At 35.1% G+C, this 144,179-nt stretch overlaps 10 protein-coding genes and 5 non-coding genes across 17 annotated transcripts; 6 read left to right on the forward strand and 9 right to left on the reverse strand.

Moving 5' to 3' along the window:
- The first annotated feature begins 9,989 nt into the window (after positions 1-9,989).
- Positions 9,990-13,963, forward strand: LOC105209871 (protein late bloomer). Its single transcript, XM_011180520.3, has 5 exons — positions 9,990-10,954; positions 11,051-11,224; positions 12,747-12,902; positions 12,989-13,183; positions 13,362-13,963. The coding sequence occupies exons 1-5, from the start codon at positions 10,895-10,897 to the stop codon at positions 13,440-13,442; spliced, it is 666 nt and encodes a 221-aa protein (XP_011178822.1). The 5' UTR covers positions 9,990-10,894; the 3' UTR covers positions 13,443-13,963.
- Positions 13,964-16,653: 2,690 nt separating this feature from the next.
- On the forward strand, positions 16,654-25,429 carry LOC105209873 (protein late bloomer). Its single transcript, XM_011180521.3, has 5 exons — positions 16,654-16,943; positions 23,328-23,501; positions 23,571-23,726; positions 23,810-24,007; positions 24,081-25,429. Exons 1-5 carry the CDS (start codon positions 16,872-16,874, stop codon positions 24,150-24,152), a joined length of 672 nt encoding a protein of 223 aa, XP_011178823.1. The 5' UTR covers positions 16,654-16,871; the 3' UTR covers positions 24,153-25,429.
- A 1,489-nt stretch (positions 25,430-26,918) lies between these two features.
- On the forward strand, positions 26,919-33,606 carry LOC105209874 (protein late bloomer). The gene is made up of 5 exons (XM_011180522.3): positions 26,919-27,300; positions 27,466-27,633; positions 29,237-29,392; positions 29,477-29,668; positions 31,395-33,606. Exons 1-5 carry the CDS (start codon positions 27,241-27,243, stop codon positions 31,464-31,466), a joined length of 648 nt encoding a protein of 215 aa, XP_011178824.2. The 5' UTR covers positions 26,919-27,240; the 3' UTR covers positions 31,467-33,606.
- Positions 31,551-34,049, reverse strand: LOC105209875 (protein late bloomer). Of its 2 annotated transcripts, none has more exons than XM_011180523.3 (5): positions 33,846-34,049; positions 33,432-33,605; positions 33,205-33,360; positions 32,059-32,256; positions 31,551-31,998 (listed from the first exon to the last, which is right to left on the reverse strand). In XM_011180523.3, the coding sequence occupies exons 1-5, from the start codon at positions 33,903-33,905 to the stop codon at positions 31,840-31,842; spliced, it is 747 nt and encodes a 248-aa protein (XP_011178825.1). In that variant the 5' UTR covers positions 33,906-34,049; the 3' UTR covers positions 31,551-31,839. The 2 variants fall into 2 exon arrangements, with proteins under 2 accessions (XP_011178825.1, XP_054089192.1); XM_054233217.1 differs by lacking the exon at positions 33,846-34,049 and adding an exon at positions 33,795-33,821.
- Positions 34,050-34,196: 147 nt separating this feature from the next.
- On the forward strand, positions 34,197-47,839 carry LOC105209921 (23 kDa integral membrane protein-like). Of its 2 annotated transcripts, none has more exons than XM_054233219.1 (5): positions 34,197-34,470; positions 46,340-46,507; positions 46,596-46,754; positions 46,828-47,022; positions 47,704-47,839. In XM_054233219.1, exons 2-5 carry the CDS (start codon positions 46,379-46,381, stop codon positions 47,764-47,766), a joined length of 546 nt encoding a protein of 181 aa, XP_054089194.1. In that variant the 5' UTR covers positions 34,197-34,470; positions 46,340-46,378; the 3' UTR covers positions 47,767-47,839. The 2 variants fall into 2 exon arrangements, with proteins under 2 accessions (XP_054089194.1, XP_054089193.1); XM_054233218.1 differs by lacking the exon at positions 34,197-34,470 and adding an exon at positions 45,821-46,017.
- On the reverse strand, positions 35,414-39,291 carry LOC105209876 (polypeptide N-acetylgalactosaminyltransferase 3). The gene is made up of 7 exons (XM_011180525.3): positions 38,606-39,291; positions 38,171-38,271; positions 37,823-38,003; positions 37,372-37,541; positions 36,698-37,155; positions 35,845-36,633; positions 35,414-35,777 (listed from the first exon to the last, which is right to left on the reverse strand). Exons 1-7 carry the CDS (start codon positions 38,737-38,739, stop codon positions 35,616-35,618), a joined length of 1,995 nt encoding a protein of 664 aa, XP_011178827.2. The 5' UTR covers positions 38,740-39,291; the 3' UTR covers positions 35,414-35,615.
- Positions 39,850-41,640, reverse strand: LOC105209877 (protein late bloomer). The gene is made up of 5 exons (XM_011180526.3): positions 41,341-41,640; positions 40,908-41,081; positions 40,695-40,844; positions 40,102-40,299; positions 39,850-40,005 (listed from the first exon to the last, which is right to left on the reverse strand). Exons 1-5 carry the CDS (start codon positions 41,398-41,400, stop codon positions 39,934-39,936), a joined length of 654 nt encoding a protein of 217 aa, XP_011178828.1. The 5' UTR covers positions 41,401-41,640; the 3' UTR covers positions 39,850-39,933.
- A 5,694-nt stretch (positions 47,840-53,533) lies between the features above and the next one.
- LOC128922673 (uncharacterized) lies at positions 53,534-55,078 on the forward strand. The gene is made up of 3 exons (XM_054233920.1): positions 53,534-53,812; positions 53,926-54,255; positions 54,692-55,078. Exons 1-3 carry the CDS (start codon positions 53,784-53,786, stop codon positions 54,855-54,857), a joined length of 525 nt encoding a protein of 174 aa, XP_054089895.1. The 5' UTR covers positions 53,534-53,783; the 3' UTR covers positions 54,858-55,078.
- Positions 55,079-55,208: 130 nt separating this feature from the next.
- Positions 55,209-55,282, reverse strand: Trnat-agu (transfer RNA threonine (anticodon AGU)). The gene has a single exon. It is a non-coding gene; the product is annotated as a tRNA-Thr (tRNA).
- A 2,901-nt stretch (positions 55,283-58,183) lies between these two features.
- Positions 58,184-58,257, reverse strand: Trnat-agu (transfer RNA threonine (anticodon AGU)). The gene has a single exon. It is a non-coding gene; the product is annotated as a tRNA-Thr (tRNA).
- A 621-nt stretch (positions 58,258-58,878) lies between these two features.
- On the reverse strand, positions 58,879-58,952 carry Trnat-agu (transfer RNA threonine (anticodon AGU)). Its single transcript has one exon. It is a non-coding gene; the product is annotated as a tRNA-Thr (tRNA).
- A 1,604-nt stretch (positions 58,953-60,556) lies between these two features.
- On the reverse strand, positions 60,557-60,630 carry Trnat-agu (transfer RNA threonine (anticodon AGU)). Its single transcript has one exon. It is a non-coding gene; the product is annotated as a tRNA-Thr (tRNA).
- A 1,779-nt stretch (positions 60,631-62,409) lies between these two features.
- Positions 62,410-62,483, reverse strand: Trnat-agu (transfer RNA threonine (anticodon AGU)). Its single transcript has one exon. It is a non-coding gene; the product is annotated as a tRNA-Thr (tRNA).
- A 47,801-nt stretch (positions 62,484-110,284) lies between these two features.
- Positions 110,285-111,359, forward strand: LOC105209878 (uncharacterized). Its single transcript, XM_011180527.3, has one exon. The coding sequence runs from the start codon at positions 110,446-110,448 to the stop codon at positions 111,286-111,288; it is 843 nt and encodes a 280-aa protein (XP_011178829.2). The 5' UTR covers positions 110,285-110,445; the 3' UTR covers positions 111,289-111,359.
- A 27,034-nt stretch (positions 111,360-138,393) lies between these two features.
- On the reverse strand, positions 138,394-140,701 carry LOC105209880 (pyruvate kinase). The gene is made up of 2 exons (XM_011180529.3): positions 139,201-140,701; positions 138,394-138,732 (listed from the first exon to the last, which is right to left on the reverse strand). The coding sequence occupies exons 1-2, from the start codon at positions 140,570-140,572 to the stop codon at positions 138,491-138,493; spliced, it is 1,614 nt and encodes a 537-aa protein (XP_011178831.1). The 5' UTR covers positions 140,573-140,701; the 3' UTR covers positions 138,394-138,490.
- Positions 140,702-144,179: the final 3,478 nt, after the last annotated feature.

Below are 144,179 nucleotides of genomic sequence, written 5' to 3' on the forward strand. Positions count from 1 at the left end.
CGAAAAACTCCGAAACCATAGCTTTTGGTTGTGGATTATGCACTGATCATCAAGGCAAAAGTGATTAAAACCATTAAAATATGTAATTTCCAATATACTATGAATATAAACATAAAAGCTTAAAGCAAAAACACAAGCTTTGAGGATTGGAAGAAGCAGATCAGCAAGATATAGTTATTTGTAATAATTAGTTAAATCCAAGGAAATTAGTCATTTCTTAGCAAAAATTGAAGATAAAATTTCGCATTTTTTTGCCACTTTTGTCCATGGGATAATGCAAAGTCAATGTTAAATGACGGATAAGACGAAATAAATCAGACAGGAACTGTGTTTCAACCAGTGAATTGTTTTTATGTACTACAAATATTCTAGATTTTTGAATTTAATCTTGTTTTCCTATATGCATGTTTTTCTTATTGTTATACTACAAGGTTGTTCATTTTTAAGATGATTCCGAATGACTGTTATACTCTCAAAAGGCGCACTGGATGTTGTATAGACTTTTATGGTTTTATTTGCTCATCCTCAGAAATAATTCTTTTAAAAACTCCAATTAATTTAGTTACTTACAAATTCATTCGCACGATATATTCAATATATTGCGCTCTATATTTAAAAGGAAAATTATTATCCTAATTCACCTACATAGTACATGTAACGGGTGATTTTTTTGAGGTTAGGATTTTCATGCATTAGTATTTGACAGATCACGTGGGATTTCAGACATGGTGTCAAAGAGAAAGATGCTCAGTATGCTTTGACATTTCATCATGAATAGACTTACTAACGAGCAACGCTTGCAAATCATTGAATTTTATTACCAAAATCAGTGTTCGGTTCGAAATGTGTTTCGCGCTCGCGATGAGGCTCATTTCTGGTTGAATGGCTACGTAAATAAGCAAAATTGCCGCATTTGGGGTGAAGAGCAACCAGAAGCCGTTCAAGAACTGCCCATGCATCCCGAAAAATGCACTGTTTGGTGTGGTTTGTACGCTGGTGGAATCATTGGACCGTATTTTTTCAAAGATGCTGTTGGACGCAACGTTACGGTGAATGGCGATCGCTATCGTTCGATGCTAACAAACTTTTTGTTGCCAAAAATGGAAGAACTGAACTTGGTTGACATGTGGTTTCAACAAGATGGCGCTACATGCCACACAGCTCGCGATTCTATGGCCATTTTGAGGGAAAACTTCGGAGAACAATTCATCTCAAGAAATGGACCCGTAAGTTGGCCACCAAGATCATGCGATTTAACGCCTTTAGACTATTTTTTGTGGGGCTACGTCAAGTCTAAAGTCTACAGAAATAAGCCAGCAACTATTCCAGCTTTGGAAGACAACATTTCCGAAGAAATTCGGGCTATTCCGGCCGAAATGCTCGAAAAAGTTGCCCAAAATTGGACTTTCCGAATGGACCACCTAAGACGCAGCCGCGGTCAACATTTAAATGAAATTATCTTCAAAAAGTAAATGTCATGAACCAATCTAACGTTTCAAATAAAGAACCGATGAGATTTTGCAAATTTTATGCGTTTTTTTTTTTAAAAGTTATCAAGCTCTTAAAAAATCACCCTTTACATAAAAATGTTACGTATACGCCCACGCGTTCACTGTAGCAAATCTCTGACATTTTAATATGATTTTCGCAAATATTTGCACAACAAAGCGCCATATGCCGCTAAGGTTAATTTCATTGGTCTGCAAATATTTTCATACATAAATTCACGGCGTCCATTTGCAGGTATTTTAAAAGGTTTCAAAGCATTTACACACAGCCACGGTGTTTATAAATAAACAAACATATCAATCAGCGGTGTCACACAAAGCGAAACAAACATAAATTAGAAAACACCGAGAAAACATTTGCACGCCATAATGTGCGTTTATACAGCGGAAATTTTCTGCCATTAACTCAGATATTTTTGCGAATAGCCACAATAGGGTGGTTTGTGGTTGTGGTAAACAGATGGTCGCAGTTGAGTTTATGACCACCACTAGAAGAATTGTGGGTTGGAAATTCGCATAACGGCAAGGTAAGAGTCTTAACTAGAAGATTTTCTGGTAAAAACTTGGTAACTTGTTGTACTTATCCTAATTTTTTCTGATTATACGTGTGGTTGGATTTAAAGGACTCTTTGATAGAATTTAAATTTTAGAGTATTATAGAAATACTGAGTATAAGTACTTATTTCATATGTAGGTTTTCCACTGATACCACCGTCTGCTACCGAAAGTATTCAGAGCCCAAGAGTTTATATATACATATTGGGACTACGTTTTTAGTCGCCATGGTCGTTGTCTTTAATAGAAGAAGAAATTATTTATGTGAAGAAAAAAGTTTACGAAAAAACATTTCCCAGTTTAACAAAATTTAAAATATATAAATAAAAACTTGTTAGGTTAGCAAATATCTCCCTTCCGCCTTTTTGTCTTTTGAATTTCGCGGGTATGTATAAAGCGCTACAGAGCTCGTATCTGGCAATACTATAAATGAATTTTGAAATTGAAAGGTCTTGATATAACCAACAAAACGACGCTATGCATGATTAGTTGGGATATTGCGTTCAACAGTTATAGACGTGTAAATATGGAGTTCACTAAAGTCCAAATTCGCGCTATTTTAAAGTTTTCCTTCGTTAAAGGAATCATCCCAAACAGTGGCCAAGACGGGATTGACGGACAGAAAGGTTTGTTGTATGTTTGGTGGAATTGAAGGGAATCATCCATTAAGAGCTGCTCCCATATGGTCAAACGATTAATTCTACCATCTACTGCGAACAACTGAACCGCTTGAAGTAGGCGATCGACCAGAAGCGGCCAGAATTGGCCAACTGGCAGGGTGTAGTGCTCCACCAGGACAACGCCAGACCACACACTTCGTTGATGACTATTCAGAAGCTATTTGAGCTCGGATGGGAGGTTTTATCGCAACCACCATATAACCCGGACATAGCGCCAAGTGATTACCACCTGTTCCTGTCCATGGCGAACGCCCTTGGTGGGGTAAAGTTGAACTGATAAGAGGCTTGTGAAAAGTGGCTGTCCGAGGTTTTCGCAAATAAGGAGGGAGGTTTTATAAAGTTGCTGCCTAGATGAATCGAACGAAACGGCGTATATTTGAACTAAATCCGATCACTGTAACACTTTTTATAAAGCATTGAATAAAAAGCAAAAAACGGAAGAGAGATATTTGCCAGCCTATTATATAGTCTAGTAGCCTCAGACTGTACACCGTCGGGTCAAATTATGTACTACCTATCAATCCGGTTGTGTACCCAGTGGAAAAAATTATTCATTTTAGCTGAATTCTATTTAACAAAGTTTTATTCTAACCAAGCATCATATTGAATGATTCTGTATGATCGTATGTACATGTTTGTATATATTCCAGCAGGAATATTTCAGCTTGAAAGAGTTGGTCTGTATAATTATACCACTAGTAAAATCAGCTGATATAATTCTGCTTAAAATGTTAGTGTTAGTTGGACCACCTCCGTAATTTATTGTTTCTAACAGCCTACACTTTTCACTGCAGAGAAACAAAAGGATGTCATCGAAGTTATCTAACATAATTGAACCCAATTTTCCTCTGTTAAACCTTTAAATATTAAATATATTATCCTTCGATTCATGTTAGATCACATTACAATTACTCTCTCAGAGATTTTGATTCATTTGATCAGGTTCAAACCCCTTTTACGGTCTACAACCCGACTCAGTTGAATGAGAATCGAAACAACTCAACTATAAACCCTCTGAATTTTCAAGCACCAAGTAAGAATAGGTATTTTTATCATAATATTTTATAGGTTATGATTGTGTTATATATTTTGAAATAATTTATAACAGCTTTTTTCCGCTACATTTTAAGTTGGTAATTTGTCGAAAACAGTATCAAGAATCCTCTTTTACAACTACCATCTGTGGCTTGTCAATTTTTGATGTCTCGGTCACGCTAGCACTTGGTTGTAAACGGTAAAACCAAAAGAATATTGTAAGACCAAAATTGGGATAGGTTGAGTTGTTTTCTTAAATTTCAAATTGTAGAATTTCAACTGACTTATTACGTCAGTGATCGCTATAACAGCAAGCATTTAAGACTAACTTACCAAACCATTGCACAGTGGTTGCGCTCTTAGGCCAAAAATCAAAAAATCGATAACAAACGAATTGTCTCTAAAATAACTAAAATTTGATATAGTAAAACAGTTTTATCTGGGAATAACGGGACTTTCTAAAAATAAAATCGAAGATGTGAGTACATATTCATTTTCACAGCGCTTTTTTTTATAGTGATATCTCAACGGGAAGTATTTATGGCCGAGGCTTCATACAAGTGGAACCACTTCAAATATTAAGTGGTTTGAGGTTATATCAAGAGATCTAGACGGATAATATATCAAAAGCTTATCGAATGTCATCATCAATAACTGATCAACAATTTATGGCAAATTTATTATATAAAGGTCGTTCATGCTTTTCAGAGTCTCTGATATTTTTCAAGAGCAGAGATAATTATAATTCTGCGATAAAAATAAGTAAGGTAGTAAATCCAGATTTTCCAACTCCAGCTGTGCCACTTGTTGCTGGCATAATTGAACTGTAGTTGTCAAGAGGTCTGTAAATAAAATCACTGCGGAACAACAACTAAAGTCACTTGAGTGAGAGCTTAACCGAAAGAATGCCACGAGTAATAAGGATTTGATTATACAACAATACAGTGAGCTACAAACGCGAATCTGTGTGGGTGTGCGTGTGCGTATCTACAAGAGTTTATGTGCACTTATGCGAAACGAAATGCTTTTTTGCACAATACGTCGTTAACAAGCGAACTTCAAATCTATGCCATGTGTATGTATGTATGTATGTTGGTGTGGCGCCCGCATTAATGTTGTGATGACAATGTCGGAGCCACTTGTTGATTATACAATGGATGCTGTGTACTGCGATGACGCACGCTCACCTTGAACTTTCGCTTCTTTTGCTTGTTTATGTGAATACGGGTTTGTGTGCGTGAGTGTACTCATCTTTGTTAGTGACACGTATAAATTGCATGCGAAATATCGTCGTTGCTAATCAAGTGATGATTAGAAGCCAGGCAACTGTCTGGCGCATCGTGCCAATGTTATAAATTGAAATAAATCGAAAAAATTGTAGTTGCACATAATTGAGCATTCAGTGCATTTGCAGGCAGTTGTGTGCTGTTCTTTGTTGCCTCACGGCGTACGGAGTGTGAGTAGGTTTGCAAGAGGGGATGGGAGATGCACAATAAAAGAAATGTTTATGCAATCGAGCTTAATACATCAATTATAACAATTTTCCAACATTTCGGTTCCAATTTTGCACTACTTCGGTGATTTCTTTCCAGTGGAGAATAGCTTAAGAAGTTTTTATGGTCAATAAAACCCTCTTATCAACTGACTTATTAACTTATTTATCAATTTATTGTCTAGTGGCTCTTATTGGACGATATGACTATACCGTTAATCCTAATACTAAAGAACTTCATTCCACAAAAAATCCAAATTTATAAATCAAATATTTGAATTTTAGCTTATCAATTAGTTTCAGATTTTTAATTTTGAATTAATAAATCAATATTATTATTATACGCTTACATATTTGTTTTTGATGTTTTTTGATCGATTACCAAGTCATGCGTTATCCAATATGTAAGAAGAGTAGATACTAGTGTTACTAAGGTATTCAAATATTCCTAACTCGCTATCTGTCATAACAGTTACTTTTGAATGACCTTCAATTGATTCGTCCTAAAGGGCAGGAAATCATATAAAATAAAGAAAAAATCATTGGATGATAAGATAACTAAAAAGTCGTTAGATAAGGAACATATGTGAAAGTTCATTTCAAACTTTTGGTGGTATTGGACATCACATGAAATAACATTAGAGGTTTCACAACAACTCGTTATAAATCTACAAATATGCTTTGAATGTCAGACTGAACCATTTTTTTCTTTAAAGTTCCATATATTACTTTTAGATATTACATGTTAACATTAGATTTACCAAGGTTCAACCAATCAGAATTCTCCTGACTTATAATATAGCTTAAAGAAGTTGTTATGGTCAATAAAACCCTCTTATCAAGTGATGTCGGTAATATTATTAATTCTGGCTAGCAAGTATTCTTTGTAAATGAATCATTTTTATATTACAGTGTAAACACTCGGTTGGGATTTTGGACCAAACTATTTTTGCGGTAGATTCATTCATAAGTAAAAAGTGTATTCTCTGATTTTCGAAGCAATCGTCCCAGATCGAAAATTTACCTTCGAAGTTCGAAAAATTATTTTTTTTTATTATTATTAATTAAAAATTACTAAAAAATTCAAAATATGTATATTATCTAAAGTTTCCTCCTAATTTAATGGTGTATGAAACTTTTTGGTAAAGCTTATATGACATATGCTATAAGGGATCCAGTATTTTTCGATATATAAATTTTTATTTTTTCGAAGATCTAACTTCGACTCTTCATAGAAACATTGGTTGGTAGTCCAATACCCAGAATAAAGTCGGTTTTGCCGTATAGTGTTATATTTCAATTATAATGGACTTGTAAGTTTCATATGAACTCGAGTTCTACTATAATCGAAGGGTAATCTATATATACCTAAAGACGAAATCAAATATGGTAAGTATTCATGGAGTATTAAGAATTGCATAGTAAACGAAAGTTCGAGACATGGCAATACTGAATGCAAAATAGAGTCGCACATAAACACGCATACATTATAAGTTGAATCGCAACATAACCCTTTAATATATCTTCGATTTGCTAAGCGTTAGAGTTTTGCGAATCGAAATAATTATACCAGTGGTTACCAGACTAGTTGCGCTCTTCTCATTGATGCAGAAATACTTTTTCCTCCTCTCAATAACCCTTGGCTTCGAACAGTGTCCATATAATACATTTTCCATAAGCAATTATATTTCATTTAAAGCCTTAATTTTGTAAAAGCTTTAAATAAAATTTTATATTTTCATTTTTGACAATAGTTATCATTAAAATTTGTATAAAAACTAAACTTTTTCTGCAATGCTAGAATTTTTTTCGAATTCAACTAGTTAACTTTATGGTTATTTGTACATGTACATACATAGTTTTTAGAAAATAGTAGCAGCCTTATACAGCGAGCAGAGAAATGATAAATCGATGACGACTTTAATAACGGGTGATTTTTTTGAGGTTAGGATTTTCATGCATTAGTATTTGACAGATCACGTGGGATTTCAGACATGGTGTCAAAGAGAAAGATGCTCAGTATGCTTTGACATTTCATCATGAATAGACTTACTAACGAGCAACGCTTGCAAATCATTGAATTTTATTACCAAAATCAGTGTTCGGTTCGAAATGTGTTTCGCGCTTTACGTCCGATTTATGGTCTACATAATCGACCAAGTGAGCAAACAATTAATGCGATTGTGACCAAGTTTCGCACTCAGTTTACTTTATTGGACATTAAACCAACCACACGAATGCGTACAGTGCGTACAGAAGAGAATATTGCGTCTGTTTCTGAGAGTGTGGCTGAAGACCGTGAAATGTCGATTCGTCGCCGTTCGCAGCAATTGGGTTTGTGTTATTCGACCACATGGAAGATTTTACGCAAAGATCTTGGTGTAAAACCGTATAAAATACAGCTCGTGCAAGAACTGAAGCCGAACGATCTGCCACAACGTCGAATTTTCAGTGAATGGGCCCTAGAAAAGTTGGCAGAAAATCCGCTTTTTTATCGACAAATTTTGTTCAGCGATGAGGCTCATTTCTGGTTGAATGGCTACGTAAATAAGCAAAATTGCCGCATTTGGGGTGAAGAGCAACCAGAAGCCGTTCAAGAACTGCCCATGCATCCCGAAAAATGCACTGTTTGGTGTGGTTTGTACGCTGGTGGAATCATTGGACCGTATTTTTTCAAAGATGCTGTTGGACGCAACGTTACGGTGAATGGCGATCGCTATCGTTCGATGCTAACAAACTTTTTGTTGCCAAAAATGGAAGAACTGAACTTGGTTGACATGTGGTTTCAACAAGATGGCGCTACATGCCACACAGCTCGCGATTCTATGGCCATTTTGAGGGAAAACTTCGGAGAACAATTCATCTCAAGAAATGGACCCGTAAGTTGGCCACCAAGATCATGCGATTTAACGCCTTTAGACTATTTTTTGTGGGGCTACGTCAAGTCTAAAGTCTACAGAAATAAGCCAGCAACTATTCCAGCTTTGGAAGACAACATTTCCGAAGAAATTCGGGCTATTCCGGCCGAAATGCTCGAAAAAGTTGCCCAAAATTGGACTTTCCGAATGGACCACCTAAGACGCAGCCGCGGTCAACATTTAAATGAAATTATCTTCAAAAAGTAAATGTCATGAACCAATCTAACGTTTCAAATAAAGAACCGATGAGATTTTGCAAATTTTATGCGTTTTTTTTTTTTTAAAAAGTTATCAAGCTCTTAAAAAATCACCCTTTAGTTAATGTGTAAACCGATTTTTTAAGATTATTGAGAAAAATATTCGTAAATTATTTTATTGACTTCACATCACGGGCTTTTCATAACCACAAAATTTGCTAAGCACTAAGTACTCACTAAAATTTATAAAGATACTACGGCTATTGATTTGTATAGATGATATACATATAAAGTTCTCCGAAAGGATGAAAGATAAGGCGGAAGGTTGGCGTTGCAACCGTTTAGCCGGTTATAGCCGAATCGACGATAGTGCGCCACCTCTCTCTCTCCTTCGCAGTTCGGCGCCGGTTGGAGATCCCAAGTGTAACCAGGTCGCTCTCCACCTGGTCCTTCCAACGGAGTGGAGGCCTTCCCCTTCCTCGGCTTCCTCCGGCGGGTACTGCATCGAACACTTTCAGGGCTGGAGTGTTTTCGTCCATTCGGACAACATGACCTAGCCAGCGTAGCCGCTGTCTTTTTATTCGCTGAACTATGTCAATGTCGTCGTATAACTCGTACAGCTCATTGTTCCATCGTCTGCGGTATTCGCCGTTGCCAATGTTCTGAGGACCAAAAATCTTGCGCAAAATTTTCCTCTCGAAAACTCCTAGTGTCGTCTCATCTGATGTTGACTTCGTCCAAGCTTCTGCACCGTAAAGCAGGACGTTCGTCGAGAGAGGACTTTACTGTTCAATTGCCTACTCAGTCCAAAGTAGCACCTGTTGGCAAGAGTTATTCTGCACTAGATTTCGAGGCTGACATTGTTATTGCTGGTTCCCAGGTATATGAAATTATCTACGACTTCGAAGATATGACTGTCAACAGTGACGTGGGAGCCAAGACGCGAATGCGCCGACTGTTTGTTTGATGACAGGAGATATTTCGTCTTGTCCTCATTCACCTCCAGACCCATTCGCTTCGCCTCCTTATCCATGCGGGAAAAAGCAGAACAAACGGCGCGGTTGTTGCTTCCGATGATATCAATATCATCGGCGTACGCCAGGAGCTGTACACTCTTGTAGAAGATTGTACCTTCTCTATTTAGCTCTGTAACTCTTATAATTTTTTCCAGCATCAGGTTAAAAAAGTCGCACGATAGTGAGTCACCTTGTCTGAAACCTCGTTTGGTATCGAACGGCTCGGAGAGGTCCTTCCCAATCATGACGGAGCTTTTGGTGTTGCTCAACGTCAACTTACACAGTCGTATTAGTTTTGCGGGGATACCAAATTCAGACATCGCGGCGTAAAGGCAGCTCCTTTTCGTGCTGTCGAAATCTGTTTAAAATCGACAAAAAGGTGGTGTGTGTCGATCCTCTTTTCACGGAGGATTTTTATATACAAATCTTAAATAATAATTTTTCATTAGGATATAATAAGAAATATACTATTATATGCATTGTAGCTTGTGAAAGTTTAATTCTCATTTCACCAAATGTCTGCAGAACAGTCTAGTGATAAAATTATACGATATGCGCATGAAGTTCAGCAATGCATAAAAGCTCACAGGCGCCAACAACAATAAAAATATGACGTACGTCAATTGGCGCGAAGCTTAAACCATGACATCATTAGACGACTGAAACGTGAATGTATTTTCCACTCACACACTTATGTATGTATGTATGCGTTACATATACTCGCATGCTACTGACAGGATATTGAAAATAAGCGAAAGGAATTGTTGACCAAAAAGAAAACGAAAAGCTGATTACAATAACAACTATGGCAAATAAGGCAAGAATATTTTAGACGCAGTTTATTGAATTGAAAGCTGGTTCAGCATGGAAAATAAGGGCTAGTCAGCAATTACTCGAATTATTGTGTGGGTCAAAAAATATTAAAGTGTAAATATGGCAGAAAAGTGCCGCCTTAAGTAGTGGGTGGCCTCTGGGGGCTGCCTGCCGGAGTGTGAGCTCTACTAAATGGACAAATATGAAGCGGTTAAGCGTTAGTGTTGACGAATTGGCAGTTTAGTTGTAAGCGGACAGCGGTATGTGCAGGAAGCGTTTTTGTGTGTGCCGAGAAAGTTGTTGCGTAAAGTGAAAGCATTATTAATTAATTATTATATTAAAGTGCGTGAAATTGTGATGTGTTAATTAATTTGTGTGTGCGAAAACAGAATTCTAATTTTATTGGAGAAAATTCTCTAGAAGAATAATTAAACTCTTGAAAATGCATGTATATAAACAAACACAGCAGACATACACACGCACAATATATTGATTTTAGTTAGACAACAAAACAATTGAACGCACAAATAACGCTACAAATGCAAACGCACAACGAAATTTCCACCAATTAAATTTAAACGAAAGGCGCCACAGCTAAAGTACTTCAGTGCGCTGTCAGGAAAACCACACGACAAACACGCGCCTTCAATATCCGTTGATAATTTGTACTCTAATTAACAATGGCATTGAAAATTTCCATATTAAAGGCCGTTTTGGCTGTTGTCAACACAGTGCTGCCGGTGCGTATGAGTAACCTCTCTTTACAACTTCATTCGCTAGTTACGAGTACATTGTGTTTCACTTATGATTGATTAATTTATTTTTGTGTGCTGCAGCTGCTTGGCATTGGCTTAATTGCGCTTTCCGTTTACGAGTTGAACACCTCAACGCCTGGAACTATGCAACACATTTCGATTGTTATACAAATATTTATTGGTTCATTTGTCGTGTTAACGTCATTCTTGGGCTGCTTTGGGCTGTGCCGTCAGTCGTTGGGCCTCACGTGGAGTGTAAGTGGACTATTGTGGTGGTGGACTATTGTTAGATTGTTATGTCGTAAAATAACAGTTAAAGGTGAAATTATATTACATTTTTTTTATTTTTATGCGGAAGGTTGTGGTTTAAAGGGTAGTACTATAAATAGTTCACTAATACATATTTTATTAAAGAGCTGTCAATAAGTGTAGGATAATTTTATTTATACGCGTTTGTTATCAGCGATTTCTCATGCTGTAAGAATTAAATATTTCGAAAAATTCCTCAGACTGGACAACTACAAGTGCGCCTTGTATGGAACAATGGAATTGTTTTGAGTTGTTTAGAGCTTAGAAACAATACTAATCAGTAATTAGTTGAGTAAGTGCTTGTTACATGCCGCATAGTCAAGTTTGTACAAGTAAGTTCTCTATCTTGACAAGACAATTCGAATACTTGGTTTGCAACTGGTGTTGGCTTGGTTTCTACTATTCCATCACATGCGTAAAAAGTGTTAGTAAATGTGTTATTACTTATTTATATGAAAAAAAGTGAATCTGCATATGTTATTGTTATGTTTTAAACTCTCGCAACAAAAGTTGCTAAGAGAGTATTATAGTTTTATTCACATAACGGTTGTTTGTAAGTCATAAAACTAAACGAGTTAGATATGGGGGTATATATATCTAAATGATCAGGGTGACGAGACAAGTAAAAGTCCGAATATACATCCCAACATCCCAATGATATGTTGTGAAAATAGGCTAAATCGCTTCACAACCACGCCTACTTCCTATATACCAGAACTTTGAAGACGATCTGAATCGTTTACTTTACAATATATAAAATAAGCACTAGTGAAGATATCGGAACAGAACTTTGCACAAATACTACATTTATAGTGTGGCATCGGCCTTTTAAAAATCGTCGAAATCGGACCATAAATTTTCAAGGCCCCATATATCGAATTTGAGGATCTCAGGGCTTCTAATTTTTTTTTACCGGAAATATAGGTATATCAGATATTTTGAAGAAATTCATCGGGAATATCTTTCATTTAATAATATGTCTCCGTGCCTAAAATACGGGTCATAACTTCACCTCACTTCCACCATATAATATTAGGGTTTCCAACTTTCAATGGACTTTATACCACATATATGACGAATATGTGGGTCAAATTGTGTTTTACATTAATAAAATTAAATAAATAAATTGCGAGATTATAAAATGTTCGGTTACACCCGAACTTAGCCCTTTCTTACTTGTTTTTAAGTCCTTTTTCGAATTTCGAATCCAAGTATTTCGATTTAACTTCGAAAATCTGAGAATGCCATTTTTTACTTATGTCTCCATCCCCCGCTAAAAATTTTTTTGGTCCAATACCCAGCCCAGTGTTGCTCAGTATAATAATAAGGTTAATAAATTTTTTAAATACTTTAATTCTAGATCCAAAATGTTAATTATTAAATAATTTTATGTTGAAATTTAAAAATTAAATTTCCTTGCTTATTTCTAAATATAAGTAAATTTCTCTCTCTTTTTTTTCTCTTCCAGTATGTAATCTGCATGCTGATCTTAGTCACATTCCAAATTTATTTGATCACCGTCGCCGGTGTCACCGATTACGTTCAGAATACCACCGATCATTTAGATAAATTATGGAGTAATATCACCGTGAATGCTGCGGAAATTGCACAAGTTGAGCAACAGGTAAGTGGAGCATGCTGCCAATTCTTTTATATATATTCCTTTATTGAAATTTTAAATTAAATAATTTTATTTTTTTCCCCCTCCAGTACGAATGCTGTGGCAGATTGAGTAAAGCGGATTATATCAAATTGGATAAACGCATACCGAGAAATTGTTACCGAAACTTTTCTGGCAACGAAACTGATTTATATACAGATAGTTGCCTAAGAGTGCTACAAGATATGGCACGAAAGAGTGGCAGCACTGGTTTGGCAATTAAATTGACGTTATTCGGGTTTGAAGTGAGTATTTTAATGGTGAAAATAAATTAAATAAAAATTAAACAATAATGATTGAATGTTCAAATAGTTGAAGGATTGTCGACGATAATATTGATTGATATTATTTTAAAGAAATAACTGCTTCCAAAACAACTTAGATATATATTTTAACATTATATTTCATATTTATAATCTCTAGGTACTTGCTTTATTCTTCTCGGGCCTAATGGGTATTACCATACGCAATAAACGAAGAAGAGATCAATTTGTGGACAACTAAGGATATACACGAAAAGCTTTATACATATGTGTCTATTAACAAATATATAAAAATATGTGTATATAAATTACGAATCAATTCGATACCTGAAATTCTACACTATGTGGCCATTAATTATCATCAAAAAATAGTAATAACAACAAATACATAAAATATTAAATTATATGTGGACACACACTGGTTGGCAACTGAAAGCGCTGCAGTGAAATTCTCTATTTGGAAATTCTCTCATTGGAAAGGTTCTATGAAAATCCATTTATCCAACAATGGAAACATGCAACTGCAAGCGTCTCCATTTGTAGCGGAAACCATAATAGTTGATTAGTTGAATGTGTGAAGTTTTTATTGTTCTTATACACATATTACATAATAACATGTATTAAATAAGTATTTGGTGTGAAGCTTTTTATAATATTTCTTTTTTATACAAATATACACCCGATTTTAAGTAGTATGCCAATGTACAATGTTAGATTAAATAATTAAATATAACATAAATAGGTTAATAAATTTTAAATGTTGACACAAACTTGATTATAAGTTTTCAATGAGTTCGGATTATTGTAAAAAAACTGTTGCTGTGGTGTTTGTATTAAATGAGTGAAGTGGGAATGGGTTCGAACACTAATCGGCGCTCCTGAAAGCATATTTAGGAAATATAATAGTATAGGATTGTGAAGCTGCAATAATAGTGTTCTTAAATGTTCAAATTGCAAACAAAAATAATTTTAGTAGTTAGTTTTTTCTTGAAAACATAATAAAGAATTTCACAAAAAAATCATTTACAGAAAGAAAATAATTTAAATAGCTAGATAATATAAATCTGAACGAAGTCTGATCGAGCTACGATCTATTTAAAATTTTCGAGGTGAGAAAAAGTCTTGTTTCTTCTTCTTGACTGGCGTAGACACCGCTTTCGCGGTTCTAACCGAGTCCACAACAGGCATCTCTTCGGTATTCGATGCTGCCAATGTTTAAGGGAGCATAAATCTTGCGCAAAACCTTTCTCTCGAAAACTCCTAGTGCCGTCTCATCGGATGTTGACTTCGTCCACGCCATAGTAGCACCTGTTGGCAAGAGTGATTCTGCGTTGGATTTCAAGGCTGACATTATTATCGGTGTTGATGCGAAATTATCTACAACTTCAAAGTTATGAATGTCAACACTGATTCCAAGATTTGGCGCATGGTGAATATCTGGATAGATGTAGATTTTCCAAGTCTAAAGCCACACTGATAAGGTGCAATAAGTTTGTTAACGGTGGGCTATAGTCTTTCACACAGTACGCTCGATAGAATATTATAAGCGATGTTAAGGAGGCTTATCTGACGGTAAGTGGCGCAGATTGTGGGGTCTCCCTTTTGTGGATTGGGCATAGTACACTAACATTCCAATGATATGACTCTTTATGATCTATAAATTGATCTTGAATTAATTATATTAGATATTATTATATGAAACATATGTTATTGATGACTTCAAACCAATTTGACCGCTGAGAACAAAGGAAGAAAAACAAAATATCAGAAAAATTTTTAGACTTTTCAAGATTTAATCGCAACTATAAATTAAGTTAATAAATTCTCAAATCTAAGCAATATATTGCTTTGAACTGTCTTTGCGTCTTAGTTCTTGGCTCGTTTTCAAATTGTTTCGTATTAAAACTTAATAATATGCAATGTTATATAGGGTGTTTTTTAGACGTGCGGTTCTCGATGAGGGAATACTTTTTTCGGAGTTTATACTCAATTTGGCTTGCCATGTTATAAAGAATCATACTTACTACGGAGGAATATTTATTGTTGATATACGGCCCCAATTGTTGCAAAAAGTGGTCGATCATTGGGCTCAGCTTACTCGAGTCAGCCGCGGCGGTCAGTTGCCCGAAGTCATTTTTTAAATATAATGACAAGACCTTATATTTATAATAAAGAAAAATTCTTGGGTAAAATATTAAATTGTACGCGTTCTATTTCTTCTTATAGACTCCCCTTTAATTAGATATCTTAGTAGATGAATAGAAGATATGCTAGTTCATAAATTTTAAGTGGATATAAGCTAATAAGCGTTTGCTTTTTTCGATTATAAAGTACTAATTCTATAAACTGCACCTTTTTACCAAATGCTTACTATTAGATTTTTATATTCCAACATTGAAGACGAAATCTTAACTGTCATGGATTTATGGACTACTTCGAAGCCTTTAGATTTTTTAGTAAGGCGATAAATCTATGTCTATGTCTCATTCATTAATGTTACTTCCTGATATCCGTAATTAGAGCTGAATATCTTAACTATAATATAAACAATAGGAAGGAAGTCAGCGATAATTTAGTACTAGTTTACTCCTAAAAAACTTTTCGTAATAGATAATAAAAATTTGGTATTTGATATTTTTCAATTAAAATAAATATTTACTTAATAACAAAAAGTGTTTTAGGAATATAAATACAAATGCATGATTAAGCAAGTGAATTTTTCTCTAAATTCACGACATAATCCAATATTAATCAAAGTATTCATCAAGTTCATCAGCTCGTGCGAAATTTTTCGCTATAATGCTTCTGACAGTCGGCTTAACAAGTGTCTAGCTACATAAATAAAATTTGATTTGGAAAACCAACCGAACACAACCGAATGCATATCTTTAAAAGCTAATGAAATACATTTAAAAATAAACACTTTGTGACTGATATATTTAATATAGAATAAAAAATAAAACATAAAGTAAAAACAAAACAAAGACACAATGTATAGATATAAACAAAATACACGCTCCGGACCAGCTCTGCTCATAGCCGATTTTTTATGAGTCTATTAGCCATCTTTACTGTGGCCGCGAAATTTTCGCGCCTTTCTGCTTCACCAAAGCAAGTGAAAACAAACGCGCATAAATTCATCAGCGTCGCCCACTTGGGTGAGCTAATAAACACATGAGCGGTGAACGTGTGTCACGTCAGCGGGTCTCCGGCCATAATTTGGTCTCAGAATGCTGAGTGAAGTGAGGAGTGCGGGACGTGGCAAATATATGTATATGCCAAAATTTTATGAAACTGATTATGCTAGGAGATGAGAGTCAACAACAAAAACACACTCATTACACGCCCGTTTATGCACACACACACACACCTACACCCACAAAGTGGCGCGTTTCACTCATCAATGCGACTTTGTTGTTCGAAATGATTTTTGAAAATGCAAGTGTTTTGAAATTTTAAAATCGCTTTCATTGTGACAGTTTGTCGTACGGTTTTAAAGGTGCCGCAAGTGTTGTGCGTGCTGGAAGTGAATTGTGATTGTGAAAGTGGCTTTAAGGCCGCAGCAGCAACGCGTGGAATTGAATGTGATATAAAATTTAAATAAATACAAAAATTGTTGAAAAATTCCAAAAAATATTTGCATATAATTTCAAAATAATAGAGCGCAAAAATGGCATTAACAACGGCATTTAGCAGATCTTGTCTGCAATGGGCGGTTATCGTTTTCAGTACGCTGAGTTTGGTGGGTTAAATGTTTCTGAAATGAAAAAAAATGTAAATTTATGCTTTAAGCAAAATATATTTTAGAGAAGAGTTTATGTAAAATCAATCACGTTTATAACAAAAGAATGTGATCACGAATGAAAAAAGACGAACAAAAAAAAAATACATAAAGTGGTCAATATTATAACTTCCTAAAAAATAATAAAAACCAATTAGTTTTGGTTTATTAAAGGCTTATTGCAATAAGCAAGAATTTAAATTATTCATCAGATCTCTTTCATTACCAGACAACAAATGCTTGAAAATCGTATTTCATCTGCTATAGTAGTGCTCACAGTAGATCGATTTGGCATTTTCAGTAGCAAAAAGTTGGTAAAACTCCTCATAGAAATGAATCAAAAAGAACCGCACATTTCGACAATGAGTTATTCCTATATTTTTATAATCTCGCAACAAAGTTGCTACGAGAGTATTATAGTTTCGTTTACATAACGGTTGGTTGTAAGTTCTAAAACTAAACGAGTTAGATATAGGGTTATAAACTTTCTAGAGTCGTTTCTTTTAGGTACTACCTTATACAGTCCAAAAATGGATGAAATCGGATTGTAACCACGCCCACCCACAAAGGTTATGTTGAAAACTACAAAAAGTGGGTTAACTCACTAACAAAAAACTCCAGAAACACTAAATTTCACATAAGAAATTGCATATGGAAGCTGCACTCAGATTTTTCTACAAAATGGAAAATGGGCGTGACATCGCCCACTTATGGGTCAAAAACCATATCTCAGGAACTACTCGACCGATTTCAATGAAACTTGGTTTGTAATAGTTTCCTTACATCCCAATGTTATGTTGTGAAAATAGCCTAAATCGCTTTACAACCACGCCTATTTCCTGTATACCAGAACTTTGAAGACGATCTGAATCGTTTACTTTACAATATATAAAGTAAGTACTAGTGAAGATATCGATGCAGAACTTTGCACAAATACTACGTTTATAGTGTGGCAGCCCCATTCTAAAAATCGGCGAAATCGGACCATAGGTTGTCAAGGCCCCATATATCAAGTATGAGGACCTCGGTGCTTCTAACCTAATATTATGGACCAACTTTCAATGGACTTTATACAATATATATGACGAATATGTGGGTCAAATTGTGTATTATACAATATTAATAAAGTTAAATAAATAAATTGCGAGAGTATAAAATGTTCGGTTACACCCGAACTTAGCCCTTCCTTACTTGTTTAAGTATGTAAGTTCGCCGAAGGCTTTTGTCTGCCTATATGTTTTAACATGAGTCTGTCAACTGTTTTTCTCCACATTGCTTTGGCAACTTACGTCCGGCAAGATTTTTAGTCTCACTGCAGGTGTGACTATGTTATTGGACAGTTGAGTTAACAATTACGCTCCACTTCGTGCTAGAAAGATCAAGCAACCACACAAGTGCTGGTTGTTGTCTAGTAATCCAACGTGATTCGATGAAATTATATCTTCTCTTGCCATCTCATCGGCTATGAAGTTTTCAGTTATTTCGCCGTGCCTAGGAAAAACAAGTCATTGCCCACTTATGGGTGAAAAACAGTATCTCAGGAACTACTCGACCGATTTTAATGAAATTTGGTATATAGTATTTTTTGACCCTGATGACACGTGTGGAACATGGATGAAATTGGTTCTCAACCACGGCAACTTCCACAATATATTCGCTAGAAGCTGAATGGTGATTATATACTAAACATTGAGTCGATATTGCTATATCTATATATATATATATATGTATATATATATATCATCGCTTATGCGATTATAACAGAAGTTTTAAGAGCCCGCCATTCATTTTGATCTTTACATCGGGGTGGAGGTCTTCCTCTTCACACAAGCTGGAGCGTTTGCGTCCATTCGAACAACATGATCTAACCAGCGTAGCCGCTGTTTTCTCGTTGAAATCAATGCTCTTTTTATGTATAGATATGGAGAGTAATGACTTTTTGTCGGGCTTTAGAGTTCTGGAAATCAAAAAACATTATACATATGTTTTCTCAAAATTATTTAAGAATATAAGACATGAGAACTTCTTAACACCACTTTAAAATTTAATTTCTTAAGAGGCTAGAATCAATGAATTTATAACGATAATATGTATAATGAATAATGATAATTTTTAACGGACAGATACTCTTTTTATTCTTGTGATAAATCTTCGTCGTTGAAATAGCAACCTTGTGGTTTTTGGTCAATAATAAATCAGCGAATATTTCTCTTAAGCTAATATGTATAGATATATAAATTAATCTGCCACTAATTCATTATTTTTTATCCACAATGTGTTCTTACAAAGTATTTTCGCATATAAAATAGCATAAAATAGCATTATATTTTTATAGATCATGTCGCTTTTTAAGTTGATCCCCATGAATTTCGGTTTTTTTTCGTTCAAAATGTTCTTTCATGTTTTTGACACCTTTTATTGTGCGTGGAAAATGAAAAATATGTTTTTAACTAGACAATGTCAAGTTGCCACACCGCAGACAAATGTAATTACGTGCACACAAACATGCAAACGATTTCAGAACTGATATACAAATGTGAATATACATATGTAAATTTACATGAATATATATTTACACGGACATGTGTAGCATATATTTTAAGCTAATTTAAGAGTCTTACTCACATACATACTCACTTACATATACATATGCCACAATATTTATCGCACGAAATTAATTTTATTTTTTTTTGTCGTTTTTCGTTTTAATTTCTTATCATTTAGCTTGTTTCCATTTGTTATGACGCACGTAATTTTATTGACTGAAAAACGGTCTGTTGCCATTTTTTATATTTTATACATATTTTCATTTTATTTTATACATATTTATTTTTGAATTGGCTAGAAGTAGGACGAATACAAGGTTATTTAAGTAGTAAAATGTCTAGAATGACCCATTAATTATTTAATCTATTAAACTAAAGACTTGCATTCTAGATATTAAACAAATTATTATATATATTTTGAGCAGCTAATTTTTCATTTGGCAATAATAAGTGTGGCAGTAGCTTTATAGGCGAATAAATTAGAAATAATTATAGAATTACAACGCTCATTGCAAAAATGAGTTCATTTTTTTATTAATTTGAAATTTTTTTTTAATTTTAATTATTGGCATTAACCTCCACTATGGATTTGTGGTACAGGTCGTATGAGTAACATCAATTATTCCATTTCATTAATTAGTTGTCACTAAACATTTTATATTTATAGTTTCTATTTTTACTTTCCGGAATAAATAATCTCTGTCTTTTTTTCTCGTGAATAAATTGAATATTGTTGACTACCATGTCGTATGAGCAATGTCTGAAAGTAATTGTTGAATGTCTATAGGCTTAAAATATCGAATATACATATATAATATAAATATATATAGTAGCCCCAAAAAGCGTTTGTACTGGCTATTGAACTATTAATTGGTATGTTGGCTGCATTCCCATCCAGACCAAAAGCCAAAATTATGGAAACTATTTTTTGTTCATATCGATCCTTATTTAACAGGTAAAAATATTTCGTAAAAGGCAAGCCTTCATAGAACCTTTATCAGCCATTTGGATTCAGCTTCAGATCTAGATATTTGTATATTTGATTTTCTTCTTAAATTTCAAATTTAGCTTCAATTAGGTTGGGTTGCCTTTGGTTTCAAGGCGTTGAAGGCGTGTGGGTAGTCGTTTTTAAGCTCCGGCAATACAAGTCTATCGTAAAGAAGGAAATAAGGCATCAAAATAACACGCAAATTTACAATCTATTTGAAATACATATTTTGTTTAGAAACTAGGTCTACTAATTCCCCGCTATGTTGCTTTATTTAATTTCCTAAAAGTGGCAGAACAACATTATATCCCTGTTGTGAAAGAACATAAAGCAATTATCTCCAGGCGTCTTACATTACTTTCCATACTCTCGCAACATGTTGCTAAGAGAGTATAATAGTTTGTTCACATAACGGTTGTTTGTAACACCTAAAACAAAAAAGAAGTAAAGTAATCAGGGTGACAAGTAGAGTTGAAATCCGAATGTCTGTCCGTTTGTCACTAACTTCTATAAAAATTGAGATATGCGAAATCGGACCACCGGAGCGTCCTCAAAATTTATTTTTGATTTTATATTTTTATTAAGATAACACACAATTCGACCCATATATTCGGTATAAAGTCCAATAGAAAAACGAAAATCATCATATATGGTATATGAGGGCTGAGGTAATTCCTGAACCGATTAAATTCATTTTCATCACCGACATACATTATATCTAAGATTATATGCTCAATTAATTGTGGTATTATGATATTTCATATATTACCCGATTTATATACTATTTATTTTTGAAATAAATATAAGCTATCGTATTTTTTGAAAATCCTATAATAGCTAAGGGAAGATATGTACGAAAAACCTATTTGGGGCGGGGTCACGCCCACTTTTCCAAAAAAATTACATCTAGATGTGCCCCTTCCTAATGCGATCCTATGATCCAAACTTTATTTTCATAACTTTATTTGTGGCTTAGTTATGACACTTTGATATATATATCCTTATATGTAACTTGTTTAGTTTTGGGTGTTACAAACAACCGTTATGTGAACAATACTATAATACTCTCTTAGCAACTTTGTTGCAAGAGTATAAAAATGGACGATTGGCGTGGCGCCGCCTTCTTATGTGTCAACGAAATTCGGTTTTTTGGCGTTCAAATAACTTGAAAATGGACGAAATTGATTGACAACCACGTCTACTTTCCATCCATTTGATTCATTCACTTCACAATATATAAATTATGCATCAGTAAAAATTTCGGTAAAAACTTTTCATAAGCTGCATTTGTAGTGTGGCATCGCCAGTCCAAAAATCGGAACTTTTCAAGGCCCTAGATATCGAACATGCGAGACGCATCTGCAGACAAAAAAAGAAAGAGGCCGAAATGCGTGAGCTGGCAGACAGAGGTAATGCTCGAAAATTTTACGAAGAAATGAAGGGACTTAGCGAAGGTTTCTAGACCGGAGTATCCTCATGTAGAGACCAAGGTGGTAATCTGGTAACCGATGTCCACGGCATACTGGGATTATAGAGGGAACACTTCTCCGACCTGCTGAATGGCAGTGAGAGTACAACACCAGGAGTTGCCGAACCCGATTCCCCAATCGATGACGATCGGCGGCAGGGGCCGATAGATTACCGGACGAACCAAAATCAAACTCTACAAGTCGCTTATCATTCCCGTCCTGCTTTATGGTGCAGAAGCTTGGACGATGTCAACATCAGATGAGACACTAGAAGTTTTCGAGAGGAAAATTTTGCGCAAGATTTATGGTCCTCAGAACATTGGCAACGGCGAATACCGCAGACGATGGAACGATGAGCTGTACGAGTTATACGACGACATTGACATAGTTCAGCGAATAAAAAGACAGCGATTACGCTGGCTAGGTCATGTTGTCCGAATGTACGAAAACACTCCAGCTCTGAAAGTGTTCGATGCAGTACCCGCCGGAGGAAGCCGAGGAAGGGGAAGGCCTCCACTCCGTTGGAGGGACCAGGTGGAGAGCGACCTGGTTACACTTGGAATCTCCAACTGGCGCCGAACTGCGAAGGAAAGAGAAGAGTGGCGCGCTCTCATCGATTCGGCTATAACCGGCTAAACAGTTGAAACTTACTAAAAGTAAGTTAACTCAGTAACGAAAAACGCCAGAAACACTAAGTTTCACATAAGAAATGGCAGATAGAAGCTGCACTCAGACTTTTTTTACAAAATGGGAAATGGGCGTGGCATCGCCCACTTATGGGTCAAAAACCATATCTCAGGAACTACTCGACCGATTTCAAATGAAATTTGGTTTGTAATAGTTTTCTTACATCCCAATGATATGTTGTGAAAATAGGCCAAATCGCTTCACAACCACGCCAACTTCCTATATACCAGAACTTTGAAAACGATCTGAATCGTTTACTTTACAATATATATGTAGTAAGCACTAGTGAAGATATCGGTGCAAAACTTTGCACAAATATTGTATTTATAGTGTGACAGACCATTTCTAAAAATCACCGAAATCGGACCATAGGTTGTCAAGGCCCCATATATCGAACATGAGGACCTCGGTGCTTCTAACCTCATATTATGGTTTCCAACTTTCAATGGACTTTATACAATATATATTAAGAAAATGTGGGTCAAATTGTGTATTATATAATATAAATAAAGTTAAATAAATTAATTGCGAGAGTATAAAATGTTCGGTTACACCCGAACTTAGCCTTTCCTTAATTGTTATAATTTATAATATTACAACAATAAATATATCATCACGAATACAAATTCTGATTTTTTATATTTTTCGATTCCAGATAATTGGCGTACTCTCAGTGGTTGCCTGCATTTTCGAATTGGAAAAATTCACAGATAGCTCGGCAGAGTACAGAGAAAAGCTGGTGCAGCTGGCAGCTGTCAGTTTGTTGACGCTCTCCTCATTTGTGGGCTGCCTAGGCGCTGTGAATGGCTCTGTGCGGATACTCTGTTGTGTGAGTGAAAATTCTATTCAGAAAACAAAAAAAAAAAAATATTTTAAAACAATTTCAAAATTTTTTCAGTACATTACATTACTAATAACGCTAATAGCATCGCATATATGGAAGCTCCACCGTTACAACGAGGATAAACAGATGACAGCAACAGAGAAAATACTAACCAGCGCCTGGATGTCGGAGCTGGTGAAGAAAGGCGCCATGGATCCAATACATGAGGCGGTAAATTGTGATATTTGATTAATATGCTTCTACCATATATTATAAATAATATTTGTTTGTTGACAAAATTTCCACACCTTTAGTATGAATGCTGTGGCTTTACGAATAGTTTGGATTATGTGAATCACAATATGAAAATACCACTCAGCTGTTATCGCTCAGAAGGCGGTTTGCGCAGCATCTATCCCTTTGAGGAAGGCTGTTTGGTGGCGCTAAAGCGTTCTTATATGTCCATTTATCGCTATGAGCGTTTGGGTCATTCGCTACTTATTGGGTTTGAGGTGAGTTTTTCACTTGGAAAATTAATTTATTTTTACTAATATTTATTATTTGTTTATTGTTTATATTACACAGGTCATAGGCATATTGATATCACTCTTGCTGATCTGTAAACTGCTGACCAAGTCACGTAGATATAGTTACTAAATTATTGTTGTTTTTTTTTTTAATTAATTATACGTACTTATATATAAATAGTAGTTTAAGTAAATATAAAAATAAGTAATAACATGTAAAATAGTTATATTATAATATTTATATATCAAACAATTAGTTATACAATTTTAATTTAAAGCTTCTCCAGTTATGTAAATTTTTTTCGAGGTTTCATTTTCTATTGAAAACTAGGCTGACCACGCAATAGACGGAATTTAATTTGTTGACGCCAAAGTACTAACTAAATTTTAAGCTTTCTGTTATGGTATATGAACTTGGAGTAGTTATCATCGATGCACCACTTCTCTGCTCGCTACCTTTGCGTTCTGCTCTCTTGTCCAGTTGGTTTGAGTAGTTGGTTCGATTCGCCACTCTTCAACGCCTAACGAATCGAAGAATGCTGGTATAATAATACTCTTCATTTGCAAAGGACTTCTCGGGGATTTTATGAATGTCAAGATGTATTGCAACAAAGTTGGCGAGTATTTTAAGGTACAGAGTGGGGTTTTCAAAAAGGATGCTACGAATCCAACAACGAGTCGAAATTATTAAAATTTACTACCGGGATTCGGAGTCAGTGGCCTCAACTTTGAGAGCGTTCCGTCCAATTTATGGTCGTCATAATCGTCCTGTCAGATCAACAATTGTGTATCTAGTGGAAAAACAAGAAACGTCGTATGTTCGTGAATTAGGCTGAGCAATGAGGATCATTTCAGCGATGAGGATCATATCTGGCTGAATGGATTGGTCAATAATACTACATGAGTCACCTTGCATACCGAATAAATTTCGGTTTGGTGCAGTTTGGTGGAGTCATTGCGCCGCACTTCTTCCGTGATGATCAAGATCGGTACGTTACTGTGAATAGGAATTGATACCGCTCAATGATAACCGAATATTTTTGGCTCGAATCGGATGATAACTTGGACAATATGTTGTTCCAACAGAACGGTGCTGCAATCAACATAGCGTATGTCAAAATCGATTTATTGAAAACCAAGTTTGGCAAAGTATTATCTCACGAAATGATCCAATCAATTGGTCGAATAGGTCGTGCGATTTGACGCCGTTAAACTATTTCCTGTGGGGCTACATCAAGTCTATGGTCTATGCCAACAACCCAGCGACGATTGATGAACTTCGTAGGAATATCGAACGTGAAATTGCAGCAGTATCGTCCGATTTGTGCTTGAAAACCGTCGAAAACTACTTATTTGATTTTTCAGAAATATGCTTCACAATACTGGAATAAATAAACCAAATGTATTTTAAAAATGATTTCACATGCAATTTATTATTTAAATAAGAAAATAAAGACAAAGCGGTGGGTGCATAAAAATCGGTTTAAATCGACTTTACACTTCCTTACTTGTTTTTTTGTCTTATCTGTCTGTGCCGTTAATGTTTTATATAAATAGAATACAGCTGTCTTTACAAACTATATCCTCCCATTTTATTTTTTATACTCTTGTGATATCTCACAATTTGCAAACAATTTCAATTGCTTCAAATTACTAGGTAGTGTCGATATATTCCTGAACCTTGGGTTAAATGGGATTGGCATAAGTCCAAAGCGAAATGTGGTGTTTACTCTTTAATATACTATAATTGGAGGGATCGTTTTGTGAGATATTTTAAATATAGTTTTCTTGAAGGTTAAAAATGTTAGTAAAATGGTCATCTAGACTATTGTTTAGTGGGATTATTGTCGAAGTGAGGTTATTAAATTTTTGGAAAATAATCTTGTAATTTAATTAAATAAATTCACACATAATTTGAGTATTTTTTTTTGAAAAATCAAATCAAAGCAGCTCTTTTGTTGTGGAGTACTAATTCTGATTTATCCACTCGTTCTGAGTTCTCTTATCAAAATCCCCTTTTTGGTTGAATGCAAGTTGATTTTTCCTTCTCTCAAGGTCTGGTCACAAACCGATAAAAACTTGACATACATATATAAAATATGTGTAGGCACGTAAATATAACAGTGAAATATTTAAAATAAATATGTGTTGTCGTCTGATGTAATGACTCATTGTTCGAAGTGCATGTGCTCTCTGTTTATTGTATTCATGGAAATTTGTATGTTTTTTCGATCAATATGGACTTAAAAGTGCGGTATGGGTGTATATAATACAATATAAATAAATATATTTTAAAATTTAAATTAATAAATTATGTTAAAGTTTTTTTTTGTTTGAGAGTTTTCTAATATCGAGTTAAACCTTTGTTGATAACAAACGTTCTTCAAGGTCAATAGTTTATGTGAAAACTCTCCATTTTGAAAAATGTAACTTTTTTGTGGTTTTGTGTCTTCTCAATACATTCGATTGATATTGACAAGAGCTTTCGTTAAGGATTTCCTATCTTTCATCACTATTTTTTGAGAGAATATCTGGTTTAAGGATCCATATTTCTTAATAATTTTACTACGATTTCTAGACCAAGACTCATTTTATTTAGAGAAATAGCTAATTATATGGAAGTTCAAATCCTATTAGATGAAGGCGAAATAGAGAGTATAAGTAAGTTCTATTAGAAACTGAACTAGATAACACCATAAAATATTTGTTTTTCAGAAAATTTTCGAAATCAAAGTTAACTATGCCGCATGTAGAGTTCTGCTTAGTCTTTGACAAATACTACAAAGGCATTCTTAGTTGAGTTATCGGCAGACAGGCAGTGCCTTGTAAATCCCATTTGTTCATAAGTAAATATGTACATATGTACATAAATAGTCTACTTGTATAGACGATAAGTATTATGCGTATTCCCCGCAAATTTGTTTTAGTTGATTTGCGCGCTTCACAGTGAATGAGTTTCACGCCGTTTATCGGCATACGGACGGACTCAGTTCAGTGCAAATGAGCACGCGTGGAATCTATACTAAGTAGAAGAAGTGCATTCTAGAATAGATTTGAAATTAATAAAACGATTTTAGTGAATGAAATTTAAAACAGTGCAAAAGAGTGAATTCGAAAAGTGTGCAATTAGTGAAAATAAACAAAAAAAAAAAAACAGTAACAACGAATAGATTAATGAAATAAGTGTAAAACAATAACAATAAGTAAACAAATTCGAAATGTTTCCCGCAACACCTTTAATCAGGTACATGTACTTGAGCGCCAACACGCTTTGCCTAGTGAGTATTCCCGTATTTTTTCACTTACAAGCTTCTTTACTGTCTTCTTCTTATCTTTAAGTGCCCAGCAGTCTAAGTGCTCATTCACCTATATTTCATTTAATTACTTAAATTTAATTGCTTGTGCGAAATTATATATGAATGTCTGTCTATATGTGTTTACAGATCGTCGGTCTGATTATGGTATTATTGTGTGTGCTCTTCATGGATTCCGTGCAGAATTTGCATTTGATTTATTGCATACTTGGCTTATTGACGGGGCTCCTAACGATTGTGGCCTCTTTCGTTGGCTATCGGGCCATTAAGCCACCGAAGGCAGTGTTGATGTGGTTGGTAAGAATCTATGTATTACTAATTATTCAGTAGTAATGTAGAAAGTTTGAAGTAATTTGCAGTTATTTGGAATTACCGTTTTGTAAAGACAACAGGAAAATAGTGGTAGACTGACCTAATTTCTGAAATGCGAGTTCAGGAAGCAATTTAATTTATGAGGGAAAATTTAGGTTAGTTAATCCAGAACTAAGTGTTTATTGTAGTTGCTTTGGAAATATAAAACTTTTCTAAAAACGTTGGAGGAGAATATTACTGTAGTTTCTGGTGAAGAATATTTGTAGTTTCAGAACCTTTCGGTAGTGTAAAAGCGACTATATGGGAAACCACGAAGTGTTAACAGTTGTTGTTTGAAAAGTTTGGAATATGAAGACCAGCTTAAGTACATAAAGAGCCTTATGGGGTCTCAATACATGGGTTATATCTGACTAAAGTCAAAAGTGTCTCGAAGGTGTTTTAATGAGAATATAATTAATGTTTGACAGATTCTCTGTTAAACTCTCAGGTGTTATTAATAGCAAGCAGTGCCACTAACCGCCTACAATCATCGAAGGAAATCTTGAGATTTATCAAATTTTATTTATGTGCCAGATATTTAAGAGTTTTATCTGGCTGAAATGGAACATTTGTCGACTTTAAAGGGTATTTGATATAATTCTTTCTTTCGAAAAATTGTGACACAATTTTATTATCTGAATCCATCGATATTCCTGCCGTAATAACTATTAAAGGCATTACTGGGCAAAATTATATAAATTAACGAACTTATAGGAGATGGTGGTTATTTTATTGAGAGCAACAGTGATTTAAGAAATCAAAATCTGATGTCATTTATCTGTTATATGCGCAGTTGTAGTTAATTGTGAATGATATAGGCATAATGATAATGGAAATAGAAGACAAGTTTGCTATCGTTTTCATTGATTTCAAACATCGTACATTGTATTAAGTGTTATCTACTATAGAGGTTTCGAATATCACATACGAGGGAGGTCCGAAACATTTTATATTTATTATGATGTAACTTCTATGACCGCTTTGTTCTTCTTCTGTTAGTCAATGTAGTTGACAATTTGTGAATTCCAAAATCATGGCTTTCACTATACCGGCCGATATGACTGTTCGTTTTCTTCGCATGAAGTTCTCTGTTTTGTCTCCGATGAGCACTATTAGATGAATGTTTTGTCGCCGGTCACGAAATTTCTTCTGATTATGCTTAAACGGCGTTAACTCTTTTAAAGTGGTCCACGCGATCTTTTGTGATGCCGACTGTAGCAGCATGAATCAATTGTCTAACATATTTGAAATTTATATTTGTTTCTTTTGATGGTTAGAACTGACTACAAAACCTAACGGTTCATATCTAGTAGCTTCTTCTGAAAGAAAGAGTACTGGCTTTTCAGCTTGCTTAGTGGTACTTAGTAAATTAAACAAAGGGTTCCAGAACTTATCAGTATAGTGCTGTTCAAATTGTATAGGATTACTCATTCAAATTGAAAGACAACCGCATTGCATACATTCTTTAGCTTTAAAGTTATTTATATAAAGTAAATACCGCTGTGTGAATTACATTAATATCAGAGACTGGTATTTCGTTTCTTTCAAGCACTGTGCCTTGTTTACAATTATTTTCGTTACACAAATGTATATTGTAACGCATTTCGAGGCGTCGAGCATAATCACGACCTCAGCCGAAACTGTAGAGCTGCTGTGGGAGCGAGAATTGGTGAATGAGGGTCCAATGGCTGATATCGAAAGTCGGGTAGGTGAGAAAAAATGTATAAACTTTAAAATAAAGTACAAAATAAATGAAATCAAATTTTTTATATTTTTTTTAACCTTGTAGTTTCATTGCTGCGGTCTGCACAATTCTAGTGACTACACATCTATAAATTTACCACTTCCAGCCAGTTGCTACTATACCGAGAATGATGCCTGGGTCAACTATAATGACGGCTGTTTGGAGAAGGTGAAATTTGCCGCTGGAAGAGCGAGCGATGCGTTGTCTTACGTAGGTTATACGATGGCCACGGCGCAGGTAAGCCTATTAGATTATGCTGGTCTCCAGAAATGTATATAAAATTTTGAAAAGGATATATAAGCCTTGATTAGATATTTTTTTCCTAGATCTTGTATAAGATTGGAAGCGATTTGACACTTTTATTAATCCCTAACGAAAAATTGTTTGCAGTCTAAAAGCCTTTTATTTTCCAGATATATGTCCGTATTTTCCAGATATATACAATGTGCGGTATAAATCGGTCCAATGTGTCCCAAAAAAACCGGTTCTTCACAGAAAACCGACTACCCACTCGTCGAAGTTTTGCCCCAAAATGCACCTAAGCCCCACCCACCGACCGCCCACACTGCCACGAGTGTGTCCCAAAAAAACCGGTTCCAAAAAGTAACCGGTTACTGCAGTACTAGGCATATGCCGCAAAAAACCGAAAAAATTCTGCAGCAAGTGGGTAGGGGTATAGAATAGCGAACTCAAGAAACATACCACGCATGTTGTATCAGTCATATTTTAATTTTGCATGCGAAACAACAACAGTGTTGGTATGACAGTCATAAAAAATAGCGATTTTTTTGTTAGTTTTAATGTTTCACTTTTTTCAATAAAAATAAGAAAATTAATGAACTTGCACTATTCGAATAGTCGACAACGAACGGTTAACCGAATAGTTGAAAATGAGCGGTTAATCGAATAGTCGATGACTGACGACTATCCGAATAGTGCAAACCGAATATTATTATTCGAATAATGCCCAATTCGGTTAATTCGGTTAGTCGATTAGTCGAATACCAAGAGCTCTACTAAATACTGTATAAAGTCGGTATAAGATACATAGAAGCTAGCGGACGTTATGAACCGATTTCTCCCATTTTTGGCACAGCGACACATTGTTAGAGAGAGAGGATTCCCTCTGATTCTCTTTAAAATATCTGAGAGATTTACCGATGCTTTCGGTGAAAAATACCCTTATGCACTAAGTTGTTCTTTTTCGATATCTGGGGACTTGAAAAGTTATAGTCCAATTTCGACAATTCTTAAATGAGTGATGTCACACACCTCAAATGTAGTCTTTGTATGTATAAAGTGTTGTTCCGATATCTGCACTATTGCTTACTTTATACATATATTGTAAGCTGAAGGAATCAGATTGACTTCATAATTATGGTATATGGGAAGTAGGCGTGGTTTTGAACCAATTTCGTACTTTTCCATCGATAACATCAATATTGTTGGACCACACTAGAGCTCTGTTTCTTTCTGTAGACGAATATCGATCAGTGCAATACATTCGTCATACAATTCTTATAATCCTGCTCTTTTGCCTGTGGTATGTGATGTAGTATTTTAGAGATAAAGAATTTAGCAAAGATTTATGAGCATTTGCACATAATCATAGCAGATGGTGCGATGAACCACATAAGCTTTACGTAGACAACTCATAAAATATAACCACTAAAGTCCTCTCGAAAAAGGAATGAACTTTATTATCAAATTCTGAGAGGGAATACATAGAATTTTTGCAACAAATTTGCAGTTCAAAGAACTGAGTTTTTTTATGGTTAAAAAATGCTATCGGGGCGGTAACCGACTTTTTGAGAGCAAAGTTTAGCTTGAGCTTGCAGTATGAGTCATCTCATTATGTATTGCTATGAGTACTTATATACTTTAATACATATACATATAGGTATGAACTTTTTGTTTATAAGTTATTTATAGAATAATAAATACTTTTTATTGCTCATTCCAGCTGCTGGCTTTGACATTTTCTTTCGTACTGACTCTAATTTACCATCGAAATGGAGATTATGAAACTTTATAGTATTTACATAAATAAATATAAAATATTTAATATTCTCTAAGTAGTCAAAGATGATATTTTTTATTTTAATAAAAAATATAAATGTACAATTTTAATATATTTACAATATATTTTGACACCAAACTAAATGCTAATAAATGAAGATGTGTGAAATTACAAACATATTTTCATAAAAAAAATTGTTTATTCCTACTTATTTGATATACTGCATATGTTTATACAACATAACTACAATTAATTTATGTTAAACTATAATTTGTTCGTACTAAAATATATAGTATTTTCGAATTCGTATGTAATACCTATATTTGTATATAAAAAATTAGTTTTAACCAGACTTTTGCATTTCATATTTGTTTTTGCCGCAGCTTATTTAGTTAGACAACAGGTGGGTGCGTGAATTGCAATGATTGATGCGTGGCACCGGTTGCGGTGGCGCATAACCATCTTCTGGCAGGGGTGTGTGAACTGTTGCGTGAGAGCGCTTGAAAAGCAATATGCTCAGAATGCACGAGTAGAGGAAAACTGCGCACTGCAAAAAATATGATTTATTATTATTATTTTTTTGCTCATGTTTTGAGGGCCTACTTACTTCACAGATTAATAGTGACCAGTTAAAAATGTTTTCACGCTCCATGGTCTGGTGATATGATGTTTCCAGTGCTTCCACACAGCCGCGAGTGTATAAATTCGACTCAAGCGTGGCATTTTGGAAGCGATAACAACTCGCTGGCGTCTCCATATGTCTGTACTTGTAGTCATTGGCATTGTAGAGACCACAACAGTGATACTGTAATGAAGATAATGAAATGTTTATGCAATTGGAGTCTTAAAAATAATGTAAATTGTTATAATTAAAGAATACAATGTAATCATATGAATACAATATAATAAAAAATATTTTTTTATATATTAAAAATATACACTAAAATAGATAAATATAAATAAAATAAATATTCATTAACTACATATTTAAAATAATAATATAAATAATAAAAAATAAATGTATATATATGTATATCTGCATAAATAAATTATTATTTAATTATTTCATTAAAATCTCACATACATATATCAATATATACGGTATGATGTCAAACGGAAAGTCAAAAATCCTTATATAGTGTATATTGGTATTAAAGGAAGCTCTAGACTAATTTAATTTATTTTGGCTTTCAACTAAATTATGCTCCAGAAATTATTTTCACTGAATTTTACTAAAATAACTCACACATTGACCGATATATGCCGTATAAGGTCGATTAGAACAACGGAAGTCATTATAGTTGGTATACGCGAGGCTATCTCGATTATTTATAAACTACCGTTAATTGCACAACACTATTATACGCTTTGTGTAAATTGTTACAAATTGAAAAATACAAAAATACATATATAAGTGGTTAGTAGTCACGTTTGCGCCTTTTAACTGTTAGATATTAAGCTAATTCGACTAAGACAGATATTTAAATTTTTAGTGAAAATCGTGACCCATACCTTTCCGTAATTTCTATCTTCTGATTGGAAGCTTTTTTGTCAGATAAAACCCCGACTAAAAGTCAACATTCGAATTGAAATTATTTTAATTTGTCTACATTAAATTAAGCTGACTTGCATAGATGTAAATATAAAATCAAATCAAAGTATTTATATAAAACTAAATTTATAATTTAAAAAAATAATGCATAAAATTAAGCAAATTGATGAAGCTATAAAAAAAGTATTAAGTCGCACTCACATTTATCTCCACCGCCTGCATTTCATTCGGATCCATTTCCACATCATCCCAGGCATCCTCCAGTAGATCCAGCGCATTTACGAAGAATTTCTGATGTTTATATGTCTGCATTTGCAACAACTGTGTGGTCAACAACATCAGCATAAAGAACGAGTACTACAAGTTGCAATTGTTTGAAAAAACACAGCAATTAATAGATAACAATAAAAATTGAAAGCAAAACCTACAATCACATTGACACCCAACGATTCGCAGATGACGCCATAACAGCCAAATAATGTGGCCATGCATACGAATGAGCCCAAAATGACACCAACTATGCAGTATGTGTGCTCATCGGTATTCGGTATGGCAAACTCCAAACCGAAAATATTCAAACAGACAATACAAATGCCCAGTAACTGCCAAAATGAAAAACGGAGAAATTAGCACAATAAGTGTAGAAGTAAATAAACAATAAATAATAAATAGGTCACACAATTACTAATAAAGCAAGTGTGTGCAAAATACTTGTACAATGGCCAAACAGTGTTAAATGCCAACGGTGTGTAGGCGATAGCAGCAATTGTCCAAACAAACGCTTTTTTCACCTTTGCTGTCATATTCACGCACCGTTTTTTTTGCTTTTGCGCCTAACTTACCAAACTAAAGAAATTGAAAGCGAAGACAAAACACTTGACAGCCGCAAAGATCATACTCATTTTGTTTTTTTTGTTTGTTTAAGTTTTGCTATAATTTAACTGCACCGCCGTAATTTATATGAATTAATATTGTTAAAATGTAAAATATTTAAATATGCTAGCGATTTGTTTCCTTACGACGCGTAGCTGTAACTGAAATCGGTGTCAGAAAATTGTATGCAAAGAAATAAATATCGAACATGGGCTCTTGTCAATGACACCGGGCGATTTCAATTTTATTTTTTATTTTTATGCCCAACGAACATTTTTAATCAAGTTTGAAGTGCGCTTAAGACTGGTCTCGGTGTTGAATGGCAAGCATGGTTTGTGGAAATTAGTGAATCTTGTTCTTTCTGTTCAATAAAAACGAGGAAAAGTGTCATCTGTTTGCAAAAATATGTGTTGTCTGATTAAATGAGAATAATTAATTGCTGCTATACTAAATTAACAGCAGTGACTCCTATTTAATCCAGTATGTGTAACAAGAATGGACTGCATATCTATTGGACGTATCTCCATACACTCCACTTCGTCTCAATAAAGATTTTTGTTTTTCAATTTCCAAGCCACCGTTTTGGTTTATTGGGTATGTAGTTAAATGTACATAAATATTATTGTATTTTCCCCTATCAAGTAGCGCATGTTAATGAACTTCATTACTGATAATGAGTAATATTAATATTCAATACACTAACAGACAGACTAATTCATATAAAGATTTGGCAGCAAAACATTTGGCCATTAATACGGTAAGCGTAAGCGTTTACTGCTCGTTTACACTCAAGCGTACACTTTGCATGTTTTATGAGAGCGCATACATTAAATATAAATATGTAATTATAATCGAGTCAAATTAAAATGATTTAATACTAAAGTGTTGTTGTCTAGATAATCAGCTGTTTGTATGTACATCTGTAAGTAATAAAGACACTGTTGGTTTCAGGTTTTATAATTTTTTTTTTTTGGAAAAACAATTTATTTCATTTAACTAGCAGCAGTAGTAGTAATTAGAGGCGATAGCAAATCAAAGCTTAAAATTATTTTAATAGCAGAATAGTTAGTTAACTAACGAGTTAAGCAAGAGTATACATTTTTTTCTTACTAGATTTTAGTAAAAACTTACAGCTAGCAAATATAAATTAGTGTTTTTAATATGCAAAAGTGTATGTATATAATTTAAAAATGTTTTTTGTTTTTGTTTACAAAATGTTCATATAAAATAGTGTTAAAATAAATAGTATAGTATAATTTAGTAAATAACTACTAGATTAAGTCAAACAGGTATGTAATTCCATATAAATACGTAGATTTCGTGGGTAAAGTATTGATGATGTTGCTTGGTGGTTATTGTTTTTGTCGTTGTTGTTGTTGTTGTTGTATTTTTTATTTTTCACAATGTGTTCTTTTGTGGCTTATATTGTGTACTCGATTTGTTATACGAACATAAAAAAACGTGTATTTTTAACTCCGAAACTTTCAGTTAAAAAAATATCACAAACACACTTCGCAGGTATAATTCACTACAAGTTTTAACTACGTTTCATCGCACTTTTACACTCTTACGCTACTTAACTGTTTAATTCTAATTGTATACTAAAATCGTTTAATTTAATTGGCATTTTTAATTGCTGGTGCAAATCCGTGCTTTCCTATATGTAATTTTATTGTTGGTTTGCAAATTGCATTGTGTATGTGTGTGTGTGTATGCACAAATATTTCACGTTTTTTTCTTTAGACTTTCCATGGCAGTGGTATGAGACCCCACTTCTGTGTGATGTCTTTGTAATCACAATTAATGGCAACAACGATTTTCTCCACCTTTTGGGTGCGTGGCATTTTGGCCGCCTTCAGCGTAAGGCAAAGCTTCGATTCGCGATGCGAAATGTGCTGAGTCTGCAAAGTAAATATGTGAAACAATTAAATTTTACTACTCATTAAAACACAATCAACCGTTACTTACATCCATGTCGTAGTTCCACAATTGTCGTGGATCTTCCAGACAGTGTGTCAGCTGCACATTACTTGTCAAATTGCGACTCTTCAACTGCTGTATGACGCCCAATTTCGGTTCACTATACGTCAGACACACATTATCGTTGGTCATTATCTGTCCCTTCGGCGTAATGGCATACATATCCATAGATTTGCTATGCACATTACAATCACCAACTGTAACCGATTGCACTGATGTGCGCGGCACATCCTTCTCCAGCGGTCGCAAACACTTGTCGCGATCCAAATCGATTAGCGACATAAATTGCTCAGCATTATTGTCAATCTCATCGAATATGCGTGGCCATTCACGTGACAAGCGACGTCCCGGTATGTTCTTCATGTGTTTGGTGTACGCTTGCGCACATTCTGTCTCACCGTCAAGCCAGATAATTTTGCCAAAGAAGCGATCAGGTGCGGGAAAGAAATGCTCCGGCCAGATGTGTTCCAAATACCAGGAGAATGGCTTGCATTTGAGTTTTTCACGCAGTGACAAACGCTCAGAGACATCTATGCGTTCACGCGTCTCCAACGACAGGCCGGAGGTGTAAAGTAATATGAAATATTGCCAATCGTCCATCCAAGTCATAGCAGCACGCGCTAAATTATTGCCCAGCACTTCACTCATGCCACCCGGGAAGGTGTACGGTGTGGTGCTGCGGAATACATGGCCGACATGTGAGCAAGGACATATTTCAATGCGGCCACCGCACTGCCAAATGCGGAAAGACATTTCGACGTTTTCACCGCCCCAGATCTAAGAAGAATATATATAGCTACATATATATTTATTAAATAATGAAAAAATCCTCCGTACTTACACGCATCTCCTTATCGTACGCGCCTATTTCAAAGAAGTATCGCTTGTCCACCGCGAAAAGTCCGCCAGCCATTGCCGGCGAAGCGATCGCCTGCGTGGGATCCGCATTACTTGGCGCTATGCTGCGCTTATTGCCAAACCAACGAAAACTCAGCTGCCAATTGAAGGCACCCCAGTGATTCTCGAACGTTTTCGTATAGCTGAAATTATCATCGGAGATTATATCAATCACCGGCGCGACCACACTGCTACGCGACTCCTTCACACGCTGCAATAGCGGCTCCAGCCAGCCGCGCGTACACTCACAATGCGCATCCAAGAAGGTCAACACATCACCCTTGGCATGTTCGGCGCCGAGTAAACGCGCAGGCACCAAACCGCCGCGTTTCTGTATGCGCAACAAGCGTGTTGGCACCGAAAGCACTTTAATGTAAGCCTCCAGCTGCTTCTTCAAATAAGCTGCAAAGCAAATGCGAAAGGTTAAACAAGTTTAAGAAAGGTCAACTGTAAGATGTATGCATCACTGCGGTGTAGCAGACGTCAACTAATTAGCTGCAGATATGCAAAATACAACAATGCTTGTCGTTGGGTGTCTGCAATGCAGTTTTCGTTTACTTTAAGTGTATTTTGTTTATGAGTTTGTTTGTTTTGTTTTTGTCTGGCGTTCACACTTACAGCGTTCGCTAGCATCGTCGACCAATATGATTTCTTTAAGTAGTTTACGCGGCGATCGATTGATAACGCTTGTTATGGTGCGCAACAGCACCGACCAGGCCTCATTATGGAAAACTATAATCACCGATGTGGTGGGCAGTTCGTTGTTAATATAGCGCTTGTCGCGACACCTGTGTAAGAGACAAATGAAAAAAGTAAAGCTAATTAAGTGTATATGCGACAGCATAAATGATTTGGTGATTTCGTTTGTTAAAAGATTTTATGCCTTGTCAGCCGCTCAGGGCCATTGCACAATTTCGTATGCATATGTATAAGTGGAAAATTTGAGTTAATAGTCAAATGTTTTGCGTCGTCTCTGGCGCATTTAATAATGAATGTTTGTTTAAATTTTTGCTGATTTGTTGTATTGAATTGTGTTTATGGTCATTGGTCTGTTGTGTTGTGCACTTACTCTTTTATTCTGTAATCTTTTAACGTGCGATTCAAGGGTATACGGTCACTGGCCAAAATATTAAAGCTATTCAGCCTGAAGAAACGCTGCATGCGGAAGCTCTCGCGCGCTGGCACCACTACCGGTCTACCCTCAGCCCCTTCGCCAGCGATGGGATTGAAAAGATTTACGTTATAGTCATCTGAAAAATGTTGTTGATATTAAATGAATATTGATTAGTTGGAGGCCCACGTAAGATGTGTGCATAATAATGCATGCCAATGAAAATACTTAAAATATATATACTATAAACACTGCATTTTAAAGTGAAGTATAAGTTTCATATTAAGTGTTTATTTTTCAATTTACCTTCGGTCATGTTGCCAAAAATATCGCCTTTGCCAATATAATGCGCCACTATGTTCTTCGGATGCCAGAGCGAGCGGCGGCGCGGCTGCGGTTTTGGATGGCTAAGTATTACGTTTGTATAATGTTGATTGCGTACGCGCGAAGAAAAAAGAAACACAAAAAGAAAACAATTAAAATTTACATAGAAATGCTAAATAGTGGAACATAATGAAATGAAGGCGTTCAACTGTGATGGTCGATTGTGCCACACAGCACATTTAAGCACTAAGAAGCGTGGCTGACTTGCAATATTATTGCCAAAAATGCTGTTGTAACGGTTTTTAGCCAATTCGCCAGTCTTTGTTACCACTTTGATGCGCTATATATGGCACGTGCGCTACTTTTATAAAACAAAAAAACACCTGTTCATATGCATATCGTCAAATATATACTTACACCTTATCCTGATCGATTCCTTGTATACTGGCCACATACAGATTGATACTCAGCGCAAACATGAAGAACGCAAAGAACAGTAAAAACAGGTAGAGCAGCCATAGCTTCTTCAATTGTTGAAATCTCAAACCCATTGTTATTTATGATTTCCGTCTATCTTTGCTGACGCTACTAATGTAGATATGCTAATAATATATTACTTGTTATTATAGAATTGATGACCACTGTCGGTGCGATCACTAATGTAATGAACCGTCGTCGTAGCGGTTTCTACGCTGTGTGTTTCGAATTGTTGCGCCGACTACAGCAGTTGCTTGGCCAAAACGTGAATGAGCTCTAAACGTCGTCGTCGGCTTGTTTTTGTTTTGATTACAAATCTATTGAGTCTTCAGCGGCAGCGGCAGTGGAAGTTGTTGTGGCTGGTTTGTTGGTTGGTTGGATGGCTAGTTGTGTTTTTTTTTTTGTTGGTTACTCCAGCTGTTACTGCTCTCTCATTTGCAACCGCTGCAAGCAAAGATTGCAGTCAAAATTTAGCTTACTTCATGGTTTTCCGGTATGTTTTTGTGTATTAGCCGCAAATGAAGAAACAAATTAAATAAACTACAAAAATATTGACAAACTAATTTTGTTTGCAAAAAACCCGTCTTGTTGTGTAAACGTAAACAGTTGTTGATGAGACATCGCAGCGCAGGGTTGCTTTGTGCGATTGGGAAAATTCTTTAGAAAATTATAGAATTTTTTGAAAATGTTTATTAAAACGGAGAAAATTATTATTTAGATTTTAGTATAAACATTTTCAATTATGCTAATAGTCCTTAGAGGTCCTCATGCCATTATAGAACTTTATATATAAGTTGTTTGTTGCATAATTTAACACATAACTATTTATAGCCAAGCAACACTGTAGATGAGGTCATAGACCCTTCGCGCTGTGTTTAGTGCGCTGAGTGAATTTATTATGAGAGCCTTAAAAATGTTTAGCATACATTTAGGCGTTGTTAAAATAAAATATGTGTGTATTACACAAGAGTGTTAACTATATAATTTTTAATAAAATTAAAATAATCGTTAATATATTAATCCAATTTTATTTTTAAATATTTATATATATTTTTTAAAACTGGACTTTGAGACTTTAAAAATATAAATTTTTTTCTCTCTTCAAGCAGTTAAAAATATTATATTTATTTATCTGTTTGTAATAATTTATATTTTGTCTACAATAATTAAAAATTACAATAAAATAACTATTTAAACGTTAACATTTTTTAAATTAAATTTTCTTGTAGAAAATACTGTTAAATTTACAAATAATAAGTCACTTTTTATTAGTAATAGCGTCTTCTTTCCAAATTTTTGAAATTGATGCCCAGAATACATGCCACAATTATGGTGACACCCTGTAAAGGAATTAAATATTATAAATATATTATAATATTTAATATAGTATTTAATTTCTAGTATGAATTTGAATATATTTTTTTTTGAATACTCACCTCAACGCCCACCAATGTCCAATCGCTGATTACTTCTATACGCGAACCGTTAGAAAAGGCTTGTGTTAACCTCTCAATGCAACCGACTGTGTAGAGATCATTTGCAATGGCTGGCTTGCGATTGAGATAACAGCTTGTCGGTATGGATAGACCACTGTCGATGTAATCGTTGGGTCCATTTTTGCCACAGCACTCGTACTAAAAATAACATTTATCGTTTGTTTTTAATTAAAATTGGAAACAGTTATGTTGTATATGTAGTCGAGGAGTTAGAAGAATTTTAAAAATACCGTTACATGTATTTTTTAACTAATGATTTGAGACGACAATAGAGATGATTATTTCTAGGTATGGGCACTGATTTAGACTTACATTTAGTTTTTAATAAAACTGAAACTCAAAAATATAAAATAACTGTATTCGATACGCTCAAATCTCTAAGAGTGGCGAAAACGAACAACAACTGGTATAAATAATAACGACTGGTATAATTAAAAGAAATTAAAATATTAAACTCAACTTACTAACTTATTTGTTGCTTTCAGAGAAGATGTCCATTTTCGATTCTATCTATAATTCAAGTATTAACTTACTCTAATTTGATAATTATCCATCGCATCATCGCTCATCTGCCGATTCCAAGCATTCTGTATCGTCTCCGCGGCTAATTTGGAGAAGTTTATGGGCAGCACGAAGATAACAGCGATTTGTGCGAGTAGAAGCAGAAACAAAATGATGGCGTACTAAAAAAGGGCTTGAGTTAAGTGATTACAAATAAATATATAATGCTTACAATAAATACTTACAACCAAAATAGTGCGCGGCGACTCGCGTATGGCGCCACAGCAGCCCACTATTGTGGTGACAAAGAGCAAACCGCCCAAAACCACGCCCATAATGCAGGGGATCTTAATGGATTCGCTGGCATCGAATTGCACCAGGGAATATGCGCTAGCCGATAGCATGAAAGCGCCCGCTATCTGCATTTTGAGCCAGGTATTTATTTGTATACATGTGTGTGTGTGCATGTGAAAAAAAAAAATAAAAAAAATAAAAAAATTAATTTTAGTTGTTTTGTGACACCAATTTCATATAAATAAATATTATTAATCAAAGTAAATATATGGAAAATTGGGCACACAAACGACATATCGTAGCTTAATTGATAAACAATATGATTTATTACATATGTATATATACATATATACATACATATGTATGTACTTATGTATTACTCACACAGCAGAGCACATTCATTAGAAAGGCTAGAAATTTCACTGTGGACGTTGCACAAGTCATGTCTATGTACTGTTATTGTTGTTGGCGTAAATATCCGTTAAAGTCTGAGATGTGCAATTAATTAATTCTAATTAAAGATTCTTGGAGAAATTTATATATTTGCACAAAAACTAAAATTTTTCCGTTTCAAGTATTTATTACGCCAATTATGGCCTTCGCACACAATAACAACAAACCGATCTACTTCTATGCCGTTACGACCGCTTTACGCTGTAGTAACTGAACGACTAAATAGCATTGAAATCAAAAAAGATAATACTTCCACTATTACACTTATAAATTTCATACATATACATAAATACGTACATATTTATATTTTTATCATTTACTTGTCGGTTGCTGTTGTTGTTGTGCTAATACTTTCGGCGGGCTTAACTGAAATTCGCATATGAATTATCATTCGCCGCCGCACTGATAAGAAAGACGGCGAAAAATGTGCTAAGTGTTTGAGTAGCGAGTGCTCAGTGATATCTCCGTTCGTGTAAAAACATATGTGTTTGCACAGAGAGAAATGTCGCATTATGAGCGTGGTGGAGAGCGCAAGCAAGCAAACAAATAATTAATTTAGAAGTAAAAAATACGAAATTATTTGAGGTGCTTATTCCACACAGCAGCATAGCATTCACCCACCTCCCATACAAAGGATTGGTTGAAAATTACTAAAAGTGAGTTAGCTCACTAACGAAAACGTCAAAAACACTAAATTTTACATAAGAAATGGCAGATGGAAACTGTACTCAGATAAAAAAAAATGGAAAATGTGCGTCGCGTCGCCCACTTATGGGTCAAAAACCATATCTCAGGAACTACTCGGCCGATTTCAATAAAATCCGGTATATAATATTTTCTTGACACCCTGACAACACGGAATGGAAAATGGGCGAAATCGAAATCACGCCATCTTCCTATATAACGCAATTTTGAATTCCATCTGATTCGTTAATTTTATAATATATACATAAGGAACCGATGAAGGTAGCGGAATAAAACTTTTCACAAATACTGTATATCATTTGTGGCTCACTTATGGAAATTTTTTCGAAATCGGATTATAACTTTATAGCGTTAGAATAATGAGTTTTGTTTCCAATTTAATTGTTCGAGACCACAATTCCGAGCATAAGAAACATATAATGTTCCAACTTTCTGCAAAGTTTTCTTAAATAAAAAGTAAACATTTTGGAATAGTTCTGATAAGTTGTAGTTCATTCTCCACTTTTACAAGAATTATAAAAAAATATAAATAAATATATAGTAAATTCATACATATTCAGTCTTTCGAATATACCTGACAGCAATATTAAAGTAGTTTTTGGTATGTCATATACCCTTAAAACCAAAATTGATTTCATTCAACTTTGTTGTCACGATCACTACTAACAAATAATGACATTGAGTCACTCTGCTTATCATATCAGCAATAAATACAAAGTACAAGCACTTACTTGGGAGAATTTTTTAAGAAAAAAAAAAAACAATATCTCAATAATGAGAGCTTTACACTGTGAACAATGCCGCATAGTCTCGTAGGGAGTATTGTTTATTGAGTACTTAGGAGAAGATCTTACATGTATGTATGTGATAAATTGATTAAATTGAGTATAGTACTCTCATAATAACTATAATAAAACATGTAAACAAATGTTATAAATATTTTTGACTAATGCGATAAAGTTTAAATTATATCGCTCAATTAATATTATAAGAATTGAAAAAATATGATCGCCATAATATGATTAGGAAACAATATAGTTTATATGGAGTACCACCCAAATAATTTAGATGTAATTAAAAATACTTCATATCCAGTTCAAATCTGGCAGAAGTTTTATGAGAATGACAGAAACACGACTGTTCATTCCGTTAAATAATTAATTTTTATTTTTAATATATTTGTTAGTGATGCCAGAAACGAAAGAAACTTTGTTTACAATTGATATGAAAGTTTGACAGGTGATTCTTTAATAACGTTCCATGTTGCAAACGTGTTTCAATCATTCTTGGTATAATTTATAAAAATATATTATCAATATATCAATACTTACACAACACATTTCAGTCATTAGAAAGCCGAAGCATTTCAATTTATCTACTGATCTATTCATTATAAAGCATTTTAATACTATTTCAGGCAATATTTTGACAGTTATTTAATTAAAAAATAAATAAATTTCAAAAATAATGCATTGAAAGTTTGAGATTTTCTAGATGTTGCTCCATTTTTTAAATTTTTTTTCCAATATTTAAGAAACAATATTTTTGGAGTAATTTTGCAATTGATCCTTTTCACTTAAATCCACAATATTTCGACGAAAGTCTTAGAAGATATTTAGTGCAATATAAATACCAACAACATTATACTCAACATTTGGAAGTGAAGGCTTGCGATGTACTGAACATTCATTGTCATTTATAGCGAATATATGGATAAAAATATAAATTTACATACATAATACATAATTTTAGTATCTATGCAAATTTTTTGTATCTAAATGTACATATGTATATGAATGAAATAGTGGTTCAATATTTAGTTTTATATACTATGTACAAAAATATATTTATATACATATATGTCGAGTTACTCGGAAAATGCTGATAAGGCTAATCCGTATAGATATTTCTCTTTTTGATTACATTTTGTACATATATGTAAACAAATATGTATCCCTATACTCATATATTTAATATAACGTTAGATAGACGCATTGATAAATTGGTATCTAATAAAATAAATTCCATTGAGGTCCAATATAATACAATGTATATGAATATTTTCCGAAATGGCTGACAATATGTAGTTTGGTTATTAACAAATTTATATTTGTTTATCATAAACTCCTTTCAAATAAATAAATGTATTAATTTATAAGAGCACGAAGAGTGTTTCTGTGAAGATAGAGTCAGCAAACGTAATATTAATAATATTATACATAGTATCCCGTTACCCTTGGGAAATATTTTATAAGAAAAGTACTTAAAAAAAAATTTATAAGATGTCTTCATAATGGATATGGTTCCAATTTCTGTGACAAAGCAAACGGAAAGTAAAGTCAGAAATTTGTTCCCTATCAGATGGAACCGCAGTCAATTTATTATGAAAACTCATATCAAATCAATTATTTGGTACGATTTTGTTTATTCTATCGACCGTACTGTGTGAAAGACTAAAGCCCACCGTCAACAAATTGATTGGACCTTATCAGTGTGGCAAATCCACAACTGACCAGATATTCAGCATGCGCCAAATCTTGGAGAAGATCCGTGAAAAGAGGATCGACACACATCACCTTTTTGTCGATTTTAAAGCTGCTTTTGACAGGGCGAAAAGGAGTCTTTACGCCGCTAAGTCGGAATTTGGTATCCCCTCAAAACTAATACGGCTATGTAAGCTGACATTGAGCAACAAAAGAAGTTTCAGACTATCGTATGACTTCTTTAACATAATCCTGGAAAAAATAATACGAGCTGCAAAGCTAAGTAGACAGGGTACAGTCTTCTATAAAATATCATTGGAAGCAATAATCGCGCCGTTAGTTCTGAATTTTCCAGATTGGATAAGGAAGCGATGCGAATGGGTTTGGAGGTGAATGAGGACAAGACGAAATATTTCCTGTCATCAAACAAATAGTCAGCGCACTCGCATCATGGCTCCCACGTCACTGTTGACAGTCATCACTTTGAAGTCGTAGATAATTTCGTATACCTAGGCACCAGCATCAACACCGATAATAATGTCAGCCTTGAAATCCAACGCAGAATCACTCTTGCCGACTGGTGCTACTATGGACTGAGTAGGCAATTGAAAAGTAAAGTCCTCTCTCGACGAACCAAAATCAAACTCTACAAGTCTCTCATCATTCCCGTCCTGGTTTATGGTGCAGAATCTTGGACGATGTCAACATCAGATGAGGCGACACTAGGGATTATCGAGAGAAAGGTTTTGCGGAAGATTTTTGGTCCCTTAAACATTGGCAGCGGCGAATACCGCAGACGATGGAACGATGAGCTGTACGAGTTATACGTCGACATTCACATAGTTCAGCGAATAAAAAGACAGTGGCTACGATGGCTAGGTCATCTTGTCAGAATCGACGAAAACACCCCAGCTTTGAAAGTGTTCGATACAGTACCCGCTGGAGGAAGCAGTGGAACAGGGAGGCCTCCACTCCGGTGGAGAGCGACCTTGTTATTCTTGTGATTTCCAACTGGCGCCGAACTGCGAGGGAAATAGAGGAGTGGCGCGCTCTCATCGATTCGGTTATAATCGGCTAAACGGTTTTTACGCCAATGACATACAGAATATATATTTATTGCACCAAAGTATTATTTACTAAAATATAGTAGAAATATTTTCTTCAAGCAAATATTAAAAAAGTATTATTTAATTTACTTTGCACCGCCTCTGTAATAATATTACATCTCTGAAGCATTGCTCAATTGTATTCCATTGTAAAATATGCATAGAAAGCAACAAACAAAAAGCAACCAAAAATTCAAAAAATTTTTCTGTGATTATTGATAATTTTAAGCGAGTCGATTTCTTAATCAAACGAAATGCATTTTTTAATCGTAATAATAAAGTACATAGTGGTGTTCTTTAACTTTCTGTGCGGGGTGAGTTAATGCGTATTGAAAGCGATCTAATTGAAAGTGTGGATTTAAAGAAAGAGTGTTATTGTTTTGATTTCTTTTATTGAGAATGAAAGATGGAAATGGAAAAGTGTTTGTGTGACGTTTCTCTTTTCTTTGTGTTTTTTGTTTTCATTTTGGTTTATTTTTCAAAAATAGTCGAAAAATAGAAACAATAAATTGAAAAGATAATTTTCAAATCAAATTAAATGCTAGGGTTGTTCATAAAAAAATTACGAGACTCATTCGAAGTTACTCAAGGTTCTAAGTTAACCAAATATATATATATTTTTTTTAATTTTAACAGATTTTTGGAATTGCCATAGTTGTTTTGAGTGCATTGATAATGAAAGAACTAGGTTCGGAGAGCAAGCCAGTATGTATTAGTTTGATCGTTTTGGGCGTCATAATATTTGTCATCGCATTTTTTGGCTGTTGCGGTGCGCTAACCGAGAACTTGTGTTGCATATGGATGGTATGAATGACGAATTACTTTTATTTTTTATTTCTTTAAACATGTTTGTAATATTTCATATTTTTGTATTTAATTAATCGTTTTACAGTATGCCGTTATATTGATCATACTACTTGTGTGCAATGTTGTAATTAGCATTTATGTAAAAGGATTTAATAGCGCAAAATATGCACGCGATAACATGGATTCGGCGTGGCGACATATGGTAGATGGTACAGAAGTTACAATGCATTTATATCAGAGTTCGGTACGTAAAATTAAAAAAAAAATATTAAATAAAATAATTAAGTGCATAATGCTTTGTTATAACTACGCTGTAGATGGAATGCTGTGGCAAGAAAAATTCTAATGACTACACCAGCGCGGGTATGAGTATACCGATGAGCTGCTATAGAGACTACACCATGATCCCTTCACATTTATACATAAAGGGCTGTATCGATGTACTCACCAAGATGTACAAAAAATCTCATAAACGATTGTATATCTTTACCTGGATCGTTTTTGGTATTGAGGTGAGTGATTGAAAATTTAATTAAATTTTAACTAAAATAGTCACTTCGGTTCTCACAGAAGTATTTTAATTTTGAGTTAATAAAATATGATGAGTCCTCGTTCCCTCCGTGAATTTTTTTAGCCCGGAGTAGCGAGTAATGCTCAGAAGGTTGATCTACAAAAGCTTTTTTAGGCTTCTTTTCTTTCCATACATACATCCATACATTTTACCAATTTAAATATACATATGTATTTAAGTTCATTTCAATACTTTTGTTTTGAATATGATAATAAATGGTACAAGTCCGGTTCTTTTGAAACTAGTTAATTTTTAGTGTTTTCTGTAGTAGTTCGGTTTAGACCTAATCAATAAGGATTCTACAAGGTTTTCAAAATCCAACTGCTTTGTTCACACCACCTTAAACTATTAATGCAGCTAACGCTAAATTAGTAATTGGTAAGCGCTACGTGCAAATGAATCGAGGAGACTTCATTACCGAAATATATCAATAAATGGGGTTGCTAATTATTTATATAAGCCATAATAACACTTTTTAGACATATAAATCCATACTCTCTATTTTCAAGAATTTATTAAGTTAGTATAAATATTATTACTACTAATTTGAATGTTTCCAAATTTATATTTAATATTTTTTTATGTTAGAATAATATCCATAATTATTCTAATTTTATTTCAGGCTGTTTGTTTAGTGTTTGCCATAGCTTTGGCTGCAATGTATCATCTGGAATACACGTACTAAGGGAATTAGCAGTAAAAGCAAATTTGATAAATCAAGTATATATAAATTTAATAATAATTCTGTTTTGAACATTTAAAAAAAATATCTTTTATATATTTATTTTTTATTTTTTTTTATTTTTATTTTATATATATTTAATTTACTGTATTTTTTATAAAAATTAGAGTAATAACTATAATTCAAAATCTCCGAATTCCAATTAGTTCAGGAATACGAAGAATATGACCACTCTGCTAAATCAAAACTTGTGCAACAGCGGACTAGTAGTGATCTCAAATACAGTATAGTTGAACCATTTTAGTATGAGTGTTCTTCTCTGGTGGGTATATTAATTGCACACATGAGATGTAATAACCTTGTACGTATGTAAGTGGTTTCATATGTTTGCTTTGCCGTCGTTTAGTGTGAAATGCAGATAATTTGTTTATGCTGAAACTTTCTTGACAAGTTATTGTAAACGCATGTCAAAAAGTCTTGTCATATAATTGCTTTTATTTTGAATTCGGTTTTATATAGAAACAAATGTGATGGGTTGCATTTTAAGCGATATGAAATAGAAAGATTTAAAAAGAACAAGTATGGTAAGGCTATGTTCGGATGCAACCGAATATTTTATACTCTCGCAATTTATTGCTATATTTTTGTTAAGATAACACACAATTTGACCCATATATTCGGTATAAAGTCCAATAGAAAAACGAAAAACATCATATATGGTATATAGGCTGAGGTAATTCCTGAGCCGATTAAACTCATTTTCATCACCAACATACATTATATCTAAGATTTTATGCTTATTTAATTTAGCTTTATAAACTTCATATATTACCCGATTTATAAGCTATTAAGCATATCGTATTTTTGAAAGTACTATAATTAGCTATATGAGAGCTAGGGGAAGTAATGACCTGATTTTAACCATTTCTGATACATAGACACACCATTCGAAGAAAAATATTTCCTCTGAATTAAATTAAGATATCTGCGAGATTTTCCGATATTTTCGGTGAAAAATTACCATAAGGCACAGAGTTCTTCAAATTCTATATCCGGGGCCTTGAAAAGTTGTAGTTCATTGGTTCCTTATGTGTATCTTAAAAAGTGATGGAATCAGATGGAATTCAAAATTGAGTTATATGGGAAGTAGTTGTGAACCGATTTCATCCATTTTCACACGTATCATTAGGGTGTCAAGAAAATTTTATATACCGAATTTCATTGAAATCTGTCGAGTAGTTCCTGAGATATGGTTTTTGACCCATAAGTGGGCGATGCCACGCCCATTTTCCATTTTGTAAAAAAATCTGAGTGCAGATTCTTTCTGGTATTTATTCTGTAAAATTAAGTGTTTCTGACGTGTTTCGTTAGTGAATTAACGCTCTTTTAGTAATTTTCAACCTAAAATTTGTATAGGAGGTGGGCGTGGTTATTATCCAATTTCTTTCATTTTTGGACTATATTAAGAAGTGGCTAAAAAAACGACTTCAGAAAGTTTGGTTTGGGGGCGGGGCCACGCCCACTTCCCCAAAAAAATTACATCCAAATATGCCCCCTCATAGTGCGCTCTTTCATACCAAATTTTATTTCCATAGCTTTATTTATGGCTTAGTTATGGCACTTTTTGTGTTTTTGGTTTTCGCCATTTTGTGTGGCGGTGGTCCGATTTTGCCCATTTTCGAAAGCAACCTTCTTATGGTGCCAAGTTTCATCAAGATATCTTAATTTTTACTCAAGTTACAGCTTGCACTGACGGACGGACGGACAGGCAGACATTCGGACTTTGACTCGCCTCGTCGCCCTGATCACTTTGGTATATATAACCCTATATCTAACTCGTTTAGTTTTGGGTGTTACAAACAACCGCTATGTGAACAAAACTATAATACTCTCTTAGCAACTTTGTTGCGAGAGTATAAAAATGTATATGAAGTTTTTTTTTCGAGCTATCGGTTTTTATTTATAATAAATAAGGATTTTTATGGAATTTAGTGTTTCAACAGGGATAATGTGCAATGTTCCTGTTATTTATAAGTTCATAATCTGGTTCCAAAATAGTAAGTTTTTACTTCCCAATAATCTGCCGAATATTCCAAAGCTGGTTTATCAGGACAGAACATTGACGCGTTGTATCTCAAAAAAAAACTCATAGGCCAATTTCTTGAAATAATTCTCTTAAGATAAGCCCAATAAAGTGATATTCCAAGCACTGTACTCGTCTTATCTTCAACGACTTAGTACTTATGGAGCTTATTTGTTTTGATTTGAGACCCGAAAATATTCCGAAAGATTTGCCGATAGCGATCACCAATGACACTTACTTTAGCTCTATATAATTATAATAGGTTTGCATATCGGTTAAATGGTCTCTATAGAATTGCTAGTACTCAAAATAAGGTCTTGTAAATCAACAATGTGCTTCATATAAATGAAACACAGAAGTTTTCATTGACAGATTCAAAACCGCTGCATTAAATCATAAAATTTCATTAATTTATGAAATAATGTTGACACATTTCAAGAACATGTTATCTACTATTTATTTTTGCATTTATTAATGCATAAAAATTAAACATGAGTATGTTTCGCAGAACTAAATATTGCATTATGTATTGCGTAATTAGTATTTAATTAGACACAAATGAATTTCAAAGTGAAGTATGTTCATCTGGAGTAATAACTTAGTTAAGTTAAGTTAAGTCAAATGGTATGATATATATTTTAAACAGCTAAAAGAAATATTGTTTAAACATTAAGTACTACGAAACAATTAACGTGTTAATTGCCTCAATTAATTCATCTATTTGAATGTGGTACATTACAAAGGGATTCATGATTGATATAGGGATAGATTTAATCAAAAATTAGTTCATACGTAAGGCCTTCATTCTTCATACATAAGGCCTTACGGTGTTTAGTTTGACATGGTTTGCCTCAAGCAATACGAAAGAAAGTCTATCCAAAAGCTGCATTTTATTATTAAAAACAGATATATTTTAAATATAAAGAAATGTTGCAAGTAGTAAATATGAATGACCCTGTCAGCACCATTTAAATATAAAACTGAACTTTTGGCACCTAAGAATAGGCCAAATTACTAAGTTTCACACACACACACACACTCAAACAACGAAAGCAAGCGTTTCTTTTCAGAATCGCGAATGGAAAACACATTAGAAGCGTTGAAAATGGATAGGCTAATGGAAAACATTTGAGAATTGAGCACGCCTACAATAGAATTAGATTTCAATAGAAGGATAAACAAAGCGCTATATTTGTAAGTGTGAATAGCTGATATCGTAAAGTGGAACAATAGTAAGTGGCCAAAATGCGCTTTTTCAACAGCGCGGCAATTCAGTACAATTTACGACGGTGGGATCAACGAACGTGGGTGTAAGCAATAAAGCGCGGTGTTGGCAAATGGATCGAGTAAAGGCGTAAGTACTAGTGGTGGGGTGAAAAGAGGAGAAATAAGTGGAAAAATAGATACAAAATAAAATTAAAAAAAAAATAAATATTTGAGAGAAATTGGGCGTAAAGTTAACAAAAGGAAGCTATGAAGACGAGTTGTTGTTGTTAAACATTCTATATATTGATGAAAAAGGTATAGAGATGTAATTGAATTCTGAAAAGTATAAAACTGTTGCTAACTCCGGCCCTGACATGTCGGGTTCACCTTGTGGGTGGCTCTATCAAGTTGTTACCTGGCAAGCATATTAAAAGGAAAGTATGTGTATGTGTATGCGTCTTGTTTTCTGAAACTTTTGCGGTTAATGTGTGAAAAGTTGTGATAAACTCAGAAAAGTCGAAGTTTTGCTGTGTTTACTTAAGTTCGTTCATATTAGATACATACTTACATATGTACATATGTACCTCTATTGCGAATGGTGGAATGTGTATTTGTTCTGAAAGTTTCGCGCAACACTTTAATTGCAAATTAAAAGTTGTGGTATTATTGAAAATTGGCATGTAAACTGCAGTGTAATTTGCCTATCTGGCTTGTATTGAATTACATCGGTTCATGGTTACTCATACGCCATGGCATACCTTTGCCAGCAATAAGTTGCTTGGAAGGCAAACTTTATTTGTAAAGTAACTGTGTGCAGTCATGCTCGTGTGTATTATTCTAGGCTGATTTCTCACGTCAGTGAATCAATAAAATTGCTATGTCTGCATGTATTTGTTGCGGATTTGCAAGGGAAGCGATATTGGAATTTTCAAATGGTAAATGAGTATTGTTGTTGTAAACTATTATATATTTTTTCAATCTTCGCTTTTTACGTTCGAACATGTCACTGTAAGAGAACACTAATAGCGCCAATTCAACCAGTACGTTATTATAATGGATGTCTCTGCCCTGCAACATTTTTAAATAATGTAATTTTATTATGCCAGCATATTTAATCTAATGTTACCTAACGGCTAATGTAATTGTAATCATTTATTGTAATTACTATTATCGTGATTGTATTTTATAATTTTTAGTTACAATTTCTATAATTACAATTTGAAAATGTTAGGTAATTATTTAATTATTGTGATTACAATTACGGTATTCACAAACTATATTTACAATAACCTCCAAAACAATTGTGATTACTATTTTCGCAATGTAATTTATAATTTTTAATTGCTATTGAAATTTTAGCATCAATAAGTTTTTAATTATTAGAATTACAGTTAAAGTAATTATCACATATTTAATGATTACCATAGCAGTAATCATAATATTTTATTTTTCTAGAATACAAGTGTATCTCAAACTGTATTGTTTGAGATTATGATTACATTTTGATTACGGCTATGATTACAATTACATCATTTATTTTGATTACAATTATCGTGCTTTATAATTTTTAATTCCGATATCTCTAATTTATAGTTGCAATAATTTTAGGTAAATGTTTAATTATTATGATTACAATTACATATTCACAATTGTATATTTGTAATGATCTCCAAAAAATTATGATTACATACTATTTTCGTAATGTAATTTATAGTTTTTAATTACGATTACCTAATTAAAATGAACATTTCAGCAGCAAAAAATATTTAATTATTAGATATATAGTTAAAGTAATTATAATACATTTAATGATTACCATTATAGTAAAAAAATTTAAAAAATATTGATTTCTCGGTTTAGTTTATTATGTTTGTAATCGTACTATTTATCATTACAAATAAAGTAATCGCAATGGCATATTATTTAAAGATTACAGCGAAGGTAATTGATATGTAATCGTATTTTTAAGTACTCAGTTTTGGTATGTAACTATTTTGAAACAAAATCGTAACACCATTTATGAATTGTTAAAGACTTCAACGTAATCACAAGGAATATTTATAGCGGTAAATATCCCGGAACGTCCTCAATAATAATCAAATAAATAATATTTATAATATTTTGCCATTATGCACATATGCCAACACCATTAGAGTGAAGGTCTTTTCGAACAGCCCTCATCACTTGTCGACAGCCGATCGTTATTCGCAGCTCAGCGACTCATCAGTACGACAGCGTGTGGGTGCCGTCATAGTCACAGCTAATGGTGATGATTTATGACTTGCAACACGCCAATAGCAGCGAACAGTAGCAAATAGTAGCAAACCTCAAATGTCATAATCTCATAGAAATAAACGTAAGTTGCATGCACCCAAAGTGGGAAGATGGGCTATTGGCTGGCGTTGGTGAAAGCTTGGCATTGAAAGCCTGTCTGTCTACCATTATCTGCTATCAAAGCTGTTTGTGTGTGTTAAGAATGAGTTGCCAGCGTACAACTCAATTGTTGGCGGTGGCGAGCGTTTGGCGCGTTGCTGTGGCTTTGTCGCAGTGCGGCCTCACGACAGCGATTCAGTTGCATGCGCGTTGCATTTCTGTTGGCTTGTCAAGTGGCAGTTCCGGTATTTTACTAAAACTGATAACCTTCAAGCGACAAATATTTGTGAATTTATAAAAATATATATGTACACATATTGATTGATAGGTTGACAGATTGATTGATTGATTGTAGAAAATGTCCACCTGGAGTGGTGTGCGAACACGGTAAGAAGGAAGTTGTGCAGCCGCTCGCGTTCTCGCAAAATATTTTAAAAATCTGCGAAACGAAATTATAAAACAAAAAATTAAAAATATTACTCCTTTTTTTGTTTTTGTAGTATAACCGCCTCTGTGCGCACCACAAATCGCATGAACGCTCTGCTCATGGAATCGATGTTGGGCAAGAAACGCGCTCTACAGAAGCTGCATTCAACCGTCGGTGAGGCTGAAGATGTTGAGTGCGCTGAGGAGAAACCGAAACGTGAGTGGGAATATTTTCGTAATAATTTCAGCATGGAATCTGTTTATAAGTTGATTGAGACGGCTATTGAGGAGCGTCTGACGTGGGATCGCTTTGGTCGTTCCTATGATTCATGGCGTTCGCTGCAAATGGCTGAAACACTAGCGGCGGATATAAGAGATCGGGTGAAGCGCTTGCAGCACAAGAGGTGAGAATTCATAAAACTAGGATATCCCGTAGTCCATTAATGTCTTCTCTCCTCAACTAGGTAGAAAAGATATAGTATAATCTTACATAGATCACAGCCGTTGGCTTAAACCATCGACTGTTTGACTAGATGAAGTAAAATAGTTATATGGCCTGAGTTTGACCTTTTCTCTTTATTTTTTTTATTATGTATTTTTTATAATATTTATTATTATTTATATTTTTAGATATTTTTTATTTTAAGATTGAAGCTGTTTGAAGTCAGAAAAAATGGTGCTGAGATTTCTATCGAATAATAATATATAATATATTTATATTTCTTTTTATCCAGAACATTAAATTTTTGATTTTCTTCCACATTCCCAATACTCAATCTCTTTATCTTTCATCAATCAACAGTTTGATATAAAGTTAAATATTTCTCTTCTCCTCCACAGACATCGCATCGTTTGCTTGCTATCAATAGTGGAAAAACAAAATCAAGGTCTCAGCTTCCGCATGCGTCATTTATTGGATGAGAAAATGGATAATTTTACAAATTTGATTTATGAACGGCCGTCTTACTATATGGTGGTGACTTTATTTTTGGTGTATAAGGATTGAACAAAGCGACTTCCATAAAGCTTTTACGTCCTACAGAGCTTTCGGCGCTTTTAAGTGGATTGAAGAAAAAATATGCAAGGAGTATGAAAGCTTTTATAGTATTGGTGAAATTTGGTTTAGCATAATTCACAACCATTTGATTAAAAGCTAATAAAATCAATAAGTACGAGTATATTTAGATTTTAATCAAAAGCTTCAGTGTAATGTAAATAAATTAGGCATATTTTCTTGAATAAAGAAAACTATTCGAAATACAACTATTTATTAAATAAAAACACTCAACATTATTGTTTGAAATAAAATCATTTACATGAAAAAAATTTTTAGAACTGAATTCTAACATTTCACTGAAGGCCCCGGCGAGATTCGAACTCACGATCTCCTGTTTACTAGACAGGCGCTTTAACCAACTAAGCCACGGCGCCATGTTGGCAACCCTGGAATTATTTATAGTCTAGTATTTTTTCTATTTCATTTTGTAGTTTAAAAGATATATACAGTATACTCTCACCTTTAAGATTACATATGCACCACGAAAAAGTAAATTTTTTAAATTTTTTAATTTACTTTTCAGAGAGTGTGATAAAAAATTCGAAACGAAGCAAGCAGCGTTTTTTACGATGTTGCAAAAACACAAAAACACACACTCTCTTGTTTATCGCGTCTTTTCAGTAAATAAACTCTCCAACTTGATCCACTGGTTTAAAAATGAAAACGATGCAAATCAGGTGTCAGACTTTTTGAATTGTCGTACAAAAATGGTCAGAAAATATTTTGCAAAAGAAAAAAAACAAAAGAAGATTCAAGATTTTTTCTCTTCATAGTAAATACATATGTATGTATGTAAATCCATATGTTTTATTGAAGCATATAAATGAATGAATTTTTTAAGTTTAAAAATGCATTTAATATTATAAAAACAGATAATTTATGTATATATTTGGAAAAGTAAATTATTCGAAAAAGTAAATTACCCAAAATACCAATCGATTTACTTTTCGAGAGTATACTGTATAAATTAATTTAAATTTTTTTTCTTATAATTCAATAGAAAATATATTGTATTTATCAAAAAGCAAAAACCTTCACACTCAATAAAGTTAATTACTTAATTCTTTTCCGTATTCGAAAACTTTTTACTATTTTACAGATTTATCCCACTTAAATATCTAAAAATTTGTGATTGATTTCTCTCAATAGTATTGAGCAATGATTTTAAACTAATTTCAGGGGCGAACGCAAGGGGGGGGGGGGGTTTGGGGAGTTAAAACACTTGGGGGTTTTGCTTTGAAAACAACAAATTACAATTTTTCAAATGACTATGTAGTATTAAATTCTATTATTTAAAAATTCAATACTACATAGTCATTTGAAAAATTGTAATTTGTTGTTCTCAAAGCAATCTTTAAGCCGACGATGTATGAATATGTAAAATAAGTGAATACATTAGTCACTAACATTGTTGCCGTTTTGATACAAATGTATCCTCTAAATTTTGTGATTTGATACTTTTTTGTTTACAAACGGCCTATTTTGATACTTTTCTGCTGATAGAATTTAATTTTTTGAAACTATGAAAATGTTAAACTAAAAACAAACCTATTGTATCTGGATAGTATTAAAAAGTTGTGGGAATGTAGGCCAATTAAAAAACCCAGAAAAATATAAACTGGACAGAGGCATTTTTTAATTTGCTTCAAAGTAATGAGTTTGCCTTATAACTTTGTGGCTGCTGAACTGGATTTTTTTTATATTTATGGGGAATTGTGAGTCGAAAATGGACTTCTTTTGAAAATTAGTTCTGAACTGAAAAGTCACCAATAAGGTTTCTATTATTTTTTTTACAGTTTATTGTTAATCATAATACCGGAAAAATAAAAACTCATTTATTATGACTTTCAGTTTTCGTTCCATGAGCAAACTGTTGTGAAATAAATTTAAATTAAAAAAAATTATGCTATTTGCAAAAAAATACTTGAGTGTCTTAACTAAAATGTCTTCATTTTTAATAAAAACAACCAGAAAAAACTGGTCTGAATTAGATACACAACTTTACTTATTATTTGTTTTTGAAAATTGAACAATCGTTTAAAGTAATTTTTGAATCAGTTAAAACAATAGCCGCAGAATTAGATTTAGAAATCAAAATTCCGCGTTTTGGCGAAACGGCAAACTAATCGCGACAATTATGAAGGCGAGCCGGAAGAATATTACCGCAGATCAATTTATATACCGTTTTTAGATCATTTTTTGGTCCAAATCATTGAACGATTTTTAAAACATCGAGAGCTGCTTTCCAAAATTGAAAACATTTTGCCAAATAAATGCATAAATCTTGACGTTATTGAGAAGAAGGAGACTGTTCGTGTTTTAGAAAAGCAACGGTCCGCTGATGTAGAAGATCCCGATGATTTCGTTGCTGAATTTAGAATGTGGAAAATGTTAAAAATATTTTCTTCAGATTATAATTTTGAATATATTTTCAGGAACTGGTTAAATCAAACAAAGAGATCCAAAACTCTTTTAGACGCGTTGAATTCTTGCGATTGGAGCAACAATCCTTATATCTGTCGCTTCAAGTGAACGCTCGTTTTCCTCACTTCGCAGGCTTAAAACATATTTAAGAAATAAAACTGGAGAAGCACGCCTGAACGGAATGGCTCTCTTGAATATCTATAGAGATATAGACGTGACGGAGGAAGAGATTTTAAATGTTATGACCCAAAATAAAAGAAGATTAGACTTCAATTTGTGAAAAAAATAATGAAACATTGTCTTTTTACCTAAAACCCCCCCAAATTTTTTTCCTGCGTTCGCCACTGACTAATTTTGAAGTGAAAGTGCTATTTTTATATGAGAACTACAGTTTTTCCCAACTCCATTTATATTTCGAATTAGTTCTTTTTTATAAAAATTCTACCTTCAGTATTTTAAACGAATATTTATATTATATCTGGAACTTTAAATATATAATAAATGAAAAATTTACTCAAAATTATTACGAATCCCACATAGAACAACTTTTTTTTGTTTTAATTACTTTAAATTGTCTTGAATTATCACTTAAATGAATGGAATAATTCAGCCTTATATAATATATGTATTTCAACTATAATTTTCAGTTAATAATATAGTAATGTACGTTTCAGTAGTATTCACATGCAGTGGTGTAATATGGCAAATCGATACGTTTCATTTATATTTCCTATTCTATTACATAATTATTAATTTCGAATTTAGCATTTCTTTCTTAATTAAGTATTTTTCCAAAACTCTCGTATCATCAAAAAACTTATTTTCCAGTGATTTTCAATGTAACTCACTGTAGGCCCCGGCGAGATTCGAACTCACGATCTCCTGTTTACTAGACAGGCGCTTTAACCAACTAAGCCACGGCGCCACAATTCATACTTCTGCTGAATAAGAAACTTAAATAGGATTCAATGTCATTGAGGGTATAAATTAATATTTTTGAACATAACTCCATTTTACCAAACTTGAATTATGAAAACCCCTATTTTTATTAAGAATTAAGTATTTGTATTAAATTTATCCAATATTATTTTTAAATTGTCATAATAATGATTGAATATTTGTATTATATATAGAATTTATAATATATTTATCTGTATGTTTATATATTTAAATATATAATAAATGAAAAATAACTCAAAATTATGGCGAAACCCACAAAGTACAAATTTGTTTGAATTTTAAATACTTCTTATTGTTTTAAATTGTCACTTATTTGGAATATTTCAGCCTCATATAATGAATTTAAACTGTAACTTATATTTTTCTGTGCTATAATAAACTCAAATTTCTAGAATATGCTCTTCAAGAATAGAAACTCTAACTAAAAATTACTCTGATAAGTTTCTCTCTATAAATACTTTTATATTTTTTACTATATTAAACAGCTATTAATTTCAAATTTATTACTTTCTTTCTTATTTAACATTTTTTCAAAACTCTCATTTCAAAAAACTATTTTCCAGTGATTCCCAAACTTAATCACTGTAGGCCCCGGCGAGATTCGAACTCACGATCTCCTGTTTACTAGACAGGCGCTTTAACCAACTAAGCCACGGCGCCATGTTGAGAACCTTGCGCAAATAAGCCAAGAAGAGAAAGCAAGTGGAGAAGTCTTAAAAATAACTCAATATCACGCGTTTTGGAGATATGTTTATCAACCGAAATTTCTTTTAGCAATTAATTTTAGGTATAATTATAAATTATTGATAAGTTTTGTTGGCGCGTTTGGAGATAAAATTAATACAATAATGTTTCAAAAATAGTTTTAGTGTTAAATATTGGTTTAGTGGACTTAAAATATGGGTTTAAAATATTTTTGTAATTTCAAAATTTTTTATATATACATATACATATATATTTCTATATACATCCATATACTCATTCATATCAACACTAATCCACTTAGCACCCAGTTCCCAGCCGCAATTGTTGCTGCGTATACGTAACATCCGTTAATACTGCCGCACAGCCATGCTTAGCCAGCCCATTTTGAGTACATTGAGTACGTTGAGTCCGTTGAGTATCCGCCATTTTCGTGATTTTTACGATTATTGAAACAATTATTGAGGCAATTGCAACATGTTAAGTGCCACTGCTGGGTACGACCAGAGTGTTGGTGGTAGCGCAAGCGTCAGTTGGCTTCGAGTGTCGTTTGACGTTTCAAATAAACAGCAGCAAACATCAAATACAAGCAACAACAACAAAGGCAAATACGAACAACAAAATAAAAATAGTAACAAATACAAAATTACATACCAACAACAGCAAAGAGGCAGTCCACTGTGGGAGTGTACATGATAACATAGCCGAATTAGAGCTGAATGTGCTGCGTATGTATGCGCTCGTTTGGCATATTCGACCGGCTAGCAGCACATTTAGTGCGTCGTTCAGCGTTAAATGCTGTCGCGTGGTTTATTTTATGGCTGTAGCGAAGACTCTCCCTTGTTGTTGTTGTGGAGGCAGTGTGAAGTGCTTGAGGCTGAGATTAAAATTCAAGTACCAACTTTATTGTTATTTTTATGAGTGGTTATATGGGAGCTGCTGCTGCTAACTTCCGTCACTAACTGTTTTCTGTTCCATTTTTTGTTTTTGTTGCGCTGAGATTGCAGTTAGTTGTTCATAAAAATTTGCTGATTATTGTTAAGCCGATTTGCGCAGCTGTCATGTGTCATTAATTGTAGGTTAGTTGTTTTCAGCAGTTTTGGAGTTCTTTTTGGATAGCTAGATACGAAATATAATGACAGCGGAGTAGCGGATTAGAAAGAAAATTTATAAATCTACTTAAATTATATTTTATCAGACCCTAAGGTCATTGGAACCTCAGTTATTAGTAAAAATAATTTCAAAAAAAAAAAAAAAAATTGTAGTTTATCTTGAATTCAACGATGTTAATATTCGATGACAGACTGCTAGAAGGAATGACTTGATCCTCTTGTTTATAATAAGGAATAAATTGATATTTTCCGTCCATAATTTTTACAATAGATTTCGGATATTTTGTATATTGAATCTTTAGTTGTTGTTTGTAAATTTGGTTCAAAACCCTTTCTCTTTCCTTTACAGGCTTATATACTTCTGCATCACAGTATAACAACTTTCTTCGTCCTTTATACAAATGTCCAGTTTTAAAATATTTGCAAGTGTTAATCATATCTCAACACATTAGGCCCCGGCGAGATTCGAACTCACGATCTCCTGTTTACTAGACAGGCGCTTTAACCAACTAAGCCACGGCGCCGTTATGTCGATTTCCGTTATGCATTGTTTCAAATTTCACTTCCCGGAAGATGATGTATTTTCGAAGATGGTACTATATAATTATGTGATATCGAAAATAGTATGCTGTTCAAGAAGTACAAAATCAATAAAGTAAATTAATTGATAGACATGAAACAATCAATGAGATATTAACTTTTTGATAATTTTTTAATTTCACTAATTGTATTCTATTTTCATACACTAGGGACATATTTTAGATAGTATAATCTTTCTTTTAACGTAATGTTTGTTGCAAACACCTAATCGAGATTAAAATATACTTATGTTTACAAATATGATCAGGAAGGCGAGACGAGTTGAATTTCGGATGTATATATGCTTGTTTGTGCCATCGACAACTTGAGTAAATTGAGATATCTTAATGAAACTTGGTACACCTGTTCAGGGAACATTGCCTTGGTCCAAAGAAGCCGTTAGCCGAAAATTGCTATATAAAGGTCACAAAATTCAATGAAAATACTTAAATTAGATACTGAGGAGCATCTGTGATTTACAATATTTTGAAATAAAGCAGTGTCTCGCCTCTACTATATCCGATGTTCATACATATGTGCATATTTTACAAACCACTGAAGTTATAACGACGAGACTTGCAAGTATCTATATTCTTCATAAATTGATATTTTAGTGGGAAAATATATGAAATCGGATGTTAACCACGCTCGCTCACATACAGAGTTCTTAAATGTATATTAGCTTGCTAAAGAAGTTAACGCCAGAAGCATTAAATTTTAATATCTAAATTTACCGAAAGGTACGTCCGGGAAATATTTGATTGTGGCCTTGTCTACTTTTAGGTAAAAACTCATATTTCAGCATCTATGTACTAGATATATTTCTTGACACGCTTACAATACAGATTCATATTGGGTGAAAACGGATTGCAACCACGCCTAATTTCCATATAACACAGTTTCAAAATTTAATCAGATTATTTCACTTTACAAATCAAACAACAATGAAGATATCGATATCCAAATACACGTTAAGCTACCAAATATCGAAATTGAAGGTCAACCTGAAAAATTTATTAATGATGAAATTAAAAATGAATATATTTGGTTCAGTGTTCCATAAACTTAACATAAGGCTTAGTTATATTTATTCTAATAGATTCTATGCCGAATATCTCGATCATTGTGGGAGTCCGTTTCCACGACAGTCGGTTATACGTAATGACACGGATTTTTATCCGACAGTCAAAACGGCAGCATTCCTCAAATAACTTGCGCCATGTTTTATGCCGCTACAACAACAACGAAAACAACAAATGTTTGGTTTTTCTTAGAGAAATTGGTAGGAAATATTTTCATAATAATAATTTAGTTAAAGCAAAAAATAAAAGGAATCGGGAAACAATTATCCTAGCCCCAATATAATCAATATAGTAGTTTTCGACTTTACTTATAGATATCTTTTATATTGGTCAATACTGCTTGGAAACTAAGTGGACATAATTCCATAATTATAATAAGATTAAGCACGAATATGATTGAACATATGATATAATGATTTTATAACTCAATAAAATATGTTTTAATTAAATCAATCGAGTGAGTCCATTACTTATAATCTATATAGTTTATCAGGTACCAGATATGACTACAACTTTGTTCTTATATTTGTATACAATTTTTAACTTCATAAATCATATCTATTATAGAAATTTAAAATTTTGATCAAGGTATATTACACTTTTATAAAAATATCTGCAAGTGTTAATTATCCTCAACACTTTAGGCCCCGGCGTGATTCGAACTCACGATCTCCTGTTTACTAGACAGGCGCTTTAACCAACTAAGCCACGGCGCCGTTATACTAGTTTCCGTTACGCATTGTTTGAAATTTTTCTAACATTTATCTGTATTCTGTTTCCGAAGGTAATTTATAGCTATGCAATATCTAAATTGGAATTGTGTGAAAAATACCATATCAATTAAGAAAATGAAGTCATAGATACGAAAACAAATCGCTCATTTACTTGAATAGTGTCACAACTCAAAAAGGTCGATTTTTCAGGAGAGCGATTGAAAGTTTTCAATTGTCTCTTATTTAGAAAATATAGAACAAGTAAGGAACAATTTGACCCAAATATTCGTCATATATATGGTATAAAGTCCATTGAAAGTTGGAAACCCTAATATTAGTTATACGGAAGTTAGGTGAAGTTATGACCTGTATTTTCAGCACGGAGGCATATTATTAAATGAAAGATATTCCCCATAAATTTCTTCAAAATATCTGAGGGACTTATCTATATTTTCGATAAAAAAAAATTAGAAGCCCTGAGGTCCTCATGTTCGATATATGAGGCCTTGAATATTTATGGTCCGATTTCGACGATTTGTAAAAGGGCGATGTCACACCATAAATCTAGTATTTATGCAAAGTTATGTTCCGATATCTTCACTAGTGCTTACTTTATATATTGTAAAGTAAACGGTTCAGATCGTCTTCAAAGTTCTGGTATATAAGAAGAAGGCGTGGTTGTGAACCGATTTGGACTATTTTCACAACACATAGTTAGGATGCAATGGAAATATTACAAACCGAATTTCATTGAAATTGGATGAATAGTTTCGGAGATATGGTTTTTGAGTACAGCTCTTCTGTACCTTCTTTATAATGAAATTTAAGGTATCTGTTGGTTTTCCTTATTGAATTAAAGCATTTTTAGTAGTTTTCAACATAACCTTTGTATGGGAGGTGGCTGTGGTTATAATCCGATTTCCTCCATTTTTGGACTATATAAGGAAATGCCTGAAACGACTCCTGAAAATTTCGTTAATATAGCTTTAGTAGTTAACGAGGTTTGTACAAAAAACTTAGTAGAGGGCGGGGCCACGCCCACTTTCTCGTTCTTATGGTTACCGCCATTTTGTGGGCGTGGCAGTGGTACGATTCCGCCCATCTTCGAACTTCTTCTTCTTATGGTGCCAAGGAACACGTGTTCCAAGTTTCATTAAGATATATCAATTTTTACTCAAGCTACAGCTTGCACGGACGGACAGACCGACATCCTGAACTTTACTCGTCACCCTAATTACTTTGGTATATATAACCTTATATCTAACTCGTTTAGTTTTAGGACTTACAAACAACCGTTATGTGAACAAAACTATAATACTGTCTTAGCAACTTTTGTTGCGAGAGTATAAAAATGCCATCAGCTTATTGACAAATCTAGTGGCCTGTAATATATTAAATACAATTTTGAGCATAAATGGACCAAATAGAGTGTACCAACGCTTTTTCTTGGGCACAAATGTTATTTGTCGTTATTTGTGAAAAATTTGAATCAAATTCGCCGTCATAAGTCAAATGTGTAGTTTTTGCTAAAAAAAGCAATATGAAAAATTTAATTATTTTTTCACCAATATCGTTGTAATACAAAATGTGTCGTTCTTTCTGAAAAGGAAATCAAATTCACCTTTTCACAATATGTGTTGGAACAAAAAAAATTTCGTTATTTCGTAAAAAAAATTATAACTAATTCTGGCACAACTGAGAAGTATCGTTCTTATGGTTAAAAACTAATGCAACATAACATTCTTATATCACGGTTTATTTTCCTACGCATCGGAATGAATTTTTTATACAATATAGGCGATGAAATTGCGCACATTTCTGCATACTCAACTCAAAAATCGTGTTTTTTGAGGTATGACACTATTCAAGTAAATGAGCGAAATATCAAAATTTCTGATAATTTTTAATTCTACCAATTTCATTCCTTTCAAAAAATTATGTTGAAAACTATTAAATTTTCTTGTAATGATAGTACAACAGAGTTGAATGTGACTTCATGTGGAAATTGTTTAATGAATCTCAACCAAAGTTGGTTCATAGTATTTTCTTGAAATGCTTCAAGTTAAAGTTAAAGATTATTTGAATTTTTAGGGGTCAGGTGAGGTTAAATTTCATCGGAGTACGATGAGACAAACACTAGCGTGTCAATGTAGAGGTCACCATTGAGAAAGCAGTATTGAGCAGCAGTCGGAACCCAAGGGATTAATTGCTAAGTGAACGAGATTTGTCATTTAAACTTATTAATTTGGGTTAAGAAAGCATAATTATTTTATTTTTAAACGAATTAAAGCTTTGAGAAAGGTTTTTTGTTAGCCTTTTCATTAACAACTTATTGCTTTATATTTTTACTTTATTATCATTCTTTCTTTATAAGCCCTCTGCCAACAAAATGTGCCTATATTTATACATACATACGCGTACAAACATTTACTGCACTTTGTGCCACCGATACCTGTTCTCCGCTCCGTTAGTTCAATAAAGCTGCGAACAGTAAGGAATTGGAGCGACAAAAGTTTCACAAAAAAAAGTTTATTAAGTCTTGCCTTCGGCAGATTTTTTGTTGCATTTCAAATTTCTTGTATTTTTTGTGTTCGCCAGCATACACTGTCTTCCTGCCATGTTCGCCAGCTCATTTGCATTTATGGCGGACCACAGTGAGGCGCAAGGAGGCTGGCTGCGCCACTAGTTCCATAGCGCTTCCAGCTGCTTGATGTCTGTCTTTGGTTAGTCGCTCTTTCGCCACTTCTACGGTTCTCCGCGTTTCTTCTGCTACGCCTGTGAGCCGTGGAATTTTCGACTTGCCACATTAATCAGCGCACATGTATCTCGATATCGGATGGGAGTATATATATGTATTTGGCCAGCTGTTGGTGTTGTCAATGTTGGTGTGTTTCGTTTTCGTCTCATTCTTTTGTTGTGATTTTTTTGTTGTTCTTTCACTGAGAAATATCGCTTCCTTTGCATTGGCTCCCACTGCCGTCGTCGCTGCGCGCTGTTATCCATTTCAGCCGCAGGCACTTACTGAAATTTATTTCTTTTGTTTCGTTCTCTTCACTGTCTACATTGGCTTTCTTCGCCGTCTTTGGGTATTGTTGGCTCGCACAGTAGCCGCTTGGTTGTGCGCTTGGTAATATGAAAATGCAAATTTCATTGATAACAATTCTCTCTGTTGCTCCGCAGAAATGTTGCTCGCTTTATGAAAATTGCCGGCAGTAATCGAGCTTGAGTTGAAGTAACTGGCATAGAGGCAGCCGCAGCCAACGACAATCTTAAGTGGCAAGCTTCTTGACTTGTCGGTTAGTTGTTATTATTGTTGTTGTCGGCTTCTCTAGTTGTCAGATTTGGCGTGATAATGAAAAATTGTAATAAGAAGCCATTTAAAATATTTATGTTGTTACAACAACAATCGCAGCAGCAACAAAGAAGCAACTGTGGCAGCAACAACAACGGTAGAAACTGCGGTGATGTTGCCACAAACAATAAACGCGTTGTTTTTGCACAAAAAAAAATGCTTTGTGCAAATACTCACCACGAGCATGAATATCTATTATAACAGTAGCTGCTTGTTGTTGCTTGTTTTCACCGTTTTCTGTTAAACTCGGTAACTGGCTTAAAGAACTTGCCGCACTCTTTATTGTTATTGCGTAGACAAGTCTTATAACTGAACATATAATCAAATGAAATTGCACAAACACACACACTACTCACACTCATACTCATACTCATACATATATATTTATGTATGTAAATTGCTTGGCAGTTCCCGTAAATGCCATCAGATACGCGTATGTAGCTAAATCGGCTTAACGCTTGCTGCTGTTGCTGCAATTGTTGTTGTTGTTTACCATATGCAAATGTAAATTGTAACAATTTGGCAAAACGGCGAATGCCAAAGGCAGCAATCTTACACTGGATTGTCAGATAAGGTAAGTGCATTTCAAGTGGGCTTAGCTGAGCGAAATGAAGAAATTTCGGGAGGGAACAGAAATGACTTCGGATTTAGCGTTAAAAAAAGAAAGTCAAGGATATTTGATTATCCATGAAGTTCTTCAAAAATAAGTATAGCAAAGTTGTACTAAAATATATAATTTTAAGGTTACTTAAAATTGGAAAGTTTCCTTCTTAAGATATGTACCAATTTCTTTGAATCAGTTCCGAAGACATTTGTGTCAACCAAGCCGCACTTATAATCTGACAAAAATCACTTTCTTGAAAACTTCTTGAATATTTTTGTAAGTTCCTACTACAATAACAATTAAGAATGTCGAACAGAAACCTAACGCATAGAAATCGAAGCAAAAATGTTTTTCCTGAGCATCAAGATCAATTTAGGAATAAGGATATGATCATATAATGCCAAACCATTATGGCTGAAGGATGAGACTCTGTTCTCAAGAAATTTTTGAGTGCACTAATAGCTATCATAAGCTATCTTCGAACTCGTTAAAAGGTAAATCTCGGGTAATCTTCTACAAGAGTGTACAGCTCCTGGCGTACGCCGATGATATTGATATCATCGGAAGCAACAACCGCGCCGTTTGTTCTGCTTTTTCCCGCATGGATAAGGAGGCGAAGCGAATGGGTCTGGAGGTGAATGAGGACAAGACGAAATATCTCCTGTCATCAAACAAACAGTCGGCGCATTCGCGTCTTGGCTCCCACGTCACTGTTGACAGTCATAACTTCGAGGTCGTAGATAATTTCGTATACCTGGGAACCAGCATCAACAACACGAACAATGTCAGCCTCGAAATCCAGCGCAGAATAACTCTTGCCAACAGGTGCTACTTTGAACTGAGTAGGCAATTGAACAGTAAAGTCCTCTCTCGACGAACCAAAATCAAGCTCTACAAGTCGCTTATCATTCCTGTCCTGCTTTACGGTGCAGAAGCTTGGACGATGTCAACATCAGATGAGACGACACTAGGAGTTTTCGAGAGGAAAATTTTGCGCAGAACATTGGCAACGGAGAATACCGCAGACGAGGGAACGATGAGCTGTCAGCGAATAAAAAGACAGCGGCTACGCTGGCTAGGTCATGTTGTCCGAATGGACGAAAACACTCCAGCCCTGAAAGTGTTCGATACAGTACCCGCCGGAGGAAGCCGAGGAAGGGGAAGGCCTCCACTCCGTTGGAGGGACCAGGTGGAGAGCGACCTGGTTACACTTGGGATCTCCAACTGGCGCCGAACTGCGAAGGAGAGAGAGAGATGGCGCACTATCGTCGATTCGGCTATAACCGGATAAACGGTTGCAACGCCAATCACATACATACTCTCGCAACAAAGTTGCTACAAGAGTATTATAGTTTTGTGCACATAACGGTTGTTTGTAAGTCTTAAAACTAAACAAGATAGATATAGGCTAGATTGAGATGTTGGATTGGCAAGGTTATGTTGAAAATTACTAATAGTGCGTTAACGAAAAACTTCTAAATTTTACGGAAGAAATGGCAGAAGAAAGCTGCACTCAGAGTTTTTTTTTTTTTAATTGAAAACGGGCGTGGCTTTGCCCATTTATGGGTCAAAAATCATATTTTAGAAACTACTCAACCGATAGAAATGAATGAACTCGGTTCACAACCACGTCCAGTTCCCATATAAATTCATTTAGAATCCCATCTGATTTGTTCACATTATAATATATACATTAGGAACCAATCAAGATAGCGGAATAAAACTTTGCATAAATACTGTATTCGAGCTGTGGCAACATTTGTCGAAAAATTGTCGAAATCGGACTATAACTTTTTTATGCCCGGATATCGAACATGAAGAACTCAGAGTTTAAGGGTAATTTTTCACCGAAAATATCGATAAATCTCTCAGATATTTTAATTTTATTCAGAGGGACTCTAATTTCCTAATAATGTGTCTCTGTAATGGTTGAAATCGGGTCATAATTTCCCATAGTTCCCATATACCTGATTATAAGTTTGTCAAAAATATGGTGGGCTTTATTCCGCATGTATCGGTTAATATGTAAGTTATCTTATGAAAATAATTCATTATTAAAAGTGAGCATATAGTGTACCTTGGTGGTGAACATGGGTGAAATCGGTTCAGGAATTAACTTAGCTCTCATATACTATATGTATATGATGATTTTCGTTATTCTATTGGACTTTATGCCGAATATATGGGTCAAATTGTGCTTTATCTTAATAAAACTATATTAATAAATTGCGAGAGCAAAAAAGTGTTCGGTTGCACCCGAACTAATCCTTTCCTTAATTGTTTTCTATATTTTTGCAATCATTTATCAAGCGATTTTGGTTTGACTTCGCGTCAAGTACCACAACCTTTTCTAACACTTTCTGGTTTGATAGAGTTTTTTCTAGAAGTTAAAGGTAATTTAACTATGGGTGCTCAACATATCCTGATTGATACATTATTAATCAAAATAGTAAAGCAAATTAAATAAAATCTATGGCTATGACGGTTAATTTTTTAGGTATTAAGAAACATTTTGCTCCCCTATATTTAAGCTTAAAACTTTAGAACTTCTGATGACTTTCCTAGCAAATTTGTATGTTAAATAAAGGTCGTCACAGACCGAGAGCTGTTCACGAATACTTTGCTGGTGTTCTAGAGTTTGTATTAGTCTGCATTAAAATTTTGAATTACCGACTTTTGTTACGGCAGTAAAATTTATTGGCATAAGAGTTCAACATAGCTCCAATTAACCATCCTGTTCAATATAAACAATTCGCACTTAAGCATGTACCTCCTGCTCCAATTATGCGCTGATTTATGTGCTAATTTAGAAAATGAATTGTTGAGTTCAAATTTCCCTTTCGTTTATCATATTTAATCAATCTTAGTGTGTAATTTATTATAGTTTAACTGACCTGGAAAATAACCAGTTGGTCATTATTTAATGACAAAGCGTTTGCCCCAAAGGAAAAAGTACGAAAAAGTCATGTAGTTTGATAACAAAACTAATACAATTTGTAACAAATAGATCTTCGCTGATTGCGAATGTCAACAAAATATGTGAATGTGAATCATTTGGTAAACGTTTGCAATAAAACATTTGCGCCGGTTTCGGTTCGATTAGCCGATGAAGCATAAAATAACAACGCCTAAAGGATACAAACAAATGCGAGAATGCTGATGAACATTACAAATACAATCAAATAGTTCGCACATTTGTAGGAGTACATACATACCTACGTACATGTATAGTAGAATACAGAGATATAACGCTTGTAAATATATGCAAGTATTTGTGTATTTTTCTCCGCCTATCAACGTCTGTCGATCTAATTGCCAAACACATCTTCGACGTTTTGTGCGTCAATTTGCCAATTCATTTTGTGCGTTTTTATTCTCTGCTCATTGTACGCTTCCTCTTCATATTATTTGGGAGAACATATACGAGGGTTGCTTGATAGGCCTTTTATGCTTTGAATTTATATGGGAAACGCTAAAGCAGAAAATGGTAAATGAGGATGAAAGAGACAACTCCAGTTCTTCAAGTTGATGGATGAGTTAAACGTTCTGTGAATGATTTCGTGTGCCATTTTGTGAAGCTTAAGGGTAAGTGAAAATAAAAAATGAGGAATAGTGTAAATCTAGTATGAATTCTGGATATTGATGATATTGAAAGAAATGTGATGGCTGACTATCTGCCTAGGATGCGGGCGACCGATATGACCAATCTTTCCAGTGAATACTAGATCTAAAATAAAAAAAAAGGTTAGAAGGGCTCGATACGGGCTACAAATATCTGAGTTTCGCCAAGTGAAACTCGTTCTGGGAAACTACAATCTTAACAGGTTAATTCCCCCCCGATATTGTTTACTTTTCGATAAAAGTCATCAGAACGACGTATCTGCAAATGAAGCTGGGATTGATGAGTTAATGTAAAAAAGTGTAAACGACTATGAGATTCCCGTCACTTTCGTACATCTTTGCCGATTGCTTGGCGACTTTCGTGTTAGAAGCTCACACTTCGTTGCTTGTTAGTGAATTCTTGACGAAAACAAAAATAATTCTGTGTGAATTTTTGCTATTTTCGAAAAAAAGAGAAACTTAAAGGCCCTTAATTTTTCAAGCAACTCAAGAAAAAGTTGAAAGAGCGATGATTGGAGGAAGCGCTGGCATAAGTGCATAATATCGCATGGGGACTATTTTAAAGGCGACAACATTAGTGTAGACGAATGAATACATATTTTTTTTCAAAAAACGAAAACTCCCGTTATTTTTTTACAAACCTCGTTTGTGTTTAATTGTAAAGTACCTTTTATGGTTAAGGGAGTTTGCAATTATAGAAATTCCGGAAGATATTTGGAATGCATCATTTCATATCAGAGGTAGCTAATTCTAAAAATTGTCGGTGTGAACTTGAATCCAATACAATGAAATTAGGAATAGTATTTTTTTATTTCATATCGAATAAAAGGGCACTTACGATAGGTTCGATATTAAGTACTTACTTCATTAACAGAAATATGAGAATATTAAAAAATGTAAAAGGGTCCTTGGATTGAAATAAATATTGTCCAACCTATAAGTTATTAACTCTTAAGGAATTCTGTACCTAAGGGTGTCCCTTGGTAGGCATAAGGTTCCGGCAAATATAATTCAATTTTATAGAAACTATATTTCAAGCCATCTTAGTTCGGATTTTCAATCAATCGTGTAATAATACATACATATCTATTAGCCGTTTTGGAGATTCTTTCTTGTGTGACTCTCTACGACTAAATATTTTAATTGTCATTATTTAAAAAGTCACTGCGTTTTCAACATACCCTCGTTGTACTCCTGTTACCGATGTTGTTTTTGTAGTAGCCTTTAAACGCGCCTCTACTTTATCTTAATGACTTGTGGTAGCTATGCGTTTCCTGCGTACGCATTCCTTCTCTAAATGTTATTGCAATTGTATTTGCTTTCGTTGTGTTTGTCGTAACTTTTTCAAGCTTGTTATTGTTGTATTTTTGTGTTTGTCTTCACATTTTCGACGGCTTACTATGCTAGGGACATATGGGTACAAACATACATATGCACTTTTTTCTTTTGCGCCTTTAAATATACATGTAGAAACATATTTATGAAAACATATGTACATATATGCCTTAACTCATATGTGAATTTTGTCACTGTTGACTGCTTATCGGCAACAACCAATAAATTCTCCACTGTCGTTTACTATGTACCGTCAGCCTTCATTTGATACTCTTCCATTAATATAGAAAAAAAGCTTTCCTTAAAGCTCTGCCTTCAGCCATCTCCATCGGCGTTGCGTTGTCATTGTAGCGATTGCTTCGAACAAAATCGCAAATTGCTCGTTTTGTTGCGGCAATGTGTTGCGTTTTCGCACTTTGTTGTTATTATTGTTGTTGCTGACATACTGCCACATGTGTCTGTGTCTTTATCTGCAGCCTTTCAATGTTTTTCGTTATTGTTGTTGCTGTTGTCCTTTAGTTATGTTGTCTTATTTATAAGTGTATTTTGCGCGTTTTGTTGTTGCTCGGCGACAAATCTTGCTCTTGTTTTTTAGTGTTGTTGCAGGCTTTTATCAGATTTCATTTGGTTTGTGCGTAGTCGCCGATATGTTTTTACGTTTCAGCAAACACGCTTTTGCGAAGCGGAATGTTGACACGTGGTCACAATTGAGAGATGATACCCGTGTGCTTGCAGATGAATTGAAATATTTCGGGATTAAGAAATTCGATGTTGCTATTTAATCGAACAATAGTTGAGAGATATACATATGTATGTTAGTTAGATACGTATATTGGACAATAATTTTCTTTCAGATCTCTCTTATATGGATTAGTACAGCTCTCTCTCTCGAAAAATACAACTTGTAAGTAGCATTTCACAAATCGGACTAAATATATATTAGGTCTAAGCAAAGTTGTAGACCAGTAATATAGAAGCTTTTACGATAAAACTTATTTAAAAAGTTCAATAAAAAAAGTATCCTCAGGTGTTACTGAGTTTGCCGTAACTATTGGTAAAACTGAGTTCATTGAATAAAAGTTCAGACGAGTATATCCGAGTGGAGCGAAGGCTCAGAAAGAGAGAAACTGAAGAAACACTTAACTTTCTTTGGACTTTTGAATTAGGAGCAAAGTGGGTTGTGCAGAAACGACGGATTAAATAATTAATTGAGCTTTGATACATTTTTCTTCGTCCAGTGAGTACAGTGAGTACATATGAGTATATGTCTTATAAGATAGAATATTGAGAACTTTTTATTCTATTTCGGTCCATCAGTTTACTATGTATGGTAAAGTTATATATATATAAAGGACTGTCAATCGTAACTTTAGGGCATCAGAATTCCAATGTCTATTCACACTAGTATTTTCCAATTTTTTTTTAATTTTACTCTTCAATGTCCTATGTTTTATATAGATTTTCTTTTATAGAAATAAGGATGAACGGAATTTCAATGTCAAATAAAATGTCGGCTGTCATATAGTGCTCTTCACTATCTACTAAATTATACTTTATTTGTTAAATTATCAATATCTGCGTAAGATAGCTGAGAAAGGGATTTTATTATAGAAACATCTTTAAGAAAAAATATAAAAATGATCTGAAGCATACATAACCTACCCCTGTCCTTACTGATTTTAAAATAATTAATTATAACAAGTAAGGAAAGGCTAAGTTCGGGTGCAACCGAACATTTTATACTCTCGCAATTTATTTAGAGATTTACCTATATATTTGGTGAAAAATTACCCTTAGGCACTGAGTCCTTCATGTTTGATATCAGGGGCCTTGAAAAGTCATGGTTCGATTTTGACAATTTTTCCACAAGTGATGTCACAGCTCAAATACAGTATTTGTGTAAAGTTTTATTTCGCTATCTTTATCGGTTCCTTATGTATACATTATAAAGTGAACGAAGCAGAAGGATTCAAAATTGAGTTATATGGGAAGTAGACATAGTTGTGAACCGATTTCGCCCATATTCCACCAGTGTCATCAGGGTGTCAAGAAAATATTATATACCGAATTTCATTGCAATCTGTAGAGTAGTTCTTGAGATATGGTTTTTGACCCATAAGTGGGCGACGCCACGCCCATTTTCCAGTTTTCTCAGTGCAGCTTCCTTCTGCCATTTTTTATGTAAAATTTGGTGTTTCTGACGTTTTTCGTTAGTGAGTTAACGCACTTTTAGTAATTTTCAACCTAACCTTTGTATGGGAGGTGGGCGTGGTTATTATCCGATTTCTTTCATTTTTGGACTGTATAAGGAAACGGCTAAAAGAAACGACTGCAGAAAGTTTGGCTTATATAGCTTTATTGGTTTGCAAGATATATACACAAAACCTATTTGGGGGCGGAGTCACACCCCCTTTTCCAAAAAAAAATACATTCAAATGTGCCCCTCCCTAATGCGATCCTATGTTCCAAATTTTATTTTCATAACTTTATTTATGGCTTAGTTATAGCTCTTTATGGGTTTTTGGTTATCGCCATTTTGTGGGCGTGGCAGTGGTCCGATTCCGCCCATCTTCGAACTTGACCTTCTTATGGTGCCAAGGAACACGTGTTCGAAGTTGCATTAAGATATCTAAATTTTTACTCAAGTTATAGCTTGCACGGACGGACGGACGGACAGACGGACAGACGGACAGACAGACATCCGGATTTGAACTTTACTCGTCACCCTGATCACTTTGGTATATATAACCTTACCTCTAACTCTATAGTTCTAGGGCTTACCAACATCCGTTATGTGGACAAAACTATAATACTAAAAACTAAAAATTCTAAAACCTTACATTAAATTTTTCGGGATTTAAAAACATATATCTCAAGAATTTCCACATAAATATGTTGTCTTGGTGACGTTTAACGAGAACTCATACTCACATGCTAGTAGAACTTTAACCTATTTGCAGCTTATCCTTGTGAGAATGACGCCATTTGCTTTTAGCTAAGCGCCGCATTGAAAGTTATTGACATGGAAAAACGACGACACAGCTCAACCGAGTGTGTGAATAAAAAGCAAGCAAGAAAATAAATAGATGAAGGTGAAAAGTTTGACACTACAATTTTCTGCAAATGAAAAATAAAACAATTTTTTTTTCAGTTGCAAAAACTTTCACTCACCAACACTAACACAACTCAATTCTCTGACTATAAGCTTTCGGTGCGCACATTGCGAAATTCTCAGCAGATAAATGTGAAAGAAAGCCTACACTCTATATTTAACATATTCATATACATTCATAAGAACACATTTGTATGTGTTTGTTGGCTCAATAAATACCTTTAAGCTCATCACAGTGTGCCACAAATCTCTCGCTTGAGCCCTGTCCAAACGGTTTTAGTTTTCCGAAAATTTTCTCTGCTTCACTGCTATCAGCAAATAACTTAGTTTAAACGTGCTAAGTGTGTACTATATATGAGATATGTATGTATATACATATATATCTGAATATTTCAATGCTCCACTGTTTGTGTTAATTCCATGCATTTCCATTTCAATTTCCGTTTGTGGTTTGACAGCGGTTCGCAACACCTTTCAACATACATCTACACATACTCATACAGATACAAACATATAAACACATTTTCAAGCCACAAAATAGCCTCTAACCTACGCTCAAAGTCTTAGCAGTACTCTCGTCTGCGGCTAGTGAATTGCTGGCTGTCAGACTATCATATCATTTGGAGTGTTTAATGCTTGTAGTATTCATTTGCCTATTGTCAGTTGGCATTTGATGAGTACTCGGCTCGTTACATTAGCCTAATATACCTAGCACTTATATACAGATGTACATATGTATATGTATCTACTAAATGCCTGCTGCTTTTGTTTCACTCGTTTGCAATCAGAAAATTGCTTTCCCATTCAGCCCACCCTGTCCTCATTCGCTTTTTATTATCATCAACCTCGACGCTGGGTAACACCAAATTGCACCGCATCGATTACAGCGGATTTAGTTTTATGTGCCTGTAAATTGTGCGCAATTATTTTTACATTAGTGCCAATGGTATTTTGACAATTGCTACTCCCTCCGGCTGCGCTGTTTAGTTGACTCAGCATCGCAATTGCACGTATCATTCGATTTACTTTAGTATGATTAAATGTATCCGTTGGTGATTTGGTGGACTCATTTTAAAGATTTTCATTTTATAGATAAGTATAGCTCTAAATTGGCTTTTGTAAAACCAAAATAGGTTTTGCATTGAAAAATTGTGTCAGTATTTAATTTGTAGTTCGAAATTGAACTTATCAGAGATATGTTTTCATTTTCCATAGACCAAATAATTCATGGGAGGAAGATATTTTCCTTAATTTATTTATATATCTGACAAGATATAAGATGGGACAAATTCGATTTTGAATGGGTAGAGCAATGTTAACAAAATCAACATTTTGGCATTTAAGGATCTACATGAGTTTCATTCGCAAAAAACGATATAAACTCAAAAAATTTCTTTAATATAAGAAAAATGAATATTTAGTTTCAACATTTTATTATCTTAAAAATGCACATTTAATGGTTATTGAAATCTTTGAAGAAACATATTAAAAACTCTGACGTCATTCCTCTGAAACCTCGGGAAAAAAGTGTGTTGAAAGCATAACTCTTAGCAGGCTCATCTGAAAGGAAAGGAAATGAATTCGAAATGAAAAGAAATTATACTAGGACGAAGTGAAATCATGAAATTTGGATTTCTTTTTAAAGATTTTTATGAAAAAACTTCAAATCTGACATTATTATCCTTGTATTTGACGTTTATAATGGTAAGCTTACTCGGAAAGCCTTGCCAATTAAGAATGAAATGGTTTATTAAGTTAATAATAGGAATATAATGGTCAAGCTGTGATTTTCAAAGCCAAATATCCAAATCAACAGTGTTTCGAGGGTTTCGATTTTCGGTTTACCAATGCCAAATTTGGACATTCTTAATTGCAGCACGATTTGTGAATATCTTCCCAATTTCAATCGAAGTAGAAAAAGTGTTTTGAAAATTGTTCCCTTACATGTAAAATAACACATATTCATAACGAATATTTCGAAAATCAATAATGTCATGTTCTTAAATTAATGTTGATGTATTAGTGTTCATACCAATTGAACACATCAATGCATTGAATCGACAATTAGTATATATTTTAGAAATAGTATTTATGTCTCTGCAGTTTAAACTTCAGAATCTCTTCATATCAACTAACAGTTTCGAGACCAAGACAATATATTTTAAAAAATAAATTTTTCAATTTGGTTAAAGGAAAGTTGGATTCCTAAAAATTTTGCCCAATATCTCGACGAAAAATTTGAGCTATCCTTAAGCGCACCAACAGGATATTCTAAAGTAAACATATACGTGGACAGTCAGGCGGCAATCAAGGCAATATCATCCTTCAGCATATCGGCCAAAAGTGTCTTAAGTGGTAGGGCAGCAGTGGATGATGTCGCCAGAAATAGGCGATTTCAATTCTACTGGATGCCAGGCCATAAGGGCATAGAAGGTAACGAGATAGTGGATGAGATTGCCAAACGAGGCGTAAAACTGTCATCCGAAAATATGATGAACGTTGATAGACCTATACACTGTCTATATGATGATCTAGACAGAAACTTGGTAAAAAAGTTCAAAGCGCGCTGGAAGAATATACCGGGATGCAAAACCGCAAAAGTTATATGCAAGGCGGTATATAAGAAGTACACGAAATTTCATAATTTTTCACGAAGCAAATGTAGGAATATGATCGGCATACTCACTGGTCACTGTCTTGTGGCGGCGCAGGCCTACAAGATGGCGCTGATAGATCGTGAAGACTGCAGGAAATTGTCAAGAGCAAGGCACCAGAGAAACAATGGAGCACCTCTTCTGTGAATGTCCTGCATTATCAAGACAACGGCTTCAGCATTTGGGGGCTGCACAGTACGTTAATCTGGAAGAGATTTCGTTGATAAAGCCACAAAGCCTTTTGAAATTCGCAACAAGCGCTGGCATCCTAAAGGATGACTACTCCTCATTAACTAAGTGACGGCCCTCCATCTGGTTTCACAAAGGACCAAAACTGGTCTATGTGTGGCGTTGTAGCCTGCCAGAGTAACCTAACCTAACCTATATTGGATGAATTCGTAGTTGAAGTTGAAGAAATATTAACTGTTTTAACGAATCTATTGAATATATGTAAAATGTGAAATTGGCAATATATTAGTTTGCCGTAGCTCTTTTTCATATCTTTTTCATTTCTTCAAAATGTATGTGGCTTTGTTAACCTTTGACCTATAATTACACCCATAAACTCGTAATTCAATCTCTCTATTGATATTAAGCTATAGAGCAAAATACGTAAACTTTCAGAAGCTTTATTCAAAATTAAATTCATCAAACTGATAATTAAGGGATTTTCGCACATTTTTTGCACATTTTTCTTCTTTTTTTTCCACTTCAAAACTTCAAATAATTGATATTCCTGAGCATATGAAATTATGAGAAAAATCAAAACGCAACCAAATGATAGTTAAAAATTTCAAATTTTAAATCCCTTTGTAACTTAAGGGCCTTCTTCCGCGGTTTTGCGACCGATTTGTTGCGGTTGAATGCAAATGAATCTGTTGAGTAGTCAGCGCAACACAAGTCAAATAAAATGAAAAAGAAAAATCCGCCAAACTAATTTATCGGTGTTCTACTTTAACCTTATTTATTCGCTAACAGATAAAAACACAACGCATCAACGAGTTGCTAGAGGGGGAGGTGGAAGAGTTGTATGGCGCACCTCTTTCATTGGCGCGAAAAGAATGCGAAAAGTGAAAATGTAAGCAAAGTTTTTTTTGGGTGAAAGGCAGGGAAACAAATAGTAAATAAGCGAAATGCGGCTCGTAAATCTTTACCGTTGCCAAAGCGGATTATTTAAAACGGAATTGAAACCGAAGGAAGTGTGGAGGTTGAACTTTACTGATTTCCAAAAACAGAATAAGAAAAAATTAAAGAAATATTTTTGGTTCTAAGGGAGATTTGACTAAAGCCAGCTGTAAGTATGGGTTTCGTATTTCTTTGGAAAAAGTAGAGATTTATTGTAGGATTGATGAAGGGTTGAGAGTAAATAAAAAAGTTTTTCGTGGTAAAAACAAATTCGAAACATATTTTTAAATGTTTTTGAAATTATTTATTACTATATTTAAAATTATTTTAATATACTTTCAAAATATTTATGAAAGAGACGGACACTAATACCGGACCAGTACAGATCTAGTTTGCTTGCTCATATTCAACACCTGTTATTATTTTTATACTCTCGCAACAAAAGTTGCTAAAAGAGAGTATTATAGTTTTGTTCACATAACGGTTGTTTGTAACACCCAAAACTAAACGAGTTAGATATAAGGTTATATATACCAAAGTGATCAGGGTGAAGAGTGGAGTTCAAATCCGAATGTCTGTCTGTCCGTCCGTCCGTCCGTCTGGGGAAGTGGGCTTGGCCCCGCCCCTACTAAGTTTTTTGTACATATCTCGCAAACCAATAGAGCTATATAAACCAAACTTTCTGCAGTCGTTTGTTTTAGCCACTTCCTAATACAGAAATCGGATAATAACCACGCCCACCTGCCATACAAAAGTTAGGTTGAAAATTACTAAAAGAGGGTTAACTCACTAACGAAAAACGTCGGAAACACTAAATTTCACATAAGAAATGGCAGATGAAAGCTGCACTCAGATTTTATTACAAAATGGAAAATGGGCGTGGCATCGCCCACTTATGGGTCAAAAACCATATCTCAGGAACTACTCGACCGATTTCAATGAAACTTGGTTTGTAATAGTTTCCTTACATCCCAATTATATGTTGTGAAAATAGGCCAAATCGCTTCACAACCACGTCTACTTCCTATATACCAGAACTTTGAAGACGATCTGAATCGGTTACTTTACAATATATAAAGTATGCACTAGTGAAGATATCGGTGCAGAACTTTGAACAAATACTATGTTAATGGTGTGGCAGCCCCATTCTAAAAATCGCCGAAATCGGACCATAGGTTTTTAAGGCCCCATATATCGAACACGAGGACCTCGGTGCTTCTAACTTAATATTATGGTTTCCAACTTTCAATGGACTTTATACAATATATATGACGAATATGGGGGTCAAATTGTGTATTATATAATATAAATAAAGTTAAATAAATAAATTGCGAGAGTATAAAATGTTCGGTTACACCCGAACTTAGCCCTTCCTTACTTGTTGATTATATATGTTTGTTATTTTTATTTTCAAACTACGCCAACCACCATGTATCAACCCACACACGAGTTTTTCCCCACATTCCATAACGCCTAAGCATATTTCTCATAACAGTTGTCATAAATCCTTTTACTACGTTTTCGCTAAACCATTGTCTTAATCAAGCCTAAAAGAAGAATGGAAGTAAAAATAACAACTCATGGCAAACATCTCCCTAACATGCAATCATCGTCAAGGTGTGTTCACCGAACATGTCGGTAATTTTCATCAGCCTTAATGATGTGTGGACATACGAGAATCTATTTGTTTACTTTACTGCGTGGAAATCAGTGGGAAGAAAAAGAAAGTGAGGGAATAACGATGTACAGATAACCACAAATAAGCTTGGCGATAATAAGTACAAGTACACAAATAACAAAAAAATCCTATAAATAGGAAGAGTGGTAGTGCTCTCGCATAAACACTCTTCTGCATTCTATTTAAGAAGTGTGTGTGGTCTTAAAGCAATGAACTCGTGAATGTTAAAAAATCAGATTCAATTTTTTGAAGGTTACCAATACCATCTGCTCATCAAAGTACACTGAAAGGTTCGGGAATCTTATGTATTATTTCCGATTACATGTATCCTTACTCTGCGTGGAACTATTTTCTTTGAGATGATGTCAATTTATTCAAGGTAAGATCTTTCATTATATAATACATGTACATACTCTATATGTACAATTGCCTTTAACATACTTCCTAGTTTATTGATCAAGCTTGCACCATGTATTAGTGGTACGATGAGTAAGTTTAAGTTAAGAGTGGTGGTCTTAATCTTATTCGACAAAGTTCTCCAAAAGTTTAAGTTATCTTCGAACTATGAATAGCGTTATGAAAGATCTTCTTGACTGAAACGCCTTTGAGGTATGATGTTGCTGGTCGAGAAACTGTCACTGTTGGAAAATGTTGATATATATTATTTGATTCCATCTGGATTAGTATTTAAACCAATAGTCCGGATCTATCATCAATCGATTTATGTAGTAAATAGTTCAAGTTTCTGTTCTAGTGACAAGGATTTCTCTTAGAATGCCAATATCTCGTGTTTATAAGACTATTTTTTCTAGCAACTTAAAAATCTCGAACTACTGGCGTGTTTAAAATCAATATGTTGCCAACATTACCTACCGTGTACCATTGTATATATACACAAGTATGTTTCTAAGTATTGTATGAATACCTATGTATGTATATAATCATCACATATATTGTACTAGTATGGCAAGTTTCTATCATCCGCGTGCCGTCTTTGTGAGGTGAAAAGTGCTAAATGTTGTCAGCTTTGCATGTAGCAATTCATTAAGTTACGTGAGCAGTTACATGGCACATTACATACTTAATACTTTTAAATTAATATAGAAATATGTGGTATTCCTCATTGAGTTGGCTTTACATTTTATATTTAGTTGTAACCGGTAGTGTTTCTTTAATTGCTACCTTAGCTTATCGGTTAATTAACATTGTTACTTTAAACAGATAAATAATAGAGGTAAATGCTTGGTCCATTTACTTGTATAAATTAAAATAAAATTATTTAAAATATTATTTAAAATTATGTTGACTGGGTAAGAAGAGTGGCTAATTATAGATATGGAAGTTTAAAAATTTGTCAACTAATACGAGAAAATCTATATAGGTTTGTGTTAAAAATTTCTCTAATACACCTTACCGGAATACGTCCCTACCATGGTAAAGTATCTTTCAACAATATTATTTTCAAGTTAACTGTGGCCGATGAAGCTCTGAGTGCTTACTATGGAAACGCACTATAGGATCAAATATATTATTGTCTAGAGTTGGATCATATTCCCATATTCGAACGAGAATTCCTAGTACCTACAGTTCGTGCACGTCGTTTCCTTTTATGCGCCGTTCCCAGCTTTCGAACAAGATATAGTAATTAATAGTTCAATAATTATCAATGGTCTCCACTCCCTTTTTAAGACCGGACAACTGTTGTAAGAATTCTTTAATCTTAAATCAGATGTCGCTTTAAGGTCGAAACATAAGAAAAAGATTGGAAGCAATATGTATGTACATATATAATTCCTAGAACTTTAAATTGGAATGGCTTATTGTGAATTCCACATTATTTAGTTTCGATATCTTACACCAATCGATTAACCCTCTTAAGAAGTAAGAGAACTTATTTCTTCTAAGTTAACTCAAAGGTGCTTCTTCGATGTTCATATTCTTTGTAGGTTTTGTTGTATGTTTATTATCAATCGTATCATATTTGAAAAACTTGGACGTCAAACCATCGGAGCCGTCTGCTTTTTTTGAACGTTAGTGACTCGAGAAAATTGAAAATTCCATATAAATTATCATGCAAACTGTTTCTCGTTGCTGTAATATTTATTTTACCTTATTTAATATTATTTAATAGCTAAAAGAAAATGTTACAAGTTTCATATTACTTATTAAGCAGCGCACAAGGGCTCTTCCAGCGCACGGAGTTCTTGATTCCCTCTAAGATAGCTCAAAGGAGATACAAGTTAAGAAGTTGTAACAACGCCATCGCCATGACAAATTGGCCTCATAATGAGGTGTGACATTAATTTTAAAATGTTAAAGTACTTGCGCAGGCAAAAGTTTGTCGCGGCATAGCGCGAGCTAGCGCTTTTATACTATACATACCGAGTACGTAATGCATATATGTATTTGTATATGTATCTTAAATATATGAAAAACACACAATATGATGAATAGTACCACAGAGAGAGGCTCAAAAGTCAAGCAACTCCTGTAGCGACGGCACAGCGCCCAAAAGTAGGCAACATGTTTGCCAGCGAAAGTGATTTCAAGCATTAAGGTTTCATTATTTTGACAGCCCCACCCAAATTGTTGTTGTTGGCGGTGCTGGTGGTTGTAAAATGGAGTTGTGAAGCTACATAAGAAGCTGTTAATTGAAAGTCAGCAGCAACTGATTAAACGCAGAGGTAGTTGGTATGAGACAAAACAGACAAGTGAAGCAGTAGGAGTTGGAGAGTTGAATGTGTAGCGAGTCGTAGTTTGAATCGGGTCAGCAGCACACTAATTTCCGGGTGTAGAAGTTAACTGTAGATGGCTGTAAATTGAGCGTGAAGTGAACTTGCGTAGAGTTTGCTAAACAAAAGGTCTGTTGTCTGGGTAAATATGAGGTGCTTAAGGATTATATTTTGAAACAGTCTACATTTAAAGCAAAGTCAAGTGAATGGGCAATAAGTCTTGGGGATTAATTTTGTAATATGTTATGCATGCAAACTACATATTTCATAAACAAGTAGGTATGTCTGTATAAAGTATGCAAATAATCCGCACAAAGTTGTCCATCATCTTTTAAGCAAATACAGATACACACACACACATACACACATATAAATATTTAAGCATATATAAATTCATATTTCATATTAATATATGGCTCTTACAAAGCATATTTAAATATGAGTGCCGCCGCTGCTTGTTTGTCATAAATTTCAATGAAATCAAAATTACCCACACACATGCATATATGGAAAACAATTCCTTTTTTGCTAAGTCATAGATTTATGCCCCTACATATACACGCACACATGTATATTCACATTTTATGTTTTTGTGCAATCACTTTTGGTTGGCAATGAAAAATTGCCTGGACGTGCCGGTGCAAATTGTTTGAATGCCGACAATAGCTGAGAAATCACTGCCTACACTTAGACGCTGCGACTTGCAAGTGCTATCATAGTCATAATAATAACTTTTGATAATAATGGTAAATGTCCATTTTATGCGTATTATTAGCATAATAAAAAAATTATAAGGGTCGCACACATACAAACACATATCTACATATGTATGTGTCCTACTGGGGGGTTGATGAGTGAAACGTGGTTGCAACATACTTAAGTTCTATGTTGTGTACCATGGTAAGTGGCAATATATGTGCGCTTAAATAGATATATGCTGCTTTTCTGATTATTTACCATATTCTTATGCAGCATTATAACTGTTCAACAGCAGGCACATACATATATTCCTTTACGCACATTTTCTTATTGCTATGCTGATGACCGTCATCATTTTGATGATTATGCGCATGTTGATGATTATTATTAAAGTAAAAGTGTAGCCTTAAATGTTGATTACATGCAAGAAATTTTTATTTCCTGTGGATATTTGAAGTATTACGTTATGATACATACATATATTTTATAACTATCTACTATGGAGGGTATTAAGTTTAGCCATCATATACTCGCATGTAATATGATTTATAGGAGAGAAGTTATGTATTCCATTTTAATGTAAAATTAGTTACTCACAACTTCTGCTCGAATTCAATGAATTTACAAGTGGTCTCAATTTTAAGTCAAGCTTAATCAACCCCTCTACCTCACACCATTCAATGTATGTCTGTGATTTCATCTAACGGCCTAATGATATGCCCTAGACAAATCAAGAGTTTAAAAACTTTCAAAAACCCCTCATCTACCATTAGATAACGGAAATATTTTAGTAAAATATTGTTTAATATAATTTGACCCTTTTCTTCGATAGTATCGAGTATCCCGAGACCAATTTAAGTACTTGAATTCATTCTCAAGGAAACCGAAAAAGTCGACGAAAGCAGAGAACACCTTTTAATTGAGTTTGGTCTTTGCTGCATTTCCAGGTTGGAAAATCTATTTAGAGACGGGCAAAGAAAGAGCAAACATAGATCTTAAAACCACAGATAAAAGTAGTATGCATAGATCTCATTGGAAGAAGCGCTGACTCTAATGTTTAATAACATAAAATAAATATTAGGTTGTCAAATATCTCCTTCCGTTTTTTTCTCTTTCTTCAATGCTTTATAAAAAGTGTTACAGTGATCGGATTTAGTTCAAATATGCGCCGTTTCGTTCGATAATCTGTTTCGGACAGCCACCTTTCACAAGCCTATTTTGAGTTCAACTTTACACCACAAGGGCCTTCGCCATGGACAGGAAAACCTCCCATCCGAGCTCCCGTAGCTTCTGACGAGTCATCAACGAAGTGTGTGGTCTGGCGTTGTCCGGGTGGAGCACTACACCCTTCCTGTTGGCCAATTCTGGACGCTTCTAGTCGATCGCCTGCATCAAGCGGTCCAGTTGCTCGCAGTAGATGGTAGAATTTCAGAAGGTTTTTTTGCGTAAAATCATGCGGCATTCCAACCATAAAACTTTTATGTGTATCCAGCTTTCTGCAGATGGTTTAAAATGGTTTGGTGACCAACTCCCATCTCTTGTCATGATTTGATCGGTATTCGTCGCCACAGTTCTTCCGCCGGCTGGCTTATCCATGGTGTCGTTTTCGCCCGCTCTGAATCGTCGAAACCTTTCCTCCGAAGTTCAGAGAGATAGAGTACCATTCCCCAAAACCCCATTAATCTCACGGAACATTTCTCTAGCGGATTTGCCTTTAAGGAAGAACTTTAAAAAAGCGCGAATTTCAGAGTTAATGAACTCCATGTTTACACGTTTATAACTGTTGAACGCAATGTCCCAACTAATCAATCAATCATAGCGCCGTTTTGTAGGTTATGTCAAGACCTTTCAAAGATTTATGGTATTGCCAGATACGAGGTCTGTAACGCTTTATACATAGCCGCGAAATTCAAAAGACAAAAAGGTAGATATTTGACAACCTAATATTTGAACGTTTATCGAAGAATCAAAATACTGAAAACAATAAACAAATTATTCCTTGGGCTATGAGTGAGTAAAATTCTTGTTTTCCCAATCTTGTTCCCAAAAATCAACTGTATTTGATTCAATAGAATGAAGACTGTAAGACTTATACCTTATAGACAACTTCGAGAATCCACCTCAGGTAGTTAACTGTTTACTCGCTTAAGAATACCTTCTATTATTTAAAAGTAACTCTTAGTTTTCACAACAAACCATTCATTAGTTATTGAAGGAGACAATTGAAGGAGAATATGATAATTGAATTGAAAATCATGTGGGAAGCGAAAATAATTATTGGGCATAGAGTCATGCCGAAAAGCCGGATCTTACTCTTTATTTTTGATATATGTGGATCTGAAAAACTTTAGTGAAATTAAATTTCAGCATTGATTTGAACAACTTTATGTTCAACCAAATATATATTTGTCTTATATTTGTATGAAACATCAGATGCATCTGTAACAACTTTCTCTATTCAGACTCCACATCTTTTATTCTTGCATGCTTGCCATTTGCATTATTTATGCAGAATATCATCAGACTTGAAGTGGACACCACTGCTTTGTCGACTGTGCGCCATTTCAACCCAAATAATCCATAACAAACAATCATGTGTATGTATGTGTGTAAAATGAATTCATATATGAAATTTAGTGTAGTAGTGTAGTTGTGGCTTTTCGAGAATAGCCGTCACACTCAATAACACCTGCCAGTCTGCAGGCGAATTTCGTTGTTGTTGCATTCAGAATGTTTTAATTAAATATTCCATTTTCATGACGCCCACAAGTTCTATGCTACATCCCGCCACTCCAACTGCCACGTTCTCGGTCACAATTAATGCGAGACACCTTGGCGTAGAGAATATTGACTAGCTCATTCATTCAATGCAACCTGGCGAACCCGTTCTATGACATATATGGCGAAATTAATACGTTCGGTCGCAGGCGTATGGAGGCAAATAAGCCTGTACTATAGTGTAGTAGTAAGTGTTTGTATGTGTACGGAAGGATTATGCGGCCGCACATTTGCATTTGTGGCATGTTTGCCGGCAATTTCGGCTACCGGTCCAACTATACTTGCTATTAGTTGGTCTTATTATAACTGTTGTAGGTGTTTGAATTGTTGTTGTTGCTACTGTTGACCGTAACGAAAACTCATTAACGTCATAGACACATATGAGACATCTGGCACATGTGCGGCTACGCTTAGATACATACACAGAGACATGTACATAATGAAATGCCATCACACACACACACATGTACAACTGCATATGCCACAAGTGCCATCCTTAATATGTAGTGGTGGTGATGCGCATTAGGCTGCGGTTTGGAAAATGGAGCTCTCTTCGTAAGCTCACAGGATCTTGTTGTTTGAAAGACTTGCGGTCATTTCCGGTGATGACCACATGTGTTTGAGCACATTAGTAACTGGTCTGCTCAGGTGTTTTGGCGAGCATTTCATGCTACTGTTATTGTTGTTGTTGCTTTCACTATGTACAGCTTAGATTACAATATTGCAAACATAACGCGCATTAAAGTTAATGAAATGGAGCTGCTGTTAAAGGTGTGGGAGGACGGTGAGTTGTGAGCATTAAAAATTCATTAGGCGCATTTCAAGCGGAAATTATTGTAATGGCATTATTTACTCATGTTAAAGTAAGATATTTCAACGCTTGCTGTAAAATTGTATGTGAAAATGTAGTAGCTTTTCACATTGCGATACAAAATGAAATGGAATCAGATTAGAACACCAGCTGACCCGGTGAACTTTTTATGATCTGAGAAGGAATTTTGTAGAAGAAGGAATGATTGAGACCAAACGAGTTGCAAATTTTGGCTATTTTTATACTCTCGCAACAAAAGTTGCTAAGGGAGTATTATAGTTTTGTTCACCTAACGGTTGTTTGTAAGTCATAAAACTAAACGAGTTAGATATAGGGTTATATATATGTCAAAATGATCAGGGTGACGAGATGAGTCAAAATCCGAATGTCTGTCTATCCGTTCGTCCGTCTGTCCGTGCAACGGTTAACTTGAGTAAAAATTGAGATATCTTAACGAAACTTGGAACACGTATTCCTTGGCACCCTGAGGAGGTTGCTTTCGGGCAAAATCGGGCCATTGCCACGCCCACAAAATAGCGAAAACCAAAAACTTATAAAGTGTCATAACTAAGCCATAAATAAAGTTATGAAAATAAAATTTGGAACGCCCCTCAAATAGGTTTTTTTGTATATAACTCGCAAACCAATAAAGCTATATAAACCAAACTTTCTGCTGTCGTTTCTTTTAGCCGTTTCCTTATACAGTCCAAAAATGAAAGAAATCGGATATTAACCACGCCCACCTAGCATACAAAGGTTAGGTTGCAAAATACTAAAAGTGGGTTAACTCACTAATGAAAAACGTCAGAAATACGGTATATAACACGTTCTTGGTACCCTGATGACACGTGTGGAAAATGGATGAAAGCGGTTCACAACTACGCCTACTTCCCATATAACTCAATTTTGAATCCTGATTCTTTCACTTTATAATGTATACATAAGGAACCGATAAAGATAGCGAAATAAAACTTTACACAAATACTGTATTTGAGCTGTGACATCACTTGTGGAAAAATTGTCAAAATCGAACCATGACTTTTCAAGGCCCCTGATATAAACATGAAGAATTCAGTGCCTAAAGGTAATTTTTCACCGAAAATATAGGTAAATCTCTAAATAAATTGCGAGAGTATAAAATGTTCGGTTGCACCCGAACTTAGCCTTTCCTTACTTGTTGCTTATAATTTTGTGTTGTTTAATTTTCTAAATTTGCTTTTAAATAAATCTGTCTGATTTTGATATTTATTCATATTCTGGACGGATACGAGTACAACAAATCAAAGATCATCAAAATTGGTTTAGCCGTTCTGGAGTTATAAATGGCGAAAGCCATTTTTACCAATTTGTTTTGTGTATGTCCTGGATCTTTTTCTTCGAAAGATTTTGGCATACACTAAAGTCGTCTCGCCGAAATAACTTAAAGCACACTATAGGGAATGATTTCAGAATTATATGGAGCCATATAAACAATGGCTTGAATTGGTTAAATGTGTGTGCCCTATTCTCCAACCTGTAACCAATTTCAGAGTCATTGTACGTTTCTAAATCATCCAGCGATAGTTCGAGCCCAGGGCTTTTTAGGTGGTCAACAGCGATTTTTTCACCTTGGTAAAGGTTTAGCAGAGCTTTGCCAATGTGGACGGTCATGAACAAGTTTGGTTTCTTCGAATCGTACCAATCATGAGATCAGAAAAGATCAAAAACATTATCCTCAATACATTTTTACATTCGTAGGAGAGACCCTTATTCCTTCAACTTACCCTTGCATATCGAAAAATACTGTAAGCTGAAATGTCCAAGAAATTGGCGTATGTAAAATCAAGTTGAAGTGGCTCAACGATGGATTGGTACATTTCGGCTTTTCAAATATTTTTTTTAATTTAAATGAAATTTTCGCTTTCAGTCCAAACTGTTTACCTTAGAGAGATAAAATTTAATTACATATTAAGTATTCTCTATTATAGATATTGATTGATTCTTGTCTAAAATTACTTCATTGCTTGAAGTCGGTGACATTATTTTGGGATCTAAAGTCCGGTTTAAAGTCTAATTGTGTGGGAAATTTACTACTCAAATTAAATCTCGAGTTGAGGACGCTGAATGTGTGGCTCGAAGGTCTGTATTATATTATAGAACCAGTTATTTATACTAGAGCTCATTTTCTTAGAGTATTTCTGACATGAAAAAAAGTGCAAATCCATATTTAATGGATAATAACAGAATATACATGTAAATACAATCTCACTATACTACTTCATTAACGTTTGTTGAACAAAGTTTGTATGCTGTTCGGATAAGCAAATTTTATAAATCATATATTTTTAAATGAATATCCAAAATAATATATTTTAACAATTTCCTTAATTTTTTGTATATTACCGTATTTACTTTTTGATATATATACACTCACAATTAAGTGTGATTTTCATACTTATGTACATATACTTGTATAAGTATTTGTTTCTCTTGCATCCTGTGATTTTATTTAATTGCTCTGCCATAATCCGTAATGAAAATTTTCGCAGCTGCAATAATATTTCTGGCATTATCTCAGCCATAATCAACGCCAACGGCAGGCGACAACGCTCACCATCACACCATTGCACAATGACTTCACAGTTTTTACTCCATCGGTCGACTACCTTGTCTCTTCCCGACTCACCTACTCCCTCACCTCTACTGCGTTGCTTTCGACAATTTTGTCATTCATTTCATTAATTGAATCCTTTAATTATTCAGCTTATTACGATTAAAAAAGCTTATGGCAGCGCGTTGACAATATGCGCCTCGCGGCCACAATGCAAAAAGGATTAAATGCCACAGCAACATGATGTGGCAAACAAAAAGTGATGGAATGAAATGCAATAGTATATATGTATATTCAGAGATACAGATTTTAAATTTTATAGTATTTTATAAATGCATTTGACTCAAAGCTTTAACTTTATAAAAGTTGTTTTTCCAATAATGGTAGTATTTACAAGAAAATATTTTCGCATTTTAAAGAAAATATTATAATATTTAGTACAGATTAGAAATCGGCGTGCAATTTACAGATACTTTCATTCCTCATTCCTCTATTTCAAATGTTCAAATTTTAATGTTTGCTTTCATTCGGATGAGGAAACCCTGCTTCTTTAAGAGGCGTGAAGAAGAACTAACATATGACTTAGGATCCACTATGGAGAACTTTTATAAGAAGACTTATAGACAAGAATGGGGAACCCTAAACTTCTAGGTTATGAAAATATTAGTCAAGCGGCGAGAGCATTACTTGCTTTCATCTTTACCTCACAACATACATAAGTCAATGCCTTAAATCTACCGCTAGCGGCTGAGCGATTTTATGAACAGAGTTAACTTTATATAGCTGTTTTATGGAACAGAAATGAATATGGAAATTTTAAAAGCTTTTTTCTTTCATTTCTTCAGCTTGGTAAAAATTCTGTAGTCCTCATTTCGAACTAAGGCTATTTTACCAAAGCTTCCGTTTAGCAGACTAAAGTTGGCGTTGTTGCTGCCGTAGTATAGGTCTAGGAAATGTTTTTGGGGATAAACTAACTCTTTTATAACAATAAACGAAATCGTGAAATTAATTTCGGTAAAAAATTGGATCCGATATCTATCCCCTCATTTATTAAAGTCCTTAGAGGCTCTGCTAGTCATATATTTGTCTTCTAATTAATTAAAAAAAAAATCCATACAAATTTCAAAACTAATTGCTTAGATGGCAATAAATGTGTGCATTTTCATTTTCAAAATTAAATAATCTTTCGTACACACATTTACTTTCATTATTGGTTTTTGTACTAATTTCTAAATTTATTGCATTTGCAGCTATTCATTAGAACTAATTTGCTTTGCAAAATTCCCAACGGTAGAATAGAGAGATTACAACTTTAATTAAATATTCAATTTACCACTGATAAAATAAATTTAATATATAACCAGGCGTCAGTTGATCTAACTACTGCAATATAACCATAAATGAACCTAATGAAAATAAGAGTTAATTGAACGAGAGTGGTTTGATAAATCAGTGACATTTCATTGTATATGGTTGGGGGCAAACATTTCAGTTTTTCTATCTCGGCGTTATGTTTTTCTTGAAAATTATTTTTCTTAATTTGAGGGGTTTCATTATGTGGAACATATTAATTCAAACGAATGTTCAGTACGAGTACATTTAGTATATACAGTGCCTGACAAAAACATCCGATCAGTATGAATTTTTTTCCAAGAAAAAAATTTTAAATGAGGGATTGTTTGTATTTGTAATAAGAGATAAAATCAATGGTAAGAAAACAAAACAATATTAAATTTTTCAGGAGCGAACTTTTTCCAAATTTGGTCAAATTAATAAAAAATTATGGATATTCAATAAAATTGTTCACAAAATTTTTAAAACAGGTAATGTCAAAGTGACTTTTAGTTTTTTTTTTTTAATTATAATCTATCTAATAGGAAATAGCTCAATCAATACTTTGTCGCGACCTTTTAGAGTAATCCAACTTCCAATTTATCACAACGCCTATTCAAAAGGACGAAAGTAATTTTTTTGGATCCTCGATTTCTGTGTGACTAACTGTATCTTTGTAATCGCACACAGATTTTCGATCGGGATTAAATCGGGCTGATTTATTCCAATTTCAGGCATAAAATCGCGTACCTCCAAAAAATAACAAGGAAGGTGGTCAAAATTAGTTTTGAATGCGATTAATAATAGGTAGTAGAATTAAAATGAACAAAATACTTACGATGTTGGACCGGTGACTTGGCTCAGAATCGTCCTTGAAAATTCCGTCGTTTTGGCCCTGGTACAGCTCTTCGATGCAGGGTACCAAATTGGCTTCCAGGACTCTTCCTTCAATTAAATTAATCCGTTATAGTCCATTACATTCATTTAATTTAAGTAAAAGTCAATGGTGAGGTATATAAAAAATCCAAATTTTCATACTGACCGGATTTTTTTGCTCAGCACTGTATGTATATTATAAGGAGGTGAAGTGAAATTTGATGTTCGTGGTAATTTTAGGAACTACTGATCCTCTTTTGAAAATTCTTTCATTATTACAAAAGTACACATACATATTATTCCTGAGTGCCATTGACTACTTTTAAAGAATAAGAAAATATTTAAAAGATTTTGGAAAAATACAAATTTTATAAAAAACCAAATCTTATGCTTCAAAATGTCGCTAAATTTTCGAGCGACTCTCATAGATTTCAGCAATCTACAGTTGTCATTTCTGAAACAACTTCTGCATATTCATTTCTATATATGTAAGTATGTCTGCATATGTAGGCAATATCTACTTGCAAATTCATGTACGTAAACATTGCCTCGTTGTGTGTGCGTGTGTGAACACGTTTAATTAATTTTAATACATTTAATCAATGGTGGCGAATGCGGTTTGCAATTAAAATTCCACAAGCGAGAGGCAATTGAATGCAATAAATGCGAGTTAAGAGAAAATTTATTTATGCCAGAAAAAATGGTTGCAATTAACCACAAATAAGCAACATAATTTATGACCTTTATTAAAAGCGGTAAATAACAGTTATTTAAAGCTATATTATTTCGCATGCACATTGAGGCATTAAATTGACAGATATGATAAAAAAATACCGCTGATAAAGTTTGGACATATGATAAGAGAGCTTTTCAATTGAATGTCTGAAATAAGAGTTTTTATTTATTATTTGTCTCACAGACACATATATACATACATATAATACTTTAATATAATATTTTTTGTGTAATTAATTAAATAAATATGCAATAAAATCGAATGGTATGGGAAGTTTATAATACTAACTATTACTATTTTTAGAATAGATGTTCAAGATGTTTTATTCAGGGTATCATAATAAATTTCAAACTCCCTGTGTAACTATAATTGCATTAAGCCAAAGTTTCTGTACGTTTTTTACCCCACTTCTCCTTAATAATACCCAATGTATGTTTGTTAAACTCATCAGCAGACTATAGTCGATCGGCTTCCTTGATACCTAAATGGTGGATGCGTATATACATATATGTATATATTTATCTATTGATCCACCTCTGACAGCCAATGTTTAGCTGTGACATATACTAAACGGACTGACAAGGGTTTGGCTTAACAATTTGATCTATTGAACGATCTAGTAACATATGGTAATATTTTTATACTCTCGCAACAAAAGTTGCTAAGAGAGTATTATAGTTTTGTCCACATAACGGTTGTTTGTAAGTCCTAAAACTAAACGAGTTAGATATAGAGTTATATATACCAAAGTGATCAGGGTGAACAGTGGAGTTCAAATCCGAATGTCTGTCTGTCCGTCCGTCCGTCCGTCCGTCCGTCTGTGCAAGCTGTAACTTGAGTAAAAATTAAGATATCTTAATGAAACTTGGAACACGTGTTCCTTGGCACCATAAGAATGTTAAGTTCGAAGATGGGCGGAATCGGACTGCCACGCCCACAAAATGGCGATAACCAAAAACACATAAAGAGCTATAACTAAGCCATAAATAAAGTTATGAAAATAAAATTTGGAACATAGGATCGCATTAGGGAGGTGCACATTTGAATGTAATTTTTTTGGAAAAGTGGGCGTGACCCCGCCCCCAAATAGGTTTTTTGTATATATCTTGCAAACCAATAAAGCTATATAAACCAAACTTTTTGCAGTCGTTTCTTTTAGCCGTTTCCTTATACAGTCCAAAAATGAAAGAAATCGGATTTTTACATAAGAAATGGCAGAAGGAAGCTGCACTGAGATTTTTTTTACAAAATGGAAAATGGGCGTGGCGTCGCCCACTTATGGGTCAAAAACCATATCTCAAGAAGTACAAGACAGATTTCAATGAAATTCGGTATATAATATTTTCTTGACACCCTGATGACACTGGTGGAATATGGGCGAAATCGGTTCATAGCTACGCCTACTTCCCATATAACTCAATTTTGAATCCTTCTGATTCGTTCACTTTATAATGTATACATAAGGAACTGATAAAGACAGCGAAATAAAACTTTACACAAATACTGTATTTGAGCTGTGACATCACTTGTAGAAAAATTGTCAAAATCGAACCATGACTTTTCAAGACCCCTGATATCAAACATGAAGAACTCAGTGCCTAAGGGTAATTTTTCACCGGATATATAGGTAAATCTCTAAATAAATTGCGAGAGTATAAAATGTTCGGTTGCACCCGAACTTAGCCTTTCCTTACTTGTTCATGAATTATTTTACTATGTTCGAGGTCGAAAATAATTCTCTGTGAATTCCAAAATTCTGTTGTGTTTTCTAGCGTTTGAATTGGACTTGTTTTATACATCACTGAGTTATTCATGTTGGTCAGGGTCATATGAATCGTTCATATTCAGTTCTGTAATCGACAATAAAGATAAACAATTATTGGAAATTGTGTTCGGAAATCGTAGTTGCAGGGTATTTCAATATCTTTATATTATACTTTTTGATTGATATTTATCTCACTTTTTGTGACAAAAAAACCTAAGACAGCCAAGAATATGCTTGCCGATAGAAATATAAAGTCCCTCAGTGACTTGTTTACTCTTGATGTCAGTTTTTATTTTTCTCGAAAATCTAATATTGGCTTCTGAAAATGCGCCATAAGTTGACTTGGTTCTTATATAGAGATATGTTGAAGAATTACCATTGAAGGGGTAGTCAAGCTGAGTCTTATAACTAGTGCATGGAGACATCGTAGGAGTGTTTTATGGATTCAAAAAGAGCTTATACCTAAAGCGATATTAATTTGGGCTTAACGCGATATATTAGGACTAATTTTAAACATGGGCTTAATATATTGAAAATAATAAGAACGAAAGGTTGTGATTTCTTAAATTTTTTGTAAGTTGTTGGTGCATAAAAAAAATTTATTCCTCTCTAAGAAAAAATATCACCACTGTAATTTACAACAAGGAAATGAGCTACGGATGCTAATAATGTGCCCGAACGCTAACAATACCAACGGTGCATGAAGAAAGCAATAAGAGTAGATGGAGCGTTGGTTGACACTTCGAAGTTTGGTATTGTACTCAATATGAAAGTTGGTGGAAGTTTCGTTTTTCCTTCTCCCACGAGCTAAAGCATGGAAGTGTGCCTATTTAATAACGAAAATCAGAAATTTATAACGTGAAAATATATTAATTTTCTTGACAAAGAAGGCCCTTCCCAAATCCACACGAAGTGAAAAGAGACGTCTTCATAGCGCGCAGAGCGCAATAACAGTAAAATAAATAAGAGAAGTATTTTGATTTGCTTCTTTTTTTGCGCTATTTATCACATGATTTCCACTTTTTTCGCTGCTCTTTCTTAGCTGCTTCTTTTACGCAGCGAAGACCGAATTAACAAGCGCGCGCAAATAAGCGCCACATCAACTTCACCTCTCACTCACCTCCCCCTAAATAACCTTGTTGTAATGCTGGCCAACAACGGCTGCGATATTGATGGTGTGGTGTGTGTTTCTTTGTGTGTGTGTATTTGCAGTATAATAAACCATTGCGCTTTTGCTTCACTTGTGTTCCCCCTTCTGCCTACCAATCAACTTGATGCGCCATCGATATCGAAAATACGCAAATTTACGTACGTTAAATGCTGCGTGATGCCACCGCCAGCAGGACAAACTCTTATTGTTGTTGTTTTTGTTGTTGTTGCTGCCGGTATACCAATACTTCCGCTTCCAATCACTGGCGCTACTACTTTCAACTACCAGAGACACTGCTATTGTTATGCTACTGGTAGCTGCTTGCTGCCTGCAGGTTGTTGCTTGTTTTTGTTGTTGTTGCCTGCTGGTTCGTTAAGTATGACAGCGCGGATATTTAAGGATATTAGGACATTAAGCCATACCCAAAAGCGTTTGTTTGGGCGTAACAAGGCGCCCGCATGCCAGCAAATTAGTATGCATGCGTGGGTGTGTGTGTGTGTGTGCATAGTGATATATGCGTATATATGTATGTATGTGTGGGTGCCCGCATCCAAACGTCAATAAGTTAAAAGTCCTCGCTATGCGCTTTCAAACGATTTCGCTTCGCTCTTAGTCTGTATGAGCACACACTCATTCATATATACATATAAAGATATCCTGAAGTCCTTCTGTGTATGTGTTCGAATTTTTTGTGCTTGTTGGCAAATGCTTAAACACCGCTTGGAATACTAACAAGCAGCAGCAGCGTTTCTTGTCGTTTGTTAGAGACCAACACACTCCCACTACTCCCCTTTCTCTTCAGCAAGCCACTCATATTGGCCATTTTCTCTCTGTGGTTTTCGTATTGTGCCCGAGAGTTATGAGGGTATTAAAAACTTTGGCTTTGTTCGAGCCATAAATATGATTAAGATTAGAAGTGAGCTACTGGCATGAGCGCTGGCTGAGCTGAAATTTAAATATTCGGGCATTTTTTGGAGTCCTTACTATTGAAGTATGTGTGGGTGGCATAGTGAAAAAGTTTCCAAAGCGCAAATATATGGGCATTAAGGCGATTTGCATGCCAGCAGTTTGATACAGTGCAAATATAAATATCTTTTTTGGCATTAAGTTTCGAGATCCTTCAAAAGTGGAAGTGGCCATATTTCAAAGCAATCGAAAATCAAATGCTGCTTCTAATGAAGTTACTGTTTGCTTGTCTTTTTTTTGTGCAAATCTCGTTAGAAAGAGTAAAACTGTTAGATGGTGGATTTTCTGTTATTTGAATATTGGAAAAAATTTTAGAAATTTATCTTAGAAATATTTTGAATGTTAGTTTATTTTGAAAGAGCTATAATGGAACTTAAATTCGGTATTTGTTTCTTGAATGTTTTCACCAAATACTAAGCGCTTGCCCAATAAAATTTTTCAAGAAAAAATCAAGATTATGGTCATATTATCTTCGTACAAGTCATTATCATATCATTGCATCATAGCAAATAAATAATTATCTTACCAATTTAATCAATAATCAATTATGTTTTATATATCTGATATCTGTGATATGGGAATCTTAGAACTTCACATTAAGATCCATATACAAACATGATGGTAAAATAACGACCAATAATGAATTCGTGTTAGTAAGCAAAAATTGTTCATTAAAATTTGATGAAAACTTTATGGTTTTACCTTCAATGATTTCAACGAATTTGTAGAAGTATATCAATACCCAAATAATACATATTTCACAGCTTGTATGTAAGTACTGTGCTATATTTAATACGAATTCACTATAAACAACATTTGATTGATTAAGATTGAATATTTGTTAGTTACACCTCAGAATCGAGATATGCTATTATCTACTGAAGGGTAAATCCGTTTAATATCAGATCGAACTGAGTTCGATACTTCTCTCTTCCGTAATGGTATTACGCAACATTGGCAAATGAGCCCAGTCAGTATAATCTGATTTGATATTGAGTTTCATTATTTACATGGCCAATCTTAATACACTCAATTAATAACAAGAAAAGTAAAATAATGCCCCATGTTCAGTTATGTACTTCAAATATTCTAAAATTAAATAAAACAGAATTTATGAAAGGTTCTGGTGTCTAGTAAAACGGCAAAAAAACAGTAAGGATAAGTTTTCAAAGTATTAAATATTCTTAAGTGAGTTCTTTCGAGTTCTAGTGAACATGAAAATGATCCTTCAGCAGATACTCGTACTTAACAGATTTGTTTTAATCTACAATATCTACAAATCATAATGCCCAGAAAACATATTAGGTTGAAGAACAAGTGTAATAGATTGACCTGATGACATACCAATGGATGCAGATTTTTAGGTAAATTATTTAGTCATCATTATCTTAATTATCTTCATTAAGAAAGGTAACGCCGATGAGTTTCAAATAAATAAATACTTTTTCGAAAAACGTAATAAATGTTCAGCTGCGTAAAACCTTTTCGATCATAGTAGGGATAAATCTATAACTACATATAGAATAGAACGATGCTCGGGGTAGGTTCGAAAATTTTAGAACTCACACCTTTATATACTTTATGAGTCGAACTGGTGAAGTTACGACAATGCCAAAACATGCGAATATTCTAAGGAATTCAATAGATTTACTTGTATAACTCGATAATGTCCATTTCAGATCTATGACGCTATGACGAAACAGACAAAATATAATTATAGAAGATAATATATATAAGGTTATATAAAGGAAATGGTGTACTCTGTCGTACAAAAGATAATCGATATTGTATTGAAACCATTAATATTTCGTGGTACTCTGGATAGTCGTAATTCATCCCACTAATAAGCCTCTCTTTTCCCTTAATAATGAATACTCAAAATTATTATCTCTTTAAAATGAATACCTCAAAATGTAAGAGAAAGCTCTTAAGGGAACTGTCAAGTATGCTAGTAAGAACTGGCACTAGATAAAGTCGGTATCAATGATTCATTCGACGTTCCTCTGCTTACGTCATTTTAACATGGATATCTCGAGCAATGTGTGAGTAAAATTAAGCCTTTTACTGTATCCTTATTATTTCTGAAAGAAGTGTCAACCTCTAAAAATAGCCAATGGCTATTGCAATAATTCATTTTCCATACCGAGCAATCACAAAAGCTATTTGAGCTCAATAAAACCTCTTCAATATGCTGCTGTGATCAACTTAAACTTTTCATAAAATAATAATGGTAAAGAATGCACGAATCTAATATGAAATTATACTTATGAGATGTGCCGCTGTCACACCCATATAGTGCGACACATACATACGCGTAGGGTCAAACACGCCGAGATACACTTAAGCGGCAACTATAAACACAACTTAGAATATAATGCGACAGTTTAGCCAAACTTTTATGGCCAAAAGGCGCAGCAAGCATGAGTCGTGATTTAACGAGCAACATACGCCCGCAGACGACGGACAGGCAGAGAGAAGGATACACGCACACATTCAGCCAAAGAAATCGAAGTAATAACATAAAAATAAACTATGTCTTTGCACCGTTGTAAAGGGCTAAAAGGACACTAAGCAGCGCTTAGGAAAGGGATAATCAGCAAAGCAGCGCATTCACAAGGAGGAAAACTAAGCAAAGTGTAGCAAAGCATATGCTAAAGCCTTGAGCTGAACACGCTTTTGACCCTTGCGAAAAGGTTATGCGGAAATTGCGTTGCAACTTTTTTGTTTTTGTACTCTTTTTTCTGCTTCGGAAATATGCTCGTTATATAAAATTAAATAAAAGTGAAAATACCGCCGGTGGCGAGGACACGAATATGCCAGTTATGTGATATGGAAATGAAAATTTCAATATGGACTTTAGAGATGCCCACGCAAAGATTAGAACTTATTAAGGGGTCGTGAGTGCGGAAGCAGCACTCACTTGTGAGCAAGCTAGTATTAAGGACGAAAGGATGAGCAGCTTGTGCGCAGCTTATTTGCCTGGCGACTGATGTCCGCTCAGCGATAAGCTGCTTAGAAATTCCAGCATACACCTGCAAGCAAGCTGCCTGTGTCATTGACTCGCCCACTGCACTTATCAAGCTTGGTTGGCTGGCGTTGCCTTGGCGCGTTGCTGCGTAGAACCCCACCACATCCTTACTCATTTACCAAATTTTTTTTGTGTAGAGATCTTAAGCGCATATTTAAGATAAATGATTGTTGCTGCTGTCTAGTTTTCTGCGTCATTTCCTTGCTGCTGGCGTTCGGGCGTCCTTTGGCGCAAGCAGTCTCACCAAAAGTTTGGTCACGTTCTTGCTATTTGGCACGGCAGCAGCAGCGCGTGTGGGTTGGTTATTGTGTTGCTAGCGTAAGTTTCTGAGGGTGTATATGACAAGCCGACCACCCAATATGCTAACTCTACTCTATGCTCCTCTACTGTGAGGCTGCGAGGACCACACCACCCTCGCCACAATTGCGTTTACCTTCTTATTACGTAAATTTCTATTATGTTGTTTGTATTGTTGTAAGATTTTAAAATGCAAGACGCGCGCTAGCTTAAACGTTTTAGAAATCTATTCCATTTCCCCCAAGTAAGGTGCGCCAAGCTTACAGGTTTTCCATTTTAAAATAAATTCATTTTTTTCTGCACATTTTCTCACATACACTACGACTGTTGGAAATGGAAAGTGCGACGACAATCTTGTGCTTGTGCCGCCATATGTGGCATCCGAGAGTCGTGCAGTTGTTGTTATGCGACAGCACAATTGTAGCGTGCAACTTGCACGCGTTCGCTAAAGCTTAGTGCCGCAGTCACATATGGTCGGTATAAATTGCAAAATTTTGCTTTTCACTGTTTCTTGCCTCTGTTTTGTTTGTGCAAGGAAGGAAGCATCTAGCATTTAGTTGTTAGGTGGTGACAGTGGTGTCTGTGTGACGCAGGTGAAAGTCATCGCCGCCGCTCAGATTGTGTTCTATGACAATGACAAATGAAGCTTTGAGCATAATCATTATTTCATATATATTTATGTAATTCTCTCACCACCCTCAAATGCTGCAATTTCCTGTGCCTCTATTAATGACTAACAAATGTTGAATATGCAGTTCATTGACACATTTTAAATAAGCAAACAATATAGTATTTATTTAAGAGTCATACTTAGTTTTGACAAGCTTCTGTTTGAAGCTGCCATAGTTTAACTGTTGGATTTTGATGAGAATTTGCCTTGTCTCTCATGAACTCTGCAACACAACTTTTATAATATAAGGACAGCTGAGGATCTTATTTGTCGTGCAGAAGATAACTAGTTTTTCGGCAAAACTATATATTAATATTCAACCAAGTTGTCATTGAAAGCTATAAGCCGATTATAGTAGTACTATTCAAGCATTCTCTTGATGTCTGACAACAGAACAAAACCATCAAGGATTATGCCTTGATGAAATAATTCTTTCTTTTTCTTCCAATCAAGTCCTTATTTTGTGATTGTATTCTCCAAAAAAGTTTATAAAATTCGGAATAAAATATATTGACAGACTATTACATTTTCCATGCTTTTCTTTCAATTGAGTACAGTCAACTTCTATTTTTATCGATTGCCTTCCGGGCTAAATTAAGATAGCCATATTTCATTCATTATTGTCACGTATCGATTAAAAACTTTGTGATTATCATGACTGAAGAGCTCCGAACACAGCTCAGAACTATCAATATGTCGAATGGCGTACGACCGAGTGTGGTACTTTGGTAGCTTTTGAAACTTAGCCTAGCTAGATCAACTTCATTGGCATGTTAACCGTTCCTTGTTTAACTTATAGTTTATCTCAGTAAATAGTGGGATTTCCGATGTTATCAATGAGGGTGGCCGAACACTGGCGACTGATTGCTCGTTGTATTTTCTTATAGCAAAGCACGTATTGTTTTATTTTAACTTCTGATGATCCTGCTAGAAGTCATGCTGTCAACGCGGGGGAACCTTTTTCCTGAGGAATCGTCGGCAATAACGTCAAAATGGCAGAGTTTTTAATATTTTTCTTCAAAAAGTTATAGTTTCACTCGTTAAATGTGTGTCTATTAGACTATACATATGTATTTTAACTTAATATTAAAAAAAAAAGATTGAAAAGAGACAGTTTTTCCCTGACCCATAAATAAAACTCGTTGCGGGAAGCTGGGAAAAGCGAGTACAGTTTGGTCTTTTTTTTGAAAATTCTAAATATCAAATGAAACCAAATACAACAGAATCATGGGATATTATAACAAATTTATTACCTTGATTTTTCTTATCCTTTTTGGGTGGGTAGAACTATACTCGCGGTTGCTTGGTTCTCTCAGAAGCACGCCATTCGCTTCAAAAGCATTCGAGTGCTCATGTTGTATTACTCAACCCGGGAATTACTTCAGCAATCACAACCTACGACGGTAAGAACAATTGGTATGTATTCCCATAAAATGATGCGAAATTACGACTGTGATGACTCCCAGCGACTGCCAAGCTTCCAGAAGGGAACTTCCGTTGAACCTTCATAAATAAAAAAGCCACATATGGCACCATATCCGTTCCCAGACCAAAGAGCGCATTACATTACGGTGGCTTAGTATGGCAAGCGATTGCGAGGAAGGTGCGAAAAAAGTGACAAAGTGAGGAAAAAGGGCACCACTGAATGAATCAAAACAAAGCGACACGAAAGAGAATGGTTATTAAAATAAAAATAAAAATCAGAATTATTTGATAAAACAGTAAAAACGCAAACGAAATCACAAGTGCAGAAGGAATATGCATTTGCAAGAGGCATACCATAAACATATATGTATGACGCAAAAAAAGAAGTGGCGCAATAAAATAGGCGAAAGGAACCGGAAAAGGCTAAGAGCAAGTGCCGCAAACAATTGAAATGGAAATCAAAGTGGGCGTTCATGAGTTACTTACTGTTTTATTGCCCCGAAAGGCAAGTTCTGCAGCTGTAGCTGCAAGCGAAAGTTGCTGGAAAGAGTATGAGAAAAAGGAGTAATGCACTTAAACACATACATGTGGTTCGGCCCCCGTCCTTCACTGGCTGGTATTGAGAACTCAGTTATGCCTCTTTTTTTGAACTGTGGCTGCCTGTAGTTGACAACCAGCATTTTTGCTCATTTTTTTTGTTAGCCTTTACTTGTGCATCTTTTTTCTTCATAAAATTTTATTTTCGAAATTTATTGTATTCATATGCGACACTGCCACCATTTAGCCGGAGTTCATTATTTTCACTGCTGCGAAATTTATGCGGAAACAATTTAATTTTATTGTTTTTCCCATAAATTTTAAATAGGAGTCTTATTTATATTTGCCGACAAAGAGAGTGAGAGAATTGTGGTAGCGGGTTTAAAATAAAAATTATGGTCTTTGTGTTTGTGGCAGGGTAGGGAAAAAGCTCTTATCGCACGCCAAATAATTGAAAGTTCTCTCAAACAATATTTTCAATTAAATTTACTAGATTTTCAGATTTGAATAAAATGAGTTAAATTACACAAAAACTGTATTCTAGTTAAATGATAAAATAAAAAGTCCTTTTAAAGATAAGTCACCGAAATATGTATTAAAAATATTTATGTTTATTTCACATTATTATTTGTTGTATTCTACAAATTCTGCGAATAATTTTGACGACTATTGTGTTTTGAACAATCATGGGCCGGGTGGAAATTCGAGTGCATTTTGGTGAATTAGATCTGACTGTCCTGGAAACAGTTCCCGTTGCTGACTCTACTTAAGTTTAAGTTGGTGAGTGAAATGTATTTGAGATCATGTTTCTGAGGTCTTGTTCGTACCAAAGATCCATTGGCCGACGATTTGATTAAGATTGCATGACCGAATAATAAAATATCAGCTAATTAAACTCTTGAAGTTTTGCAGAGACTGTAATAGTAAGTACATTTTATATTCCCTTAACATAATATAATATTTTAAGATATTTGGGAACTTCCGGGAACAATGTATGAATATCCTGAATACCGGGCAATTTTAATATTTCATATGAACTCTATCGTGTATACTATTGCTGTACTAATATCCATTGATACATGTTACTTCCATGATTATTACATATATAACTACCTGAGAAATTTCTATGAAATTTGGTACAAAATATTTTCTTGACACCCTGATGTTACCAATTGAAAATGGGTTTGCAAGCACGCCTAGGTATGCAACCATAGCTAATAATAGGGTTTTTAATCATGAGGTGAGCTTTATATCGGTTCCACCCGAAGCCTTACTTTCTTGTTTTTGTCTCTATTTTTCCATACTGAAGACGACCTAATAAAATTTTGACAACAAATTAATTAGAAAAGCCAACCTTATGTAGGAAATTATAAATAACCGCATCAGTTTATCCCACTTCGAGATCTCCCATAGATAATTGAAAACAACATGTTCCTACTTTCTACATTGGGAGTCTAAGATCTAGTCAACTAATTCTAAACATTGGCAAAATGGACAATGAAAGAATATTCGACAGTTAGACAGTTCGTCTTATCTTGAAATTTTCAATAAGGCTTAGGAAATAATAAATATTAACAACATATGTTTTACTGATAATAATATTCAATTCTCGATGAAGTTTAAATTTAAGGTAACTGTGTTCGGGAGAGCTTCGCCACTCAAAGCGTTCATTCTGATCCATTATTATTAGCAAGAGTAAAGGAAGCTACTTCTTTTTAGAAGTAAGACCAAGTAGTAACCTAAGGGAAATTGGTCAGTTGTGATGGAGAAAAAAGAAAATTCGACTGAGTTGTTTAGTTACGCTTATTAGGGTACCTCAGGGAGCACAATCACTCTGTCTTTCTTTTCAACCAATCAACCAACCAAGACTAACCATTCGAAATTTATACTTGGTAGAGAACTATGAATAATTAGTAATCGCGTTTTGAGTATAATTAAAAAAACACATTTTCTGTTAATATACGAAGCTTTAATTCATATTTATGATGCCAATCTAAAGTAATATGAAATTTGACACCTTTCGTAATATGTTTCCAACTTGAAGATACATACATATCCTTAAATTTCTTTCTCTTTCGTGCAACTTCATATCACTTCGAAAAATATGGCAACACTGTTTCATTAGTATAGATGTATACAAGCAGTCGTAAATCATTTTAGTTTAAGCAAATTAGTCACGATTATTAGAAAACATAATGCTATCATGATCTACATAAATACGCGCTTTCGTCACGGAAAAACTTTTCATATGTCCTCCACGAATTCGCACAAAAGATGGCAACACCAACCCCGTTGCTAGTGGCTTGAATTGCTTATCATGCGTGCTGCAAACTTTTGCATCATTTCGCACAACAAATTATTTAGGAAAACAAATTAAGTGCGTCATCTGTCACATGGTCACATGATAGATTCATCTTTGCAACCGAGCCAAGCCAATGCCACAGCACAACAACAACACGCAGCCAGCCGGCATTCCTTGAATGGGAAAACAACTTGTTTTGACTACGATTGCCTTCTCCGGCAGCAGCAGAAAGTGGACAAAAGAGCGAGTACGTGATCATATTCTGAATGGGAAACCGAAAATGAAACTGAAGCTGAAGCGAAACCGAATTGAACTGCAACTCGGGCACGTCCGCAGCGTGCTGGAATGCTTGCTTCAGAATGTGTGCTGTAGGACTCTCAATTGTAGAGCGGAGAGAGAGGAGTGGTGGTTGCGGCGGAGGAATGTGAACAAGACGTCCAGCTGCCGAACATATGTAAACAATTTTCCAACGTTACCCTGGTCCCGTACAAAGCGAGGGTGCGTCAATCAACCGCTGCAAACGGAGCAGCCTTTGCAGTGTCAAAATTTGGGAGGAGCACCAAAATTTAATTTATCTGTATCAGTTGTAGACACCGTCATGTTTCCGAAGGAAAATCCAACGAATTCATCTTCATTGTCGAATCTACAAAGGGGAGTGTTGCTGCCGATTGGTTGCCTTCATCTGAATGTCTGTCTCTCTGTGTGTGGGCCGTTAGTTGGTTGCTACAAGTTTGTTTTGGCTGCTCCACTGATGGAGCGGGAAGTGCATTTTTAAACGAATATGCTGCTTATGCTTATGATGGTGTGGTGTTAGCAGCAACGTGACAGCAATCTCAATTTTTCTCCTAAAACTGAAATCGAAAAAAGTGAAAATTAGATGCACAAACTTGTTTGAGGTGTGTTTTTGTTTGCTTTGGTGTAGGTGTAGATAGAGTGCAAGTGATCTTAAACAACATCAAATTTAACGTGTTTTTTCGCTTTTAGTATAATGTATAAACATTATACCAATTTAAAATAATTTAATTATACTTTTTTTTTTACACGAACCCATAGTCAGCTTTGATAAAAGAAACAACAAGAGAAATTAGTAATAAGATCTAGTAAAAAGAAATTCAATACCTTTGCATTAAAAAAAAATTAACCGTTTTATTTGATATCTTGTTGACATTTTGAAGACAATTTATTTCTAATGTCACACTCGGGCAAATCGTTCTTCATAAACAGGAACAGGGAACCTTATATCTTATAATTTGAACTATAAGCTGGTTTTATAAAAACCTGTCAAACAATCTCCTAAGGCCTCTAGCGAGGCAATGAAGATGTTTCATGGCCTGACATTGCTCTGTTGGAACACAAGCCCTCTCCTATTGAACAAAGTCGGACGTTTATGAGCTATTGATTTCTTCAGAAGGTTGCAGATGATTTTCTGCCAATCGTTTGGTGGAATTGTATCGCAAACAGATCACAAAAATCTTGCTGATCGTTAATGCTGACTTCGTAATTATTTGCGTCGCTTAAATGCCGTTGGTGTCAGTGAACTTTTCATTACCAATAACAATCTTCTGCTTCAAACATTGTTGGATTTTGTTGCGTTTCAGTAGCGATTCGTAGATGAAAAGTCGTTCCACGATGATTTTTGCTTTAAATCGTGTGGCACCCATACATCGAGTTTCTTTTTGTGTCCAGACTTATTTAAACGGTACCGTATGGATTTTTTGTTTAGCTCATGAGGAATTGAAAGAATTGGAACCGCTTAGAAGACGGTTGGACTCAACGATTTCCTTTATTTTATCTATATTTGTGACAGTTGGCGTTCCAAAGCGTGGTGCATCTTTGACAACACAATTATCGGAACTGAATTGATAAAACCAAAATTGCGTTGGCTGTTACAGTATAAGGACCATCAACACTATTCACGTTTTCAGTCACCTGGATTTTTTCTTTTATAGAAAAAGATGGCGTATGTTCCCTTTGATGGTGTCCATTTTGGACGCGTACTCAAGCAATCATAATATTGTCTGAGAAGAAATCATATATTTCTACAGGCATGTAACGCGTAAGATGATCGCAGTTGTAAAGGGTGATTTTTTAAGAGCTTGATAACTTTTTAAAAAAAAAAACGCATAAAATTTGCAAAATCTCATCGGTTCTTTATTTGAAACGTTAGATTGGTTCATGACATTTACTTTTTGAAGATAATTTCATTTAAATGTTGACCGCGGCTGCGTCTTAGGTGGTCCATTCGGAAAGTCCAATTTTGGGCAACTTTTTCGAGCATTTCGGCCGGAATAGCCCGAATTTCTTCGGAAATGTTGTCTTCCAAAGCTGGAATAGTTGCTGGCTTATTTCTGTAGACTTTAGACTTGACGTAGCCCCACAAAAAATAGTCTAAAGGCGTTAAATCGCATGATCTTGGTGGCCAACTTACGGGTCCATTTCTTGAGATGAATTGTTTTCCGAAGTTTTCCCTCAAAATGGCCATAGAATCGCGAGCTGTGTGGCATGTAGCGCCATCTTGTTGAAACCACATGTCAACCAAGTTCAGTTCTTCCATTTTTGGCAACAAAAAGTTTGTTAGCATCGAACGATAGCGATCGCCATTCACCGTAACGTTGCGTCCAACAGCATCTTTGAAAAAATACGGTCCAATGATTCCACCAGCGTACAAACCACACCAAACAGTGCATTTTTCGGGATGCATGGGCAGTTCTTGAACGGCTTCTGGTTGCTCTTCACCCCAAATGCGGCAATTTTGCTTATTTACGTAGCCATTCAACCAGAAATGAGCCTCATCGCTGAACAAAATTTGTCGATAAAAAAGCGGAAACACATTTCGAACCGAACACTGATTTTGGTAATAAAATTCAATGATTTGCAAGCGTTGCTCGTTAGTAAGTCTATTCATGATGAAATGTCAAAGCATACTGAGCATCTTTCTCTTTGACACCATGTCTGAAATCCCACGTGATCTGTCAAATACTAATGCATGAAAATCCTAACCTCAAAAAAATCACCCGTTACAACGCGAGATACAGATTACTAAAGCCATATTTTGGAAAAAATCATGGAATTCTTTTTATTAGACCTATATATCAATCAAAACACTGAATTTGAACAAATAGTGGTATAAATTCCGTTAGTTTTAGTATGCCCTTTTTCTTTTCTCAACCGTTTTTTAAGTACAATTGAGAGACCATGCCGTTAACATTAAAACCTGTATATTTGCTATTTATCTTTAACTTCTTCTCGATTATAAAAAATTGAAGTGTAATCTTTAAAATATATCAATAATTTAATACATTCAAAATACTGAAACCAACTTCACTTATTCACTTTAATTTGTTTTAAAGTGCAAAAAATATGACTAGAAACTCCCATACTCTTTCCTTTAACTCACAAAATTGACAACCGAACGTCAATGGCAGCTCCAAAAATTCATTAGTGCTCCATCCACAAAATCGCAAAAGCACAAACTGTGCCCATCACATTAATCATTTACGCCCAGCCTGTCCACAGCACGCAACATTCATAATTTTTTCCGAACCTTCTTCCGGGCGCTCTACAGTTAAGTCAACACCATAACCTCCCTTCCTTACTACCAGCGCGCCTCGCTCAGCCACGACTAAAGTATTTTCGTGCCTTGGCAGCGTAACAGTTTGAAATATGGTCTGTCTGCTTCTTCATGGCTTTCATGAGCTATGACTGTGGCTGTGTTTGTTGTGCACATTGTTAATAAATTTGGGGTTAAAATTGCCAACAACTGAAACTCATTAGTTAAAATTTGCTCTACTTTCCATTTAACTCTGCCAAGCGCCTAAAAGTATGCTTCCGCAGCAGGCCAGAGCACTTTACTTAAGTTCATTACTCGCTGCATTGACTTTGTGCTGAGTGCTTGATCTCATATTTGTTTAATGAGCACGAAGTGATGAAAAAATGCTGAAAATCTTAACTTGATTTAATTAGATTTGTTCAACTCAATTAAGGGTGCGTATATCAAATTAAAGCTTTAAAAATCTCTGAGTGCTTGAAAATTGTACTTAATGCAATATTTGTATGGAAATTCGACACCATATATGCTACATCATGTTGAGAGGGCGTAATTTAATAGAGTATTGAATGAAGGGTTAATGAATACTGAAATAAAGTTTCTTTTGTGGAGTATAAGATTGTAATGTTGACCATACTAATATCGAATTTTCAGCTACAAACTCATTAATATCCCTATTAACATGTTTGTGGCAGTATGTGGGCTTATTTACTCGATTTAGTTCGCCAAATACATCAGTATCATATTTCTTATGTTCTTGAGTGCCGAAATCTTGAAAGGGTTGAAGGTATTCCAATTCATGCATTCCTTCTCAAGTTACACATGACTGCGATTTCTTCGCACGATAAACTATTTCCTACTATTTCAAATCATTACTTTGTGTGTCTAAATTAAATCAAGTTTTATAGGAATAATTAAATTCCTTAATTATTTTTGAAATTTTATTTCTAAGCATTCAATTAATTCTTTCTTCTTAAACGACAGAAGGCTGGGCATTCGCAGAGTACGCCCTGTATTCTGCCGATTCTACTATATCAAGTCTCAGTAGGTGGCCTCTTAGAGGTATGTGATGACCCCTGTAATACAGCTTAGTTCTCTTTTGCTTAAAATAAGAAGTTTTTTGGTCTGTCCAGTGTCAACACTACCCCATAGTAGTTTTGTGGTACGACCTGTGGTGCACATGTTCCACAGTCTGAGATGTTCCCCTAGCATCCATTGCTTTAGGCAGCGCTTGAGAGAACTGAAAGGTCTGAAAGTTGAATATAACCGAATCTAGCCATTTCCTTATGTGACCAAAGAAAATCGGCGGATTAAAGTATAGAGACTGTGGTTGAGGGATTGAAACCATTAGAGGTACTGTATATTTTATGCAGATATTTAAGGTCGGAAGTCTTTAAAGGAGCTTTTGAAGACGGAACATTGCGCATTTTTTTTTAAATTATGGGTGCTGAAATATCTAAAATAGTTTTATCGTGCTCAAAAAAATATAACCACTCATACTATATATTTATCGATCAGTGGTGAATAGAAATGATCATGATCCTCTACAGTCAATATTGCCATACGATTTTGATGAAATAATTTAATAATACCGATTCTCGACTGATCTACTTGGGTCGATTTAAGAAAAAGTTCAGACTCTTCAGATCAAGTATGTACAATAGAATACAATACAAAACCTTATCGATTTTAAAGAATGTGTTGTTTCAATGTTAGAAAAAGAAGTAAGGAAAGGATATTAATGAGATCTCGGGGAGAACATTTTTCCTCGGGATGGAATTAATACAAACAATGTTTCAGGACTTGGGAAACTATTTTTGATTTGAGGTTAGATTATCATTTCACATTCTAATTATAAAATTTCATGAGATAAAGAATGGGTAAATCATTAAAGCTCAACAAATAAAAACATAGCACATATTTGAAACCAATAAGTCATCAATCAGTATTAACATTTAAATTGGGTGTGGATAGCGACTCCCACTTTTTAGCTGTGTCTTGTATTTACTGTATAGGCTTACTCATTTCGACGTAACATTAATGAATTCGTTTTCAGTAGGTTTCAGCAAATGATTGTTAAAACGATTCACCCTCTGAATGTTCCACATTGTTGTGTGCTTAAAATTTTAAATCAAAAAACTTTGAGCTGCCAAAATTGTATTTTTCAATAGGCAAATCAAAGCAATAAAAAATATATTTTCTATTAATAAATACTAATTTAATTATCCGCCTAACTAACGAACATGATCAATTTGGACATTTACAAACGCACCTGCACAAAAGCGGCACAATTATGGAAAGAAGTGGATGTCACACAATCCGAAGTGGAGGCCGAACCCGATGTTGAGCCAGAGGCTGAAGAAGAGCAGCAGGAGGAGGAAGAATTGTTAGAGGAGTTGGACTGCTGCAGGGTGATGGGCGAATTGGAGTGCATGAAACTGCGCATACAGAAGCTACAAATGCGACTCAAAGTGGATGACACCTGCATCGATGAGCCCTGCATTGATCCACAACTCGAATTGGCCTGCTCAAGTAATCCGGAAGTGTGTGAACTGCAAAAGAATCATCATAAACTCCAATGCCAAATTAACGAACTCATACGCTGCTGTAATGTGGCCAAAGATCAGATCGAAGAATTGCGTGCGCGTTTGTGTCAGAAGTCACGTGAAATACTCGAGCTGCAGAAGGCCGTCTGTCTGCTGGAGACCTGGCGTAATACGTTGCAGCATGAATTTGGTGTGTGTTATGAACGTTTTCAGTATTTGAAGCATGTGAAAGCCGAATGGGAAGATGTGGAGAAGAAACTGGACGAACAGAAACAATCGTTTATGTTGTTGGAAAAGACGCTTGTGCCGAAGGTCTGTTTCGTGAGTGAGAAACGGCAATTCGTGGAAGAAATTGCGCAGTTACGTGAACTGATGCAGGAGATGTTTCAGGCGCACAACGCCAGATTCGATATGCTGGAACGGCGTTTGGACGGCATTGAGCTCACCATGACAACGCCACCAGGAATTGCCATCAATTTGAGTCCGGCTGTTAAGGACAAGGTAAATCGTTCGCTCAACATGGGTAAGGCAGAGCAGTAAATCGGCGATATTTTGGTCTGTTTTCAAAACTAAATTGTGCGTAAGAAATCAAATAAATATTTTTTTCTGAATTTTCTGATGTTTTTTATTCTTTTTTCTTTTGATGCTCAACCAAATCACATTCACAGCACTAATTAGGTTTCGTTGGGATTAGGAGTTCTTAAAAAACTGCTCTTCAAATAAAAAGTACTTAATTGCGTGCCTCCACAGCCACTTTGTTCATTAGTTGGAGTGTTGCTTGGAGCATTTCAATTTGGTCTAAATTAATTTAGCAACTCTTAATGCCACTTTGTGTTGCGCATTTATTTGATATTTGCTGCTCTGGCTCCTGTACAGTAATTTCCATTCAGCCATAACAACTTTCACCATAAAATTAAACTTTTTTCTTCGCTCCCTCGGCATTTAATTGCCCGCATTTCACTTTCGCGTTTTAATCTCTTTTTTCGCCATATTTTGTGCTATCCTTCTCATTCTACATCCACTATGCTCTTGAGCTATTTGGCCATTTTCGCTACACACTTTCGCTTTATCCCTCTCAGCCTTCATCTCTCGTTAAGTTGCTTTCGCAGCGCTTTCACTTTTTATTTCATTTGCCACCCTCTATAACGGTTAACTATGTGGAGTTCACATTTAATTGCCTTAAAAATGTGTCTCTCAATTAAGTTTATTAGAGCTTGAAATTGTTTATCGTACTTCGGTGGGTCATTTGATCAATGCTGCAATAATAATTAGAATTAGATAAAATTTATTTGAAAGCACATACTATAAGTGAAAGCTTTCTCTTTTATTGGCGTACTTGTGCAATTAAAACTTTTTGAAATAGTTGTTATTTTTTGGGCGTTGAATATGGAGATGTATCTCATTATTACGCGGTTGGTTGCTTCAACAAAATATAGGCATATATATTTAAATTGCTGGTCATAAACCCATATATTTTAATAGGGTGGGATAGATTATATTTAGTTGGTTGAGCTTTTTGAATATGTAAAAGCTTTAATTATAGGTCTGGCCTCATTGAAGACTGTTGCAATGTTAATTTTCAGCCTTGTCCGTTGCATGTTCTATGGTCTCAGCAGTCTTCTATACCTAGAGTTCCTATTTGTTTATAATGCCGGTGTATCTTCATAAAAGTATAGTCTTACCTGGAGATTATAAAGATAAATGTGGTCTCTCAGGACTTTTACATAACGAGTCTTTTAATCAGACTTTAATGGCTTTGTTATCGTCTGAAATTCACGGCTCAGATACTGACCCGACTACTGTACGCAATCTGATATAGATCCAGAGGGATCATAAGAAACTTCTCTTAGAACTATTGATATTAGTTAAGTCAAAAATACTCGAAGCCCGAATAATTTCGTATAATTGTACTTTGAACAATATATTTAAAAAATTGTTGATTGACACAATTGATACCGAAGGCATTAATATACACACGAACACATTTATTATAAGTCTTAAGATTTTTGGTTCCCTTGAGCATGATCCTAAAAATATAACTGTACTAAAAACAAAGAGTTAAAATTGTCTGTAATCTCTCCATTAAATCCTGTAATTTCGGTTTATATAACTTTAATCAGCTACACTTAAATTCGATATCTGGTCACTCAGATAGCAGAAACTATTTTTATGCTCAAACTCAACTGGCGTCTTAACTGAAAAGGAGAATGCAACTGGAAAACGACACTAATGACTGCGCAAACAAACAAAGCAACAAATAAGGTCGAATTATAAATTCATTAGCGATGAGTGGACGAGCAGCAGTCTCTACATGAGACTAAAAAAATCAGACTCAAAGTGCATACGAATCAAGCGATTTTCCAGCCAAACAACATATAGGACAAACTCATGGACGACAATGTGAAACTTAACACAAGAAGAAGTGCTAAAAGGCATAATATGGAAGTTTATTTTTTTTTTGAAACCTTTCTTTGTACACCTCAAACCAGTTGGTGTCTTCGAAAGGTGGGCTGAGGTTTTCGTCCAGCGCTTAAGTGTTATACAATTACGGCCCAGTTGCTGTGCGAACATAATTTGCGCCATTGAGACGCACATTAAGCAAATTAACGCATTTTTTGCAAACGTTAATTCCGTTTATACTCCCTACAAAATATTCTGAAGAATCATATCCACGCTTTGGTTGATAATATGACTCCACAAGTACAGATTATTCGGAATGATTGTGAAATTTTTGTATTGATGAGTGTAGAAAAAATATGTTTTTTCCTTGGAAAAATATTTAACAAAAACAGTCTGATTGTGGGGTATATGATGGCTCAGAACTATATCGGATGATGTGGTATACTTTCTCAAATATAGTCTTGTTTCCTGACCTCGATGACGATGTATATGAGTTTTTTCTACTCTTAAATCGATTCCCAATTAGAAGACTTTCCCATCAGGTACCGATCTGAAATTCATGCCACAAAATTTTATTGAATAGGTTTATGATTAATCTAATAAAAAAGTTTTTTCAGAGTATATTATATAAGATCATTTCCATTCTAAATTTGTGTATATTCTTTCCTTTCTCGTCTAAAATTCAAGCTTCAAATCGCCAGTTTATTGTTTGAATTACTCGATATTCAAAAAATCTCGGAGTAAAATTAAATGTCATTCAGACTAGTGGGATGCCAAGGCATTAGGAAGAGCTATTCGAACTCATAAGCATTCGTAGAAATTTGACTTTGATTCCGAAATTCAGGGAAGGCGGTATATATAGGTTTTGTTTATGGTATGGCTATATGTTAGGCAATTTCATGCTTATTTCACAATAATTGTTAAGTAGCCGCTACGAAAACATGTCCATAACAAGAAAGGAAGGGCTAAGTTCGGGTGTAACCGAAGATTTTATACTCTCCCAATTTATTTATTTAACTTTATTTATATTATATAAAACACAATTTGACCCACATATTCGTCATATATAGTGCATAAAGTCCATTGAAAGTTGAAAACCATAATATTAGGTTAGAAGCACCGAGGTCCTCGTGTTCGATATATGGGGCCTTAAAAACCTATGGTCCGATTTCGGCGATTTGTAGAATGGGGCTGCCACACTATTAACATAGTATTTGTGCAAAGTTCTGCACCGATATCTTCACTAGTACTTACTTTATATATTGTAAAGTAAACGATTCAGATTGTCTTCAAAGTTCTGGAGTATAGGAAGTAGGCGTGGTTGTGAAGCGATTTGGCCTATTTTCACAATATATCATTGGGATGTAAGGAAACTATTACAAACCAAGATTCATTGAAATCGGTCGAGTAGTTCTTGAGATATAGTTTTTGACCCATAAGTGGGCGACGCCACGCCCATTTTCCATACTGTAAAAAAGTGCAGCTTTTATCTGCCATTTCTTATGTGAAATTTAGTGTTTCTGATGTTTTTCTTTAGTGAGTTAACCCACTTTTAGTAATTTTCAACCTAACTTTTGTATGGGAGGTGGGCGTGGTTATGATCCGATTTCTTTCATTTTTAAACTGTATTAGAAAGTGGCTAAAAAAACGACTGCAGAAAGTTTGGTTTATATAGCTGTATTGGCTTGCGAGATATGTACAAAAAACTTAGTAGGGGGCGGGGCCACGCCCACTTCCCCAAAAAATTAAATCCAGATATGCCCCTTAATAGTACGATCCTTCATACCAAATTTCATTTCCATAGCTTTATGTATGGCTTAGTTATGGCACTTTATGTGTTTTCGGTTTTCGCCATTTTGTGGGCGTGGCAGTGGTCCGATTTTGCTCATTTTCGAAAGCAACCTTCCTATGGTGCCAAGAAATAAGTGTGCCAAGTTTAATCAAGATATCTTAATTTTTACTCAAGTTACAGCTTGCACAGACGGACGGACGAACGGACAGACAGACATTCGGATTTATATCTAACTATATCTAACTCGTTTAGTTTTGGGTGTTACAAACAACCGTTATGTGAACAAAACTATAATACTCTCTTTAGCAACATTTGTTGCGAGAGTATAATAATAATAAAAGACCGGATGTGTTGAGGACGTGCTGCTAGATCTGCTAGTTAGTGATACTAATAAAACTTGGCCTAATCAGATGAGTACTTGCTTTGCTACCAGTTAGTGACGTAGACTTCTTTATCGCTGTTTATTCTTAATTGGCTGTGACTACTTTAATTTAATATCTTTCGAATCAAAGCCAATTTCTCGATTGACTGAACAGTCAGGACCATTAAATATATAATAAGAAAAGGTAAATAATGTAGAAGCAGCGCGAAGTTTTATAATTAATTGATTATGCTACCTGAATTGTTAATGTTTATTGGAAATCGCAAAGGGAGTTAAGCAAATAACAACCTACAGATATGTCTGGCCCTTTAGAGGCTTACTGCCGCTAGTATCAAAGCAAAGCTTCAAATGTAAGCACATTAAAAGGGTTTATCATTATGTGTGTGTATGTCCAGTGGAAAAAAATCAATTTTATCGAATTGAGTGAAAAATTTAAATAAAAATTCTTCAGTCATTAAGCAAGACATGTTGATGTATGTGAGGAGAAGCGGGTTGAGCAGCGAAGAGGTAAAGTGAAGCAAGTCTCGTACATAACGAGTTGCATTGCAGTTTCTCACAAGAAACCTGGGAGCCCTTTTTGCAGCGGCTTCGACTAAATATGTTTGACTGTTTCTTTCTATATACATATTTATATATGTGTATATATCTGGGTGTTAGCGTTTATGAACAACGCGATAAATCTTTGCCGCTCAACGCCGAACAACATTTAATTTCGGTTTAAACCGCGTTAACCTGCCATAAATCTGTAAGTGCTCCACGTGCAGATTGCTTTTGTGAGTCAAAGAGTCGTCTTCATTCTGCCACATATTGTAGGCACAGCCCTCCGAGTGGTTGAGTCTGTTGTACCGGGCATCACTTTAAATGGACCGATTTTAATTCGCTCGACAACACAAAACATTTGCACATTCGTCACGTTTTCTCCGCAATGGCAGACAAGTGTAAGACTTGAGCAGCCTCCTTTTGGAGCAGTGCTTTGTGGTACAGAGCCAAGAAGCGCGCGGGCTCAACTAACAATCCGAGCTAACAACGTCTGGCACTTGTAGTCGCCGGCAATCGTTAATGTTATCACACAATAATTTTTTACAAAAATAGAATCAACCAACATTCTTATTCTTAATTTCATAATATGCCTTTATGGTTGTTGCTATTGGGATTTTGAGCTACGTAAGATCAACTAGCGAGTGTTTAGACGTTATGACTATGTGTTTGTTGTGCTCTCCGCCTATATGATTATATATTTATTTATTTTTATTTTTCCTGGCTACTTTGACTCAGCTTCTTTCCTGTGCGTCATTTGGCTTTTAATCCTTTAGTGCGCGGCTTATCCGGCGTTAAGGTGTTACATGCGCTTGCTTGTTCGCCTTATTTATTATTTTCTAGTTTTTACTTGTTTGTTGTTGCATGCATGTAGTTCACGTTTGTTGTTCATCAGCAACAGCATTTACGTCGTTCAAGCCGATTTTTATTGCCCTCCTCATATCAAATTCATTTCACGCGCATGTTTTCACGCATCTAATGACCGTCCATCCAAACAACCAAGCAACGAAAGAAGCTAAAAAGGAATTTCAGCAATCTAAGATGAGAATATTGGCTTGTTTTGGCATGTGATATTAAATTCTATATGCGGGAATGTAGTTTCATATTGCAGCTTGCATACTAAAGCAATTTCTTGGGAAGCATTCGAGGACTTAGTACAGCTTTACTTGATATTTTTTTCGAAAAGTTGAAGAACTTGGCGACCGAATAGCTTAATGTAATGATAGAAAAAAAAATAATGCAAAGTCACCGCGACTTAGTTAAGACCCCTGAAATGATGTAGGGCCGTAGGTTAGATCTTACTTAATTCATAGAAAAATACGATGTACCGTAATTCTCTATAAGGAAACTAAAGAAGCAGTGGTGTGTAGACGTGAAATATCAGAGACTAATCTATTCTAAAAGCATATGCGAAAATATTCCTTGCAATTCGAATTTACATGAGTTACCAAGAGAAGAAAAATATGTTAGAACGATCTCAATCTCAACTCACAATCTTTGGAATCAGCACATCTAATATTATAAATATGCAATGTCACTCTAGTATAGAAATCCGAATCAATCTAACCCTTTACCGTTTTTAAAGTTGCTCCAGTTCCTAAGACAAGTAATCTGAACGCTATTAAAGTACCATAGGTGATACTACCAAGGGAATATACATAGGTGCGTTAAAAGAGTAGACATTGTCGTCGTTTGTACTTCGAATTCGTTCAACGTTTAAGAAGTATAAAAACTTCGTACACTTAATTACAATTCTACAGCAATTTTAGTCTGGACCAATATAGAAAGTTTTCATTGTTTAGCGACCATAATTAATCTTTTGTGACAATGTTTTACCCGCCTTACAGTCTTGGAAGCTTTCATGGATTCCTACGAAAGATCGTTTATAAGCAATTTCAAAAATGCTAATACTAACTAAGATTGATGGAGGAATCCTATTGAATCAAAATGACTTCCAAGAGGATCAAATGTGTCTTGTCTTGTATATTCCGTCGAGTGGAAGATCATTTTTGACAATTGTTGTCTCTGTGACCTTCTCAGCAATCTCTAATTGTTTCACAAACAGAGATTGAAGTGATTCCTCTTGGTGACTTACTCCCTGCGTTTCTTTTTTTGAGGTCAAGCGTAAATCGGTGCATATCATATATGTAACCATTTCTCCTTAGTATCTGTTCGGGTATAGGAAATTAAAGTTACATAATTGGGATGTAAAACAGTTTTGGACAAGGATAATTATAATGAAAATTAGATTTATATGCCTAGAGTTTGACAGAATTCTTTCATTTGCCGTGTTCTATATTTTGACAGTAATTATCATCACAGTATAGTAATAAATGATAAATTTGATCATAAAAGCACTTTTCTATGCATACTTAGAATGTCTACATGGTGTGCGATCAAGAAGAGTAATTACAGCTTGTAAGCAACATATTGTTGTCAGAACAAAAAGGCACCACCCGGTAGAACAAACAGGTGTGGCATGAGACTACTCAGAATTTGTCTACTTACAGATTCGGATTTGAAGATTAAAAAATAATAACGAAAATTAGAATTGAAATTATATCAGTTGGCATATACATATATAAGACAGGGTCATTCAAAAGTAATATGAGGAATAAATGAAGATAAACTGTTAAATAAACTTTTTGTAAGTTGCAGTTCGTTACAAAATGAATCAATCTACTCTAACCCGTCATGGTTCTAAAGCTTTGTTTTTCGAAGAGAGAATTCCGTTCTTCAAGTCCAGAATAAACTCACATCCAAATGTTTAGAGTGACGTTTTCGGAGAGAAATCTCTAAGGAACGCTGAAATCGATAGTTACATTTTCCGCCTCTTGTCCATAAGGATCGTATCATATAAATCGTAGACAATTAAAACCGATATTCTTTTATGAAATTCGAAGAACAAATTTACCAATAGAATCGAAGACTGGGGATCTACTTATACGCTGTGAGTTGGAAAAAAATTGGACTTTCTGGCACACATGGTATTCATGGATGACTTTAAGCAGAGCGTTCTTAATTATACACCCGTTATAACCTTACCCCTCGGTTTCATTGTCATGGTCCAGTTGGATACTCGTAAAGTGCACGCGAAAAAGATGACAAGCTGACGCGGCATGACTGCGAGTGACAGCAAAAACAAAATGGACAGCTTAAAAGCATGCGCGACAACAGCAACAGGTTGTAGGAATTTATGCATTTCAGCGCTACGTCGGCGAGAGCGCCACGCTGATGCTGTGACATTCTTCAAACTAACAGTTTAGGCGTCGATACCGACTAAAATCTGTATTTAGGCGCAAGCGCTGATAGGGGACTTCGTTTCAACTTTTTGTAAATTTATTTTGTTCTTAGCTGGTGTTGTTGCTTGTTGACGTCGGGTCTCTTCTTTTGCACGCCATTTATCAAACGACAGTTGAGCACATTCTACTAGACAGTGATGAATGCAAGGGGCTGGTGACGCGGCACGTGAAGTCTGCACGGTGAACTTGTTGATGTATGAACACATCAGCATTAAGTGATTTTAATTGAAATTACGTAACGGTACTTTATGGAGTATATTATGATTTACTCCGAGTATTCGAGTACACAAGCCGATCAAGCCGATGGTAATGTATTTTATGCGTGATGGCTCGCAGACAGCGGTGGACCGCAGAACGTGGTCCGGTCTGCAGTAAGAGGCGACAAATGGCGTTCGTTTGACGGACGTATTCCTACGCAGATATTAGCGGTACTCACGACCGTAGATCGAGTCGTATGTAATGCATGTGACGGCTTTGCATATTTATAATGTGTTGCTAATTTTATGACTTACTTTGCTGGCGCATTTTTTGCCACCAGGAAGCGTTTGCCACATGACTTGAGTGCATTGTAAAATTAATAAAAATAAAAGACACGCAATTCCCCTGCAGTTATAGAGATTAACCGGTAGCCGCTGTCTAAGAGTTGCCCACGAAAATGCCTAAGCACACAAGGAGTGCTCGCGAAACAAACGTCTCACTGGCTAACATACATAGATCATCAGTGCTGATGTAGTGCTCTCGAACTCACAGTGCAGGTTGTATTTCTGACAGGCTATTTTGAATATATATTAATAGTACGAGGATAGTTCGAAAATAGTGATGTGGTGAACTTTCATCTTAGTAAAGACAATGCTTAGTTCAGTTGTTCAATAGTGTAGGTTCCAGTAAGAGCATGAGTTCTGTATGAAATATTTGTTATTAATCAACAATTAGTCGGTGCGTTTGAAGATCGATGTATTGCACTCATATAGACAGGCATTTTGAAGTTTTTTAGAAAACTTCGTACTGGTAACAGCAACAATATGAACATCAGTCTTGAAATCAAACTGAGTCCATCGAGTTATACCATGAGGTGATTAAAGAATAAGCTCTTTTTAGTTGTGTTCTAAGGTCTAAGGTTTTAATCGAAGTTCTAAAAGGTAGGCACGGACCTTACTCGACAGACATTACTCGAAATATACTTCACAGTATAGTAAATTAGAAAACTTCAAGGTCTTTACTTCTGAATGTTTTTTTTTTTTTTGTTATTGTAGCTAAGAGTGATTAAAGAATAGAGAGTAAGGCTACTTACTTCACTTGAGAGGAAGATTTTTAAGTGCTTCAATGTTGATTTTAACCATTGACTGTTGAGAGACTACAATTCCTAAAGCCACTTAACAAGTTATTACGAGAGTTGCTTAAGAATGTAGACATCTAGATTTAGGTGGACATTTCCGAGCAAGTTGTATCTCTTAACTACGAAATAACATATATCCATTATGGAAGATATATTTTAAAGCATTTTAGAAGATATTCCTCGAAGTTTTACAACCGTCGACGTAATGAAGTTACCTTGCAGTTCACCATATAAAAATTGCTGCATAGAACTACTCCCAGTTGAATTTTCACTAAAGACACAGTTCGAGGTTTGGATCATTGCAGTAGTGCTTCGTTTTCAGAAGTATAGGGGTAACGCTAAAGTGAGAGAGTCCCTCTATAAACTAATTTCTAATTAGGATTTGGAACATAATTGGCATATGAAATTAAAACTGTCCTCGTATATACAGGGTGAGCCGTAAATTTTGAATAACTTTGTAGAAACCTCTTTTTATATTTGAGATATTATTATTTGATTTTACCATTTATTTGCACTACTTTTAGACTACACTTTCTGCTGTGTTTCTAATACTTTTTGAGCCACTTTGGTCTTTATAGCGATAGGTTCGACACGAATGTTTGCTTTAAGACCGTCAATGGTCCGTCGCTGATCTGAGAGGCCAAATAACCTTTTTTACTTCTCTATACCGCTGATCGGCAATATCATATTTAATTCGTCCCCTCAATATAACAATAGCGTATGTGCTCATACGCCATTATTTTTTTATTGCATATTTAGAATCTCCATCATTGATTCTCATGTAGAGACCAAGATAGATTACCGGCAGAACTATTCAAATACGGCGGCGAAGAACTGATAAGGTGCATGCATCAGCTTATTTGCAGAATATGGTCGGAAGAAAGCATGCCTGACGATTGGAATCTCAGTGTGCTCTGCCCAATCCATAAAAAGGGAGATCCCACAATCTGCGCCAATTACCGTGGGATCAGCCTCCTAAATATCGCATACAAGGCTCTATCGAGCGTACTGAGTGAAAGTCTAAAGCCCACCGTCAACAAACTGATTGGACCTTATCAGTGTGACTTTAGACCTGGAAAATCGACAACCGACCAGATATTCACCATGCACCATGCGAAGACCCGTGAAAAGAGGATCGACACACACCACCTTTTTGTCGATTGTAAAGCTGCTTTCGACAGCACGAAAAGGAGCTGCCTTTACGCCGCGATATCTGAATTTGGTATCCCCGCAAAACTAATACGGCTGTGTAAATTGACGTTGAGCAACACCAAAAGCTCCGTCATGATTGGGAAGGACCTCTCCGAGCCGTTCGATACCAAACGAGGTTTCAGACAAGGTGATTCACTATCGTGCGACTTCTTTAACCTGATACTGGAAAAAATTATAAGAGCTGCAGAGCTAAACAGAGAAGGTACAATCTTCTACAAGAGTGTACAGCTCCTGGCGTACGCCGATGATATAGATATCATCGGAAGCAACAACCGCGCCGTTTGTTCTGCTTTTTCCCGCATGGATAAGGAGGCGAAGCGAATGGGTCTGGAGGTGAATGAGGGCAAGACGAAATATCTCCTGTCATCAAACAAACAGTCGGCGCATTCGCGTCTTGGCTCCCACGTCACTGTTGACAGTCATAACTTCGAGGTCGTAGATAATTTCGTATACCTGGGAACCAACATCAACAACACGAACAATGTCAGCCTCGAAATCCAGCGCAGAATAACTCTTGCCAACAGGTGCTACTTTGGACTGAGTAGGCAATTGAACAGTAAAGTCCTCTCTCGACGAACCAAAATCAAGCTCCACAAGTATGATTCCTGTCCTGCTTTACGGTGCAGAAGCTTGGACGATGTCAACATCAGATGAGACGACACTAGGAGTTTTCGAGAGGAAAATTTTGCGCAAGATCCTCAGAACATTGGCAACGGAGAATACCGCAGACGATGGAACGATGAGCTGTCAGCGAATAAACAGCAACAGAATAGACAGCGGCTACGCTGGCTAGGTCATGTTGTTCGAATGGACGAAAACACTCCAGCCCTGAAAGTGTTCGATGCAGTACCCGCCGGAGGAAGCCGAGGAAGGGAAGGCCTCCACTCCGTTGGAGGGACCAGGTGGAGAGCGACCTGGTTACACTTGGGATCTCCAACTGGCGCCGAACTGCGAAGGAGAGAGAGAGGTGGCGCACTATCGTCGATTCGGCTATAACCGGCTAAACGGTTGCAACGCCAATCACATACATACATCATTGCCATATCATACGTCAAATTCTACTTCCACAAAGTGGGTCAAAATGTCATTAGAAAAAATGGTGTATAATTTCATGTTCATGTTTTTTGTTCATGTTTTCTGATTTGACAAAAACTTAAAACTCGATTTTCTCAAAACCCAAAAAAAATGATACGCTATTGTTATATTGAGGGGACGAATTGTACATTCTATAGTAACAATTTAATATTATCCTTTCAAATATGCCGTAAGTTACTGCTACTGTGTATCGTATTAGTGTATAGAGGTAGTCTTTCTAATATCATGGAGTGAAGAACTTCAAGATAATAACTATACGGAACTGAAGCTTAAGAAATTGATCTTAACAGCTTAGTTGGTTAGTAAAGTTTAAAGTTTACCCACGGATAAAATATGGCGCACCCTGTACATATACATGTAGTTCTATGTATATACGTCTATATATGTAGTGTGTATGTGCATATGTAGCTTTGTAAATTATGAATATTTGCGTTCGTTGTGTGTGTGTGTGGGCCGCTCGTAATAACCGACAGTGTATTACACTTCGGCTAGCTGACTGTGCGCAAATGCTTTGCAGCACAAATCCCATCGCAACGCTTTAATTAAATTGGAGCGGCTATGCAATATACACCTCGCTATAAATTTATGTAAACTCTCTTACATACTCATACACACATTCACACTGTCATTGGTGCCTTGTATCTAAGCACTGATAAGCGCACGTTTTGCTCCTTTGCTCATTTTCCATGCGCGTCTAACATGGCAATTATGTAATGGACTGTTGCCTTTGCTTTGGCATTTCGCTGTCTATGAAATGCGTTCGAGTTTTTAATTGATTTTAAATGCGGTGTGTCGGCATTCATTGCTAATCTGTTATCATTTGTGTGTAATCGCCGTGCAAATGCACTATTTTATTGCTGTCTTTTAATTTTATGATTTTATTGCTTCTGGCTTTTTTGCCTTTTTCTTTTGGTGTCGAAGAAGCAATCGGACATTTATTGAAGATTTCAATTTCAGATTTGTTATTGCAAAATATGCGGTAATTGAGTGCTACCTGATAATTCCACTTGCTTAAAGTGGATCAACTGGATTAATGAGTGTGGTGCAACAAGTAAGTTCTATTTCAGAATGCTAGTTCGATGTGCATATAACAAGATTGATGATATATGACGGAAAAGTGGTGTTATTTTTGGTGGTATTACAAGTGTTATAGAAATTTTGGTAACTTTTAATAGTGAAAGGAGCACTATCACTTTACTAGAAGTGTCTAAGTGAATCACAAACATTATCTTTGGAACAAAAATATGTACCTGTCACTCTCTGGTACGATCCACATTAAGGGGTTACATTCATTTCATACGCGAAAATGTCGTATTTTTTTAATATAAAAAATTAAATATTTATTTCATGGTTTTTATTGTCTTAAAAATATACATTCATTAATGACTCGAATTATCTCGAAAAAGATTTTTAATGTATTTTTTTACTAGATGTAAGTGAAAAAAATCCTTTGTTCAAGTACTTGTAAATTGTTACTAGAAGACTTGTATACATTTTTACGTAATTCTCAGGAACGCGATTAGAGCTTTGAGGAACAGATCAGCTACCCTGGAGCGCGCAACTTCTACCGGTTGTACATCCAAAGTTATTATTCGTATCGACTGATAAGTTAGTTTGGATAATATTCTATAAATTTAGTAAAATTTAACCCTTTCATGTCAGAATTAAAATGGGCGGAGCTAACATTTTTTTTAGGACAAATATATATTAGTCTAAACTCAAATATGAAGTGATAAAAATTTCAAAGTCCTATGTATCCTGGTTCATTAGTTACAGGATGTTGCTTATAGGCACAAATTAGATTATTATAAAAAAACTAAACACTTTTTTCGTGAAAATTTTTTTTTAAATAACTCTCTTATCTTTACTTATTTATATAGTTCATTTTGTTTTAAAATAAAACAATTTTTTTTTATGTTTTTGAGCACTTTTTGTATAAACACTTCAGTATAACTTTTTCGCGAAACCGATTTTGATAATTCCACTCTGCGGAGAAGGCCTACTGAATGAATACGTGCACAGCTCATTACAAAAAATGTAACTGTAAGCTTGCACAACACATAAGTCTACATAATTGAAAAAACCGCTGGTCAAAAATATTTAAATAACGAGAGTTAGAAGCCGATAAGTACAATGTTGCCTATAGGCAACATTTGGCATGAAAGGGTTAATAAGACAATAAACAATCGGTATTTTGTATTCCTGAAACCCGTCGCCTCGACGTTGCTAAACTTGCTTGGTGAGCCTGTCTTTTCGTACATACTTCTCCAGGCCTCTAGCTATATACATGAAGCATTATGCAATGGTTCTTAGATTGAAGATGACTTATGACTTGTGGAACACTTTTAACGGATATGGCCTGGGTTAAAGGATGTAGATTTGCCACTATCGCCATTATTTTCCAAGTCTTTTTGAGACTATTCCAGTGATAGAAATTTTTAGGACATAATAAGGTATATTTTGAGCAATATTTGAAAATTTTTTTAACAAAAATAATAAAAACAAGTAAGGAAGGGCTGGTGTGTAACCGAACATTATATACCCTTGCAATTTATTTTTTTGTTTTTACTTTTAGTAACACACACAATTATACCCACATATTCGGAATAAAGTCCACTAGAAAACAAAAATCATTACATATGTATATTATATGGGGACTTGGAACCGATTTCAACGATTCGAATAAGACTCAAGGTTCTCATGCTCGATATCTGGGGCCTTGAAAAGTTATAGTCTGATTTCGGTGACCTTTATACGGGCTCCACTGCACTAAGAATACATTATTTGTGCAAAGTTTCTTCCGATATTTCCATTGGTTCTTAAGGTATATAGTGTAAAGTTAATGTATCAGAACGACTTCAAAATTGTGGTATATGGGAAGTAGGCGTGGTTGTGAATCGATTTCGAACATTGGGACGCTAAGAAAATGAGCAAGGTCTCTAAAGGTCTATTTTAAGCATGTGAAACAAAAAATCAATTTATGATATGATTAAAATCATTCAGGTAGGACAGCAGCAAATGCGAGCAAAAGAGGAAGAAGAATTCTGTATGATAAGAAAAAGTGATCACTCTTGAAAAACTTGTTAAGTTTTTATTTTGTTACACAGAAATAAATAATTACCACGAAAAATTAATTAAAAGAATTGATCTAAATGGAATAAAGAACACCAAAGGCGCCGAGCTACTACTTCACGCTACGTCATTGCAATTTCCTCTATCAAACTTATTAATCAGCAAAGGTTTTCTCCGACTTTCTCTAAGCGGGCATTATAACCTTAAGTGAATTTCACTTAAGAGGAACTTTAAATCTTATATAATTATCACTCAATCGCCTAACAACTGTGTAATGGTTACAAACAAGTACTTCGATATGTATGTATCTACTGCGCCATCTGCTAACGCTAATAACTTCGGGCAGTAAATTGGACTATCGAAACGATCGGACGATCGGACAACATGAGACGACAAACCATTTTCCGCAGCTTTAACACTTTTTCAAATTAGTGCAACAAAATTGTTCATTTTATGGGCAAACAGCGAGCGGCATACATATACATTTCGATATAGTTTTATATAGACAGCAACAACAACAATAATAAAAACAACAATAACAACAACACTGTAAATCAAATCATTGCCTTAACTACATGCCTTTGATTTACTCGCTCTCAAACAACATTCACAACAACAACAACAACAACGTCAACAAAAACATTGACAACAATCACATAACAACAACCAACAGCTAAAGCAATAACAACAACGCAAAGCATTAGCAATGCAACCGAGCACTCAACTCTAATAACAAGGCAAGGAAATTACATGAAAACTGCAATTCAACGTTGATCTGATAAAATTGAGAGGCCAAGGAAAAAATGAAAAAACGAACAAACAAAATAGAAACGATAGTAAAATGCAAGTGGAAAGGAGAGAACAAAAAGGCACATAGAGTAAGAAATAATAGTAATAAACTACCGCCCAGCTACTAGAAGTCTATGAAAGGCTAATACAAAGTAAGCGTTTTGATGCTTTCAAGTCAAGAAGTAGAAGAAGAATAAGAAGAAGCAGTATGAGCCGTTTGCTGCCAAGTGATATTTGCGTTTTTAATGCGTTGCAACAGCCGCACGAGTCGCCAACATACTCATGCGCACCGGCATATACCGATAGCCGGAGTGCAGCGCCGTGCTGGTAGCAGGTTGATGCTGTTGCATGTTGAGTTGGCTGGCGTTAGCATTGAAGAATACACTCCGTCGTTCGTCCGCTCCGCTGTGGCACAAGTGTTGCTGTGAACTTGAAAAGCTGCCAACATTAGTAATGCCGCTAAGTCTTTTATGGTCGTACTGAGGTTGCGCGTTTGCCGCTCAAGTCAATGTATTACCGGTGATTGCACTTGCCAGTGCGAGTGCGAGTGCAGGTGTTGCCAGATCGCGAATATTTTGAAAGCTGAGTTAGAACAAACTTTAACTTCGCATACCTTGAGAGATGAGTTCAACTGAAGATTTCCTTCCGAAATGTCTTATTGTTTTACAGAAAGAAGTTATTTCCATCGAGGTGAATACACCGATTTCCGACGCTTTGGTGCGATTTACCCTATATTTCCTTTTCAGAGATCATTATCTTGAGTTCTGAGGTCAGACATAAGTTATTGTTTATTATTATAAGATCATGAAAATAAAGAGGATAGGGAAGCAGTTCGAAGATCAATTCTTAGAATATGTAATTCAGAGCGTTCAAACACCGACTATAATGCCTAGTCTTGACTAGATCACGATCATATTTAGTCCTTGTTGGTTTCCCTTATAACACATTATTCGCCGTGCCGTTATTTAGACAAGATTATAAGGTCCAAAAGCATTCAAAGCTTTATAATTTAGGTCTTACCGATATTGGACTCTCCTGCATTGAAACTAGACGGAAATTTAGCGTCTGACTCCCAACTGCTTAGAACGTAGAAACGAGGACATATATGATATGGAATTGGGTTGCAATCTAACTAGGAAACGATTGTTTTTTGAATCATGGTTTCATATTTTTCGAATAAAATTCGGGAAACTTATTATATGACATAGACAGGTTGAAAAAGTTACTCTCTCTCTCCAATTCGAAAAGAATTGATTCATACCTTTGAAGAATTTACTGAGAAGAAACGCGAAACCAAAAACTTTAAATAATAGCATCACTTTATCGAAAAAGTCCTTGCGATTCTCAGCTAGAATTCAGTATACGTTTTTCTTAATTGTAGAACAGTTCTTTCGCAATTCAATCAGGTTAATATATTTTTATACTTCATTTTCTTCTCGATATGGCAACCTACTCCAAATGCCTCTATCTCCTCGGTTGTTCTATTGCGCTGCAGTCGTATCAGCAACAATCCATTCTTATTTAAGTTTTCTTTATGTTATGCCATTTCTCATTCTAACTAAGCATTCCAACAGTCGAGCCGAACAGGCACAAAAACTGGACAAACACCCCAACGTATGTCCGTCCGCTCAGCTGCAGCGCACACCCAGTAGGCTATCGAACGGGGCACACAACATACGCATATCTAACACAAAAAGGCGACTGGCCAAACAACTGACTGACTGACCGACCGACTGACTGTTGCTTCAGACAGACATTTCTGCAATAACACGAACTGAAATGCAGGCGGCTTACGCTCTCACTCGTTTCAATATTAGAGGGAACTGCATGTGGACTGGGCGACCAACTAGCTGGCTGGCTAACTGTTGCACGTCACTCAGACACACATACATACAGCTAAACGAACAACAATATTGAAAGTAACATTACAACTTGCTAAAGTGGACTGTTCGTTTCGCGAGCGGTGGTGGCGCGCTGTACGGCCGGCTGTTGGGCTCCTGTTTCTCTGTGTTAAATATATATATATGTATGTATATGTTTAAACGCTATGCACAAAAATCCAGACTTAGGCCTAAGGAAACTGGGCGACTCGAGAACAGTGCAAAAATACAACTCGTTACGGCTTGTTCGCGTCGCGGTTAATTTAGAGTTGCGAAGCGTGCGCGTGTGACAATCAATGGAAATTTTCGAGTGCGAATTTATTTGAGACGAAATTTAGAACAATTAACTACTATTATGACTGTTAAAGTAGTAGGTTAAACTGCTACTAGTGTGCCTTATAGGTAGCGTTTACTTTCGGTCACGCGCTGAAGAAAACTTGTGTGAAAACGCTTTTCATATTAACAATAAATATGTTTTAAATTAAATAAACACAGACTTAAATGAAATTTAATAAAACAGTTTAACAAACTAAAACATGTTATATCCGTTATAATACACTTATCAGCATAACGCGACAAGCGCAATTCTCCATGCGCCACGGTGCGCACACTCATAGCTCATGAGCCGGAACGCTGCGCGCCAATGCAGATGCCCCTAAGTGATGAGTGCCAAAAAGATAATAAATTAATGTGCGATGCCATACTATTGATTAAACGCGCAGCGGCGGCGCGTAATGTTACCTGGTCCTACTGCATATTGGCTGCCGCTTCTGATTTGCTGCCAACTCAAAATCGCACAGTTGCAGTTTCCTTTTAAATGCGAAATTAAAAACATACACACACATAAATACATTTAAAGATAACCGCGGGCGCGCATATACAACGTACGCTCACCCAATTGCAAGTGCGCGCCGTCTGCCGCTTTGCTGAGCTCTGTATGTGAAGTGCGTGCGTTGGTTGCCGCCTCACTCAGTGTTGCACAACATCACTGACTCCTCTAGGTTTGCTGGCGCGTCACTATCTCTTCGCTCCGTATAGTCATAAACGCGGCGCTCCATGTTTCATTTTGTTGTGCTCCAACTCGACTGGTGTCGGCCAAGTGCCCTACGGCGCTGACATCGTTTCATCGTTGTTGCTGCCACTATTGCCGGTGACTCGACACTCAAGCGCTTGTGTGCATAGTGTTATTGCGCCGGTTTTAATCGTTGCCGCTGCAGTTTGTAACCTTTGGCGTTCGGGCGTTGCGTTGTGCGCCTACCGCGCGCCGCGTTAAGTGCCGCGCGCCAACGCGTAGAGCCCTAAATCGTGTACTACTTCTAGCATATATTATTGCGTGTGTATGTATCCGCTAAAGTGATATCTTTACTTTGCCATTTAAAACTGCTCAGCGTTGCCATTCACTTTTGTGCCGCGCGGCGCCTTTCGTACACCGCTGTATGTAACGCGTGTAATTAAAGCGTGAAAATCGCTGTTTAAATTGCAATAAATTTAGAGATCTGTATGCTGGCATTTCGCTCAACCAACTGCTAGTACAACCAGCCCAGTTATATGCAATCATACCTTGCTACTTTCAACTCTAGCTGCTGCACTACCACTGCAACGCGTGTCCACTGCAACACTCCGCGCTCCGCGGTAAGTATGAAGGCTTATTTAATTTTATTTTTCTCCTGAAAATTTATTTTTATTTTTACCCACTCTGCTTGAGCTCTCGCTTATTTACGCCGCCGCGCTTATTGCATACTTTGTAGATTTAATAACTGATATTAAAGTGCCACCACAGTAAGTTTTTCGAATTAAAAAAATGGAAAATTGTGGCTACTACTTTTCTAGTTCTCCCGTGGTAATTTCGCATTTTTCTTTTGAGGTCAGTCCTATAATAAATGCGCGCTTGTTTGCTTGCATTAAAATGTATGAACGTGAAGCGGATTGAGGTCCTAAAGGCGGTGGCGCTTAGAAGATTTTTTACGCTTGACTGCTGTTTAAGTATTCAACACGCCCACTTTTGGGGCCTTTTATATGCGTAAATAATGACCGGTGAGAGCTTTTTATATATTATTTTATATAAGAGATATTATCTGCGAAAAGGCGTAGTAATCTAGTTTTGATTTAGTGAAAGGGTGTCAGTTCTTTGGGGGAAAATAATGTATGGTAAGCAAGGTATAAGAACGAATGTGTGAGAGAGAGAGAAAGAGAGAAATCATTAATCTATGTATGTGAAGGCTGTTCTCTAATACGGAATACTAAAATTACTGTCATTTATACTCGTATGTTGTATTCATAAGACAAACTCTCAGAGATCGTTGAGGTAACCGGGGTGTATATAAATATTTCTTAAGCATCATGTGATCTACTTTCCTTCTGCGAATACTTTATTATATTTTAATAATTTGAAAGACTAGATAATGTTCAGTCCGAACAGACTCAGCGGGATCAAAGGTCAGGGGAAAGCAAAAAGCAAGATACTGAGACAGTACCTATAAATATGGATCTATTCAGATTTCAAATAGGAACTTTAAAGATATAATCACATGAAAAATGGGGGAGTTTCTAGAAATTATATTTAGTAATAAATAAAGCAATTACTAAATAACTTGTAAACCAATGCCTATGATTTGAGTAGGCCAACCAAAGTCAAATTTGTTTGACGAATGTGTTTGGTTGGACGATATTCTCATTGTTGTTGGTAGTGTTCGTGTTCAAATTTGTGTTCGATGTTTTGTTCGAAAAAAGTAGAAATAATTATATATTGTTCGCAAGCAATGTTCGAACTAGTCGGTGGGCAAACGTAATTCATTTTCGACGAACAGTTTGCCTACCAAATTCGAATGTGGATGGTCTGCTTTACTTTAATTGGTTTTGATGTTTATGTCAATGTAGGTGTAATAAGTAAGTCCTACAGGACAATGAGATAAGTGTTTTCCAACCATTCAAAGCCTATTAAAATTTTTTTATTGGTTAACGTAAAGTAAATTGGCATTGATTTAGGCATTTCCGGAAATCCACTACCATTCTTTTTATTCTAGAACACGTTCCTATCTAATCAGCAATTTATTTTTGTAAAAAATTATTTAACTTTTAGGAGTTCTATTTTTTCACATTTTTAATAAAGAGGAGATTCGAAGATTATTTAAGATTACACTAGGATCTTAGACAAAAATGAAAAATGAATTGTTGTTTGACTTAAATTACACTTAAGATTCTAAAAGTAGTGTTAAATTGGTTGAATAGTGAAAAAGACGATTCATCCAACCAAATAAATAAAATAAAATTGAAAAAAAAAAACAAAGAGGACACAACTCAATTCGAAGGGATATCGGCAAAGCGCAGCTGACGCCGCGCTGCTTTCAATGCGCGCCACCGTCAAACTGAGAGATTGCGGCCGAAAAAAGGAGTTAACAACTTAATTGGATTTGCATGTAATTTTATTGTCGAGATTGAGAAAATCGACAGTTGCACTTGGTGTTGTTCACAATCAGCGATAAGCAAAATCAACACAAGCGAAAGCAAGGCAGCGAACGAGGATTCAAAGGATGTCAGTGGGCAGCGAGAATCCAAAACAGAAAAAAATATAAAAATTCCACAACGAAATAATAAAAATAAACATTTGCCAACCATTTGTTAATGCAATCCTCAGTTACAGGCGCGCTAAGAGTCCGTCGTCCGCCATCCATAGTGGCTTACTTAACAGCAGTTGGTCAGTTCAAGAGGCCATGAAATCGAAAATTAGCGATAAGCGAGCGAGAGAAATCGCCAGCAGAAGCTCAAGGGTAAAAAAAGGCGTTGCCGTTTGCAGGCGGCTTTCGTTGTTGCTCATTTCACTGCATGGCTGGTGGAGCTTTTGAGGGAGTTCTTGCTTGATGACAGCTGCTTTGCACATTTGGCCATGCACAGCGGAGCAATCCAAAGGAAATGCAATTATATGTGCGATTTCATTGTGTGCATGTGATTAACAAAAGTTAATGAGCAAATTATTTACGCTGTGAGGCAATGGCTGTGTTGGTTGGTTCCATTAATGCACATTAATTTGCTGTGAAATTACTATTTGTATTATATCGTGTGAAATTCAAATGTTAAATGTTGTAATATGTGATGTGATATAAGATAAATGAGATACCTAAAGAGAGAAAATGAGATACCGAAAAGAAATTCCATTTGTAGTTACATTCGGATAAATATAAAAAGTATTAATATCTGAGGAAATGGACCAATCTGACCAATATATCGTTTAATTGATAATAGAATCAGTGTTCAAAACTTCTTTATTTTTAAAAAGAATATATCCGAAGAATATATATATATATTTAGCCATATTCCCTCTAAGCAAGTGATTAGCACGTAGTAGCTAATACTAAAATATAAGATATTTACATTAAAGATTAAATACTTAGTCCCATGAAAACTGATTACTTGGCGGGAATGGATCAATGAAGATATCATGGATGGATTTCCTTTGATTATTTTCTTAATTACGGAACTGCAAAGCGTAGAAGTTAGTGAAGGAGCGTAGCCCAAGCACATTGTCAACGGATAAGGGACAAGTCGGTAGTTTGCGGTTTACACGCGTTCGAGCATTGCATATACAATTGCACGATTTTTATGGCTATATAGAGGAAGGTTAAGTGGCATCAATTAGAAATTTTCTTCTCCAATGTCCAGCTTTCGCCAGATTAAGGTCGAAAGATCGAACGGCCGACTGGCCGACATTGATATTGGTAGGTCAACTCTCAGACACATAGACATCATTTAACTACCCTCTTATTACAATGGTTCGAAATATTATTTCAATCGCTTCTAAAGGAATTTCCCTTCAATAATGCTATGGGTATGAGTTTATCAATCGGTCTCTGCAATATGAATATAGAAACTTTCATATATGTATTCACTAGACACTGTCAGATAAGCAAATAAATGGATTAATATTGGAGAAATCCGGTCTCTGAAAATCAGTACTATTAAACTCAAATGAATAGTTTCAAATTCGATCATTAATCCTTCATACGAAAAATGTGATCGTAATTAAACTTACCTGCCTGCATCCATTAAGATACACTTTTTTCGAAAAGCCCATACATTTTTACAGCGAGCAATAAAAGTCAAAAATTGCGCTAAAAAAATATTCGAAATTTTAGAAAAACAAGTTTAAAGTAATTCAAAAATTAACTTTTTTCTATGAAAATATCTACATGAACGACATTTAATGACAACGACACGCACAGTTATGCGAGACTTCGTCCAAGCTCATATATTAGTATTTATCCATATGGAATCACATTTAATTCATAGCTGTAGCTTGAGCTCGCTTGTTGCGTAAAAATATTTTCGCTATAAAATCTTTATTTTATTTCTATAAGTTTTACCATTTTTACGCTGCATGTCGCATTTTATTTGCAAATTTATTTGAAAGCGAGTTTGCCAGATATTTGAAGACAAAACGCAACATGTCAGCACCTGAACGATAAGAACTGCCTGCATTAATTCAAGTCAACGAGAGCAACTGTAAAATATCGGGGCGGCCACATAACGGTCAAAGTGGTGTGCAAATCATTAATGAAAGCGTAAAAATGGACGATTACAAATGGAGGTAGGAGCGGAGTTATTTATGTTTTGGTTTAGTTTACTCAAAATTGGATTGGGTGTACATTGAATTGGGTGTGTGGTCAACTGTTGGGCCGCATATTCAAATACAAGCGTAATTTATTTATGAAAATTACGGTTTCTAATTTGTTCAAGATTGAAGTATATCTTTGTCGACTTTAATTTTTTGAATGTTAAAAAAGGTTTTTATTAGAATTTTTGAATATTTTGTAATACTTTTTCAACTAAAGGGTGAAATACAAAAACTTTCGAAAACTGATTTTCAAGTCGACAGTTTCTAGAAGAATTTCTTAAAGTGTGAATTTTAAAATTCTCTTTCATTGAGAATGTAATATACTATGCTCATGGATAAGCCCGCTTAGTGAGTTTCGTAAATATTGGGATATCTTGCTATCTGGATAACAGTCATAGCTGTTGTAGTTATAAAGTTTGAAACTGAATGCTGTGGAAATTTTTCTATACATAGAGTTTTATATTAATCTAAGTAAATTCTAATAATATGACAAACGAAGCTACGACTGTCAAAGTTCTCGACTCGGGAAGTATTAGAATATTAGATATGGGCTTTAACGATATGTTTCTTCGACAGAACGTTTCCCCAGTTGGACATCAATGAGTGAGTTTTTTTGGGCTTATTTATTTATCATAGATATCAAGTAATCCATTCGTAAGATCTGAAAACTGTTATGTATATCTTCGAAAACTGGGTTAGTAAGACGCATAATATTAGAAGAGTTTCAGCTATTAAAGCCTAAGCCCTTGTTGAAGTAATATCGGACTTGTCGGTTTCGAGACGAATAGTTATAACATACACTGATTTATAGCAAACAAAATATCTAACCTTTTCTTATATAACTTCCATTTCTAACCCAAAGGGTTTTAGTTGCCTTAGACCATGTCGCCTAACTTCAAAGATTCAACTCCCAACTTATTTATGGTCCTCTTCATTGAAATATTCTTAATTATTTTTTATCAGAACTCCTTTCAATGGACCTTAATTTGAAAAAAAAAAAAAAAATATTAATGAGTCCCCACAAATCTATTATTCTTGAACTTTTGTGCTAGACTTTGGGATGGTAATATATAGAGTCACAGGAGTTGCCTCGTTTCGCTTTTTTTTAATCATCTGCCAGATCAACCTCCACAGAAATATGTCATAATTATTGACTTTTAATAATCTACTGAGATTCAAACCCACTAACCTTCGCCTGATTGTCACGTACTCTACCCAACCAGTTACATGGCCTGTTAAATGTTTCGCTGCATATTATGTGCATTTGAGATAAATGTTGGACTTGTATTTCTTTGCCGTTTTCAATTTACTTGCACGAATATTTATTTCACTTCATGGCAGCGCAATAAATCGCCGGCAAATTGTGCATATATAAACATGATTACATATCAGCGGCAAACGACGACGATACGCCTATAATACTCGAAAGTGTATAGAGTGGCTTGCGGTTGGGCGCATGCGCAATAAATTTGCAAGGCAAGCAGCCGCAAAGGTCTCGCTCAAATCACTTTAAATGTTTGCGATTGCAATTGAAATGGAAATTGACTGCCCATATGTATATATATGTGGTAAATGCATGCATGTATAAATGTACCTATGTGCAAGGCTCTGTTGCAGCCGCAGAATTTCGTTTTTAATTGACTGTGCAATGCTATGCCATGCTATGTTTTGTTCGCTATTTTGTTTTCATTGCTTTTTGTTGTGCATTTTGTTAGCGGCATATTAAGTCCATTAGCCACCAAATTGACTGGCTGACTTCTCACATGCATTCGCATTTACATATACAGATATGCATATATACATACTTATATATATATGTAAGCCTAATACAATGTGTCTTACTTCAACCACTTACTGTTCACCAAACCCAATCCTTCGTTCCATTCTCCGCCTTCTCCTGCACTTCTAATTCCGTGCTCTGTTGTGTCAATTTGATTGAATTCAAATCAAACATTGTTCAATGCTCAATGCTTGTCAACAAAACGGAATTAACAATGCTTATAAACAAAGGGGAAATTGCAAAAACGAAAATTGCAAAAACAAACCGCACAACTCGAAGTTAACTCCACTTCCTTCGTTTGCTGCCACAACGTGTGCTCGCTGTGCTCCCCTGCTTATTGCGACAAAATTGCTCGAGAATGTCAAAGTCGTTTGAACAGGTTTTTCGTTGTCTTCTATTTCTCCCCATCATCTTCGTTTTTCTGTGTTTTCGTTACGCTTAAATGCCACCTAACTAACTACCGTCATCAACTTAAACGAAATTGCCAATGTCAACAACCAAGATGGGAAGATGCGCTGGTGCATTGCGCTCTGCCCCGTGTATTGAGGCTTGGGAGTTTGGTGAGTGAAAAAAGTGCGGCCCTTGCAATGAATTCGCTGTCCGCGAAGTTGGTGGCACAGCTGTGGTTAAAAGTGATTATATAGTGAATGTTTGTACACACATGATTATATATGATGCATTGTCAACAATTTACATATATATGTACATATATTTATATATTTGAAGATAAAAATATTATGGAGGGTCTTACCTCAGCCAATATTATAGTTATGAGAACTACAAAGCAGATAGAATAAAAATGAGCTTCCATTTTATGAACATTGGAACCTTTCACTTTTTAAAAATTAAGCTTTAAAATCGATGAAAAGGTGCTTCTTCTAGACAAAACATAAACAAACCTGTCCTATTGTAAACTTTCAACATTGGAAAAGTCGTGACCTCACGCGACCCTTCAAAATGTTAATAAACCAGTCTTTAGCCATAAAAATGTAAACAAACCTGACCTCATATGAACCCAATAAATGTAGACAAGCTGACCCCTTCAAAACATAAATAAACCTGACTTCACGGACCTTTTACAACATAAACAATCTTGACGTCATGTGGAGTCCTCGATATGTAAACAAATTTAACATTTTTAGCGAGGGCATTGATCTTTGTCCGGGGTTTGTTTACATTTTGGTCGAGGTCATACACCTTTAGACATGGTTTGTATACATTTTGGTCGAAGTCAATGAACTCTGATCGGAGTTTTTTTACACTTGGATCTAGTTCAATAACCTTCCAGTGATCACGAGGGTGATTCAGAATTTTGAGGGATCGTATGATCTAGGGCTCTTAAAATTATTCGAATAACCCGAAAACCGATTAAGCGAATATCAGGTTTGTAACCGTTTGTATGAATATTAACCGATTATTACTATTCGAATTCGTAACATTGCGACTATTCGAATAGTCGTTCTCCAACGGTTATTCGAATAGTTGTTCTGCTGCGACTAATCGAATAGTTGCTCCGGTGGGAGCATTTGAATAAATGAAAATTGTTTGAAATCCAAGCAGCCTTTGATTTTTGTCTGTTTTTATTTGTGAAAATATCAATTCTGTGGATTATTCATGGGTTTCTCATTTATTCGAATAGTCGGAAATGAGCGGTTAATCGAATAGTTGGAAATGAGCGGCTAATCGAATAGTCGACAACTTACGACTATCCGGATACTGCAAACCGAATATTAATATTCAAATAATGCCCTATCTGGATAATTCGGTTAGTGAATTAGTCGTATACCAAGAGTTCTAGTATGATCCCTTTTTACGTTTTGAAGTAAGGTGGTTGCTTATATTTTTGAAGTGAAGGCTTACATACGGTATACGAATATTGTTTTTTAGATATGAAGTGAATGTTTGGTGACATCAATAGATGAAGTATGCTCAACATTTGGTTGATTGTCATCTAAAACCGATTGTGACTTTAGAAACAAAAGCTATTTCAGAGTTTTTAAGACACCTGTACGTATTTTAATGCTTCGGAGCCTTTCAAATTGCGAGAGTATATAATGTACGGCTGCTATAAAGATATGCCAAACGGTTACTCTTTTAAAACTTTGAAATTTTTTTGCTCAAAGAATGAATGTATAAATGTAAATATGTATTTATGTTTCCAAATATATAGAATGGAGAACCACAATAAAAATAAGACGAACTCCCATTAATGGTCCATTGTCTTTTCTCTTTCGTATTTCCCATCCGCTTTTGTTTATGTTTTGTTTTAAATCATGACATAAAATACATCACTGTCATCAACAATGGAATTCACGGAGATTAAATACAAAAACAAATATATAATATATACGATTCAAAGGCTTATTTTTGTTAATGAAGAAGAGTAAGAAATATGAAAACAACATTTCGCAATAGCAAAAATCCTTACAGACATTTTTTTGTTAAGAAAATCAATGAAGCTATTGGAAAACGATATTACTTTATTAGAAACTTGATTTTGTACAGATAATGTTTACAGACAGACATCTATATTTATATTTTTTTTGTATTTCGCAAATTAAAATGCAGACGCCTTGGCTTGTTGCTTCATAGTACTACGTTTCGATATACACTCAATTTTCTCTGGTTCAAAGAAAGCATAAGCTATACGCATATTGTTCGTGAAACCGGTGCCCTCCTTCCATGGCGAAACGATCACCACCGAATCACCTTTGTCGACGAGTTTAAGCTTCCTAGCGGCGACCAGCGCATACTGAACACGTAATTCCACGTCTTTTTGGTAGTCGGATTCGGGTTTTTCTGGAAGAAATAATTTTAAATATTTTATTTGAGAATTGCTGTAAAAATATCTTTAATTCCTCTTTAGGACAATTCTGTGTAGGTTATGGACTTCGAAAGTAATGCTTAGGGTTAGAATATGTAATCCTTAGAACTCCAACTTAGAACTTAGGACTCCAACAGACCAGATTAAATGAGTTTGTAGAAACTTTAATACAGCATAAAGTTCAAAACTATTTTTGAGAAGGTAGCCTCTGTGGGAGTTTCTGCGTTCTCTTTCACATTAATAATCTATCTTATAATATCAAGCATGATCCTGGGAACTATAAAACACTTATCGAAGCTCTTTAGATACTAGGGAGTTCTCAATACTCAATACCAGGGAGCTCAATAAAAAAACAAGTCCACGGTTTACAAAACGGTTCTAAAAGACCAGTACTGAGGACATACCGAACTGTATTTCGAATAAATATTTCTTGCATATCTTACCTAGATATAAAACTGGGTAGACGGCGCGTCGTAGATTGCATTGTCTGGCGGTTTTGCTGCAACGCGTCAGCGCAATAATCGGGCAATGTGGTCGATACATGCTTATCAAGTATGCCGATTTACCAGACGTCGTGAGTGTTATAATTAATGCGGCCATGGATTTTTGAGCCGAGTCAACCGCAGCCAATGCTATAGCATGCGCCGCATCGATCGCTGCCGGATTGTTCAACATGAGTTCTTTGTGCAAATGGCGATGCCAAATCACAGCCTCGGCCTCGGCACAGATATTAGCCATACAAGTGACCGTCTCTAGCGGATACATGCCAATCGCACTCTCACTCGCAATCATGACACCATCAACACCGTCGATTACCGTGTTACCTAAGTCGGCGACTTCGGAGCGTGTTGGACGCGGTTCGTAATTCATTGATGACAGCAGCTGGGTGCCAACTATCACTGGCTTGCCGACGCGATTGCAACGAGCCACTATTGCCTTCTGCAGCAGAAAGAGCTTCTCAGCTGGCACATCAATGCCCAGACTGCTGCGATCGATTAGTATGCCATCGGAAGCAGTGATCACTTGATCGAGATAATTTAAGATTTGTGTGCAATCGATTTTGCATATCACTTGTATATCCTTGCCACGTTCTCCCATAACGCCACGTATCTCACGTATAGCGGAGGGGTGACGTATCTTCGACGCGAATATGAAGTCGGCATTGTTTTCCACAGCGAAGCGCAAATCGTAGCGATCCTTCTCGGACACAGGTGGTAAATCAAGATTAATGTTGCTCAACCACACACCCTTTGCAGCGCCTAATATACCGCCAACTTCCACCTGACAGATGACACAATCCACCGCTACCTCTTTGACCAGCAGCGTTATTTTACCATCGCATAGATAAATTATATTACCCGGTTGCATGACATTTATAATATTCGGATAATCAACATAGACTGTCTCCTTGCTGCCCTTATCCATGAGATCCCTATTTATAGACAGGCGTATGTTATCGTTCTTCTTCAGCTCCACTTCAGAGACACCCTCAAAGGAGCCGGTGCGTATTTCGGGACCTTTCGTGTCCACAGCGATTGCAATGTATTTGCGGTAACCATCCTCCTCGGCGAATTCATTGAGTGCTTCGTGCACCATATCGATGGTGGCTTTGTGGTGATCATGCGATTCGTGTGAGAAATTCAGTCGTACTATATCCATGCCAGCCCGAACTAGGTTCTTCAGCATCGTTTTATTGCGCGAGACAGCGCCAACGGTGCAAATGATACCTGTAAGACGTCGTGTTATAGGCGGCCCGTCGAACTGCAAGCGACACATATGCTCCAGCTGTGTGTCGGAGTCGCTTGAAAAACTCATTTTGTTTATTAGTTGATTATTTAATTTATTTGCAATTTGTTTTTGTGTTTTAAGAAGACTGAAAATTTTGAGAAAAATATAGGAATTGTGAAAATTGAAATCGGTTTTTTTTTAGAATCTTTTTACGTTTTCTTTTTCATTTGTCATAGCTGAAAAAGTGATTCGATGAATTATAACTGAGTTTTAACGATATATTTAGAACACAGTTATCGATACAGCTTACAGTATTCTAAAACTCATGTGCTCAAAGTAACTGACTTAAGTTTAACTTTCTAGTATTAACTTCGAAAAATAAAAGTTCTGTATTAGAAGGAGGTTCCAGGGATTATAGAATCATCGAAATATTTCTTATACGCTGAACTCCTTGTATCTCAAAAATAATTATAATAGGTGTTGTTCCCAGTTGCAAGGTTACTTCAATCAAAAACTGACAATCCGCCAAGTTTATGGAAAGTGTTACAAACCTGAGTGTTCCAATAATAAAGAAATTTACGATTACGACGGAGATCGGTCTCTGTGAGTTAATGCCTTCTTCAGGGGCATTCGTTGACTTTTTCTCGTTATTATAGGCGCATACTCGTGTATATGTTTACCATGTTATTATTAAATCTAGAATCTATTATTGCCTGTCGGTTTAATTAACTGAAATCAAAAAAAGTTTCGTCTTCTATTTCTAATGATAATGGATATCAGGAAAATATGTTCATTTTAAATAATTTACACCAAAAAGTGGATTTAATTCAATACTCTTGTTATGCGTGGCCAAGATAATGTTTATAAAAAATTACTTTATCAGAAATAAACTAAACTAAGCTAAGCCATTTATTTATATTCAGTAAATAGTCGTTGGAAGAAGATCGGTAAAAATATCACTAATTTCAGTATTCTCCAGTTATTGTTGGAGAATTAGATTTTAATTAGTTTTAATATAATGTGGATGTCGGTATATGTAGGCTAGGGCTAATAGGAACCATTGCTGAATTTTTTGAGAAAATGTGTGAAGCTTCGTTTCAATATATGTATTTCCTAATTTTTGAAATGTCAAATATGCCGATTCGATTACATAACGAGTAATATGTAAATTAGACATGATTAATGTCTGGCAACTTTTAAATTTCTACCTAAAGTTATCATGGGTATTATATAGTGTACTTAAGTTTTTCATTACGGTGGTCTATTGCTTGAAATGGATGAACTTAGTATGATATTAGACAAATTCAAGATCATAGTTCAATGTTGATGAAGGTAATCTTTCGATTTTTAATTATATTCAGATCTTTCATATTTCCGGCAGATCTTTCATATTTTTAAACTAATCTTTGTTCATTTTTCAGCTTTTAGTAAGAAATTCAAAGTGGGCGTGGTTGGGATCTGAGTAAAATTAGACAGTTATAGGATATTTCAGCCCAGGAAGTGGCTGAGATAATTGTAGGAGATTGTGATATCTGAACATGTTGTCAAAATGGGATAGAGATAAAGGTAATTTTCTACAAATATTATATACTATTTGGGTATATACAATGGGAAGGTGGAATGGAAAGAAAAGGAATTCAATTCTGAGTGATTTTATAAAATTAACTATATATAATCTTTTAGTTTATGTTGCTTTATTAATCTCCGCCACATGTTGCAAGATTATAAATTTGGTTTTTCGTAATCAATTCGAAATATTTGGTACTAGTATTAAATTTGTTTCTAAGATTTGATAGAAAAAAGTCTATAAACAACTTGGAAAGATAAAGGAGGTTTTTATTTGCTTTGGTGAACACTTTGGTCTATTTTATGGATTTCTCATAAATTTTCTGCTATTTAAATTCGTTTTATTTTTTTTGAGATGCTGCATACACACAATACTCGTATATAGTATGTACCCATTTATGTCTCGAGTACTCCCTTGAGCCACTTATTATCGCCTGTGGCTCCCGGCTACCCAAAATGCCTATTACAACAAAATAAACATAAATACACAAATACTACTACATCCTCTCATACAACCTTCAAAATTTTGGTCCAACATAAATTCAGTTGTTCAGTTTGTTCCCGCTCGTGGCGAACGGCAGCAAAAGGATTAAACTTTTCCAACAATGCTGTTAAAAACAATAAACAAAAGTTGTTATTATGAAAATTGCTCTAAAGCAAAAAGCGTTAGCGCCAAAGTCACCATTACAGTTGTTAGCAGCTGCTTAGTTGGCCAGAAGCCGCTGCCACAATAGAAGCAACAACAACAACAGTGACTGCGGCAGTTGGCAGTAGCAGCCTTTTTGGTAAGCCACAAAATCATTGTACAGGAAGCACTTGAAGTTGTTCGTAATCGGTTGCAAGCAACAGCTCGTAATGCTCATAATGTGTGTGCGTGTGTGTGTGAGCAACATAAAGCTTTTAGAAGTTCACCACAACAACAACTACAACAGTTGGCAACAATTGCTCGCCTCTTTCAATGTTGCTTGTTGTTGTTTTTGTTGTTTTGTCTTCTGCTTTTTTGTGGTAAGTGATATTATTTGGATTGCATTTGAAGGATTTATGTGGCAAATTAATTGTTGGCTTTGTTTCAACTTCAACACAGGGTTTGAGTGTCCGCTCTCCTCGCTTTCCAACTTCGCTCTACTTTCGTGGTCCAAAGTTGATTTTTGTTTGTTCTGCCGGAGTCACTCTGCCGTTTTGTCGGTTGGACATACCTATGTTTTAAGAGTATTATTTACTACATGAGCTTATGTTGAGGATTATGTGGTGAAAAGGAAGTGCATATGGACACACAACTAACCTTGAGTGTTGTCTGCAAGTTTGATATGTTGCATGCACATAAATATTGCAACAAATAATAGCGGTAGGTTGAAAATTGTCTTAAATTAATGAAATGAAATGTTTAATTAAAGTAAAATATGGTTAACTATATAAAAATTTAATATATATTATTTTGATCATGAACAAGTAAGAAAAGGATAAATTTGGGTGTAACCGAACATTTTATACATTCGCAAATTTTCTATTTATTATTACAAGATAACTCACAATTTGATCCCTATATTCCACTAGAATATCGAAAACCATTATATGTACGAGTATATAGGCGCATGGGGTAATATTTGGACCGATTTCAACTATTTTTACCACCATATAATGTAGATCTAAGATTTTACATTTAATATTATAAAGTGCACCGGAAGTTCGAAAATCAGCCTAGGCAAAAGAATTATCCAACAGTTTTGAACAGATTAACACTATTAGAAGAAACATATATCTTTGAATTTCTTTATAATATCTGAGAGATTTACCGAAATTTTCGAAATTTTTTTAAATCACTTGTGTCCTCATGGTCGATATCTGGGGTCTTAAAAAAGTATAGTCCTATTTCGAAATTTTTTAGATGTGCAATGCCACACTTTCAGTATTTGTGCAAGTTTTACACCGGTATTTACTGTTGCTTCATTTATGTATTGTAAAGTGAACGAATCAGATGGAACTTAAAATTGTATCATATTGGAAATAGGCGTGGTTGACAACAAATTTCGCCCATTTTTCAGCTTTAATACCAGTATATTATCAAAATAGTATGTACAAAATTTAGTTGAAATTGGTCGAGTAGTTCTTGAGATATGATATTTGACTA

This window comes from Zeugodacus cucurbitae, chromosome 6, assembly GCF_028554725.1.
Source record: "Zeugodacus cucurbitae isolate PBARC_wt_2022May chromosome 6, idZeuCucr1.2, whole genome shotgun sequence".
NCBI classification, from domain to species: Eukaryota; Metazoa; Arthropoda; class Insecta; order Diptera; family Tephritidae; genus Zeugodacus; species Zeugodacus cucurbitae.

What these genes read in the sequence shown, in the direction of transcription:
- LOC105209877 (XM_011180526.3), bottom strand. Translation starts at nt 41,400, where the DNA reads ATGACTTGTGCAACGTCCACAGTGAAATTTCTAGCCTTTCTAATGAAT. An exon ending in TAATGAATGTGCTCTGCTGT is followed by an intron (nt 41,082 to 41,340) that starts GTGAGTAATACA and finishes CTCAAAATGCAG; the next exon opens with ATAGCGGGCGCTTTCATGCT. An exon ending in GGACATTGGTGGGCGTTGAG is followed by an intron (nt 40,006 to 40,101) that starts GTGAGTATTCAA and finishes ATTCCTTTACAG; the next exon opens with GGTGTCACCATAATTGTGGC.
- LOC105209871 (XM_011180520.3), top strand. Translation starts at nt 10,895, where the DNA reads ATGGCATTGAAAATTTCCATATTAAAGGCCGTTTTGGCTGTTGTCAAC. An exon ending in TTGTCAACACAGTGCTGCCG is followed by an intron (nt 10,955 to 11,050) that starts GTGCGTATGAGT and finishes TGTGTGCTGCAG; the next exon opens with CTGCTTGGCATTGGCTTAAT. An exon ending in TGACGTTATTCGGGTTTGAA is followed by an intron (nt 13,184 to 13,361) that starts GTGAGTATTTTA and finishes TATAATCTCTAG; the next exon opens with GTACTTGCTTTATTCTTCTC.
- LOC105209921 (XM_054233218.1), top strand. Translation starts at nt 45,958, where the DNA reads ATGCATTTTTTAATCGTAATAATAAAGTACATAGTGGTGTTCTTTAAC. An exon ending in TCTTTAACTTTCTGTGCGGG is followed by an intron (nt 46,018 to 46,339) that starts GTGAGTTAATGC and finishes TAATTTTAACAG; the next exon opens with ATTTTTGGAATTGCCATAGT. An exon ending in TGCATTTATATCAGAGTTCG is followed by an intron (nt 46,755 to 46,827) that starts GTACGTAAAATT and finishes ACTACGCTGTAG; the next exon opens with ATGGAATGCTGTGGCAAGAA.
- LOC128922673 (XM_054233920.1), top strand. Translation starts at nt 53,784, where the DNA reads ATGTCCACCTGGAGTGGTGTGCGAACACG. An exon ending in TGGAGTGGTGTGCGAACACG is followed by an intron (nt 53,813 to 53,925) that starts GTAAGAAGGAAG and finishes TTGTTTTTGTAG; the next exon opens with TATAACCGCCTCTGTGCGCA. An exon ending in AAGCGCTTGCAGCACAAGAG is followed by an intron (nt 54,256 to 54,691) that starts GTGAGAATTCAT and finishes TCTCCTCCACAG; the next exon opens with ACATCGCATCGTTTGCTTGC.
- LOC105209874 (XM_011180522.3), top strand. Translation starts at nt 27,241, where the DNA reads ATGTTTCCCGCAACACCTTTAATCAGGTACATGTACTTGAGCGCCAAC. An exon ending in GCGCCAACACGCTTTGCCTA is followed by an intron (nt 27,301 to 27,465) that starts GTGAGTATTCCC and finishes ATGTGTTTACAG; the next exon opens with ATCGTCGGTCTGATTATGGT. An exon ending in ATACGATGGCCACGGCGCAG is followed by an intron (nt 29,669 to 31,394) that starts GTAAGCCTATTA and finishes TGCTCATTCCAG; the next exon opens with CTGCTGGCTTTGACATTTTC.
- LOC105209873 (XM_011180521.3), top strand. Translation starts at nt 16,872, where the DNA reads ATGGCATTAACAACGGCATTTAGCAGATCTTGTCTGCAATGGGCGGTT. An exon ending in TTTTCAGTACGCTGAGTTTG is followed by an intron (nt 16,944 to 23,327) that starts GTGGGTTAAATG and finishes TTTCGATTCCAG; the next exon opens with ATAATTGGCGTACTCTCAGT. An exon ending in CGCTACTTATTGGGTTTGAG is followed by an intron (nt 24,008 to 24,080) that starts GTGAGTTTTTCA and finishes TATATTACACAG; the next exon opens with GTCATAGGCATATTGATATC.
- LOC105209876 (XM_011180525.3), bottom strand. Translation starts at nt 38,739, where the DNA reads ATGGGTTTGAGATTTCAACAATTGAAGAAGCTATGGCTGCTCTACCTG. An exon ending in TTTTGGCAACATGACCGAAG is followed by an intron (nt 38,004 to 38,170) that starts GTAAATTGAAAA and finishes AACATTTTTCAG; the next exon opens with ATGACTATAACGTAAATCTT. An exon ending in TGTGGAACTACGACATGGAT is followed by an intron (nt 35,778 to 35,844) that starts GTAAGTAACGGT and finishes TTTACTTTGCAG; the next exon opens with ACTCAGCACATTTCGCATCG.
- LOC105209880 (XM_011180529.3), bottom strand. Translation starts at nt 140,572, where the DNA reads ATGAGTTTTTCAAGCGACTCCGACACACAGCTGGAGCATATGTGTCGC. An exon ending in CTACCCAGTTTTATATCTAG is followed by an intron (nt 138,733 to 139,200) that starts GTAAGATATGCA and finishes TATTTCTTCCAG; the next exon opens with AAAAACCCGAATCCGACTAC.
- LOC105209878 (XM_011180527.3), top strand. Translation starts at nt 110,446, where the DNA reads ATGATCAATTTGGACATTTACAAACGCACCTGCACAAAAGCGGCACAA.
- LOC105209875 (XM_011180523.3), bottom strand. Translation starts at nt 33,905, where the DNA reads ATGAGTATGATCTTTGCGGCTGTCAAGTGTTTTGTCTTCGCTTTCAAT. An exon ending in TGCAGGCGGTGGAGATAAAT is followed by an intron (nt 32,257 to 33,204) that starts GTGAGTGCGACT and finishes TCTTCATTACAG; the next exon opens with TATCACTGTTGTGGTCTCTA. An exon ending in GGTCACTATTAATCTGTGAA is followed by an intron (nt 31,999 to 32,058) that starts GTAAGTAGGCCC and finishes TATTTTTTGCAG; the next exon opens with TGCGCAGTTTTCCTCTACTC.